Source organism: Numenius arquata, chromosome 12 (assembly GCF_964106895.1).
Source record: "Numenius arquata chromosome 12, bNumArq3.hap1.1, whole genome shotgun sequence".
NCBI classification, from domain to species: domain Eukaryota; kingdom Metazoa; phylum Chordata; class Aves; order Charadriiformes; family Scolopacidae; genus Numenius; species Numenius arquata.
This window is the reverse complement of record NC_133587.1, coordinates 43,454,429-43,598,607: the sequence shown is the minus strand read 5'-3', so window position 1 is coordinate 43,598,607 and position 144,179 is coordinate 43,454,429. Positions and strand designations below refer to the sequence as shown.

At 42.5% G+C, this 144,179-nt stretch overlaps 1 protein-coding gene across 2 annotated transcripts; it reads left to right on the top strand.

Annotated features, from left to right (window-relative positions):
• Positions 1-42,776: 42,776 nt before the first annotated feature.
• MYL3 (myosin light chain 3) lies at positions 42,777-82,502 on the top strand. Of its 2 annotated transcripts, none has more exons than XM_074156988.1 (7): positions 42,777-43,375; positions 65,365-65,392; positions 70,506-70,655; positions 71,800-71,973; positions 74,069-74,146; positions 75,955-75,990; positions 79,322-82,502. In XM_074156988.1, the coding sequence occupies exons 1-6, from the start codon at positions 43,253-43,255 to the stop codon at positions 75,981-75,983; spliced, it is 582 nt and encodes a 193-aa protein (XP_074013089.1). In that variant the 5' UTR covers positions 42,777-43,252; the 3' UTR covers positions 75,984-75,990; positions 79,322-82,502. The 2 variants fall into 2 exon arrangements, with proteins under 2 accessions (XP_074013089.1, XP_074013091.1); XM_074156990.1 differs by having other exon boundaries at positions 79,396-80,261.
• Positions 82,503-144,179: the final 61,677 nt, after the last annotated feature.

Genomic DNA, 144,179 nt, shown 5'->3' with positions numbered 1-144,179 from the left:
CTGTTTCTAGAAAAAGTGTTGGGATATTGTTAAGTCCTGTGGATCATAAGGGGAACTGGTGATGGGGGTGACCTGCTGTGATCTTACTGAGGATTAGTGGGACCTCCTTAGGGGGTGGGAGAGAAGAAAGATCTTCAAGCTTTGGTGTAATCCACAAGGCAAGATGGCATTGGAAATATCCATCCCTTTTTCTCCTGATTCCACTACAAATTCCCACTCCTCTGAAGCTGCACAAGCTCTGCTCTGCACCACAACTGCTTGAAAAATGGAAGAAGGGCACAGGGATATAAAGAACAAAACATCTCTGCTCCACGTTTCCTCCTTCAATCCCTAAATCTTGGAGGGATGGCTGTGCAGGTACCACCACATTACATAGAATAGTAACAGTTGGAATGGACCTTAAAGATCATCTTGTTCCAACATCCCCACCACGGGTAGGGACACCTCCCACTAAACCAAGTGGGACACTTTCCACTAGACCTTTTCCTTGCCCACACCTGTGGGCAAGTGAAAGGATATGGAGGCAGAGATTTGTTATACCATCATACCTTAGATGTCTCCAACTCTCGGGCCTTGAGCAAACTCCCTTGGCCCTCCCTGCTTTATTTTCTGCTCCAAATTTTTAGCTGTTCTCCTAACAAGATGACAACTCAGGCAGCCTACAATTCACGATGAGTTTCCCCAAAATAACTTTGTGCCTGAACATTTCTCACAGCCAAGAACTCAGCTCAGGGTCACAGCAGATGATAAAGTGAGTTCAATGCTCTAAGGCTTTGCAGACCGATAGTCCTTTGATGTACAAAGAATCAGGATGACTGCATGGGGGATACCAGCTTCGTGACATGATCTCAGCTCCAGGCTCATCTTCAAATCTGTCCCCGCTCCCTGAGGGACCGCTGTCTGGTGTCACTTCCACAGGGCACCTCCTGGTCCAGAGAGAGCTCTAAGAAGTAGCCTGCCTGAAGGATGGAAGATCTAAATGCCTAATCTGAACTGAAGGGACTGCAAAAGGGGAGAGGCAGAAATGGGGACTCCAGTTCTCATCCCTGTGTATTGCTTCAACCCGAATCATTTCCCCATCTTGCTGGAGTGGAAGGCAAACTCATAATGGTTCAGTCTTTCTTTTTGTATCTTTCTGGTGGCACTAGCGACCTGCCCGATTGGCTCTTGGTTCCTTCAGCTCCTCCAAATCTCTTCAAGATGACACATAAAAAAATGCTAGGGATTTCTAAAGAAAAGTGGCCAGAAGCTATCTGTTCCTCAAACCAGTCCTGCCATAAATTTCCAGAAATACAATAGATTTTAGCAACAGTTGGCAAGATATCAGAGGAGACCTATCCATGAGCACTACTCAGAACTTGTGTGGTGCCCAGGGGCATCTAAAAACCTAAACCATCTAAAATCTGGGGGATATAAGTAAAGAGACATGCTAAGATATTGGAGATAGGCATGATGTCTCCGTATGGGGTGTGTCTTTGCGCGGCCCGGGGTGGACACAGCCGTGTGAAATGCAAGAATAGGTTCATGCTATACCCTCTCCAGTCCCCCCGAAGCAGTAGGGCTTTGGCTGAGGACATCTCTGTTCGGAGCTCAGGCCAGGCCAGGTAAAAAACCTTTGAATTCACCTTTATGCAATGCCGTTTTTAAGAGAGTCACTCTGCTGTGTGTAACCACAGAGTAAGGAGAAAGTTTACCCAACCTGGAAGGGGAGGGAAGGCCCCTCACTGGCTCTGAAGAGCAGGTACTGTTCCTTCCCAGTGCTATTTCTGGAATGTCTTGGAAGCACCCTGGCTTGTGCTAAAATAGTGTGCGAGCCTCGACTTACCTCATGTTGTGAGAAGAGGCGAGTGGTTTGAGGCGAGCCTGGAGAAAGGTAGGCAGACTGTGCCAGGGCGGGAGGCACACACAGCCCTTTTGATTCCCTGAAAATTAAATAAGGAGTAACGATCCACAAGGCTGAAGGTGGAAAAGTATGTGTGAATTGGTGCCTCTGCTCCAGGGGGAGGTCACCTGGGCGAGAGGTCGTGCGGTGCCAGAAGGACCCTCAATGCCTCCTGGCAAGGAGTGGAAGGTCTGGAGGGTCTGCCTTCCTCCCCTACCCCCCCAAAGGGTTGAAGGAGAGAGAGGAGGTACGGAATGAAGTGATGTATAAAACAATCCTTTGGGGGGGTAGGTTTGGGGGGGTGAATGCTGGCAGAGCAGCTGAGCAGTGTTGGTGCATGGGATTTTGCATAGAGAGCCCTGGGGGTGACCCCTCCTATCCCCTCCAACAACAACAAAATGGGGTAACAGGTTTACACTTGATTTTTGCAAGAAAAATATCAGACATTGACAAGTCAAGAATTCCTTTTACTTCTTTCTCTAACACTATTTTAAGAGAATCACTGCTGACCGTAACAGGGTGAGTTATTAAGGTATTGCATAGAGAGAATTTGTCTGCTTCAGGCTAGGGCTGTCTTGTATTGCTCTGAATCATAGTGATGTGACCCAAAAAATTAAGGTCCCCATTTCCACAATGAATCACTTAACACTATAGCTGCATCTAGCATCAAATGAGGATTAAAGCTAGAACCTTTACCCAGAGCTCCCCATCAGTCATCACTGGATGCAACCACTGCAGAAGAAGCAGAGGTGTGATGCGTTTTCTATATGCATGGGCTGTCCTGGCTTTGTCTCCTGGCACCTTTTGGTAGCCCTTTGGTTCACTGGTTAGCGGATTTGTCCAGGTCAGTGGTGCTACATGTAGTTCAGACACCAAATCACACATGACCTCTGTTTGTGGCTCCGTGACTCCTGCTGTCAGCTGTGGGAGAAGGTCTGTGCCCACTGTGTGGTGCATTAGCTCAGTCTCTGCTCAGATGAAGCTCCTGATACTTCCAGGGGAATCTCTACCTGAGTAACAGACAAAATTGAGGAAGGACTTCATAACAAAGAATATCAATTACTCTTCTTTGGATGTGTGTAAACAATTATTTCACTCCCAGTCATTTTGTGAAGGTGGCAAAAAGTATAAAAATAATTTGATCATCAAGGGAAATAGATACATGTCTCAGAGTCAACTGGTGCTTCTGTCCCTCTCCTGTCAGTCTAGTTACGAGGTAAAGGTCTTTGCAAAAATGCAATGATTACCCATATAGATGACAAGACTCAAGGAGGCAGCAGTATCTGAGTGTAAGTTCTCATATAGGAGCATGTCATCTTCCACCAGTGACAGGACACCAGATGTGTTATAACAATCATGGATCACTGCCCCTTGGTTTCATATCTCCTCTGAAAATCAAGACCTCAGGGGAAGGAGGAGGTGATGGGGTCAGACTTAGAAGTGTCCCACCTCCAGGCTGAATACAGATGGCACAGAGCATAAACCACGAATACCATTGTGCTTGGAGAGCTCTTCTCAAGCTGTGATTAAGCCCATTTTGTCAGGGAGAAATGTGAGCAGATCGTGTCCCAAATCACATAGCCCAAAAGTAATGCCATGGGGTAGGCAGCTGCCCTGCGCATACCTTCCACCTTAGCTACTAACTCAGCTCCCATGCATTCTCTACCCTAACTCGATTTATCTTTATTCGATCATAAATCATAGGTAATGCCACTATCTCTCTCCGTTTTAATGAAGAACAGCAAGACTGAGTAAAAAAAAGGTAGCCTTAATAAAGAATAAAAGAACCGAGTCAGTTATTTTCCCGAGATCATCAAGTTATGTCTACACTGCAGAAGACATCAAGTCCAAGCTAAGGAATATGGAATAGCTCAGATCCCTGTTCAAGGTCAGTTCTATGTGTAGCAGGCTGGCCATGGGCCTTTTAGGTCATCACATTGCAATGCTAAGACAAAATTATTGGGTTTTGTGAGGACTGTGTCACAGCCCTCTAAAGCAGTGTGTTTCTAGTGAGCATTTTGGGTGCAAGATGTAGGATGGAAAATGGGTCTACGTGGAGGTGTTTGAAGGTAAAGAACAATAAAGAGTTCCCTCTTAAAGGGAACTGGTGGAGTTGTGCCAAAAGAGATCCTGGAAATGAATTTGCATCCATGCAGTATGGATGACTTCGGGGTGAGAATCCATATGAATTAAAGTGGTAAGTTATTGAGCAGCTTAGACGCATTCAGCAGGCCCCTGGAGCTGTGAAACACCAGCCACCCAGCCACTGACAATCCTTCTGACCTTCCTGCTTCTCAAGCTGCAGAGGCTACATTGGTAATGGTAAATGAAATGTTCTTGGAACCCTTGTCTGGTCCGGAGGCCAACGGGCACAGAGCAGCACGTGAATACTATCAAATTCCACTACCTTCCACAACTGGATGGGCCACATCCCAAATGCCTGTGGGGAATGGCTCCTGGCTCTGCTAACCCCAGATGTTGCCCAGGAACTGTCTGGGAGGCTGCTAGGAGAGAGTTGAAAGTCAGTGCTCAGCGTTGTTCCCTGTTTCGTTCACCAATACAGACGTAGGTAGTGCCACTGGGAACAAACCCATTCACCTGTCCTTGCTTGTGTGTCAAGTGGCCCTGGCATCCATGCGTGGACTGTCCCATGTGGGTAATGTCAAAGGTTGGCTGGGGAGAATGTTACAGCTGCTCCTCCAGGGATAAAATCCATCCTTGGACAATTTTTCCACTGCTTTGTGAGCCAGTTTTTAAAAATAGGTCAAAAAATAAGGTTAGGTAGTGGTGAGAAGTTAATGCTCATTTTTGCATCAGAAACAGAGGTGTTCAGTGTTCCTGCAGATGTCTGGCTTGTGTTTGGTATCAATCATTTAATCACCAGGCATTACCCCAGGACTTGGCTCCTATTGTCCACAGCACTGAGAATTTATTAGCTATTGCCCCACGGATCAGCCCTCCAGACACTCTTCCCCCCCTCACACGTCCTGCTTTCCCCCTGCTCACAAGTGGGAGAGAAATTCAGCTGTCTACGGTGAGAGGAGGAAAGCAGGGGATGCCTTGTTTAAAAAAAATGAAAGATGCAGCTTCAGCTGCTTGTTTAGAAATATGTGGCAATGAGGCTGAAATAAAGGTTATTTTGAATAGACAGAGAGCTTTACAGAACCTTCATTCACTCCCTTTGACTGGATCACATAAAGGGCTACTTTTAACGAATATGAATTCCTCTCTTAATTAAATTACAGGAAATTAAAAAAGACACATTTCACGGGCTGGTGGGGGAAAAAAAAGTTATATTTGTCCCCCAGAAAAAGTTCAGGTTTCCAATCTGTTTAGTCCTGGATTTCAATCTCCTTCCTCCAGTCTGCACAGGGGAAACATGTAGACGTCTACTCTCGCCTGGATATCAAGAGACAGGTCTGTTCTCTGAGGGATAGAAGCGACTCTCATCGTCAGCGTGATGGGGTTTATTCACTCAGTGACTATATGTCAGGAAGGGCTAATGTATATTTCGGTAATGCACCACTCTGCATCTCATGAATGGAAACCATGGGCCATCCCTGCCATGAGAAACCTGCAGTCTCAATAGGTAAGAGGGAATTCATTGAAACCTTTATTAAGGAAATTAAGCTGATGACAGGAAATAAAATGATTCAGCAAAGAAAGAGATTTGATCTCTTAATAGGCTCTGTGTTCCATTGGAAAACCATTCAAAGCTTGCAGGCACCTTCCGCAGTTATAGGTGATGCAGAGCCCCTTCCAACATCACATGGTCATGCGTGATCTCTCATATCTATGTGTGATACTGGCTGCTCTATGGGATCCCTCCCTCTCCAGGTCTGACACGTAAGATTTCCAGTGCCGGGAGGTGAGAAATCCTTCCTGTGCAGAACCAGCTTGGCCTGACCCAAACTTTGGGGTGTATCGTGTCTTTCAGCACAGCTAACAGCCTCCTGGTGTGTCCTCTCTGACCCTTCAGGCATCCTTGTAGTTGCAAACATGAGCGTCCTGACCCAAATTGCATTACTCACCTAATCCTTAGAGCCGCCCATGAAAAAGAGTAGATTTCTATATATAGTGCTCTGAAAAGCCACCAGGTTATTCTGCCCGGGTGAAGGGGGTCTGTTCTCTGCAACATGCAACACAATTCAAGCCTTGTTAATATATATGAATGAGGAAAAAAAGAGAGGAAGAGAGTGGAATAAAAGGTCTCCTTTGTAAAAAATGTGTTTGTGAAAGTGGGAAATGGCTGGTGGAGGGGTGTCAAAAGCTCTAGAAGACTGAGTTTATTTTGGAGCCTCCTAGGTTAGATTTAATCGGCTCAAAACACATGGTTTCATTCTTAATATGACATTAATCTTCTCTGCTAGCTGAGAGATGTTTTGATACTCAATGGAAAGTTGTCTTTTTCCCATGCCTGAGACCAAGGACATATCTCATCTCTCCAACCCATTCCAGGATGGTTGAGCAGAGAGGCAGAGCCATAAGCCATGGCTGGGAACGGGGGTCTGACTTTGATAGGACCATAAATATGGTTGCGAAGTCTGACAGAGGATGCTTGAAAAAAATACCACTTCAAAGAGGCTTATGCTTTGTCTGAAGAGATGTAGAAATATTTAACTGTGAGGCTGGAGTCTTTAGTTACATTCCTACTTCTCCCTTTGCTCTTGACAGACTGTCACGGGTGGTTTTCAACCATTATATTCAAACAGTGTTGTTATTTTGGGATGTGTCCTCCTCACATTCATCAAGTGAATGAAAATAGCAGGAGCCTCACCTGAAAAGAGGTTTTTATTATACAACGTCCAGAGCACTTGTTCCAAATATGTTATTAAACTGAGCCTCGAGTCTGGATTGGCAATGGGGCCTTATCTTCCCCATGTTATTATGTGCACACTGTGGGCTGCTGAACCTACCAGTTACCTACCAAGCAACCTACCTACCAACATCATGTCCACTATGGGATTCATGTACAGCCCTGGTGAGATCACTCCAGGGATGTTACTTTTTCCTCTGGGAGCAGTTACCTCATTATATGCTCTATCATCAGAACTCTCATTCATTCAAGAAGGGTGAAAAGCATCTCCTCTGGCATCCTTACTTCTTTTTCACCTCCTATAGAGAGCTGCAACTCCCACAGACCTGTTGGGTGAACAAAATACCTGTCCCCCAGCTGCTCCAGCACAGAATTCAGCCTAATTTTAGAAATACTGGCAGGAAATTTCCTGCAATTGGTGGTGGGATGGGGGAATTGTCAGTTTATCATGAACTCCAGTAGCTGTGTTCCATCTTCCTTGGTGACATGCCTTAATGTTGGTTGTATGTAGGAACCAAAACCCCAAACACAACAGAAACCACGCCGGCAGCAGTAGCAGTCCTAGAGTCTATGTTTGGTCCAGTCACTAGAGGGACATCATCTCACTCAATTAAAGACTGAGTGTTCCTGTCAAGACCCTGGAAAAGATGGTTTCAAAGGAGGTTATATGAACTAATTTGTCATTTGTGGGATATTATAACTTTATAAGCTAAGACATATCTCACAAGAATTTCCCTCAATGCTTGGTAAGTGAAGGTGAGGGCATAGGAACAAAATTCTACTGTTAAGTAATAAATAATGTATATTATAATTTTATGCCCTACATTTTTAAAGTATTTACTAGAACTGAATAAATAAGCAATGGTTTTGGATCACTGGATGAATAATGAATAAATGAATAAATAAAAGAACAGTCAGAGATCAGAGAAAAACAAAAATTACTTGTTTTGTGGGATTTCTTGGTACAACAAATAAAATAAAAAAAAATTAAACATTTTTGAGTTCCAGGAATCATTTTGTTGCAACACGGGAACTCCCAAGCTGTATGTTAATCCTTGAAAATTTTGGACTGAAAATTTTGGTTTCCCTGTAGTATATAATTTTCTAGAAACTGAAAAACTGAGGCTTGAGAAGAGAATTTGATGGACCTGTTTGAACTTGTGGCAGGGCATTGGGCAGAGCTTCCTTCCAAGGTCTCGGGACTCCACAATCACTGTTGATGAATTAACTCATAGAGTTCATTATATCCTTGCAGAATCCTGCTGTAGATCCAAAAGGTGTGGGTCCCTTGGGCTTTTGGATCAAATCTCCATGCAGGTGGTTGAAATGATACTTCTAGGTACAGATCAGGCTTCTCCTGTTTTGGTGCAGGCCATGATGCAACCTTGGGTCATTCGAGCTCTGTGGGTTCACCTGTGCATGATATGAATGCCGTCTGGTCAGCGTTGTTGGAATGCAGGGCCCTGCTAGATGTCACCCTACCTCCTCAAGGTGCGAAGTCACCCATTGCACCATGGGCCCACTAGTGTAGGCAGAGATGATGGGAAGATTAAAAAAGCTGCAGACCAACTGGGATAATGAACAGAATAGGAACATAGCTGTGACAATGCTCTCCAGACACAGAAGATGCTGCCTCTATGGGAGGTGGGTACGACTCTCAACTTGGCATGTGTATGACAATGCTCGTGGCACAGAAGACAGCGGAAGGCAGTGAAGGGACTAAGCCACCCACCTCATGGCCTCAGCGTCTGGACTAGATGCAAACCTGGGCCCAGCTGCATGTTAACAAGCCGTTTTGTGTTCAGGAGCACATTTGCTAAAGATTAGCGGCAAATCCAGCTTCTGTGCAACCCTGGGGGGAGGTAATGGAGGAAAAGCTCTGTGGTTCCTAAATGAGGGGAAGGGAGAAACATGCATTACAAATGGAAGAGGCTTTCTTCCTCCTCCCACCACTGCCATGATGGGGGCAGCCACAGACTACTTTGAAGTCCTGTCCTTCAGGCTCTTTGCCATCGTTTGTGCTCAGCGCTTCCAACAAAAGCACAGTCTCTTGGTGGCAAGAGACTTGGCCGAGCAGCAGAAGGCAGGCTTTTTACATTAAGGGAAGGGCTGTGAACAATTTTGCCTTTATCACCACAAAAGGGACTGTAAATCCCTCAGAGTTATGGATTCTGGTCCTGCAACTTGATACCCCAAAACCAGTCATTTAAGTTAGGGTAAATCTTTTCATTATTATTATTATTATATGGTTTGTTTTTTTATTTTAAAAGAGAAAGAGAGGGAGAGAGAGAAGGGAGAAATTGGCTCTAGCATGGCTTGAAAAGAACATTTCCAGCCAAAGAGTTATTTTATGTATACTCCTTTGCCTAACTGTACTCTGTAAGGATATGAAAGGACCAGAAGGCTCAGACCAGGCTTCTCCATTAAAAGATGGAGCTTAGCCCATTTCTTGGCACCCTTTAGAAAGTCAATATTTTCTCTTTCCCCTTTCCTGGCTGAATTTGGTGGATCAGAGGGTTTAATTCCCAGATCCAGTTTGGGAACCAGGCTGGCAGGCATTTCACCCTGCAAAATCATGGCCTGCACAATTTCGGTCTTAGCCGTTTCCAACTCTTTCATTTGATTCCTTCCTCAGCTCATTGCAGGTTTGTAGCCTGTGAGTTTGTAGACTTTCTACTTCCTTGGGACCCACGGGGAAGCTGCAGCTGCGTAACTGCCTTTGCCATCTGCTTGCCTGGTGTTTGAGGATCTGGAGAGGGAGAGAAGCCATGCCATCACATGCGCTCTCCTCAGGACTCCAAGGAGCCCTACGAGAGAGCAAGGTTTTCAGCTGCCATTTATATCTGCTTCCTCACACCCTTTAGTGTGTAGACACCTTCACTGTGCACATGGACAGCAGAAAGCTGGGCAGCCTGTTTTGTTTTTTTAAAAAATGCCAGTGGCAGATTTCCTTTATGGTGCCAAATATACTCTTAAAATCACAGAATCATGGAATCATAGAATGGGTTTGTTTGGAAGAAACCTTAAAGATCATTTAGTTCCAAACCTCTGCTATGGGCAGGGACACCTCCCACTAGACCAGGTTGCTCAAAGCCTCATCCAACCTTGTCTTGAACACCTCCAGGGAAGCACCTCTGCTCATTGCCAGTGGTACCAACTTCAGTATCCACAAGTGTTGGTGCAGTGGTTTGCCATCATTGTTTTGGAGAATGCTGTTCAGTAGCACGTCTGGAGCCACTTTCCACCTGCATCCTGGCAGCTTTCTGAGCTAGCTCTTTACAACCAACGTGCTGGAATGGAATGGGGCTTGTGAGTCACCAGTCTCTTGCTTCAGCAGCTTGGCAAGGGCTTTTCCTTCTGAAAATGTGATGCCTCCACTGTCAATGTGGCTCCACGGTGCCTCCATCTGTCAATGCAATGCTGCTATCCCCAGTTTAAAAATCTCTGACTGACTTGCTACATCACGAGGTTGCCCATTAATCATCATGAATAAAGAAACAGACCTGTAAAGATTTCCTCCTATATACAATAATAAATCATAAATGAACATAAATATATGATCCTTATCTATGTCCGTATACCTGGGATTTTTATGTATTTATGTATATATATTCATTCGTTTATAGGCAACATCTTATTTGTTCTGTCTTTGAATTATGAATGCCTCCCCTCTCCACATCTTTCATGTGTACAAATGGGTAGAGTGGTTTCCTTTCCATTTAAAAGTTTCACCCCCATAAAATCTGCCAGCACAACTTCACATTAGCCTTTCCTAGCTGGTTCTGTTATAGTTGCCTGGATGAGGGAAGCCAGCTAATTAAAATATTTAAATGAACCAAGACTATTTTGACACAACTGGGTTAGGCAGCTCCTCACATGTGGCAACAGGAGCATTATGTGTTCAGGCTACCTCCTTCTCACCACCCCTTCTGCCCCCAGAAGCAACTTTCTGGATGGCTGCAATTGGTCCACCTGCCTTTTTGCTGGGTTGGAGGAGCAGAAGGGCTTCAGATCTGCAGCAAACAGCTTGAGCCTCGCTTTATGAACACCTGGACCCACTCAAAGACAGAAATAACCAAAAGCAAAACTAACATCCTAATGTCCTCTCCTGGGCACTGGGAGGATCTTCTTTCAAACAACAGTCTGTGTTTTGCCAAGAATTAATAATGTTTTGAATTAACTGGTGGTGACCAGAATTTACCAGCAGATGACGGGGATATACAGTCAGCTTCTGGTTATGCTACCGTCCCACGAACAAGAACCACAAAAGATTACTTCAGTTCCTAGAATCATAGAATCATAGAATCATAGAAAGGGTTAGGTTGGAAAGGACCTTAAAGATCGTCTAGTTCCAACCCCCTATGGCAGGGGACACCTCCCAGTAGACCATGTTGCGCAAAGCCCCGTCCAACCTGGCCTTGAATGCCTCCAGGGATGGGTCCAGGCATGGATTTATGGAGGGAGCAAAGGAATTATTTTTCCTTGTACCCCCTTCAACCACCCAGCAAACCACATGCATCATGCCAGAAGAAGACATGACAGCCACAGTTGCCTGCATGGCCACCGGCACCTCAGCAACCTTGGGCACTCGTTAGACTCTGAGGTGCATTTCCATGTGTAAGACTCTTCATAAAGGCTCTCCTTAGTGCTTTAGCTATCAAAGTACTGACCATCCAGTTTCAGCAAGGTCTTAAGTTGTTGCAGTGGTGGATGGGCAGGAGCTCAGCCTTGCAACTGAGTTGTGTTATGCTGGGCTGCAGACATGATGAACCCAACGCTGTGCGAAGACTGTGGTACTCACCTTCTGGAGCAATGATGCTTCCCGGTTGGGTAGGACCCCAGAACTTGAGTCTCTCTACACCAGATTGTTTGGGCTCCCCTTTATTCTTCCATCAGATCCACCCTTCAGACTTAACAGTGAGGACCTCACTCCCTGCCAGGAATGTCTGCCGTTTGTTTCACCAAATGCTTTAGTCTTACTGTGGAGGGTTCACAGTTGGAAACCCCACATTGATTTTTGAGAGAGAAAGTCAAATTTTGAGCCAGGAGAGAAAGAAACTCACTTCCAAGACATTATACCTTATCCTACTACATGAGTATCTCCTAAAAAAAGGAAACCAGATCTCAAAGGTGCAACTGCCTGGGAGGAAATGAGGGTTATTTTTCTCTATTTCATGTCCTTTAATTCTCTTTTAATTGTGCAGCTGGGCACATCTTTGAAACACCAGACTTAAGACAGAATGGGAACCGACTTCTGCAGTATCCCCTTGTTCCCATGAAACAAACCTCTCCGTAGATGTAATTATCCACCTATCCATCATTGTTGCAGCGAACCCAGCACACACACGTGTACATTCAGATGCGCAGAACTCTGTACCACGGTTCAGTTGTTTTCTGCCATGGTTACTGAGCCCCTTCATTAAATAATGGTCTCTGCCTTGCAGTAATGATATGTTGCTTAAAGAGAGCTCCTCTCTGTATTACCTGGCAGTGAGCCCACCCCAATCATTTATATTGAAAAAAAAAAGTTATCTAAAGGGATGAGATGTTTATACAGATGGCAGGAAGATTCCCAAAATCATAGTAGTAAATACTCAAAATCTTAAAACTTTTGGATGGGATGTAAACCCTCACACTCCAGGATATCTGCCAACTGTAACTGATGGGGTCAAGAGGAGAGCAGGGGGAATAAGTTTTATTTGTCTCAGTGGATGAAGTAGAGAAGTGGGGATGGCAGGAAAAAAGGGATGAATTTTGGCTTCACCTGAAACAAAATTTGGGTTTTAGGGTTGGGTTTTTTTTGGCAAAGACATCCTAGAAAAAAAAGAAATACTGGAAAAAGATGAGGTAACTAGGAAACAAGAGATTTCATTAAGTACTCCAGATAGGTAACACTTCTCTTCAACTTCATGTTTGAAGAAGAAAAAAAGGCACATTCTAAAACTTTTTACTTAAAAATTGACAAGACAAATGCATGGTTTTCCCTTTCTCTACTACTTTTTTTTTTTGATCCTTTAAAAAGTATTTTTATCCTTTTTCTCTCCAACTTAAATGATCATCTGCACGTGACATAAGCATTAAAATTATTTCTGTTCTTTTAAAACTGTCTGCCTTGGCAGAGATATTATTCTTTCGAAACTGATCAGATTTTGGTCAAAATGAGTATTTTCTTCACAGGCAAATTATCTCCCCACTTGTCAGTACAGCCTCAGGCAACATTTTACCCAAACAGCTGGCCGTTACTAAAGAAAGAGAATGCTGAATAGTCATTTGAGATGTACTAAACCCCTTGTCTTCTCATACATGGGCATTGTCTTTCTCTGCCTGAAAACTGTAAGCACATTAAAATGTTTTCATTGGCCCATCTGTTAGCAGAAAAGGCTTTGTGAAATCTGTGTGAACTTCCATTGATATATGGTGCTCTATTAACTATCCAAGCCATGTTGATTATTTATTATTCATTGTTTAGATTTATAATAGTGTTTATAGAATAAATATTTATTATAAAAGCCCTTGTTGACTCAGGCATGGTTGTAAAGCAATCAGAAAACAGCTTGAGTGAAGACCACCCTTTCTTCCAAAAACCCTCCCTAACTGTGGTTGGATTCCACGTCTCCATCTCCTGATGGTGTGAAGAACATTATTACAAGAGATCTGTACAGTGGTTTACAGGGAAAACCAAAGCCTGGACTATTTTTTTTTGTTTAAGTGACACTGCAGAAAAAAAAAAAAAGACAAAATGTAGTAGAAAGAATCACTCTTTTAAAAATCTCTGAGTTTTTTTCTATTTTCAGACATGGGTTTACTGGGGATTTTGAGATGAAGTCCCCATAAATATCCACCTCCATAGGACCAAAATTGCACCACCACCAGAAGAGTTGTGCTCCTGCCCTGATGACATGAGGAGCGAAGAGCTGATGATCACATGTAGGAACCCATATCAAGCCAGTCTGTCTGCTGCCCAGGTCAGGTTGATGAAGAGGCTGGTGACCCCATGAGTGTTGGAAAGTCCATCTGTCCACATGCCAAGGAAAGATCTCATTCACATTGGGAAAATTTACTTTTGTTTGAGTTGTTGTGGACTTGGAACCACATAACTGAACTAGAGGCTGAGCATTGCTGTCCCAGAGCGAACACCCTCAGTGACCTACATCTGTCTTTTTTTTACCTATTTGTTAATTTTTGATATGTCCTGCTTATTTTGTGGGCCTGGTCCCAACTTTATTGGTGTTAGCAGGAAAGTTCTCAATAGCAACAACAGTTTTGTACTCCGGCTGTAGAACACTTTATGGAAGATCATTCATGTGTTATTTGCGCTAAACTTGCAGGGTGGGCATCAGATCAGCTGGGCTACTGGCAATTGCTGAAATGGAAGCAGTAGTTTAGGACTTTAAAATGACAAATCAGCTTATTTAGACCCCAAAGAACCAAGACTCACTCCATTTCTCCACTTAACATGTCTACAACCCTCCCCACCTCATGCCATTGCTCATTAAGAAAATCCTGGTATCATTCCTTCTAGCATTTAACGAACATGAGAAAACTGGTTCCAGATCTGTACTTTCTTAACTGGTTCTTGTTAGACTCGCCATGACAGGTTGGGAAAGGAGCCCAGAGCGGGTGGGTGGAGAGATCCCGGCCAAGCAGAGCTGGCTGGCTCCTGGGATGTGCTATGCAGGAGCTCGATTCCTTTCAGAAGCACTTGGGTTTTTCCCCTTGACTATGTGCTCTCTTGGCCTTTGGTTTTATTTTTAGCCTGTCTCAATCTTGTGTTCATCTCTCCACCTATACCAATCCTGCTTCCGCAGGAACAGGATCTGCTTTCAAACCACATCTCTGCCTGGGTGCAAGTGGTGAGGTAAGGTGCAGAAACGCTAGAGAGACCACACAGCTTGTGAAACTTGAATGAATTACTCTGGGAGCAGTGAGGTAAAGAGGAGGAACTTATGGACACCACCACCCAGACACCTCCCAATAATATAGAATCATAGAATGGTTTAGGTTGGAAAGGACCTTAAAGATCATCCAGTTCCAAACCCCTCTGCCACAGGCAGAGAGGAGTAGAGGGGCAGAATCACCTCCCTCGCCCTGCTGGCCACACTTGTTTTGATCCAGCCCAGGATACGGTTGACTTTCTGGACTGCCAGAACAAATTGCTGGCTCATGTTGAGCTTCTCATCCACCAACACCCCCAAGTCCTTCTCCTCAGGGCTGCTCTCTAGCCATTCTCTGCCCGGCCTGTATTTATGCCTGGGATTACCATGACCCAGGTGCAGGCACTTGGCCTGGTTGAACTTCATGAGGTTTGCATGAGCCCACCTCTCAAGGGACCTCCAGGTCCCTCTGGGGATACTTGTCAAAGCTGGCCAGTATGCAGGCAAATTTGGAATGAAGAATGAATTATGCGTGACTGCTTGCCTCTGCTGTCAGTTCTGCCCTGGCTGGCTCTGCTCAAGGGCTCAGGGACAGGAACATCACCCTCTGGAGCCCCAGCCCCAAGCACAGGCATGTCTGCAGGAGGCAGAGAAGCTGGCAAAGTCATCTCCCAAAATGCTGATGCTTTAAGATGTTGCTTTAAACCAGATTGTTGCTAGGAAGCTTGTCTTTGTGTTGGAAGCTATTTCCTTCCTACCCAAAGGCAGATCACAGCAAATTCACCGAGAGCAGCCTAAAATATATAAATATATATATACACACATATATATGAGGTTAGACAGGAGAATATCCAGATCCAGTGCATTTAGAGATGGGAACAAAGTCAAACCTCAGTCCAGGCAGCCATGAAATATGGAGGTTATAATGTGGATATAGGTTCAGCCATGGGAAACTGTCTCGATTTTATCCTGAGATCTTTACCAGCTCACATCCCTGGCTTATTAAACACTGCTTTGCATTTAAAGATTTGGTAAATCTTTTGAACTCTTTTTTTTTTTTTTTTTTTCTGAATTTTTGTACGTGTGTACATTATTTACATTTTTTGGCTCAGACATTTTTGCAGTAAACCCACAAATGTTCCACTCCTGTGGTATTTGAGGTTGCGAGTCTTCAAATAGCCCTGGTTCACATCCCTAACTAGGTTTACCTATATTTGCCTTCTGCTGATGTAGTCTTCAGCTAAACCACCGCATTTTCAGGGTTTTCCCACAACCGTGGAATAAGAAGTAGCTAAATTTTTTCCTCCCTGTTTTTTTAAAAGAAGAACGATATTTTTAAGCACTCACAGGAATCCAGAAGCTGGAACTATTGGGGAAAAAATAAAAAAGGGAAAAAAAAAAAAAAAAGAGAGACTTGCAATAATAAATTGGCAGTTATGGAAAACCAGGCCTGTGGTTTGCTATTTATACTTGCGTCTGATCTGTTTGGCTCTTGTCTGAACTAGATCATTGAGGGGATTACTGCTTTATTTGTAATGCACCAAACATATCTTTGGTATGAAAATTATCATCGGACAGATGTGTTCCTTGGGTTGCATCCTGTACACACATACCTCATAGTAAATCAGAAACAGCTTCAAGAAAGGAAGCAGATTTACATGGAAGTAAAACTGGAGTCTATCTTTGTGCCCACTGTATATAATTCTATCAGGCTCTGAGATTTGTTTGACTTCCTATGATTGAATACTGAGCTAATGTTGATATTAGCAGCTAATGCAGATGAAATATCGCTAAAGCTGCTGCCAACTTACATTCAACCAAGGCTGATGGATTGGTTTTTGGGTGGGATTCACCTCAGCTAATTTTACAGTTCTGTATTTGAGTTAGTCAAGCCCAGACTCAGCAGAGGACTTGCGCTCCTTTCAGTGACACAAAGCACGGAGCAGAAGATCCCTACTCAATTATCCTCCTGCCCTTTATGCCCCCTCATCACTTTTTCATTAAATTGTGATGTTTAGTTGAACCCTTAGAAATCAAATTTTTAGCATCTTTTCACGGGTGGGAAGATTGTCAAAGTAGAGGAGAAAAAAAAAGAAAAAGATGGAAATGGATTGAAATCTGTCAGGTCCCCCAGAAATAAGGGGTTTTCTATGCAGGAGAGCGGCAGGACATCGGAGTGCATTGCTGTTGCTGGAGTCCTTATCTTCACCAGAAAGATCTGATGAGGAGTTTTTTGTTTGGTTGCTTTTTTTCAGTTGAGTGGCAACATGAAGAGATCTGTTTCTAAACCTAGCCAGGATGTGGAAAATACAGATATTTATACTCTCAAATCATTGAAAATGCTTCATTATTCGAGAAGCTGGAAGCATTTTCATGAGATGCTTTACTAGATCTTATGACTAACTCTTCTTCTTGAGGATGGCCCTGGGAGCAAATCTTTCTGCAGAGAAACCCTAGTTTTGATTAAGACAAAGTATTTTGCAGAAACTTTACCTTTGTTAAGCTATTACAGGGGAAAAAAAAAAAAAAAAAAGTTTGGCAAACTTTGTGGAGAACTCCATAGTTTTTCCTTCAATTTTAAAAGATTTCATGGTGTATCATCAACATGACCTCACTATTGCTGGTTGAAATGCAGCATTTGTTGTTTGAAAAAATCAAGGGCAGCTGCTTCTCAGTACATACTAAAAGTTCTTATCTTTTCTGGATCAAAGTCTCCCCTGTCTGTGTTAAAATGGGGCAGTACGACACTTTCCCTGTTTTGTGGGAAACTTCAAAAAACTTGTTTCCCTTTGGAACAAAGAACGTATTTGTTAATGTTAATTTCCCATAAAATGGAAATGTTGAGTTTTGACCGGTTGGATTTGAACTCACGAATACTTATCTCTATTCACCAAGCTGCACACATCAAGGGATCTACTGACTTCTCCAGAAATATAACTTTAGTATCATACTTTACCAGTACTTTAATTTGTATTTCTTCTGGATCCATTGCACACTGATTTTTCTGTATAATGAAAGAAATACTATTTTCCCCAACATTGACCTTATATCCTATAAACTTTGCAGAGAGGAGACAAGGCAGGGAATAATAAATGATTCAAAAAATCAAGATTCAATCTGTCAGAATGTCTCATTCATGATGTTGTGGAAAGCAGGTTCAGTAGTTTTGTGGATCCTAATATTTTAAATGGTAAATATATTTCACTTCCACTTAGAAAATATCAGTAAAGTGTTTGGCCAAATACAACCTAATCATCCTTTGACATAATAATATTCTGTAGATATGTGCATTCAGACCAATTTTATAAAAAAAGTTGGTGAAGTGGCAGAGGAAACTAGTTTAATACAAAAGCTTTTCTATCTGTCACTAGAAAGTATGTCCCCTGCTATATTTATGGCTTTACAGCTGTTGAGACAGATAGCATAGTATTTATCTTACCTAAATTTAGCCACCAAAATGTTAGACAGATGGAATCTCAGCTATTTGAGGGATTAGCCTAGACAAATTTTGTGTGATAGATGCTTTAGATAAGCAACATTTCCTCAGATAATTCCTAATCATACTGTAGGATTTGAAGGTTCAGACTTCTATTCAAAATAGGCAAAGGAAGGATTTAACTCAGAATGGCAGAAAGGTTGTTAGAACTGGATTCAAATCATCAAGTGATCTAGAAAATAAGTTTGTTTCATCATGTCAAAGGCTAAAACTCTGCTCTCATTCCCCATCCCTCAGCCCCAGCCAGGCAAACAAAAAATGTCCAACTCTTCACACCGAATCTGCCAAAGGAATAAGGGACCAAACAAACAAAACTCACTCCTCTTTCCAAACAACATCAGGAAAGAAAAGAAATCCATTGATCCAAAATCCAAAGAAGCTGAGGAACTGAATTTATCCAAAAACACTTGGTTGACACCTGTTGGAGCAGGTCTGAAAATAACAGCTTTGACAGGGAATTTCACTGGTATTTAATTAAATTGCAATGTGTACATTGTTAATGACAGTGAATTAACAAGGATCTATTTTCTTTTCCCAAGTTCTGCACCTGGGTTGGAGCAACCCCCAGTACCAGCACAGGCTGGGGAATGAAGGGATTGAGAGCAGCCCTACCGAGAAGGACTTGGGGTGATGAGAAGCTCAACATGGGCCAGCAACATAGGCTGACAGCTCAGAAAGCCCCCCGCTCCCTGGGTTGCATCCCAGCAGCATGGCCAGCAGGGCAAGGGGGGGGATTCTGCCCCTCTTCTCTGCTCTGGGGAGATCCCCCTGCAGTGCTGCCTCCAGCTCTGGGGCCACCAACATCAGAAGGACATGGAGCTGTTGGAGCAGGTCGAGAGGCAGCTATGGAGATACTCCAAGGGCTGGACCCCCTCTGCTGTGAAGACAGGCTGAGAGAGTTGGGGATGTTCAGCCTGGAGAAAAGCAGGCTCTGGGGAGACCTTATTGTGTGCCTTTCAGCACTTAGGGGCACTTATATGAAAGATGGGGACAAATATTTTAGCAGGACTTGTGATAGGACAAGGGGTAAGCGTTTTAAACTAAAAGAGGGAATATTTAGACTAGATAAAAGGAGGAAATTTTTTCCAGTGAGGATGATGAGACACTGTCCCAGGTTGCCCAGAGAGGTGGGAAATGCCCCATCCCTGGAAACATTCCAGCCCGAGTTGGACAGGACTCTGAGCAACCTAATCTAGTTGAAGATGTCCCTGCCCATGACAGAGGGGTTGGACTAGGTGGCCTTTAAAGGTCCCTTCCAACCCAAATTATTCTACGATTCTATGATTGTTTTGCAATTCTATGCTTTAAAGTGTATCTCTGGACCAACACTGAAACTGGAAAAGGGAAGCTCTGAACTTTCACTCACCCATGTAACTATCTCTAAGGCAAGAGTGAACCTAACCCTGGATACATGCTGGTCTTTGCTGTGAAGATTCTCTGAACTTTTCATATCAAGATTTCATGGCCAGTCAAGAAAGCGTGCAGGCATCAGTATTCGGCATTCAGGTGTTACATCTGTCTCACCATATAGAAGTATTTGGTGCCTCAAAGAGTGAGAAGGATCCCTAAAGTTGCAGTAGGACAGACACAGTGATCTCACCGTAAATATTGCCTTACCAGGTAGCACCTGAAATTTTAAGGTCTTTTACCTTGTGGCTGCTGTTTATATCAATATAAATTATGTGGAGTCAGGTGAGGGTCATAAACTTCTTATATTGTCTTACCCTTAGGACACCCCCAGTTCTGAGAACCCTGTATTATCATATGGAGGAATGATCAATAAACAAAGTTGTCTCACTTTCTCCCTGTTCTTATGAAACTTGAATGTTTATTGCAATATTATCTATGCTCTTTCATCCTGATAATGTAAAAAAAAAACCCCAACTTTTAATTGAAACAGCTGTTGTCTCTTCTTCATAGATAAGAAAATGAGGTCCCCTGTCCATTACTTTGTTATGTTTACAGGAAGTGGAGACAGAGGAAATTCTTCTCCCACCTGTAATGAATTCGGGGTGAATTAATGAAATGTAAAAGTCTGCCCTCTCTCCCCATTCCCTCATGAACAACGCAGTCAACTTGTGAATTAACATGAGCTCTCAAAGCTTGAGTAACATTTTTTTTACTGATGTAATTTCCATACATTTTAAGCTCTGTTTCCATCCGCATCTTCCTCCTCCACCCCACAGATTCCTTTTAGGGTTTGCTTTAAATGTCTACGTAGCATCCTGAACAAAGTGGCATCCCTACCTGTGGAGATGCCATCTGACCCTGCTAACCCAAAGTGTAGGTATCTGAGTAGGTGGGTGACTGAGGGACACTGAAGAAGACAACATAGAGTGGGGTCAAGGTGAAAGCAGGGGCTGGTTCCTCCTTCTTTGAAGGTTTTTTTTTTTTCCCACAGCAGGGGCTTTCATAAAATCAGAATGTGTTGGGTTGGAAGGGACCTTTAAAGGTCATCTAGTCCAACCCCCCTGTAGTAAGCAGGGACATTACCCCAGGTTTGTTGTTTATCAGAAGCCAATCTTCATTAACAACCACCTGCTTCTCTCCTTGACCCGAGACTCCACTAAACTTTGTTTCTTGAAACCTCAGACTGGATTAAGGAGTGGCTAATCCCTGAGGGTCAAGCAACTTTGAGAATAGCAACAGGAGCAGAGTCCTACCACATGATCTGCATGGTGGTATCAGCTATTCAGCAGCCTAAGGGAAAGGACGTGAAGCCAGCATCCCCTTGTAAACAGTTCATTATGTTCTTTACATCTCTGTGTTTCTTTTTCCCACTGGCTTCTCCCTCCTACACTCCCAGACTAAATAATCACTTTTATCACAGGCTAAGTATGCAGTCAAGAGGTTCCAGTTGCCATCAGTAAGTGTATTTTTAAGCCTTCACAGCTGACATGCCATTTTAAGATTCAGGCTGGCTTATCCTTACCTTAGCCTTCATAACTTTGCATAACCTGTGGTTGGGATGCAGGAAGAAGCAGGAGAAGGGATGAAGTAGCTCAGCGGAGTCCAGGCCCAAGATTCCAGGGAGACGTGGGGTGGGTCAAGTAGACAGGGAGGGGAAGGTCATGAAAACTTAGCTGTGGAGCTGCAGGGAATGAATTCAGCCTGGGATGGGCGGTCAGAAAAAGAGGGGAAGGAGCAAGGCGTAATGATTTTAAACTAAGAGGGGAGATTCAGACTAGATATAAGGAAGAAATTTTTTGTGATGAAGGTCTGTTCCAGGGCTCTGTCACCCTCACCGTAAAGACGCTTTTCCTCATATTTGAGTGGAACTTCCTATGTTCCAGCTTGTGCCCATTGCCCCTCGTCCTGTCACTGGGAACCACTGAATTCACATTTCTTCCTCTTTGCACTCGAACACACTCCTGCCAAGGACACTTTGCATTCAAGCCCTTCATCCAGAAACACTCGTATACTGCTCATCCCTCCATCTCTCCTTCCAAAGTATCTGTTTCAGTCTTTCCAGAAGGAATATTAATTTTTCTTAAACTTCTGTTCTAGCAAAGATTTTAACATAGGTACACCTGTGCATTCTAACCACAGATCAGATGCCTTCTAAACTCCTCATGATGCTGTGTGACACAGCACGACTTCTCAGTGAGGTGTTAAATGAACGATGCAGTAAAGTCCAAACATCCAGGAGTCCTTTGTCAATCTTTCCATCAATCTTTCCCCGTTAGTGTTAATACTATCTGTTTATTGATTCCTGCTTTGCGATTTGCCTGAACTAATGAACTTCTGAGTTTGTACAGCCCAAATTACAACTGGAAAGATGTCAAGACTTGGGAGATTTAATCAGGATAAAAATCAATAGTGTCCAAATACTGTTGCAAGATAAAAGATGGTATCCACACGCAGAACCATCCATGGCACTGACAACTTTGTGTCTGTGTGTGTGTATGAACTAATGTCTGCTGCTGTTCTCTGGGAGATGGATAATCCAGTAGATAACAGCTTTCAGTCACTGCTGCATCTGTCTGGTTTTACCAGAAGTTTGTGCTTCACTGCAATTCCAGTCCTGCTAAAGTCACCTTAAAGTCCCCTGGGGTTTTCCAGCATTCCCTTTTATGATGCAGAACATCCCTACTCTGTGGAAAGGGGCTTATGAGCTTCTCTGAGCACAACTGATGCTGCCTCCAATGGAAATAATGTGCCTTATAAAAGTTAACTGCCATTTAAATAAACACTCACTAGATTACAGTAGCTCCCATCAGAGGCTCATTTCCAAAAACTGCTAAAGAAAACACTGAAGAACATGAGAGCAGGAAACATGCTGGAAAAATTACCTTGAAATAAATACTGTTCAAGTTTATTTTTCTACTCTATTTTAATGAGGTAATAGGTAATATTACACAGATGAAATTATGTTGGCTAACTGGGTTTGCATCTTACATCACCATTTTTCATCTTCTAGGATTTCCTTCCATTGCATCCTGGGGAATTTATGCTATGCTAAGCGCTTTCTTGGTATGGAGAAGAGGAATCCTGGTGGAGGCGCGTTGTGTAAACATGCCTTGGGTATCAGAACAAAGTTACGGTGAGCATGCAAGCTCTATGATTTTCTCTCGGGTATGCAATATGCCTAGAATCTGAAATTCTTCTATGTGCAAACATGTGTGCGTCTCTGAGAGCTTTGGACTATTTGAGATGACAAGCACAAGCTGAAAGGATGATTTTCCTTAAGTAAAACATGCTCTGTAATAACAGCCCAGGGACATTTCGTATGCAGCTGTTAACGGCAGAAAGCAGAACAAATGAATGCAATACCGTCGAACACTAAGTGTTTGCAGAGGGGAGGGATCAGGCTTTCAATATAGCTCAGATTTTCTGGCCTGCAAAAGTGTTGCCTGTGTGTTAGAGCATGTAGAAAGTATTTGTAATTGCTAAGCTCCCTTCTTAATTCATGAAGGAAAATAGGTATCTCCAAGAGATGATTCACCTCGTAGTAGAGCCAGTGTAAGGTCAATTATAGTATGCCAAGCCACCCTGCTGGTTCGGGGTATTTATTCCTGCTCTCAGAGACATTCTTATCCAGATCAACATTCATAATGATTTTTTTCTACACATAGAATCATAGAATCATAGAGTGGTTTGGGTTGGAAGGGACCTTAAAGACCACCCAGTTCCAAACCCCTCTCCCCTGGGCAGGGACACCTCCCACCAGACCAGGTTGCTCAAAAGCCCATCCAACCTGGCCTTGAACCCCTCCAGGGATGGGGCAGCCACAGCTTCTCTGGGAAAACTGTTCCAGTGCCTCACCACCCTCACAGCAAAGAATTTCTTCCTGAGATCTCATCTAAATCTCCCCTCTTTCCATTTAAAACTATTCCCCCTAGTCCTATGGCTCCCCTCCCTGATAGAGAGTCCCTCCTCATCTCTCCTGTAGCCCCCCTTTAGGGACCGGAAGGGGCTCTAAGGTCTCCCCGGAGCCTTCTCTTCTCCAGACTGAGCAACCTCAACTCTCTCAGCCTGCCTTCACAGGAGAGGTGCTCCAGCCCTTGGATCATCTTCGTGGCCCTCCGCTGGACCTGTTCCAACAGGTCCATGTCCTTCCTGTGCTGAGGAATCCAGACCGTATTTCTAACTATCATACTTTTAGAAGAAGCTACCTCTCTCCAGGTATCTGCTGACTCTATCTTCCTATGAACTATGCTGCCTCTAAATTTTCTTCCTTTTCTTTGTGGACTTTGGTGACAGGTTCTCAGTCCCAAGGAGCTGGGATTTCTTTTCTGGGAGTGCAATATTTTGGATTCACTGACCTGAGGGACTCTGTCAGAGCCCATCTAGTATTCAAGGCACTGGGAGTCCCTCGAAGCTGCTACGAGAGGGGTAAATGAATGCAGCCAGCTGCAAAACATAGTTATACCTGCTATTTTCCTGATTGCTGGGAGCAGGATTCATCTCACTTGAAAATTAAGCACTTAGTCTAGGCAAGTTGTCTTGGCTGCTTAGAGAGGCAGAGCACTCTCAGGGAGCGAATCACCTGGATTAGACACTTGAGTCGACACATGTTTACTGATCCTAAATGTTTACATTGATTCAAAATACGAACAAGTTAATGACAGATAAAACCCGTGAAGCTCACTATATAAAGATACCCACTCCAGGTCAGGAAGTCCCCGAGGCAGAAATTTCTGGAATGTATTTTGAGGATGCATAATTCTTCTGATTTTTGTATTCTTCCAAGGCATTTGCTGTTGGCCAATTTCCAAGAAAGACTGTGCTAGGTGGATCAGAGCTCTGGCCCACTGCAGTTTCCTCTTACGTTCTTATTTTTTTCAAGTGGAATGAATCTGGAAGTACCTATATGTTTATATATAGTATATATGTGTTTATATATATAAACACACATATATATACATATATATCTACACACATATATATATACATATATAAAACCCATATATATGTTTTTATATAATATATATAATCTCTAGAGAGAGACTGGATCAGCTGTTACTGGACATGAGGAATGGGGTTCTCACCTCCTGTCAGACAACTACAATGTGGATGTCTACACTGGAGTTAGTCACTCACAGCACCTTCCAGTCATTGTAGAGGAAAAGGGCATTTTTAGAGAGTGACCCATCTCATGTTGAAGTCTCTCTCTTCTGTAGACCAGAAACACTGTAGCTGCAAACTTTCGATTTCTCTCCCATATATTTTTCAGAGAACAATCCGTCTCATCCTCATTTCTGTCTCTTCTACAGACCAGGTGCATTGTGACCTCAAAGTTTATGTTTCTCTTCTGTTTCTTTCCCAGAAAAATGGGGTACACAACCAGCAGTAGGTGAGATGAATTCCTCCTCCATATGTTTAGGTAGCTGAAGATAATTGCTGTGGATCTCGCCTTTCATGACCTAGTTCCAGATATAACTAGACTGTTTCATGCTTATTTTTCTCATAGAAAGAACTGATTGTGTTTGCTAGACTACACGTGGTCTGCCTTTGACGTGGTCCTCATGCCTGGCACAGTGATCCCGTGTGATGCTCTTTGAGTCTCTCCACCAGGGATATAGAGAAGGCCTCCTTTGTTCTTTGAACTGTCCGGTTCACCAGTTTTCCGGTTCACCATTTTCCGCACAGCTCCCATCATGGTGGAGAGGAAAGGTTTTCCTATGTGGACATAACATAGATTCCATGGCAGCTGATTAATCTGTGATGTCTTTTTTATCTCTTGGAGCAAGAGTAGGTACACAGTAGAGGAGACAGTATTCCATGGGATGGTAATCAGGGTTGAATAGTAAGGTGAAATTTTATTGTGTAGATCTTCCAGGAAACAATGATGACCTCTGAAAGGTCTTTCTGCTTCTTTCAAGATTTTCCTTGACCTCTAACATTTTTTTTGATCAAACATATCTATTGCTTTGTATAAAAGACCAGGATCTCTCCCAGTCTCAGGACAAAGAAATCACATCCACAGATCACCTCGTGGAGGCAACAAGCCTGAGACTCCCAGGCTCTCTGCAGTCTTCAGTTGTCCCACTGCAACACAGCAATCCTTGTTCCTTCTGAGCGATTTCTTTCACTCACCCAACAAAATCTCCTATATAAGTGGGATGGTGGAACGCGCTGTTAAATGTTTATTACTGAAAATTTGAGGGAAACCACATGGATTTGCTAGACAAGACTTACAAAAACAAGTTGCAATAAAAACTTTATAGCATCTCCCCCAGTGCCCTAGCGTAGACTTCCTTTTTGTTTATGAAACATATGCACAAACTGATGGGCAAAATTTGTCTTTCTGGCTACATGGCAAACGTCCATTTCTGACTCTGCTCATATGCACCAGATGAAGAGCTTTCCTGTTACCACTGCATCTGAAAAATCAGTATTCAACACACAACTGAGATTTGCGCTGCATGGGGCACAGTTGCAGGAGGAAGCAGAGAGGAATGCTACGTTGCCAGCATAAATTCCTTTTATTTTACTCCACTTCTTTCTCTCTTCGTTTTGGGTGCATTTACTATGAAATTGATAGGTGTGATTCCCACATCAGATTGGACAGTTATAAATGGTCTGATTATCTCAACTTAATGAGTTACCAGTGACAGAACTCATCAATTTATTTCAAATGCCAAGCATGGCGCATTGAACGAAGGAATTCTGTTTTACATAGCCAAGTTTGGAGCACATGCAAATACAGAAATTGCCTCACTTGCATTTTCCTTTCAGCTTCTAACTAGTACTAATTAAATCTGTAGATGAAAAAAATATAAATATTAATATTTTGTACTGATACAGTACTACACCAATGGAAGCTATTCTCCATATGGCTTGGTGCTGCATAAACTTGAAGTAGTTGAAAGTTCCCAAGAAAAATGAAGGGCATCTGCAGTGTGACAATAACATAGTGAAGAAAGAGCTAGAAATTTTTTTCAAGTCCTCAGTGTCCGATCCAGATAGGCCAAATAGTCAGAGGGTTAAATTACAACAAGGATGAATCAGTTTAGGCATATGTACAAAAACAAGCAAATAAACAAATCCACAAAAATCTGTGTAATGGCTTGAGGAAGGAAACCTTCTATGCATTACTTGGGAAGCCAGAGAATTTCCCATCCCTGTAGGTTTTAGGCACATTCCTTCTGGGAATCACAGGTAGACCCAGTCCTCTCTTGGCAGAGGAGACATGAGTGAGATGATTTTCTGAGATTTCAACCAACTCTGTAATTGCAGAGAAAGGGTTAGTTTTGCAAATATTTTGTTAATTCTGCATTTGCTTTTTTTGGCATATGCAGGAAAATGAAGCCTTGTTAGGATGAGGATTTATAAATAAGATTAGGATCAGGCCTAATGGAGCAAAAGGGGACTCTGGTAGCTTTGCTATTTGACGGGTCCCATCCAGTTTTCTCCCATATGTCAAGTAATGCTAACAAAGAGTTTCCTGTTGGAAGAACACTCTCAGGAAGTACTGCTCGAAATAAACGTAAACAGAATAAATTGATTTGTCATTCTTTGGGGGAAAGATGAGGTTTTATAAACACTTTTTAATTACATACAATCATTTTGCCTTCTGTGTTCACGCACGTGCAATGATCTGCCTTTTACTTAATGTAACACAAGCCAAAATGATACTCAAAAGTGGAGGAAAGTGGCCTTTGCAACTGTATAAGTGGGTAATTCCTATGACAATTTGGGTGGTGCCAAAAAAGCTTCCATGGGAACAAGGAGAGACGACAGATGGAGTCAGAGACTGATTCATTTCCCTTTGACCATCCACCATGAAAACTGAAAAATTTCTTGCTCTTTACCCGTTTCCACCTTCTATCCCCTGCTGGCTGTTTGCTACAGAACCTTCTTTGAGGTCAACTGTCTTCACAGTTTGCTTTGGAGTAGTTCATATGGGTGTTACCTCTCACCATAACGTTACCTGTCTTTGTCCTGAAGTGAATTAAAGACTGTCCCACCTACCGTAATTCTGCTGGTTGCAAGCTCTTGAGGTTTCTTCTGGGGACAGGGAAGAACAGACATTGTGGGGAGGCTGAAAGCACATCAGCTATATATAAAACCAAGCCTTCATCAGCAAATCTTAATGACTTTGCCTGGAGTACATAATGAATGTCAACATTGTCTTGTGCACTATCAGGCTGCAGGAATATCAAACTTTGAGCTGGTGAATAGAGACAGACAGCCGAACGCACCAACATTTTTCTTCAGAACTAGGTCTGGAAGATGTCCTCTGTCCACTGACAGCTGAAGCTCTGGTCTGTCCCCAGGATGTGACGTCTGTCCAGTGCTCTTTTTGTCTCTATTAGTGGTGAACGTTCTCTGGCTGTTTGTGTGATGAAATATAAGAACCGAGATGTGTGCATGAACAATTGTCCATAATAGAAAGGATCATGAGGAAATGTGATCTGACATGAGACTACAGCCCATTGAATATGGACATATCTCAAGTCCCGTTCAGAAAGGCAGAGCTATGCGACCCAAATATAACAGCTACAACTTTCTATGCTTGGCTTTACAGAGAAAAACTCCTTTGACTTCAGCAGGTCTTGGATTAGCCCATCTGAGAAACTACTGGTAAAACCACATCAAATTAGAGCTGGGAGAAACCTTGAGGATGAATCAAATCAATATGCATACCTCGAGGCAAAGTGGGGTTGGCTCTAAGACAATCTTCTGAGATCATGGACCTGTGGAGGATATGGCAGACCATTTGCCCATCCACCACCTTTCTCTGCTGGTTAGACTGAATATTCCAGGGCCCAGTAACAAAAAGTCTAAGACTCTAATAGTTGGCTGGCTGGACCTGTGATGATTCGGTCTTCTCTCCTTCCCCCTCTGCTTTTTCAAGTGATTAGTGAAAAACTACTCTAGACTCGTCTGACTCTCTTTGTCCCTGCTGGGACAGAGGAGACATGCAAGTAGCAGAGGCTTTTTTGGCTCACAGGCTTTGTAATGTTTTTATAGCCTGTGCAATTAATAGCTGCCCTGGTCAGGAAGGCTGTTCGACAAGGAGACCTGGATCCCATCTGTATGAAGTTCCTGAGGAACTTGGACTGCTGTCAGCCTACCTGACTGCATAACTGGTACCATTCACTGACACACTGTGCCCAGTGGTCTACACGATGACTAAGGTGGTCAGAAAAGTGGAAGAGCCTCAAGATGTGGCCTGAGATTGGTTCACCCCCACATGCATAATCCTCCCCAACACACTGGGGGCTCTTCATGGCAATGGCTTCTTCCCATGAGGTCACCTTGGTTACTGAGCCCATCTAGGTTTCGACGAGATGCCTTCGACGCCAAACAGAGCCCTAGGATCAGATGACAGCAATTGCTCCCACTGCATCCAAAACACTGCCTCTCAGCAGAAAAAAATGTCTGGAATGCACCGTCATTGTATTACACAGGGACGCAATTTCACTGCAGGGGATACAGTAAACCCCTGAAAGATGTTGGCCGATCAACAGATCATGCCATAAGACTCTGCTCAGATTGCTTTTGGCATGGCTGCCTTGAGACAATCCTAATTAAAACCAGCTGGCCCTAACTATATTTAGTGGTATTTATTTGGGTTTTGATGCTTCTTTTTTTTCTTCTGTTTAATCCATATGGTTGTAAAAAATTTCTAAGCAAGCAGAAACAAGTGTGTTGTTGATCAGCTAATGAGAACAAGAGCTGGATAAAAGGGGATGGCAAACCCAACTGAAGGGCATGATATACCAATGAACAGGCCATAGGCAATAGAGCTGTCAAATTTTATTTGTCGTAGGGTTGTGACTGGAAACTAAAGCAGCTAATTGTCATGCCTGTGTGATCAAGAGGGTGGGATTAGTGTTGATTCCTAGTGGGATTCCCGACATCCTGGCAGACCCTGAAAGACCATCCAGTCCCAAGGCAGGAACAATTACATCTATGCTCTTCCTGACAGCAGTTTATTTAAACTCACCTTAAAGCTTTCCAGCAGGCAAAAGTTTTCCATAAAACAGATTCCAGCACACAGGATTCATCCTAACACACTTTCTCCTAACATTTCAGCAGAAAGATTAACTGTCCTTGAGTTTCAACTCTTGATTATTACAGACACTGAGAACAGAGTAGGATTTTTTCATGTTCTTGAAGGTTATCAATTTCTTGCCTTCTCTTTCCTGCTCCCCCTTCTCATTCCTCTTCAACCCAAACAACCCCAGTTCATTCAATCTGTCCTCATAGTTCATATTATCTGGGTATGTGCTGTTTGGCAGCATCTGGGGGAGCACAAACAACAAACCTACTTCTGTCTCTCTGTCTACGGGGTCTGATGGGTTGACATTTGGGTGAGATGGGTGGGCTGCAGAGCACGTGGCCATCCCCACTTCACAAGAGTAGGTGCTCACCCCTTACCAACCAAGTACTCATCGGATGAGGATTTACGTGACTGGAAGCCCCTTCCTTTCCTCCCTCCCTTTAAATCAAGTTCTGAGCTAGTGTTGTAACAAGTCAGATGGTCATATGGCTCCTATTACCCCAGGATCCCAACAACACCCATCACTTCATCTAACACCTTGTGAGGGGTGGCTGGGGATCCGATGTTTTGTGAAACCCTGCATTTCACAGCTGATGAACCAGAAGGGAAAATCTGGTAGACTCCGGGTTTTATGAGAATGGGGAGAACAATGCTGTCATCGGTTTGCACTTAATCTTTCCCTCTTGGCAGGCCAGATGTGAGCGAGGTTGACATGCTGCTTTGTTTCAGACTGTGCAGTGCTGTTGTGAATATGGCTGTTCCCTCCTCTACTGTCACTCAGTGTGACACAAACGGGACAAAATCAAACTCTACTGACTTGGAAAATCCACCTGGTGGGTCCTCTATCTGACCTGTTTATAGAATTGTCTGGGTTGGAAGGGACCTTTAAGATCATTGAGTCCAACCATTAACCTAACACTGCCAAGCCCACCACTAAGCCACGTCCCTCAGCACCACGTCTGCCCAGTTTTTAATTGCTTCCAGGGATGACAACTCCACTGCTTCCCTGGGCAGCCTGTTCTGATATTTGATAACCCTTTCTGTGAAGAAATTTTTCCTAATATCCATCCTAAACCCTGCCCTGATGCAACTTGAGGCCATTTCCTCTTATCTTATCACTTGTTACTTGGGAGAAGAGACCAACACCCACCTCTCTACAACCTCCTTTCAGGTAGTTGTAGAGAGAGAGAAGATGTCCCCGCAGCATCTTTTTTTTTTAAATTATTATTAAAGCTCTCTTTTTCTGTGGTTTTCCTACACTGAGTGGCTGTGTACAGGGAAAGATGCCCAGCAGACTGATATTCACTGAAAAAAGCTGATAAAAATCACATCCATAAGCAGTTGCAGGAGGTTCTCTTTTGCTACAGAGGTTTTTACCAGCTGAGGATGGGAACTGGGATGTAGCAGTGTCTGCTACGATGGACTTGGCATTCATTTCATTAGGTTTACTTTGCACAGTTAAGTGAATCCCAGGAAATAATCATAGTTGCATATCTTTGGAAGACACACTGAACAATTTATCGTGACTGCACTTACACTGGACGAGATCTGAACCAATCGTAGCATCCGTCATTCATGTGGGACTGAGACTAGTTCATCAAGTAGGTCTTTCCCTGCCCAGTACAGGACCTGGTGGAAGGCTGACAACCTGGGACTGCACCACCTCCGGTCTGAGCTGAACACTAAAAATTATCACCATCTCCCTCAGCGACACAGATAAATCTCTCTGTGATTCTGATTCTCCCTTACTAAGTTCCAGAACCCCTTTATCCTGCCAGAAGGACTGCAGACCTTCTTCTACCTCTTTCTGTGCCAGGAATTTCAGGAATCTTGTGTCTATAGAGTGCTCCTGTCAGAAAATGTGGAAGGAGCATACTACCCTCTGGTCGTTCAAGAGCGAAATTAACAGGCAGATTATAAATTATTTCTTTTTAAATGACAACATCATTAATGTTTTCATATTGATTACACACATAGTATGGATATATATTTGCGATATACAAAAATTCATGTATGCATATCTTCATATATGCAAAATATCCTTGATGGACGAATTGAAGTACATTGTATTTTTCACTACCTGCAATATGTTTATGTATTTACACCGTAACCTACACTTACTCATAGGCATGCATGTGGCAATGTGAGCACACAAATATGTATGTATTTCTGCTCCAGATAAGCCAATGTAACAAGCCAGACAACAAGCAAATACGCTTTGATATCAGAACCTCAGAACATTCTTACAGAACCACTTTTGGGTTTGGGGAAATACTTTAAAATGGTCAAGCATATCTCTGGTTTGTTGACGTCAGCAAGTATGAATTGGAGTCATTCTTTCCAGGAACTCTCCTCTTCTATTACGTCCTTGCGGTGTGCTGTAAAACCAAGATGTGACTGGCCTGAGCTACTGGGGATCACATGTTTCTTATCCCATGAGCTGGAGTCCAAGGTCCACTTGTGAGCTCAGTCCCAACGTACGTTTGATGTGCTCCCAGACATCTCTTTGGGATCTTGAAAGGGATACCCAGAGCGTCTTCAACTGCTGTCAACTGCTAACCACTGGTTAGCTATTAATTGCTATTTTGGGGGGCAGAAGGGATTGCCTTTCTGTGTGCCGTGTGCAGGATATCCTGCAGACAACACTCCCGGGACATTACTCATTAGTTGCTTCTGTTGTGGACTGATATCCCCTGTGGGTATCACAGCACAGAGGCCACTTGGTGGAGCGCAGGTTCAGTGTCCTATTTCCGGTGTCCTTACCCCAAAATATCTTTTTGGCCACCTTCTGTCCAATATCATCTGTGGAGAAACTCTTGTAATTGAATCTGGGCAGGACCAGACCATTATCTATTTTATGTCTTTTTATTTATCTATACAAACCTTTGCTACAGAGATCTTGGATGTTCTCTGTGGGAGTGGGCTTGTTTCTTTTAATTTTGACATTTGTTCACTACATGTGCTTTGAGTAGGCTGTGTCTTAGTGAGAGTTTGACTGTTTAATGTATCCTACACAAAAAGCGTAATCTTAGCATCTCTTTAAAAAGAAAGCAGAAGTAAGAAAACCTAAGACCAGAATATTAATCATCTTTCTGACATGTCTTCTAATAACCCAGTATTCCAGACCATCCAGTGCCACCCCCTGCCATGGGCAGGGACACCTACCACCAGACCAGGTTGCTCAAAGCCCCCTCCAACCTGGCCTTGAACCCCTCCAGGGATGGGACAGCCACAGCTTCTCTGGGCAACCTGTTCCAGTGTCTCACCACCCTCACAGCAAAGGATTTTTTCCCCAGATCTCATCTCCACCTCCCCTCTTTCAGTGTCAAACCCTTCCCCCTCGTCCTATGGCTCCCCTCCCTGACCAAGAGTGCCTCCCCATCCCTCCTGTAGGCCCCCTTCAGGTATTGGAAGGGGATCTAAGGTTTCCCCGGAGCCTTCTCTTCTCCAGGCAGAACAACTCCAACTCAGCCAGTCTTCATAGGAGAGATGCTCCAGCCCTCAGAGCATCTTTGTGGCCTCCTCTGGACTTGCCCCAGCAGGTCCATGTTCTTCTTATGTTGGGGACCCCAGAGCCGGATGCAGTACTGCAGGGGAGATCTCATGAGAATGGACTACTGGCCTCCCCAGTGAAAAATGTTTATTAAATATGACTGACTCATGACAAACAGCTTTCCAGGTCCCAAAATCTATGCCTTTCTTATCTCAAATGAGATTCAGTGAATGTAAGCAGCGGATCAGCTGACCAATCATAGAGCTCATGCAGTCTTTAGTCACTAGATAACTGTCCAAATCTTATTCCAGCTTCTTCTGTCTGTATGTGAAGCTAGAGGAAGGAGAAGGAAGACTGCAACAAAAAAGGAGAAAAGGGTTTTGAAGAACAATGAAAGTTCAATTAGATGTAAAGATCAAAAATATGTATTTGGTGGACAACTTTTTAAAAAAGATCTCAAGCTTCTTCAAAAATGTGTAAACTGATCAATAAAGAAATAAGAGAATGATAGATATAGATATAGATATAGAGAATGATAGAGATAGATATAGAGATAGATATAGAGATAGATATATAGATAGAGATAGATATATAGATATATATATAGATATATAGATAGAGATAGATATATAGATAGAGATAGATATAGATAGATAGATATAGAGATAGAGATAGATATAGAGAATGATAGATATAGATATAGATATAGATATAGATAGAATAAAGAAATGATAACTAAGGCCAAGCAAGAAATGTAACTAGAAATACACTCAAGGACAAGTCCTGGGTATGAATGCTGGGGGGTTAGCGTGGGATCATATTCTGTGTTCGCAGGCTGAATTGTGTCTGTATATCACAAACTGATCCATGGGCAGATCTGGATCTTCACGTGCTTTGCAAATACTTGAACACTAACTCGGCTGACAGAGCTCAGCTCTCTTTTCACACCTCTGTGGCTTCTTCAGCCAAGCAGTGCCTGGTGGAAGGTCCCCAGGGTTTCAAGAGCACAGAGTGGAGCTAACCCTTAAGTCCTTCAGCCCAGGGCATTCCTGGCGTTCCTCTGCCAGCCGACTCTATGTGACTATTGTTCCCAAGCGTTGATTCAGATTGGGTTACAGCCCTTCGCAGTGGGGGGTAGAGTTTCACAACCAGGCCAGAAATTCCACTGCATGAAAAAGGAAGATGAGTATTTTGGGAAGTGACATTAATGTTACACGTGTGACATCACAAGAAAAGACTCCATGTTCCCTTTTGATACCCCCTTTACTTATTAAAACAAACAAATATACAGCACTGACACCAAGTAAAATATTATTTACTGTTAAAACATTGCTGTGTAAGGTTCCATGGGTGTGTTCCCATCACATATACTGTATGGCTTCTGCAGGAATTGTATTCAGCTCCCAGGATGTATAGTAGTGTGGAAACATCATGAGAAATTTATTTTTTTCCTAATTCTGTCACAGACTCTCTGTTTGACCTTGATCAAATAAAATCATCTATCCTTCCACTACAAAAAAAAAAAGGTCTAGGATAACACTTCCAACTCCCTTTTTCTCTTCCTGTCACTTGTATATATATTCTAAATATTAATATTTTTATTTCTATATTTTACATAATTTCTTATTTATTTTTTTTTCCCTCCATGTTTGTAACTAGGAAGCTGGAACTGTGGTTTCTGCTGGGACCTCAAGATAGTCCTGTGACTCAAATGGTAATGATAAATGATAGCAAGGTGTAAATTACTTTGATCATCACTGCAAGAGTTGCCTTTATGGTTCTGGCCCAAAATTTTAAATATCTCCAGTAATAAAAAAGGAACAGAGAAGTGAGTAGCAGAGCCAGATCGTGAGTCTTTACGGTTCATTTAAAGTTGTTAGTGCTCATCTGCAAGCAGGATTTGGCCTACAGGAAGCAGAAATGAGAGAAGCCGGGTACACTTATTTTTGTTGTTGGATCAGAAAGTTCCAACAGAGGCCTGGCTTGTTGAAGGCTGTTTCTTGTGATGTGGGATTTCTGCCTTCATCTCCCATCACATCAGGAAATAATACAAGCTCAGAGCTTCCCAAAGCTGTGCTTAATGCCATGGTTGTGTTATGTCCTGGGAACTTGCTTCTGATGGACTCTGGGCTCAGGCTTTGGTAACGACTGGGGTGGAGAATTCATGAGTGTCTCTTGCTCATCAGTCTGAGAGCATCAGAACAGAACAGTGGGAGTCTCAGACTCAGTCTGGGACCTTTGCTAACCCCAAAGTTGCAATTCTGCAGCAGTTACCACAATTTCACAGCCTGAAATACAGTTTCATTTGGCTAGAGCTTATTTCATATAATTACCCATCCTGATTAGTCTTCCAGGCTCCTTCTCTGCTAAGTGGCGTATCTTTGAAAAGCACGTAAAACATATTTCCACAAGCATGTGAAAAATTACCTTTCTTCCATGGAAGTCTTTCTATTAGTACCTAAAAGGGAACCTGAATGGACAATAATACAAAAAAAAAACAAACCCAAAAAGTATATTTAGGGGGAGGGAGGAAGGAGAGAAGGATAACATCACTGGAAGTGTTCAAGAGCAGGCTGGATGGGGCTTTGAGCAATCTGCTCTAGCGGGAGGTGTCCCTGACTGTGGCAGGGGGTTGGAACTTGATGATCTTTAAGGTCCCTTCCAACTCTAATCATTCTATGATTCTATAATTCTATGACTTGCAGATCCAGTGTGGGAGCAGACTTGGCTCTTGGTGTTTTCCTACAAACAAGGAAGGAGTCAATTGCAGGCCATGACTAGATTTTTCTGTTGTTCTTGCTGAGGTTGAAAGCAAGAGTCTTAATTACATGAGGTAGTTAACAGTGCCTAATGCTTTGATGCTGGAGGTGACCAGAAAACTTCACTTTCTGGAAGACTTCAGATCAAACTTTGCGTTAGGAGGTATGACCTGTCACTGTTCTCATCTACTTTGGGACAAAAAAAATAATCAGTGTTTGATGATGGGTCCAGGTGAAAATGCTTCCCAAAATACCTATCACATTCCCTTCCATACACACATCCTGGCATGTGATACTTCTTTTTAGATTCAGTGGTAAGAATTTATGCTACAGCTTTGCTTGCATGCGACTGTGCAGTGAGGAGTGGGATGTTCAATATTTTATAGATGAGGTTGTATGATTAATTATCTCCTGTGTCCAGCACCAGGTCAGAGAAGTCTCCTGAGACGTCCTCTTCTCAAACTTTACTGCGAATCCAGATATATTGTTGGGGTTTTTTTTTCCTTGGTTTTTTTTTTTTTTTCCCCTTATGTGTCCATCACTGGCCCCTTTGGGGTCATTTGCTGAATATAGAGCTAAATCTCTGTGAATTCTCTTCAGGTTTCTAGAAGAGAGCAGCTGTTACTTACAGTTCTTGGGATTGTTTTTCAGCTGATGCCCATGAAAACAACATAGCTTGGAAGAAAGGAAGAAATCCACCTTTGCCCACCCCTTGCACTGCAGCTGTCACTGGTAGTGGTTTAGTAACAACACGAAATGCTCAGCTTTGAAATTTGCAGCAGCCACATCGCAGTACAAGTGGGGACAGTCAAAGGCTGTAAAAATAGTTGCAGTGCCATATGAGCTGCTGATCTCATACAGTACCGAAAAAGAGAGAGCCAAAGAGCAGAAAGGAGGAGAGCAAAATGCCACCGCCCCATTGAAATCGGCTGTGTAGATCTCGTTTTCCTTATAATGGGCTTTATAAAGTTGAAAACGCAAGGTAATGATGAAATGGTGTTGGTAGTGGGGACTTCTGGATAAATCAGCTTGGATCTAGCACTTTTGCCTTTAGCATTTGCTCTAGGATCTACAAGGTCACCCTGAAAAGAAGTATTTACTTGCCCCTTAAGAGTATGGACAGTAACCTGTTGTCTACCTGTCAGTCAGTGAGGCTGATCATTTTACTTTGTCCCTGAGAAGACCATGAGTTGACTTGCTCGTGGCCAAAAGTATTCAAAGGAAAAGAGTTCTCAGGCTCTGTTGAGTCCCAGAGACAAAGGCATAAAAACCTGTGATGGATGGAGGCTGGGGGTAGGTATACTCCTTTTGGAAATAAAGGAATGCATTATTTTATTCCTTTCCTGCAAAGAAAATTGAAATATCCTAGTGGGGATGAAATGGGCTGTACAAGTATGGAAATGCGGAATTTCCTTATTTTAAGCGTCTGAAAGTTAAGCCTCAAATGTGAATGGCTGGGACTTCCTTTGCCAATATATATAGTGAAAGAAAAGTCTAGAAGGATATTCATCCTACCTGTTATAAAGACCAAAAGTTGGAAAGAATTGCCATCTGGGAGTGTTTCTTCACTTTGAGAAAGAGAAGACAAAGCTGATGGCTCATCTAAAAGCTAGACATTTCATCAGTGTTAAAATTAAATGACATCACTGACCCCTCACATTTCTAATAGGAACTAGGTGAATTTCTGAGGAAAAAAAAAATAGTCTATACTTAAAAGAAGTAGGCTATCATGAAGTCTGCAAAATAGCTGTTAATTAGTTCTTTTAATTGATATCTAGCACTTTCTCCTTTCACCAACCAACTGAAGGATCCCGTTGACTTTTACAGACTCCTGTTGGCTTAGCAGCAGGATTTTAGAATTTTGCTAAGGCTGTAACGCATGAAGCATCTAATTTCTGTTCCTCGTCCCGTGATACCTAAATAGGCTCAGGATCTATTATATGCTAATTTTCTACTAAAACTCACGTGCAGAAAGAGCACATTTCCACTGAGTTTTGTGTCACCAGCGCTGCTTTGCTGCTTGGTATCTTCAGTGTTACATTTTCTATATATTTCTATTAAAAGCCTTTTTTTTTCTTTTTTTTTTTTTTCTTTTTTCCCCCAGTCCCCCGCCCCAGCCTGATTAAGAGCAAACATGTGTTCTCCTGATCCCAATAGTCAGAAAGTAAATGATGTTTATTGCCGGACAATCTACTATTCTGGTCCATATCCACAGCTGGTATAAATCAGCATAGTTCCCTTGAAGTCAGTGGAACTCACTGATTTATAGCAGCTGAAAACTTGGTCCAAAGACAGGCGTTTGCTCTTCTTTTGAGCTGATATTACTATAGGGAGCAGTGGAAATATTGGTCAGACAATTCACCCTATGGAAATTGGGAACAGCAACAGTAATCTCAGAGAAAATTCTCATTTTTACCTTTATTCTGTCCTCCTCCACCTTTGCTCACAGCACCTTCCCATCAGATAAACACCTCTCAGTTGGCCCACCACTCTCTCCATGTGGATACAACCCCTTCTGTTCTTCCTTCCAGTATATTTTTGTCTTGTTTTTACCACTCAGGTGTTAAAACATGGATGGAAAAACTGAAAAGCTCTACAGTTGGCAAAAAATAGGAAGAGAACTGGAGATTTCTTGGAAGCTCTCCTTCTGGGTTTGGTGCTTTTTTCCCCTTTGTTTTTTTTTTTGGTTTGGTTTTTTTTTTTTTTTTTTTTTTTGGTTTGGTTTTTTTTTATTAACTATCTTTGAAATGCAATTGCCATTTGAAAATGTTTGATTTTCTGTTTATAACTTGGTTATATTAAAGTACAGAGGTTGAGTAGCATATGAGCAGATGCGGTTTGGAGCTTGCGTTCTTTGTTCAACAGCTGACAAGACATCTGCTGTGCTGGGGAATGAAGAGGCAGAAAAATAAATTGTCTTCTGGTTGCAAATCTTCTAAAAACGCTTTTTCTCTGTTCTCTGGGGAAGACACTCAAGCTGTGGCCATCTTAAAACTCTAAGGACAGCATTCCTTATTGGGAAAAGTTGCACAACAACTTTTGGTTGGAGAGAGAACATCTTTGACGTGCTCTCAACCTCTCATTTAAAGATGTCTGGAGAGTTTCCATCGATGGTTGTTTTAGAAGACAGAATTGAAGTTTAAACTCATCGATTAATTTTATTTTTAACAGGAAAAAAAAAAACAACCAACACCAAAAACCCAACCTACTTGGGGAGTGGGGGATGTTATTCTGTTAAGAAGTCAAATACCTGAAAACTGATATGTTTTGGTCCCAAATGGTTCAATTCAAATATCCCACAGCAATATTTCATAAAAATTGTTAACTTTTCTCAGCTCTTCTTTTTCCTCGGCCAGAGGCAGTTCACATTCTTTATACAATCTCCTCTACTTGATCTGGTCTTTTGAGGTCCCTTCCATCCTAGGCTGTTTTATGATTCCAGTAAAACTGGACAGACAGACTTATCAAGGGTCAGAGAATAATAAGACACTGTGGCAGTACTCCCAAATTTAAATGATTAAGATTTGGGCCAGAATATTTGATTTTCACTTATACTCTATTTTTTTGGTTCTTAAATCCAGTGGGTTTTTTCTGTGGGAAATGTCTTGATGAGCTCTGTTCTATTTGAAGTTGATCCCGGTCCATCTCTCAGGAGAAACTTTTCATACCCCGATGGTCAAGAGAATTTTAGAAAATTCACAGCTAGCCCAGCCTTTCATGTAGGGTGGGTCTAGGGTGACTCTGGAATAGCTTTTTGGCACTGAGATCTGCTGCTAACATCTGCTGTGAGCCTGACTGAAAAAACTGAAGAGCACAACCCCCCACCCCTTGCCCTTCAAAACCTATTAATAGGAAGAGGGATTTTTGGTCAGGGTTGGTTTTTTTTTGCAGCTGCTGGGGCTCTAGGGATCCTCATGGAAGAGCTGAATGGGGGATTTAGGGCAAGATTAGCTGCATTGATTTGGCTGTTTGCAGAAGGATTTACAGGGCATAGGAGTATCTTTAATCCATGGAATTGATCCAAGACATCCACCCAGCAGTGGTTAGCCAACCCTGCAGGTACTTAAAACTCATAATGTACCTCCCTGTTTTGCCTTGACATTGTATATTTAAATAAAGATAAACATACATCTATGCAGTAATCACATAGATGGGGCTATTGCCTGCCATCCGTGTTGCCTCGTGATGAAAAAGCAAAATGAAGCACCACCCGAAGCTGTGAGAAAGGGCTGGTCTGTTCAGGCATTTTGGTCATTGACAGGTCTACACAAATAAACTAAACAGAAGTCAGGAGGGAATGTGCCATGGGTCTAGAAGAGGAGCAGACAGATGGGAGACTGAAGAAAATCCTGAGTATTTAACTGGGATTTTTTGGCGTTGCCAGAAGCTTCCCCTTCAAGCAGAACTGCAGGATGCTGCAACCATTTTGATGTTGACAGAAGAGCAAAGGATCTTTTCTGTGAACTGTGTCAAGCCAGCTGTACCGTGAATATACTTTACCATGAATATATTAAAAAAACCCACGTATTTGTATGACAGAATGACTCCTGAATTTTGGCTGAGAATCAGACTGAGGTGAGCTTTCAGCCACCTTTCTGAGTTGTCTTTGCTATTATTTCTCTAATGTCTTCTTATTAGAGAAAAGCTGAGGGGAATCCCTCCCCCCCACCACCAAACCCCACAACCATGGCTGATCTGTGGAATTCGGAAGAAAAAGTGAAATATGACTCTCCTTGCTATTATGGTCTCTTCTTATCTCGAAGAGGTGGAGGTGACAAGATCCCAAGCTGCTGTTGAGCTGCTGCTGGCATCTTAATTGCCTGGTATTTTCCAGTGTTGTTCTCAGTTCAGGAATAAGACCTGGTGGCTTTTTCAAACATTGTGTAGAACACACTTCTTGCTTAGGCTGGTGCCTGCTCAGATGCTGCCCTTGTGGTTACGTCTGCTCTCGGAGCACACAATAATTTGCACTGCAGTTTTGCTGCTTTGAATTAGCAGAACCCAGAATTTTCTGGGTCTGTGCTGGCCCCTGCTGTGTCAATCGAGAAATCTGTGGTGGGGGAATATGATGAAATTACTCCCTGGTATTTCTTCGGATCTGTAGAAAGCTCTTACAATCCTCCAGCCATGATTCATTCCAATGAAGAAATCAATGCAGCAAAACTCTTAACAGAGCATGAAAAGAATGCGTGATTTCAGGTATTTCTTTTGCAGAAATATCTACAGCTTGCAAAGTTTGCTTCTTCTGATCAGCAGGATACACCAGATACCTCCCACATTTAATTCTTGTTTGCCCTGGACAGAAAACGGGCAAATGAGAAATGGAAACCTGCAGAAAAACTTCTATTCTGGGGCTTTGTAGTATGAAGGAAAGCTCAGAAGATGGAATTCAGCCCAGGTAGGGTTCATCTCACTTTATTTAGGTAAATATGATGTAAATATCTTTATGTGAACTATGTCACATGGTGGGCATAGCTCCCATCACAGTCAACAGAAATCTAGTCCATATATTCAGTGTGAGGGTGATGCATCTATTTCAGCTGTAGGTATCTATGGCTTCACTCAGTTGCTTAAATGCAAGTATCCGGTGCTGTTTGAGATACCTCTGCCTACAATGGCTTCTCCAGAAAGGTGTGGGTGTCCTTAGTTTAGAAATTCACAGAAAATGGAATTAATTTGCCTACATAAGTGTTTCTAGAGCCATTTCTGAAACCCTGTGGTATCTGAGACATGTATGGGACTGGCAGGTAAAATGCAATTCTCCAGGCTGTCCCTGAAACACCAGAATCCCTTGCCAGTTTGATCAGGAGCAGCCGAGGGCTCCTGTCATAGACAAAGTTCCTGAAATGCCTTCTTTGATTAGAGGAATGAGATTTGCTTCCCATTACCCAAAAAGCACAAATTACCATTTTTGTGATAATCACGCTATTGCAGTGATGTATTTATTACTACAATAAATACCGTGGCATTGCCTCAAACCTGGAATCAGAAAGCAGGGTCCATTCAGGTAGGATCTGGAACTGCACACTATGGTGTGTAGATGCAAAGCTCAGCCCTTCTCCATCCCCTCCAGTCTCTCCAGGATTCCCAACTGTTTTCATCTGCTGAAGCCATGGTGGAGACAGAAGCTTAACGGGGGTGGCCAGCCTTCTGTGTAGTATTCAAAGCTGCTTGTATCCTCCCAGCAAGGGATGTGCCGCAATCTGGGAGCAGCTGGACAGGATAAAGCATGAGCACTCTTCCAGTAGAGCCACCCAGAGGACCGAAGAGCACAGAGAGGCAGGCGCTGGGGGGGTGGGGGTGGGAAAAGCAGGTCTTAAAGGGGTTTGAATGGTAGATTATCAGGATGACATCATAAGTAAGAGAAACAATGAGATTTGTGATTCAACTGACATCTATTTGAAACACCAGCATAGATCCCCTTTTCAAATACATTGTGATTTGGTGGGTGGTTGTCTTGTTACAGGGAATGATGGTTTTTTTTTGAAAAAAAAATAAAAAAAATCTAGGCACTGTGGAGACTGTGTCTCAGAGAGTGTCCCCCTGATTTAGAAAAATGACATAAGCAAATACAGACCTGAAAGTTGTTAACTCTGTTTTGCTTTGAAGGGGGGTTACTTAAAGTACAGTTAGGATTAGAAAGGCTTCAAAAGGATACCCTTATCTTAGCTCTTTTAATAGGAATTTGGCATTCAAGTCCCTAAAATGGTCTGGAAAATCTGAGCCATGAGGATGTACTTACAGATACCCAGTGCTATCCTCGCCTCTATGTGTATGTATGTGTGTGTGTGCGTGTGTGTGTTTCTCTGCTCGTTAGATGCTTTCTTCTATAAGCAATACTGGTGCTTTGCATTGTCCCAAGACAAGACCACTGTGTGATCTGGGGCATGAATTCTCCCCTGCTCCAACTGACATACGGATGGTTGACCTCCCATATAGCCTCATCCTCATGTCTAAATATAAACCTCTGCTTGTCTTTTAATGAACCGTGGCACAGTAAAGGCCGGGGTGCCATGCAGCCTGGAAGAGAGAGGCTCTGCAGCAAGTGAGCAGGGAAGGTAAAGTGTCAGGAGGGCCCTGGGGAGGATAAAACCCATCGATGGGACGTGGGTTGTAACCCAACCTTCCCCCTGTAGAGATACACCATGCACACAAACACCAAAAATGTTTGACCCTGCGCCAGCCTCAGCCCTAAAATCCCCAAACTCTCTTTCCATTTAAGCGCTAATTCATAACAATGCCATATCCGATAGCTCTAAAATAGCCGGGTAAATGTCTTGTCCTTTTATAGCAGTGGCCCTATTGTAAGCTCTGGCATGTGACAGGTCTGAGAGTGACACAATGTGTGACTTCAAGAGACCGGACAGGGATAAAGACCTGTGGGCACTGGTGATTTATCCTGCAGCAGCCACCTCTTTCCTGTCTCTCTGTCTGTCTCTTTCTCTGCCTTTCTAAAACAGCCCATCAGCAAACCAACATGGCTCCAAAGAAGCCTGAACCTAAGAAGGCTGAACCAAAGAAGGAAGAACCTAAACCAGCACCTAAACCAGCAGAACCAGAACCCAAAAAAGAAGTTGAATTTAACCCAGCTTCTGTCAAAGTACGTATCTTTTGACCTGTCATGGGAGGAAGCAAGTTGGTGGGGCTTGGGCTGGTGGTGGTTCTGATGGTGACATATTCAATGCTGCAAGATGGTGTTCTCCAAAAGTAGCTCTTGGGTTTGAGCAGAAAGTGAGCAGTGAAGGCAAATGTGACAGGTAGAGTAGGAGTCACTGAGGGCTCTGCTAAACAGAGAAGCTAAAAGCTGAATCTTGTTTTATCTGAGGATGTTCAGACCCGTTTGTCTTATCTCCAAAGTAGCAAATTTCATTGCTTGAAAGCTTCACTGACCTCGGTGGGAAACTTATTGCTCCTCTGCAGGCAATATTGCAGGTAGACGCCAGGAAGGCTCAACTGTTCTCAGGGCTTGACCACTGACTAACCAATGGCCAAGGCCACATGGTAAGCTCGGAGTGGGCTTGGAGAATGGGTTGAATTTATTTGTCTCTGCATGTAATGTATCACTCTAGTAGACGTGACCAGCCTGGGCTTCCTTAAAGTGAGCCAGTGACACATCCTGCTGTTTTCCAGAAAAGCCCCACTGAATGCAAAAGGAATTGTCTGCTTGTGTGTGTGTTTTGGAAGACAGGGAGAAACTTGGGCAAAAATCCTGATTTCTTGAATGACCTGCTATTCAGGTTCTGCCCCAAGAATTCTTCCAAAGGGCATGAAACTTCTCCTACTCCTTCTCCTTTAATAGTCTCTGCTGGAAAGAGTCACTGCTCATCTCAGCAGGGTTTGCTGAAGTCTTGCTCAAATGTTTAAGGCCAAGATTAGGTTTCCAAGACCATTTCAGAAATAAGTTTGGGGAAATTTTGGGGTCACTGATCCTGAGCTGCCTAACTGGCACCATGTTGCCCTTTCAGTCAACCACCCCATTGACAGGGAACTGCCAATGTTTAGGAAACACTGGAGATTTTAAAGCTGTGAAGTAGGTGACTCCAGTGAAATGACACTGAAGATCTGTTTCCCTTTCAAAGACTTTTTTTTTTTTTTTTTCCATGGGAATTGACCCTTCAGCAGATATCTGAGAGTGACTCCTTTATTTCATAAGAAATTTCTTACAGAAAATGAGGAGGAGAGAGAATGTATTCCTATGGAAATGACCATGAAATGGACTATCAAACAGTGACCTCTTGACTTATAAAGTGCAATAAATGAATAAAGAACTAAAAATGACTAGTTCCTCTTTGCTCCTTCTGCACTACACACATTCACGGGCAGTGTCAGAGACCCCTGCACGCATCTATAGGAACAGCTTGCCCATATTGTTTGCACAGTAAATACCAGGAGATGGATAGACATTGTGAGAGAGAGCAGAATTCCTTTGCAAGGCATTGTCCTTTGGGACGTGTCCTCTGGGAAGAGGCATTGCCCTTGGGGAAAAGCAGAGGAGCTTTGCAGCATCTCACAGGTTTCTTTCTCATGGGGTTTTGGGCCAGGCAATGACAGGGTGTAAATCAGCATTATTTTGTTGATTAAAGCAACCAGAGTCTTTCCTGGTTTTTACAAGAAACTGGGCAACTAACAGGGGAGTCTAGTGATCTCCTGTGTTTCTAGTGAGCCAGAGGACACAAGACAAGACCAGATAATGCCAAAGAGGAAAACAGACAGAGGTCCACAGCCATCCATGGGACCAGCTCCTCAGAGCTGAGGAGAGGGATGAATGTCTCCAGGACCCTCTCTTGTTAGCTAAAAAAGAAAAGTTTCCCTCTCAGAAACGATGTGAGAAAGGGAACATGTTTCTCTGTCTCTTCAGCATGTCTCCTGAGTGTGCTGCAGCAGGTCTCAGGGGTGGCTCATAAATCCCGGGCTGCTGAAACCGTTTGCTTCTTCCGTATGGGACTGACGCTTGCAGCTGGGGATTTCTAACAACAGAAGCACTGAAATGGGTTTGTCCTGCCTTGAAGCAAAAAGACCTTGTGAATCTTTCCATTTAAATACTCACGGAACAAAAAAAAAAGCAATAATTTTAACTATAGCAAGAAAAAATCAGATTAAAGGAATGTGGTTTGGGGCTAGCGTTTAGAGTAATGACACCAGAGTCAGTGCAGTGCTCTGAGAAGGACTTGCACCATGACCTTGGGCAAGCGGTACGTGGTGGGATAAAGCTCTCTGCAAACATCTCTGTACTTAACATTCCTGCACTGTAAAAGGAGGAGGGGACAATCGCAATAACTTCTTTTAGAGGGCACAGATACCTTTGGCCGGGACGCCATGACATTGTGGTAATATCCAGCTGGGATACTATGACATTGTGGTATGAAGGGCAGCTTAGTCCAGTAGAGAGATGAATTGTAATTTTAAAAAAGACCACCAAACTCTAAACTAGTACCACTCAAAAACTGGTCATGCATCTCTGCAGTCACCACAGTTTCAAAATCATCAAATACATTTGCATCCAAATAGGACTTGAAATCAATTAATTTCTACTTTTTTTTTTTCCCCAACTTATTCACACAAATTCTTATTTTTCCTTCCAGCACAATTTGCAATTATGGAGTCTTATATTTTTTTAAAGTGCTAAAGAATATGTATTGAGTTCCTAAGAAATAAGTAAATCCAGTACTCCTGTGATAACACCTCTTTGTCTTTGTGGAGAATATTCCATTATCTACTATATAACAAACTGGACTAGGGAAAGCATTGGTAGATGCATGGTTTGGGTCAGGAGTATATTATTTTCCCAAAACATTTAACAGGGCAAGATGATATTCTCTGGAGAAGTTTTCCTGGGAATTTTTCAATTAAATGTTTTTCATCAAAAATACTTTTGTCAAAAACGAAGCTATTTGTGCACAAGGGCTGGGTCTGGCAAATATACTGCTTCCTGTTTCATAAACCTAGCTCGGGTGGAGCTTGGGCCATCTGGTGCAGATCAGAATACCTCCCTAGATCATTGTACAACATTTGAAAAAAATGCTTTAATGAGTTTTGAAATTCTCCAAACGTCCCATTTCTGCATTCCAGGATGAAACTGGTTCCTGTTTTCATGCAGAAGATAATCTATAGTAAAAAAAAAAAAAAAGGTGAGGACAACAAACTTGTATCAAAACAAAATGTTAAAAATGATCAAAATGCATCTTTTGATGGAAATGTCTCAAATTATCAATATTTATTCTCAGACCCCATTGCACAATTTTGCATTTGGAATTTTCTAACTTTTTTTTTTGAACACTAAAAATATTTCTGTGAAAGAGAAAAGTATTTCTTGTTTATTTTTTTTTAAGTGTTATAGTCTACTGTCATGATAACCGTCTCACAGCCTTATTTTGCACTCCAACATCATGTTAGTTTTTCCCACTGTCTTTCTCTTGCTGCTTCACGGTCTCAATCTGTATTGGGTCTATATTGGGATGTCAGTTACAGTAACCTTAAAGGTGAGCTACGGCCCCTTAAGTGAATGCAGTTATTCTGAAGTTTTAATGTCACTCACCGATACATTCCCATAGGATTTGATCCAATATTTAAAATTTTTCAAGGTAAATTGGGTGCAACCGGATGTTGTTTGCAACTCATAGAAAAGATTTTGGGGGTATTTTTGCTTCTTTGAGTTTGGCTGAGCTGATGACGAGGTCTTTTTTTAGGAAAGTGTTTCTCTAGAATGACCCCTGAACATCTTTACTTTGGGGAGCAGATTGTCCTGAAGACATTTTGGAGCAAGAAGACTGTATTTTCCATATGTCTAATTCATTTCCACCTGAATGCTCTCTTCAGAAGGGGGCGGGGGGAGCATTTTGCCAGAAATATATTCTGCTCTCCTGGAAAATAGTAAGGCTGATGCAAACCAGGATTCATCTTTTATTGTTATGGACGTAAAAAGTGGGGCTGACTCATCTGGCTTTAAGCTGAAAGTTGATCATCAGTCTTAAACAGATCACCTAGAAAAACTCTCTAGAGGTTTGTCCCTTGCAGTAGGGCTAAACACCCAAATTGGGATGGACTAAATCACCCTTGGGAGATGCTGTTGATAGAGGGAGATGAGACAGATATTTGGGTGCCAAAATTTCGGCAGCTAAAGTTAGCTGAGATGACGTGTGCTCAAAGTCCAGAGAGTCCTGGGTACAGAAAGGCCAGGCAGAGACAGCTGGTGTGTGTGAGGACCTGGAAGGGACATGGCTTACCATATAGAGTTATCCTTAATAACTGCATTTTCCCTTGTCATCACTCGATATGCTTATTGTAGCAGCATGCAGTAATACAGGTGCCTGGGGAAAAAACAGTCATCATTTATTTCTGTGAAGTACTGTGATCTTGAAGCCACGTGAAACCTGTTCTCCCTTAAAAGCCCTGCAGGCTTCTGAACATCTGCAGGGATGCTAAAAAAGTAAAAACTCCTTCCTTTTTTTTTTTTTTTCTGCAAGAAAAGCTGTAAGAGCATCTGGGATGGAAGCAGCCATGGGAGAAATACATGGATATTGTGCACCACCAGCAAGGATGAGATCCTGCTGGACTTGTTCGCTCAGCTCCGAAGCAGCAAGTGTGCGGCAGTGCGATGGCAGGGTTGCAGGCAGACAGATTGAGGGAGATGGATTGATTTTCATGGGGGAAAATCCCTTTTAAATAATTTATTCTGGTCTGGAGGGACCAAAATTATTATTTTGGAGTGAGCTTGGATGTGGGAGAAATGTGTATGAGTATATATATGTATAAGAAGGGCTTAGATGGGGGAATGAAAAACCATCATTTGTGGATCAAAAGGATTTTGGTTGTTGGGTAAATGTGTTGCATTAGTGTGAATAGAGAAAAAAATACTCTATTAAACAGGTGGCTTTATTAAAGAAGTTCAGTTTATGGGAGTAATGAATATGTGTACAAGAGAGGGTGAAGCAGCATATGACACCTTTGTGCTTATGTGTGTGAGACAGAGGTTTTGTAGTCATATTTTCATGGCGTTTGTGTGTGCAATCAGTAGCCATGGGGTGTGTGCCCTGATTGCTTGAAGTTTTGTTGCTGTTTTTCCCAGACAAAGCCATTTGCTGGGACAAAGGTAGGACATCCCAGTGCATCCCGTGATTTGAATTGCAACGTATTGAAGAACCATTTCCCTCTGGTGCAGGTTCAACAGGGGTAGGTGTCTTCAAAGCGATTCACCAACCTGTTTCACCCCTGCTTTGCACCAGAAAGGCACAGCTGAGTAGATGATGACCCAGGACACACTAAAGGCATCCAAACTACTATAGGCTTGTCTAATTCAGAAGAAAGCATGTCCAGATATCCCATGCAGTGTACACATAACATGTCCAGCTTGGAAAAAGAAATCATGTTATGTTTTAGTAAGATGTGGGGAGGATGCAGGTCTTTGCCCACATTAAAACCTGTCAGGATGTTAGGTCTCATTGAGAGTTTGGCCAAGTCTTCTTTGAGAATGATGTGGGAACTCTTTACATGTGTATACCTGAGCCTCCAAGATCAGGCATCAAGACAGCTCAAGGTGGCCACCATATGTGTTCAACATCCCAGCACCCTCTCATCTTTCTCTCTGCATTTTTTCCCTGGGTTTCATTCCTTCCAGGTGCTACATATTCCCATTGTCATCACCGTTATTATTATTGGCCTACAGTGCATCTCAGCAGAAATACTTTTAGAGAGCAATTTCCCCTCTGTGCTCACGTATTCGAAGGTTTCTGAAGTGGGCAGACACCTGCCAGGCTAAACTGAGCCCATGCTGGGCCTCTTGCTCTCAGTGGTTTCTTCCTGAGCTTTTCAAGCACAGAGAAATTTGAGTAGTGAGGAGGCCCCAGGCAAAAATGACTAAAAGTTTCGCAAAGACAAGAGACCCCATAGACCCCATTGCAAGCTCATGGGAGTCAGTAGGAAATTTTTCCTTTGGCTTTTTTTATGGGATTTGCCTCTGACTCACCGTTCTTGCTATGGACCAGTGCTCGGGCAAGGTGTGAGAACTTTTGTGAGCTTCTTGTGATTTATTTTTAGTTTAGTGGGTGACAAATGCCTCCGACAAATGTGCTCAAAAATTACATTGACGTAGCAGACTGTCTTCAGATGCATAGCAACAACTCCCTTTTCAGCATAATAATGGTACAAACTCCTGTAACTCCAGAGGAAGATTTCAGATGCCGTCTATTTTGAATACCAGATATTTTTCTTTGGATGGGTTAAATCTTTATTTTAAAGTGGAAAAGGCCCAGTCTGGCTTCTAGGGAGGGAACCTAGACATTTAGCTTAGACGGGATGTCTGTCTCAGCTGGTTATAGTGAAGAAAAAAGAGCTCCATCCTGAAACCTATGGCTGCACAAGTTTGAGTTCTTATCTCAAGCACAGGGTCTTAGTAGAATATCCAGGTAAACGCAGAAAGTCACTAGATTGCATTATTAAAACGTTTACCCAACTAGTTAACATGCGACCCACTGCCCTCTTGCACTACAGAGTGACTGAACCAAAGTGCCCTGATACGCTTGGGATGGGCACACGAGAAGAATCAGAAAATAATAAAATAGGTGAAATTCCATTTAGTTTGAACAACCAGGATAACCAGGGTCCTCTTCCCTGCTCAGCCTGCACCAAATAGAAATAGGAGGATGACTGAAGAAAGCCAAAGGCTCCTGCTTGATCTATTAACATTCCATGTCACTGAGTGGGGCGAGTACTTGTTTTATAGAGCTTAAAGCTTTTTAATCATCCAGTCTCACATCCTATACACAGATTTTGACCCAGATGAGCTCTACTGAGGCCAAAGATCTTGGTCAGGGAAAAGCATTTCGGGCCTGATGAGAGAGAAAAAAAGGAAGAAAAAAGAGTGGGATTCACCTGCTTTAGTTCAGGCATCTACAAGTTAGATATCCAAGGCTGAGCTAATCACTTCAGGCTCCCAATACAGTTGCTAAAGAGAAACAGGGTCTTTCAGAAGTTCGTTTATTTCACCTGAAGATGAGCATCTAAGATAGATCGAATAAAGCAGTGGTAGAGAAGAGGGTTCGCTGAAGAGTAGGGTCACTCAAACCATGATTTGGATGCAGTGAAGAGCGCTGGCAGCTCACCAGCTAACGAGAACTGCAAAAACTCGGTGCTCACCTGGAGAACACTGCCAGAGCTGGACTGTGCCTGGATGAGAGCCAGTAAAACTATCTGGTTTGTACGGTGCTGCACAGCTCCACTGGTTTGGATTTCTACCAGTCTGGGGACTTTTCCACAGTACAGATATTGGCTGCTGAGTCTTAGCGGTTCTGCCCGAGGCCCTGCTGTAAAAGAAATGATGGACCTACTCCAAAATTCTGGCTCTGGACTGGCCATGGAAGAGAACAGGTCTGTAGGATCCTGAACCTGAGCAATCTCTACCACGTCTGAAAGAAAATCTTGCACACTCCCCATCCATCATCCCTCAAAGCTGGGGGAAATCCAACCTCAGTAGCCTATGGTCCTTCCTAGCTGAGGATTTCAGATCATAGTGTGGAGAATTCGCTTTGGGTGGGAACTGGAAGAGGATCATCCTCCCTGGAGGGATTCCCAGCCCAATTCAGGAAAACTAAAGTCTGAGACGGGACACTTTTCCTCCATAAATGAGGCTTTCTCCTACCCTGCCTCATGCTCTCTATGCAAAAGAAGTTGCAGAGGTTTGACATTACACATCGCACACACACAAATGTGCACAGGGAGGGGAAGCTCAGCTGGAGGATGCTGTCAGGGCTGTCAACACAGTCTCTTCCCCTCTCCAAAGCCTCCTCACCTGTGAGAGGTTGTTCTACGCAGCTACCACAGGTATTTCTCAGGGGTTGGTGGCTGAGACGTGCTGCCTTGCGCATTAAAAACAGGTGATGGTCATGTTTATAAAGCCCCATGAGCAATTTGCTTCAGTGCTTCTGGATGGACCCCAGAGATAAGCATAATTAAAATGCCACGCTGCCATAGCACACTTCTAAAGGCAGCTCTGCTCTTTTATTCTCTCCTTTATGTATCACAATCCATGTCACTCTGGAAGCACAGGACATTGCCAGCCTGGCTGGCCATTGTGGAGCAGATTTTAATAGCGGAGAGAGGACCTTTGTCCCTCCTGTCCCTCCCTTTGGAGCAGATGGCTCCAGGTTGACATGAATTTGGCAGCTTGCTTGACAGAAATGAATCAGTGCCTGAAAGTGTAAAGGGAATTTCAGCATTAGGAAACAACCCGTGTCCTTGACCCAGTGAAATCAAATCCCTTGATCCCATCTGAAGAGGGGATGTGGGGTGACTTGAGTCCTTGGGGCTGGAGATGTCCCCAAAGAGATGATCCCCAAGAGATGAAGAGCAGGATGCAGAACAGCGAAGAAATAGTAAGATGTTGAGCAAACACACATTAAATCACAGCAAAAGGGTTTCTTTGTGGGATATTCCACTCATTCTTTGGGCCAAAACCTAATAGCACTGGAAATCGAAGGAGCTTTCCAGATGTATTTTCTGGGCCAATGAAAGTCTGGCTATCTTTGTATATCTCTCTTGTTCGCCGAGCTGAGTGACGTTTCTCGTAAAAATGTTTTCTGGGGAGACTTGAAAAGTGCAGTTTGGTGGTACCAGAATATTTTGCAAATAAAGACAGATTTTGCAAAGGGTTTTCAAAAAATAAATCTGAAAAGGATAAAGAAAATTACCAGTTTCAGCTTTTCTTAATTAATTCCCTGCTTAGATTTTTTTTTTATCTGAAGCAGCTATTAATTTCGGAGGGTCCTTTCCTTTTTACATAAAAAAATACCCAGAAAATTTTAATGGTTGAAATTACTTCAATTTGGGCAAAAGAGAACATTTTTATTAATCTGGAACAATTTTTCTCCCTCATTTCCAGCTAAAACTGTCATCAAGTAGAACACAAAACCCAAATCTGTTTTCATTCTTAATCGAAATGACTTTTTCCCCCAAAATTTGGAAATTGCTCAGTGACACCCTAAAATACATAGTAGTATGATTTTTTTAAAAAAAAAAAATTTCTTTTTTCTGGGCAGTTTCCTCTTCCAAGTCTTTGTTACGCAGCTGCCAAAAAATAGCTTTTCTGCAATGTCTGATGTCTGTGGCACTGGGACGTACAAAACAAAACCTAGGAACAGCTCAGCTTGGTCTGAGGGATGTAGAGATGAAAACTTGTCAAGTTTCATATGCTCTTTTTTATTTGAAATAAGTCAGAGTTGCGGTATTACTGAATCCTCAGGCCTCGGAGCATTTAAAGCAAAAATGTGCAGCTTTCTGAGTCTGTATCTGGATTGCAGAGAGGCAGGAGCACAGCAGGAGTTTCTGAACGTGACTTTCCTTAGTCTCTCATAGAAAAGAGATGATTTCTGTAGAGGGTCTTAAATGTTGTTAACTTTATTTCCCTAATGCAGAAGAAAAGGCTGTGGCAACTGGGTAAATGCTGCTCAAGGGTAGCCCAGAGTTACTGAGCCATTTGAAATCATCAAAAGTAAGATTTTCTGCAAATGTGTCTAGGATTGGGGTTTTTTTCCGTCTCCCTCTACATTTCCCCTCGTACTTCTGCATGTTTCACATTTTTATCTGTCTCCCCTGATATTTGTACACCCCTTGTCCTGACAGTATTTCCCAGCCTGCTTTTTCCTTCTGCATAAGGCACAAAAATTATGCAAAGCAAAGAATGGTGCAAAAGCAAAGAGTTGGTTGGAAAGGGTTTGCGTTGCTCTCAGCAGAGTGATTTAAATGCAGTTATGATTTTCCTGGTTCCTTTTCTCTTTTCAGTCATTATCCAGACAAACTAGGATACAAGAAGTTGTTTATATCTACTTTGCCACCGAATGAACTTTGCTGCTTTTTGAAAAGTGGGGGGAGGGATGAGAGAATAACAAAAAAGCCCTGTTTTGACAGATTGTGGGGTTTTCAAGTGGCTCTGCAGCAGGTCCTGACCTAGAAAGCCCTTACGGCAATGCAACCTGCCATGGAAATTTATCTTCTGAGGTCTCAGCCAACATGTTTGTCTGCTTCTCCAGCCCGTGGTGTGGATGTAGCCTCTGTAGGCTTGTCTGCATGTCTACAGCTGTGTGTGAGGTAGGTTTTCCTTTGATTTATAGACAGGCAAGTAAGCAAAATATTAGTGTGGAGATCTCATGCTATGGATGTAGGTGCCCAAGGTGGGAAGTGAGTGAGAGCTACCTGACCCTCAGCCTCAGCATTGTCCCTCCAGCCGGTGCCTCACAGCCTTGCCTTTTCCTTTTCCTCTCTCCCATCTGCCCCTTGATGAGCAGGGAGTTATTAAAAGCACACTCTGGATATGGAGCAGCTCTGTAATAAGAACTGCATTTTTCACATAGCTGCTAAACCTCGATCAATATGGTTTTAATCGCCATTTGTGTAACGTGCAATAACTATTAAATTTAAATTAAATGCACAGCTCAGAGCATGCAGAAGGCCCTGGCCAAAGTGCTAACTTTTCCCAAGTTGCTGGAAAGCTGGACCGTAGAGATGATAGATTATTTCTCTTGTAAACCAGTTAAAACTTAACTTGGAGAAGGGGAAAAAATGTTGAGAGTAGCTATAGGAGGGAAGGGGGCGGGGAGGACCATTGGTTCTTAATAGAAGCAGAAACTTTGAGTTTCCCCTAATTTTTGCAAAGACGTTAATGCTTGGACAGAGGTGCCTGGGTTCACTTTTCCATGGTGTCTGTCCTGACAGGATGGAAAAAAGATGTTAGTGGGTGTTTCCTGCATGGAGCAGAGCCACATATGTAGTGAGTTGGATGCCGGACTGAGAGCCAGATGATGATGTGCTGCCTTCCCCCCTGGTCCTGCATCGCATCCCTTCCCAACGCTGGTTACCAAACATAGAATCATGTAATCATACAATAGTTTGGGTTGGAAAGGACTTTAAAGATCATCCAGTTCCAAATCCACTGCCATAAGCAGGGATATCTTCCACTAGACCAGGTTGCTCAAAGCCCCATCCACCCTGCTCTTGAACACCTCCAGGGATGGAGCATCCACAGCTTCTCTGGGCAACCTGTTCCAGTGCCTCACCACCCGCATAATAAAAAATTTCTGCCTGGTATCTAATCTAAATCTCCCCTCTTTCAGTTTGAAGCCATTACCCCTCGGCCTATCACTACGTGCCCTTGTAAAAAGTCCCTCTTCAGCTTTCTTGCAGGCGCCCTTCAGGTACTGGAAGGGGCTCTAAGGTCTCCCCAGAGCTTTTTCTTCTCCAGGCTGAATAACTCCAACTCTCTCAGCCTGTCCTCACAGCAGAGGGGCTCCAGCCCCCTGATCATCTTCATGGCCTCCTCTGGACTTGCTCCAACAGTTCCATGTCCTTCTGATGTTGGGGGCTCCAGAGCTGGATGCAGTACTCCAGGCTGGAGTCACGACGTCCTTGCTATGTTGGCCCAGGGCAATGCATTTTCATATGAAAAGCATTCCCAAGTGAGAGAGTCCTTCATCTTCACTGTGCCACCCCCAAACTGTAACCTTGGGAGCAGTCACCTTGGGCAAAGACCTATCTCTGCACTTACATGCTCCAGCAGCAAAATGGGGACAGCGACAATTATAGCTCTGAGATGGGCTTTCATGAAAGGTTTTGATGTGTTAGAGGAGTAGGACTGATATAAATATCTAAAAAGCTACTACGAAGCAGTTCCCCTTGGCAGCAGAAAAAGGCAGAGTTAATCTACACTGATTTTCAGGCAGAGGAATGCAGTGACTACCGGCTAAAAGTGGGGTAACCAGTTAGCTCTGCACCAAAAGCAGGAGCATGGGAAGAGCCCTTGCTCTCCATGCACGTGGCTCCAGTCTTGTCCCCCTCACTGCACAGGCTGGGGACTTTGGGTGTCAAAGCACCCCAGCCCCTCCTGAAGCTCTAGTGGCTCTGAACGGTCTCAATCTATGGGGTTTTCTGACATTAGACTAAGAGTGAGCTCGTTCACCTCCATCTTCTTTCCTTGCCAGCCCAAAGACTGATCAGCTGCTTAGGCTTTGTTGTTAGATTTACAAGTGGCAAAAGGATTGGTTAAAGCCCAGGTATTATTAAAAACAACAACAACAAAGCAAAAACACCAGCAACAACAAAAACAACAACAACGTCAAACTATATTTCCCAACAATATTTCAATAATATATATATATATGTATAAAATTATCCTATTCTAGCCAGCGTAAAGAAGTGGAAAGAAATATGGACAAGGAAATGGATGTAATAATAGTAAAGGGGAAATGCCAATAAAATCTCCAGAATGTTGGTTTTTTTTCCTTCCTAAGCAAATTCCTTTCTTGAGTTTAATTTCATGTCTCATAGTATGCATGCATCTGATGTAGCATTGTTCACTCCCCTGTGCTATCTGCCATCTGAATCCTAAAAAAAGCAGACAGGGAGAAGAGGGACTCAACTAACTTTGAACTGAAATCATCGTGCTATGCTCAGGGTGTGCGGTCAGCTTTGATGAGATGATAGCTGCTTCCCGGAATCCCAGCCATAGCCAGGGAATCGGATGTTGCTGCCACTAAAAACGGGGATCAGGAGAGCTTTAGTGGCTTTTGCTCATGAATGCTGTCCATGACATGGACTGATTCCCAGCAGGGGGGTTAATCAGCAGAGCCCCCTCCAGTCACGCATGCACCAATGGGGATTTATCCTAGCTGAATACCTGTATCTTACTTTTCCAAAGATCTGTGCTCTAGATCCAAAGGATCGTATCCTCTAGATTTAAAAGGATCAGTGTAGATTTATCCTGGTCCTTTATAAACCATCTTCTCTCACTTCTGGTTTCTCTGGCTGTTTTGGGGGTTACCGTGTTGTCAATGTGAGTTGTCCATACAATATATATTAGGAAGAAGTTCTTTGCTGTGAGGGTGGTGAGACACTGGAACAGGTTGCCCAGAGAAGCTGTGGCTGCCACGTCCCTGAAGGTGTTCAAGAGCAGGCTGGATGGGGCTTTGAGCAACCTGGTCTGGTGGGAGGTGTCCCTGCCCATGGCAGGGGGGTTGGAACTCAATGATCTTTAAGGTCCCTTCCAACCCAAACCATTGTATGATTCTATGAGATATATATATATATAAAAATATATATATATAAATATAGTATGTGCATGGTGCATAGAGATGTATGTAACGAAGAAATGTAAGTGTGCATTTATGTATATTGATATGCACATATGAATTAATACACTTATATATGCAGACATATAAATAGATGAGCAAAGATTTACACCCATGCATACCCCCGTGAAGTTTTTCTTTATCCAAATGCCCCAATGCATGTGTTAGCACACACCATCCCCATGCAAGTTGCCTGCATGGCCAGCTCGGGGACCAGTGTCCCCCTTCCCAGCCCTCCAACAGGTGCAGGAGAGCCCAACCCCACAGCTCATTCTGCCGGGATCATGCCGGGAAGGTAGGTGGCACTCAGCCCCCAACCTGGCTGGAGCCAACCCAGCCTCCAGCCTGCAAAAACTGCTCTGCTCCAGTAAACTTACGCATCCAGAGCCCAGAATAGAAACAGTGACAATCCATTGATTGTGTTTTCTGGGAAGTAGTGGAACATTGCAGCCACCGGGCAGAGGCGGCTGAAAAAATCTCCTGCGAGAAGGCTGCTCCTGTGAACGATCTTAGAAAAACAAAGTGGTTTATAACCCACCCAGCCTTAAAAAAAACAGCAACGGGGAGCAAGGAAATAAAAAAAGGCATTATTGAGAATCTAGCTAATAAGAACAGCCTAACAATAACTGTTGAGCACTTGGGGGGGAAGAAAAAAGATTTAAAAAAAACAAAAAGAAGAACAAAAAAAAAGATAAAATATTGGTAAAGGAACATAGCTCAAACTTTTCGGTGCATGTGGTTAGTGCCAGCTAGTAGGTAACAGTGACATCCTGGCAGGGGGTAAAAATGTTCTCTGTCTTTGATTTAATGGTTGCAAAAAGAAACACCCCCCAAAATGCACCCCCCTCTGTCTAGGAATGAAATGTCACGGAATGCCATACTCTTTGGTAACAGCACTTCATAAACATGGTGACTGAATCTGCCCCCAACATCCTTGCATACGATGACAGGAGCTGGCTGTGAGGAGCACGAAAGGACGTTGGGGACTGAGGCTGTGGGACGTGAACAGACCTCATGGGTCTCAGGAGAAACTTGTTTTTCGGTGTCACCTTGCAGGCTCCGCTGCAAAGCCTGGAGAAAACCGTCACGGGTCAGAACACTTGTTAATACGGTCGGGTTTTGGACATTGACACCGTTGTAAGTGGACCGAAAAAAAACCCAAAACAAAACTCTGAAACGTCAGCTCCAATTGCGGTTATAGGAAACTTCAGATTTGGCTTCTTTCTACGTAAATAAATAAACCTCTAAATCAAGTAAAGGACCCCAGGAGGCTGAACAGAAAGGAAAAACTGGTGGTGGCAGGGAGGGGGAAAGTGTTTCTCCTTCTTTATTTTCTTCCATTGGAATTTGAAATTTTGATAAAAAGGGGGAGGAATTAAAATTTCCATCCTCTTGACCAACCTCCCAGCTGGGGCTCAGCTTTTCGGATTTAAGCTCCCTGGTGATGCTGGGGATGGGCAGGAACATCCAGTACGGCTGCGGTTACATAGTGAGATCAGAGCACGTTGTTTTTCAGCTCACAATGAATAATGTCCTGCTTCGGAAAATAATTTTAAAAAAAATTAAAACAACCAAAACCAAGCCCCAGAGTACGAAGTGCGGCAGATATTAGTTTGTGCTCATGGATTTGCTACGGGAAAGTTTTGGCCCATTTGAAACTGTGGCTGGGTCACAGTGTGATTATTTTGGGAGCATCATGTGTGCTGTGCCTGCCAGCTTTGTGGAACAAAAGCAGAGCTCTCTCTGTCACCAGCACGTTATCGCAGTGACTCTTTGGCAGCTTAATCCTGTTCTTTTTTCAAGAAAGTTGCAGGGCAAGGGATGTGACATTTTCAGGGGGTTCGGCTACTGTTTGATTCTGCAGGAGTTGCAAGAGCATGAGGATGGACTGCATTTGCTGGGGGCTGGTGGTTGGCATCATCCCATCCCTGGGAGGGCTTGGGGTGGTGATGGCTGCAATGCCCATGATGGAGAAAAACACCACCTTTAGCACAGAGTTGGGAGAAAGATATTTAAAAGCTGAGTAGATATAGTGCTTAGAGATATGATTTGGAGATGGCTTTTGTCAGTGTTACGTTGATGGCTGGACTTGATGATCTGAAAGGTCCCTTCCAACCCAGACAATTCTATGATCCTATAATTCTATGATGTTTGCATCATGTTGCACAGTATGGAGTTGTGTCAGGATATCTCTGGGAAAACCTTAGTATTTTCTACCCAGGGCACTTAAGCTCATACTAGACCTTGGAGGAAGAAAACCATAATAGATGATTGTGGTGGCTGGTGCTGCTGCTGGAGGTACTTTGCCAAGATATCGGGGGACTTTGCTGTGTATGAGCAAGAGCTTCAGCCTCCACATCCAAAAAACAACTCCTTTGCTTCCAGGAGACTTTTGCTTTACAGACACCTTTCTGCTACATCTTGCCTGAGACCCATCAAACTTATTTCACTTAGGCCAACTAAATGCCTCATATGGTCTCATTCACTACTAGCATGGCCGGCAAGTCAATCAGCAACCTAGAGGAGTTGCACAACTGTGTCATCTGAGAGCAAAATTAGTTCAGCAAAGGGTCGTTGTTCTTAGGTTTGCTAGGAAAATTAAAATATCAGAAGAAACCAGCTTGAATTTTCAGGAGGAGGTTCCAGCAACACACAAAAAAAAGCCACAAGAATGCTCTTTTGGCAACTTGAAATGGATTTGTTCAACCCCAAAAAATAGTTTTGGTAGGGTTTGGAGTGATCTAATGTGAGGGAGTTGGATTCTTTAAGTCAATTTTACACGAAATATGCAATTTCAATTTAAAATATTTTAATTTAAAATTTTAAAAAAAAAGACTAAGAAAAAGGTGTCATTATTTACAAGAAAAAACATTTGATTTTGGAAATGCAAGACAAAGGGAAAGGATTTTATGTCAAAATAATAGTGAAATAATGCTAATAATATTAATATTAATGCCTCATTTTTTCCTCCTTACTTTAAACTGTTTACCAAATTAAATACAGAAGCTTTTCACTTTTTCTGGGTACTTTCTAACATATCGTACCCACCATATATGTTATTTGATGACAAATTTTTCCTGTCCTTTTTGAGACCTTCCATCGTAAAACAATCTTATTGCAAGGGGCACAAGTGCAATGCCGTCCCATAATTATGTGTGGAATGGTGAAGTCCCCCTTTCCCCATGCAAGTGGATTGAGACATGGACCTTCTTCCTTCTTAGCACCCACTTACCAGGAGGTTTGAAGGCCTGAAGCCCCCAGAAAGTGTTGCAGTGTTGTCCACAAGTTGTACCCTTCAGCTTCTTCTCTTCTCCATCGGAGACCCAACTCATGTGCTAGTGTCTACTTCAAGCAGACAGTACAGGCAACGTCTGACCTCTCCTACACCCCAGGCTCCCCTCCAGAACTTAATAGCGGGTATTTTTTAGGTTTTATAATTTCTTCCATGGTTGCAAACATCTGAACAAACATCTGCTGGTGAAGCTGGTGAAGGGGGGAGTGGCAGAGAAGGCAGAAAGCCAGCCATCAATAAATGGTTGGAGAATCCAAAAACCATGTTGCTACAGGGAGAACAGTCGGTCTACAAAGTGTTTTATATTTCTGGTGCTGGCCATTGCCAGAAGCTGTCTCAGTTCTCCAACCTGGCTGCGTCATTCTCCTGTCAAGGCTCTGGAATTTCCCTTTGCACTCCAGAAAGTTGTGGCAAAATATTCCCCATCTGAGAAAGGGAGCTATGAATTTATAGGCTACTACCAGACTTGGAAAAGCGCAGTTGGGAAAAACACTCTCAGGAAACCCAGATAAAAGAAAGACTCAAGGTGACCATCTTCTGGTGGAAAAGAGTGCAGGCTGGAGAAAAAAGTACTTGCGTATTTCCTTATGTAGCAGCACCTTCTGCATGACCTTGGCAAAGACTTTGCCTCATTTTCCTGATCCTTTTAATGAAAGGCTTTGCCAATTCAGCTGAAAATAATGGTTGGTTTCTATTTTCACCTCATTTTCATTACCAGTATAGTTAGGTATTGTAAGAGGTCAACAATTCAGTTCTCCTTTTGACTCCCAAACAACCTATTTTCTACCATTCCAAAATGACCTGTCATTTCAGACTAATTTGAAATAAATTTTCTTCTGAAAACATTGGGGACCAAACACAGAAGTCAAAACATAGAGTATCAGTAGAGTTTTATGGTTAGGTTTCCATTCTGCAAAATGTTCATTGTACTTTAGTTGTTCCCCATGAAGACCAGGTGGAACATCTTGTGCTGTCGTGTGTCACAGTTCATATATTAGTCAAGTGCCTGTATGCTGTACTGTGCCTTCTCTCCCATTAGACCATGAGCTGAGTAGAAATAATGAGGAAAATCCTTAGGGCAACCCTGGGAGCTAAAGGTAGATGTACCAAAAGAGTTTCAGAAGGTAGAGGAGATGAGAGATCAGGAGTGACCATCAAAGATCAGTAAGGAGTTGTATGAGGTTTGGCCAAGTGTCAAGGTTTGCCCATGGGCAGTGGAGGAGTTTGTGTACCTTATAATTGCTCTACGCAAAAAGTGATGGGAGAGGGGATGATGGGAAGGATGTGTATTAATAGGCTTTAAAAGGTCTTAGTGGAAAAAGCCACAGGCTTGTGAAATACAAATGTAACCTCAACACAATGATACTGATCTTGATGGCCTTCTGGGCCTCTTTCCATCTGCTGCATTTCTGCCTCCTAAATCAGTCTCCCAAGAGCACAATAAAAAAAAAAACCCACCCGTCTTCTTCTCCAAAACTAGCCCTGCCATGGCTAAGTGAAAACCTGGCTCTTTGTATTAGGATTCCTCAGAATACTATGAAACATGAAGAATATTGTTTCTTTTCAGGAGGGGCTCCTTGCTTGCGTTGTCTAAATGCTTCTCCCCAGATAACCTTTTGCCTGCTGATTAGCAACAGTTTTATTTCTAGGACTTATTTCAGACTGAGTTATGTCTGACTTATCATGCACAGAGCTATGTGCTTGGTTGCGATACTATGGGTTTAGAAAAAAAAAACCCCTGCGATATGAAGCTGTGAATGACGTTAACAGCGCCAAGGGGTGCCTGCATCCTCCTGGTGTCTCTGGGACAAAATCAGCTCAATGGCATTGTTTAAGCAAAGAGGACAGTAACATTAGGGCTCCAGCTGACGCCACTGGTGACCAGGTGACGATACCCTAAAACCAAGGTTGTTAAAACAGTAGGACAGTTGGCATAACGTTTCCTTTGTGGTATGGAAAGATTTTCATTCAGGCGTCTGTTGTCTTCAAAGAACACACAGCACAGTCCACCCATCAGGGCAGGAGAGGAATGGAACGAGATGAGCAGTCAACAGCTCTATCCCTCATATGGGTTTGTAGCAAATACCACCACTGCGAGCCTTGGTGCTGTGGGTGCTTGACACTTAGAGGAATGTCCTTGCTTTAAAAACTCAGTTGCCGACAGAAAAAATGCCAGGGGAAACTAAAATCTTCTGAAGTGCCAGTAGATTTAATACAAACAAACAAACAAACAAACAAACAAAACCCCGAGGGAAATCATCCTCATCTACTTCCAAGCAACTGGAGAATGTAAAGTTGCATCTGGGAAAGCAAATTCACATCAAGCCTGTGAGTAGGTTTTGCAGCCTCCAGCTTTGGGCGATGAGGGCTGCTCTGCTCACTGAGCTCAGGGAAGTGTGGGGGTGATGCTGGTGGAAGTGCCTGGGGGCAGGGGTGGGCTTGGACATCAGAGACACCACTAGGGGTTTTCCCTCCCTTGGATGCTCGTTGTAGTAGAGCAGCAGAAGCAGAGCTGCCTCAAAGCATGGGTGTGTGTCACTTTCTGTGGCTGCAATGCATTGTGACTCGTTTGCCCACTTTTCACCTTAGCCTGACCCCTTTTTTACAGTCTGTCCTCTGGATCCCTCCTGCCTGGCGTCTCTGGGGCAGTGACCCTCTGTCCTCATGGACAACTTCACCCTTGTTCTTGCTGCATGGAGATGGCTTTGGTTTTGGTGCTCCATGCCACTCAGAGGGAGAGGGAAACCAAAACCCAGCCATCTTCAAACTAAATATAGCCCAAAGTTCATTCCATCCATCTTCAATGATACCTTGTGGCTGGGTGAATGATGACTCGTCTTTCCCGCCAACTCCATGGTGGTATATGCTGAGAGGGGAGAAAATAACAGCAGTCACGACCCACACATCTCTTCAGCTTTCCCAAGAGGAATTCATGCCTGGGTGGTAGGGTTGGTCAAAACGTCTGCCATTGCCTTCCCAGTTGTCACACATGGTTCTCCATCTCTGGGTGGTGTTTTTATACGGGCCATGATTTGAGGTGAAGCACACTCAGTCCTTCAGGTCAGACCTTCCCTTTGATCCAGCCGTGGGAATTTACAGTCATCCTTTTTCGCTCTGGCATGGTTTCTCCTGGCCTGCAGTTTGCCAAAGGGTTAGTTCATGCTTTCTGGGTGGGACTCACTAGAAAAGGACCTCTACATCTGTGCTAGTCACCCACATTCTTTTTATTGTTGTTGTAGAATTGATTGATCTACTTAGTGAAAAGGAAAGAAAAACTCATCATCTCCTCAAGGGTAGACCTAAAACAAGTCAAATTACATGCTAGAAGTGCCTGTGCCCTTCTTCTGGTATAAAGTAAATGTGGAATCGCTGACACATCTGGATGTCTACATCTAAGTGTAGCTGAGAAGAATTCTTCCCCGAGAACAATCCATCATCAGGATTTAAACATGAGTTGCCAGCAGCTCTGGCCTTATTTCACCCACACTGGTTATTGATGCTTGGATAAACTCAATATGCAATTAGCCTCAGTCAAATTCTCAAAGTCTGATATAAGTAGACACACTGGGCAACAAGGCTGCTGCTGACAATGCACCTGTATAAATGTGTCCCCTGATGGGTCTTTATTTCTAATTAAACCAACGTATGCAGATCTGGGATAGGACCCAATCTAGAAAATTATAATCTCCATGACAAAGATGTGTTTGGACCCCTCCATGTGTTAGGAAAGGGAAGAGCATTGCTATTCTTTGGGGGAGTCCTTTCTTGCATGCTTTAAATAGAATTCTTCCTTCCAGACAGCCTCCTGGCTTACACTTAGGTAACTATTTTATTAATTGGATTTCATTCAAGGTAAATCATGACTGAGAAATGCAAACAAAGTGGTAATCCTCTGAATGAGCTAGTTCAGATAAGGATTGAACAGGGCAGACACAAAAATAGCAGCCTGATTTTCAGCAATTGGAGGATTAGTGTTGAGTTCTGCCTTCCAAGTGCACCAGATGTTTTCTGGTTCTTCCTTCTGCTAAGCCAGAAGATGCTCAGAAATACCATGGTAGGGAGAGATAGGCAGGGTACTGGTAGGAAACATGAGTTTTGGGGTGTCTCTCTCTGCCCTCATTTTGTGCTATGAATGTTAAAGCTCCTTGTGGTACTCTGGGTGTCTGGAGACAGAAAAACATCTGCAAGCTGTCCACCGAGTCCTGGCTGGAGTGAAGAGGTTGGTGTCATCATGCTCTCCCATCTCACAGCCATCCTGGCTGGAGAGCCAAGGAGTTACAACAGCTACACTCTTTAATATTATGATAACCCCAAGTAGATGATGGAGGGATGTGTCATTTTGCATTTCACCTTGAAACAAGGAAAAAGGGAGTTTGCATTTGACGTTCTTGCTATGCCTTGGTTCCATTTGCCTGCTTTGCTACCAAGGAACAAAATATGATACTGAGCAATGAGAGGTGGTCAGCTTCAAATGGAAAATCTGAACAAAAATGTGTAGAGTTTTACATATGTTGGGGAGAAGGGCCATATATATCCACAGACGAATGGTTCCAAGGGTGTGTATTCATGTACTGTTTAGGTCTGTCCCAAGCATATGCCTTTCTATGTATGCATTTGCATGTTTATGCATACCAAAATATGGTTTCTCTTTATTTATCTGTTCATCATAAGGGCAGTGCAGGAATGCCCCTATCAGCAGAGACACCCACCCTGTTGGTTTTTCCTGATAGGCAGATGTAAATTCTGGTGTAAATTCACATTGCTGACCTGTGCCTGTTCATTCAGAAGCTCGGACCTCATGTTCTGACATTGTGTTTCCTTCTTTTGCCTTTGAGCTCAGCAGCAGCCTGTTGGGATTTTGGAGCTGCAAGAGGGCAGTTCCCTGAAAAAATAGGGAGTGGGAAAATGCTAAAACTTTGGAAATGGGGAAGTAGGAAGTGGTAAGAAAACAAGAGCAGGTGGCAGAGTTGTCCACTTTAGTACAGCAGTGGTTATTAGAGCATGCTTTAGGAAAAGGTACAAGAACAGGGAAAAATCCCTCCAAAACAGTCTCCTAAACATCAGGGAGAGAATTCCTAAACTAAGTATTTCTGTACATTTTATAATACACAGAAATGGATTTCTTTTCCAGGGAGTGGTCCTGTGACCCTTTACACACGCGTGGGCTGTGAATATCCACAGCATCCCATGAGCAGCTTTCCACAACTCATCTGTAAGAGCAAAGAACCATTTCCTTCACTTTTCTTTGAGCTTGATTCACTTGATACCACCCAGTTCTTCTGCTGGAAAAGACTAAGGAGAGTAGATCTCCATCTGTCTATGGATAAAACCCTTTCAGTGAAGTAGCCTGGGATTTACCATGGTGTTACATCAGTGGTGGGCAGTCACTTGGGACAGGGAAAGAGACTACAGCAAGAACACAGGAGCAGCAGAGGAATGGACAAAGGGAATCTGCAGCCTTGTGGTGGGGATGGAGGTCCTAAAGGTAGGAGTGGTGAATAGGGAAAGTGGAGGAGGAAAGAAGAAGAATCTATATCGGCTCTATAAAATTATTTTCTTGGATTTATGAGTCCATATTTTTCATGGACCTCACAAGCACCCAGAACCATCACAGAGACTAACCCAGCTCTCTTCTTATTTGCTTCAGTTTTATGTTTTTATCTGGCTTTTATTCTTTGTCTCTTCCAGGTTGAATTCACCCCTGATCAGATTGAAGGTGAGGAAGATGAGTTTTTCTTCTATGCACAGTAAATACCATCACTGGGAAGTGCTGGCAAGTGCTGGGGTGGACACGGGTGTGGTATTGGGGCTCCCCTGAGAAGGCACTTGACTCCCATACTTTTAAGTCATGGCTTTGCTCCTTCTCTGTCCCTCCTCCAAGTCCTTTGTTGAATTGGTCAAGAGAAAATGGGGAAAGTCATGCACCGTGCAAATTATGTACTCATTTAATTCAAGAAAACATCAGCCTCATTTATCAAAGAGACAAACCAAAAAAGAAAAAGTCCAACCCCCTCAAAACCTCAGTCCAAATATAGGTTCTTTCTTTAAGAAAACTGCTAACAAAATATCAATCCTTTCACAACTCTGCTGTTGAGAACTTTTCCCTGTATTCAATCAGAATTTAATGTGTCACAGTTTTGTTACAGTTCTCCAGAAACCAGCAAATAATGACAGTGATGGCATTTTTTTTTTCCTTTCAAAGCAGAACATCAGCACTAGTTTCTGAACCCCTTGTCCCAGCACAAGAAGCTGAGTCTGAAACCTCATGCATGAAGTCCTGGGAGGATTAACCACTACAGCTGCCCCTCTTTTCCTCAACTGCCAGTCTGCTTTTTACTTAAAGGGGTAATTGATAGATAGAGTCAAACATCTGGCAGAATTTTGCTTTAGTCTTTAAACACATGGCAGAACTTGGTAGAGCCTATGAAAGATGGTATCAGAAAATGGGTAAATTAGAACAGATGAAAAATAATAATAATAAAAATAACTCAGAGGCTATCCAATCAGGCTGATTCAGAGAGGAGAGATACGGAAAGAAAGATTTTCCGAACTGGAACCAAACACCATAATATCTTAGAGACTGAGGCTTTGCCACAGACTTCCAACATAACCTTGGGATTTTTAAGCCTCCCGTCATGATTTTAGTTTCTATTTTTTAACAACAGGTCAAACATGACTCATGATTGAAGGCAACTGGCAATTTCTGGGAACCTCCCCCTTTTCCAGTCCAAAACTCATGGGAGAACTCTAGGAGAGGTACAGTTGGTTGTCTCTCTTCAGCTAATGTTTTGGGGACTGGATAAGAACCACTCAGTTTCTATGCCTTGTTTTCTCTCTCCCTGAGGAGAACCAGCTCTAGAGACTATATCAGTGAATGGGAAAAGACCTATTCAGAAAACAATGGGAGCATCTCTAGAAACAGAAACTTGTCCGAACATCACCTGGGGACTGACCACAGCTCCTCAGTCAGCTCCTCAATTCCTTTCCTCCTGGCCTTTCTGGTTCTTTATTTTTTTTGCTTTCCTCTCTTTCATCTGACCTCTAAAAGGTTCTTAGGTTCATAGATGAGTAGGCAGACAGATTGATAGTTGCTAGATAGATATTTACTCCTAGGGAGAGCTTAGATGCTTCAGATGTAGAATTATATCTACAGCATGGTCCACAGTTGTTCCTGGATTGTCCCTGGCATGTGTTGTCCTTTATAGTAGCTTGCACATGTCAAAGCTTGCCAAGAAATGTGTCACCAGTTAAGAAAGTGGACAATCAGTATTCCAGTGTTTGAGACTGTTTTATTTTGTGTGAAAAACACAGCCTAGAAGGCAAGCACCATTTGCCATGATTTATAGCTGTTATACTGGCTGTTGGCGTGACTCGAGAGTTGGGACTTGCAGGAGCTCTAGATTAATATGTCTTTTTTGATTTGTTTTCTCCTTCCCATTCTCTCCTTACTCTCTCAAGCTTCCATGGTTGCCAGCTCTCCTTTTCTTCTGAGTTTCACTTGCACTTGCTTTGTTCTGGGTTCATTTTCAGCTCCATGCTGCACTGTTAATTTTGTCAAATTTCCTCTTTCAGGAAGTCATCAGGAGGTCAAGTTCACTTGTCACACCTTTATATGTGTTTGTTTAAAAATAGGCCTCTAATGCATAATAACCACTTCTCTCTCTCTGTTGACCAGATGAGGACCTAGGTGTCTCAGTGAGAGATGCTTCCCCATTTGTCAGCTGAAATTAGATCAATAGGGAGTTCATCCTATGTGTTAGATATTACTGGCTGTCAGTCTATCACCCCTGGTTTTCTGACCCCAACCGGTTTTCTGGCAGCTGATTCTAAATTGAGGTGGTGGAGGAGAAACAGACAATACAGCATCTCAAGGTCCTTGGTCTTTTCCAGTCCTATCTTCTAGTTTACTCTGAACCTCTTCCTCTTGCAAAGGAAAAGACCTTGTTACCCCAGACTTACTTCCCTGCAAGGATTCATTATTATGTTAGTCCCCAAAATGTTACTCTCTGGAGCAGAAGAGTGGTCTGTGGGTGAAGCCATGTGTAACACACCCATCTTTACATGTCCTCCTGCCTCAACTGCCAGTGAAATTCATTGGTTGTGGCAATGTGTATTTATGAAACTGAATTCCTGGCCTCTTCAGCCCCCTAAATTGCTGAAAAAAGAAGAATATGAGCTATTCAAGATGAGAAGATAGGTAGCAATTAGACATGTGAAAATATACACTGCTCCTGCCAGTGGTTTACTGGCTAGAAGGAGGATAAAGGAGGCCATAGCCATGCTGGTTTCATTGCTTTGATGGGAACTTGCATTAAACCAGTAAACGTAAATGCAAATGAAAAAAAAAAAAAAAAACACCAACCAAAAATGTTGCTTGTGTATATTGACAAAATGGGGTTCCAAACCCACAGACCAATGCTCTGGTGAGAGGCAGTTGCATCTGATTTTAAACTGAATTAAAAAAAAAAGAAAGAGATGAATGTGAACTGTGAGTAACTATGATGAATTGGGAACTTTTAGGAGGTGGGGTGAAGGGTGCTCAGGCAATTGGTCTCAGGGAGTAGGTAAGCGGCAGATGGGTGAGCAGCTCAGGGAAGTAGGTGTATTTCTCATCCGCCTCAGCTGCTGAGACCCCCAGTAAAGGGCAGAGCTGGGAGTGGGGCTCTGGACCCTTCCACTGTCAGCAAGGAGCCCGTGAAAATCCACTATTGCCCTCTGCTGGAGTGAGAGCTTCCAATGGGACCTGGCCTCCGACTGGTGACAGAGGAGGAAAAGATCTAGGAGAGAGAAGCAGGGCGAGAAAGAAAGAGAGAGCAAAGAAGAGAATGCAAAGAAGAAAACAAAGGGAACATTAAATAGTCCAAAAATGAGAAAATGCATCACTGTTTGAAAGTCTCAGATGAGTCAGGAAATGAGTAAGATATGAGTGGAATGATAAAAATTAAAAAGGAGGGAGAAAGGAGAAGAGGCAAATCCAGCCACACTGGAATAAAGAAGGAGAGAGGGAAATAAGCAAAAGAGAAGGAACAAAAAGCAGGAGAAGGAATAATAAGGAGGAATTGGACAGGGAAAGGTGGAGAAAATCTGGCATACAGAGTCCATGGCTGAATGGCTGAATGAGTCAGGATCTAGGGGAAAAAAAAAGATAGCTTCACTGTGTTTGAAAAGTAGGAGGGAAACCTATACAGAAGAGTAACAGCAGGGCAAGGGACAGATTCAGGAATTCACAGCTTTAAAGCCAAAGGGGTATTTGTGATCACTTGTAGACCATGCACTATGCAGTGTGTTCATTAAAGGATAACAGCCTATCACTGTTACTTGGGCCTTGAGAAGCTCCTCTGTCTCTGTAATGTGTCTGCAACTTCAATAGAGAGGCAAATCTGAGTAACTAGTGTGTCTGGGGATGTCTCCGCTGGGATCCTGCACTGACCCCATTCATTAATTGTAGAATAGGGACCTTCACCCGTGGGAATGCTCAACGTATTGCTGCTCGAAGGGACTCCCTCTTCATTCAGAAGTAAGGAGAGGACACGATGATATGTTTACAAGCATGTAGTAGAGAGGAGCTGGCTGTCTGGCAAGGGAAAGGACTCTGCATGGGCATGAAGGGGAAAGCAGGCAGATGTGAAACCGTGGAGGGAATGGGTGCATCTCCACCCATGAGATCTGGCATGGCATAGGTCACTGATGATATACCAAACCTAACTTCTCCAGATGCAATTGGATTGGGTGCTAGAAACATGAAAAAGCAAAGGATTCTTCTAGATCTGCACCTTTACTCTGTTAAATACATCAATTGATACATTATAAGGTTTTTCCATATGCCTTCGCCCTCCTCCACCAATAGACTGCTTGTTGTGTGATTATTCTGGTAGGTTATCATGGTGTACCTTGTTACCTGTTCATAGAGGTGCTCCGTTATCTCAATGGGCTGTGTCAGTGCTAAGTGTATCACAGAATCACAGAATGATAGGGGTTAGAATGGACCTCTGGAGATCATCTAGTCCAACCCCCCTGCCAAAGCAGGTCCACCCAGAGCAGGTTGCACAGAAACATGTCCAGGTGCATTTTGAATGTCTCCAGAGACAGAGACTCCACCACCTCTCTGGGCAGCTTGTTCCAGGGCTCTGCCACCCTCAAAGGAAAGAAGTTCCTCCTCCTGTTTAGATGGAACTTCTTCTGTTCCAGTTTGTGCCCATTACCTCTTGTCCTGTCACTGGGCACCACTGAAAAAAGACTGGCCCCGTCATCCCGACACTCACCCTTTAAGTATTTATAGATCTTGATCAGATCTCCCCTCCATCTTTTATTCTCCAGACTAAAAGGACTCAAGTCCCTCAGCCTTTCCTCCTAAAAGAGATGTTTCAGTCCCCTCATCATCTTTGTAGCCTTTTGCTGTAACCTCTCCAGCAGTTCCTTGTCCTTCTTGAACCAGAACTCTGTATAATGCTGAGTATAATATCCAGTTAACTAATGAGAAGAACTGCTACTGAATTCTGTACCATCCCAAGTGTGCCTGAAGAGCTGGAAAGCTCTCAAGGCCAGTAATTTCTATAAGGTTTTTTGCACTTCCCGACATTAGCTGAGACGGAAATACCATGAGAAGAGAATTTGACCTCTCTGATTCCATTCCCTGATTGAACCGGAAAATGCAGGGGAGGAAGAACACAAACATTGCAGATAACAGCAACAATAAAGCTCATCAAACTTGTTCCCAAACTGCAAAATAAAAGGGTCAGGCAGAGTTAGTTAGGGGGAAGGTCTGGGCTTGCTTTGACATTATCTGAGGGAGCATGGCATGTATTTCCTTTTATCATTTTGTCTTCCAGAATTTAAGGAAGCGTTCTCACTCTTCGACCGGACTCCTAAATCTGAGATGAAAATCACATACGCACAATGTGGAGATGTCTTGAGAGCTTTGGGGCAGAATCCAACCCAGGCTGAGGTCATGAAAGTGCTTGGCAGACCCAAACCAGAAGGTTGGTGTCCTCCTGTTGGTCCTCCTGATCTTGTTTTGAAAAAGATCACTCCAAGAATTACCCGAGAAGCAGAGGAGGTCTCCGTTTTCTGATGGAAAGATTAATGGTGAAATAACAGAGGATATGGAACAGCCTCTGCAAATCACTAGCAGAAAAGTAAACGAGGAAAAAAGTGATCTTGCAGTCAATATAATTGTCTCAAATTTAGGAGAATGATTTAATTTAATGGCCCTGTGCGTCAATGTGTTTTACACTGACAAGTTTTGGCCTTTTAAAATTGTTTTGATGACAGGCATTCACTTGTGTTTACTAAAAATGCAGACATTTTGAAAACATCTAAAGACACAAAGGCATAGATTGAATGCGAGGATATAGTTTGTTCTACAAAAGTATGTATTAGAGGATCTGTACTAATTGCAGTAATACGTCCCTTCAACATTCACCGTACAGCAGATATCTCTTCAGAACAAAAGAGATATCTCCTAGACCATTTCCATGTTCAGGCATTTTCTAGAGTATTTCTCTGTCCTTTCCTTCCACTGAGGTGGAGCTGATAATTAGGCCCTCATTCGACAGCTATGGTATGTCAGGATATGGCAGTGACACAGTGGCAGGTGGGGCATGGAGACATATGGGAACAAAATGCCCTCTGATGCTCTTGAAAGGCCAAGAATTAGGAAAATGGGATACACAGCCCTGGTCCTGCCTATTTGCTCTGAAACTCCTCTCCCAGGACGGTTTTAAGCATCTCTGTGTTACAGGGCTGCAAAGCAAAGCTGATTTCGTATTGGCAACGAGCTTCTCTTACTGTCTTCTACTTAGTTTCATACTTTTATGCTGCATAAAGCAGTCTTGGGAGTCTAACAGTATTTTCTTTCCTTGATGTTTGCATATGTCAGATACTAAGACATCTCTCTCTCTCTCTCTCTTAAAAACTCATATTTCTCTCTTTGCCAGGACTCTTTCCCACTCTATCCATTCTTCCACCTGTACTTAGAATATTTCTATTCTCTTTTCTCCCCTTTAGCTAACATTTACTGCCACAGTTCTCCTACCCTCACCTACCCACAGGGGACGCTCCGTGATTAGTTCTCAACTCTCCCAGAACCCACCAGAACTTTCATTTTCATCTGTGTCCTTGTAGACATGAACTCCAAGATGATTGACTTTGAGACCTTCCTGCCCATGCTCCAGCATATTGCCAAGACGAAAGACACGGGCACCTACGAGGACTTCGTGGAGGGTCTGCGCGTGTTCGACAAGGAGGGAAACGGAACGGTGATGGGGGCTGAACTCCGCCACGTTTTGGCTACACTGGGTAAGGTGAACGGTTCCTCATGCAGTTTCATCATTGACGTCTTTCCCATACTCCTTTTATCATTCTGGGTAACCTTTATGCAGAAAATGTCTGAGCAAGACTTTGGCCATCACATTGTTCTTGGTTATAAAGACCAAAAAAAGTCATTTAATAGTGAAGCTAAAAATCACTGACCTGCAGCTCAAATACTTGTTTTTTTTTTCCCTTCTTCCTTCCTTCCTTTCTTCCTTCTTTCCTTCCTTCCTTCCTTCCTTCCTTCCTTCCTTCCTTCCTTCCTTCCTTCCTTCCTTCCTTCCTTCTTTCCTTCCTTCCTTCCTTCCTTCCTTCCTTCCTTCCTTCCTTCCTTCCTTCCTTCCTTCCCTCTCTCCTTCCTTCTCTCTCTCCCTTCTTTGTTCCAGTATTTTATTTCTCCAATAAATATTTCCATCACCATAAAATTAGCCAAACATTGGAAGCCCCATCTATTCTTCCTTCAATATTTGTCTCCATTTCTCTGCACCTTCAAGAAAAGTGTTAAGATGAAGCACTTTTCTATCAGTCATCTGTTTAACAGAAATGTCTCTGAAATTTAAAGCTCCTGTTTTTAAAGTAGGGATCAATATTTCTCTGTCCTCTCAAATTTTGACTTCAGAAGCTCAGTTTTTCACAGAGAGTGATGGCAACAGAATGAGTGCAGGATAGAAAATTTGGCTGTAACTTAATGACAGGTTTCCAATTTGGATTAGAAGGCACTGACATGTTGTCATCTGAATCCAGCAAGCATTTCTCAAGACCAACTTTTTCTATTATAGTTTATCCACTATTTAAAAAAAAAAAAAGAGAAGCAGTCTCTTTACAAAAGAGATTTGATTTAGACCACAGGATTCCAATGATGTGTTTTGACCTAGGGTATCAATTCAAAAAGCTGAACCTTTTATGCCCAGGGGGTTTTCATTCAATGACACATCCATCTCTATTAATGAAACAAGGAATAAGAAAAAAAAAAAAGCAACGTTATTTTCCTTTTTATCTCTGATGCTATGAGATCAGTTTGGGGACCAAATTCAGTGATGACAAAACAACTACCCCAGGGTCGTGATTGATGCCCTTTCTAACCTTACCTGGGACAAAGAAACCACTCTGAGCAGTTTTGTGAGTTTCACGGTACTAAAAGAAATAATTTTGTACTTACCCTTCTTTTTCCAGTAACCCAGAACAATGTGGCAACGTTTGACTTTCAAGCACTGATAGGAAGTATTTTAATCTCAGGAGTTAACAGTTCTGTTTAGAGTGTCATCTCTAAATACTGGTCAAATCCTAGGCACAGCCAAATATTCTGTAAATTAGCATGCTTTTCTGTTCAATTTTCAAAAAATCGGTTAAATTTTCACAGGTTCACATCAGCTGGGGACTTGTTCCTGTGTGCCAGAACTCAGTGACAGGAAAGTGGAACAACATGAGTAGCAGGGCACACCCAATGCATTTTATTTTATTTTATTTTCATTTCTATGATTTCAGCTGAAATCACCCTCAAATTTTTTGTTTACTTTTCTGGAACTCATTTGATCTCATCCTAAAAATCAGTGCCTAATATTAGAATAAGGGGATGGACTGTGTTGGCCTCTGCTTAACTAAAATGAAACCTTGCAGGCAAATAGGCACCTAATATTTAGGTAATTAAATTAAATAGAATGTATCACTGATCCAAATCAGAAAGCCTAAGCTTGGCCTTGGAATCTTCCTGAACATCAAACTCAGAGGCAAACTAGATGGTGACTCTAAGAGTTTGCTTAGAGAGGACTTAGTTAAAAAGCCACTAAAGCCTTCAAGATCTGGCACTTAGAAGAAGTTTATTCTTAGAAAAATGAATATGTGAACATGATATCATGTGGGTTTCCATATTTATTCTGTCTTTTTGGTTTTCAGATCATATTTTCTCAGTTTGCAAGTACAAAAGTAGCTTTCCGAGCAGTCAGCACCACAAATTAAACTGAACAGGAAATCTCCTCCTCTTCTCTCTCACTCTCTTTTGTATTCATTGGTTCTTTGAACTGTGCTTCTTAAATTCTTCTAAAAGGGCCCCAGGTACTGAACAGGCATTTTGCTTTCCACCCAGGTGAGAGGTTGACTGAAGATGAAGTTGATAAGCTAATGGCTGGTCAGGAAGATGCCAATGGCTGTATCAACTATGAAGGTAGGTATGACCACTCCAGTCTGAGCAGTGCCCATGTGCTTGAAGGCTTTGTTGCAATTATCCTGAGAACGTTTAATTCTGTGGAAAACTTGGAGCAGGATGTGTGCTTTTACAATTTTTAGACCAATTCAGAGTCTATAACTCATCTGATATACCCTAGTCCAAAGCTGAATGGCCACGGTCCCTTCAGGAGGTGGGGCTGTATATTCTTCTTTTGTTTGCCTTTTCTTTTTTAACTTTTACATTATTTTTTCTACCTTCCCCCACAGTTCTTTGTCCTATCAAAAAGAGATACATCCATTTTGTGACTTCTTTACAGAAAAACACTAAATTTCCCTTCAAAATCTCAGCAAAAAAGTGTTACCCTTAGTATCCACTTTGTTGTCCTGAGAAACCTACAAGACCCTCCAAAGACCTTCCATTTTATTTCATTGCTATTGTAGAAAGACACTAAAAGGATTTGGTCATGAGTACCTGGAGAATGGTTCTCTCCTGCATCTTGCAAGCCTACATGCTTCAGGCTGTTCAATAAAACCACAATGTTCTGGCAGAGATCATGAACACACGCTTTCATACACAGCTGAGCCCTTCTTAAGCTTGATGTGTGACTGACCGTTGACCATCTTGGGGATTTAGCTGGTCTGTCATATTCACTGAGCCTTTCATAAGTATTTGGGTTGGTGGTCTTCTATTTACAAATACTAGTGATCTGAGCTCAGGGAAACATTTGCAAGTAGTTTATTGGTAGAAATCTGTAGATTTAGCCAACCCAAATGACTCATGAACTTCAGATGAATTCGGAGAAATTCATAGCATGGGGGCATTACTGGGAAGGAAAAAATATTTCCTTACTGCAAAATATATTTTTCCTTTTCCTTATGAATTTCAAAATTATATATAATGAATGCTTTTTTAAATGGAGAAAAATGGAACCCAAAACATTTTGAAACAAAAGCTTAATTTCACTTTGAAATATCTTGCTTGTTTGTAAACCTGAGTTTGCTGGAGAGATATAGTCAGGATACCTTACTTGGTGACCTACTGTGTTTCCTGGAGGTTCACTCCAGAGGCACCGTCAATGCCTCCTGACTTAGTACAAATTTGCTGAAGTCTCGAAAGCTTTGCAAGACAAGGACCCAGAGTGTCTCATGGCTGTATACTCTGAAAAGCCAGTTCCGTGTGGCAGCCAAGGGTAAGGAATTAAGCAAGCTACGAGGTGACTGTGTGTGTGTTCATTTCCACTGGCTACCTAGGCTGCTGGTTACACTGCACTGGAGAAGAGAAGGCTCCAGGGAGACCTTATAGCAGCCTTCCAGTACCTAAAGGGGGCCTACAGGGGAGATGGGGAGGGACTCTTTATGTGGGAGTGAAACAATAGGACAAAGGGTAATGGTTTTAAACTCAAGGAAGGAGATTTAAACTGATATTAGGAAGAAATTCTTTACTGTGAGGGTGGTGAGACACTGACACAGATTGCCCAGAGAAGCTGTAGATGCCCCATCTGTGCAAGTGTTCAAGACCAGGCTGGATGGGGCTTGGAGCACCCTGGTCTAGTGCGAAGCGTCCCTGTCTGTGGCAGGGGGGTTGGAAATCAATGATTTTTAAGGTCCCTTCCAACCGGAACCATTCTATGATTCTATGTTATATACTATCTTAAGGACTTACAAAGTGTTTAGCACCTGGTATCTTGAATCTTATTTCCAAAGTGTAGTCTTCATCGCATCAGAGGGAAGAAAAAGAGGCCAGGACGATCTTGAGTTCAATGAAAATGAATTGATGAATGACCCTTCTCTTTCTCTTGTTTCCAGCTTTTGTGAAGCATATCATGGCCAACTGAATGCCAGGTGAGTCTCTTCTGTCCTCCTTGCATATCTGATTATTTTGCTTTTGGCATCTGAAATAGGGTTGAAGAATGCGTGACTAATCAAAGAGGGTGAATATTTTCAGCATGCTGTACAAGGAAGTAGGACAAGAATGGGTAAAACACTACCTTCATCTTATGAAGTGCACAGGAAATCGGTGACCTTCCTGCAGTCATCTGGTAAATCTGGACACCTTTATTTTAGAAGTCCAACATAAAATATCCTAAAATGATTTGATTTCCAAACAACAAGGCCTTATTCCTTTATGATTGACTGGAAATTTCAGAGGATGCGTATTTTTCATGCCCACTTACAAGGCCCTGCTCCTAGGCTTCTCCAAAAAAGGTGAGGAGATAGAACTTATCTGACTAGAGAAAGAGTGGGCAAAAATACAGTGAAAAGCAGATAAGAAGGAGTAATACATGCTTTTGTTGCTGAACCTACACTAGGAGGATAATTATTGGCCTTTCATAAATCTGGCTCCCAACATCTCCTGGCAAATTGGTTGGTTTTCCAGGAAAAGACATGAGCTTTGTCCAGCATATCTTCTGGCTTTATTCAGTAGTGTTCTCCAAACCACAGTATCATTAAGGGTATCTTTGTCTTGCCAATGCAAATGAGCTGAACTTTATTTCCTGTATTTCCTGGTCATCATTTATTTTTATATTCCTGGAAAAGGTGCCCGATGTTTTCAACTGGCATTCACCATTATTTATCTCTGTTCAGCTCTTGGGAAAGGTTTGACCTGATAGTTAACCAACTCCATCTATTCTGCAAAGTGTCTGATAAACTGGGAAAGGCAGTGGCTTCTTTCAGATTTATTCTGATTATTTTGGGTTTTGTTTGTTTGGTTTGGTTTGGTTTTTTTCTTCTGCTTTGGTTTATTTTTCCACTCTGTCCTGACCAGGCCTGGCTTTGTTTTGTTTTTGGAGCTCACATTATCCCAGCCCACCTGGACCTGTCTGTTTTGTGGTGACTTTTGATTATGTTCACTGGCACCCCAGAGAGGGAGTTAAGTAGGAGTCACATCCAGGTTTTTGGGACTTTTGTTCCAAGACACGGTTGAACAAAATGGGAACTGGCTAAAAAAAAAAAAAGACTGGGTTTCTCTTCTTGTTATGCTCCAGTTTTCTTTCTTAAAGGCATTTAACCCCTCTGAACATACACTCCGTTTTCCCTCACTGGCTCCTGGTTTTTGATTCCAAAGATCTGGACTGGCTCACCGCCCTAGTGGGTAATCCCACAGTTAGCGTGATCCTAACTTGTTGTTTAGAGATATTTTCAATCCTTAATCTTATTCTAAACCCATTGCCATAGGAAATACCCATTCCGATGCCAAAATTCTTTCTAGTCACCTAAAGCAATGTCAGCCACCAAAGAAGACAAGTGAAGCAGTGATAGGATGTGAAGCTGGAACAGGGCTGGGAGCTACAGAACAGGGGCCAGCAAAAAAGTCTTTCCTTATGATGGGCTTGGAAAGGGAGCTGAGAGCTTCTGACTCACAGAGAACCAATGTGCCACTGATTTGCCAATGAGCCATGATGGGCGTCATTCAGGGGTGGCATCTTCCACTCCCTGCTGTGTGGCTGTTGGCATGTTTAGGGAAAGACAAATGCAGTCTTTATCCTTGAAAGGGTGATGGCCTTTTGCCATAGAGCGTATAACAAACAAATCCCAAAACACTGGAGTTTAACTCGGTGGGAATCTGGATCTGAGTCGAAAAATAAAGTAACGTCTCGTGTTTCTTGGCCTTTCCCATAAGCTGGAGGAAAGCTAGAGCTGCCTCCCAGTATAAGAACTGAATTGCATCTTTCCTCTTTCTTTATTTTCTGAGTGCAGTTGTGACTACTCTGTATTGACTTTTTTTTACATAAAGTCTTTCCACTGGCTTGTCCCCAGGTGCTACATACTATTTATAACACAGAGTAATCAATTGCATCTTCAATTAGTGACTCTTCCACTGTTTTTTTTTCAGTCTCCCCCCCACAGGTCAAGTGTTCTGTAGAATTATAGCTAACTAGTCTTCCTTCACAGTAGACACTGCTGTAGAAAACACTCTCAGATTGGCTACACAGCTATAACCTTATGTCATGGCCTATCTCTTGGGTGCAGATCCATTCATGGGAGCTGATCAAACAGCCCAAAATGCTGGGAAAGAACATCTTTGGGAGCAACCTGGATGTTGCCAGAGTTGTTCGTATTCCTACTTCTCTAATACAAACCTTGTGGTACAAAACCACCCTGTGTAACTTTAAATATATAAGCTCAAGCAGTAGAGCAGTACAGCTAGAGGGACAGTCTATAGTGTGTACGCAGAGGCTCAATTTGGTGTCCCGCATGTAGGTTCACGGTGTTGTTTGAAATGCTCCAGGTGTCTTCTACATCCATGGCCTCACAGATGGGATGGAGAGCTCATGGCAGACTAGTGTTTTCTTGCAGCTGGTAGCCAAGCAGGGTACTCTAGGACATCTCAGGTGGCTCTAGGTGCTGAGGTGTGAGGAAGTGAATTGAGCCCCGTGGCTTGAGCTCATGTGACGGTAGGTGAAACCCTACAATAAGCCACCAGTATTTGACCAGCTGACATAGTCTCCCTTGGCTCCCATGAGATTAAGATGCCTACAAGTACTACATGAAAGAAGGCTATTTCTGTTTCCAGACCTAAAGGAGGTCCAGTTAGATGGACCACACAGAGTGATTCACCCCTTCCAAAGAAGGGACATAGATGCAATGAGTCCAGCTGCCAACCTCGAGAAGGACAAAAATCCCATGAACACTATGTTATATTTGTCACCTGTATGGGAATGTTCTCAGTGCCTTGGCTCTCCCAAATTTCATCAGATGCTTATGGCTCAGGAACTGAATCCTGCCTGAAACCGAGATGTTAGCCAAGAGAAATGCCTGTGCTCAATTGTTGCTGATGGGAGACTGACTACAGATAATAGAGGGATAACAGAAGTAGTAGAAACTACTTAGTGGTTCAGGAACTGGACTATTTTTCTGAAAGCTGAGTCTTTAACCTAACTTCATGTCTGACGTGGTTATATTACCTCCCATGCCTGTTTCCCATGTTTTGTCCATCATTTACATGTTGAGGGTAAGATTGTGGGGTTGGGACTGACTAAGGGTATCTTGTCATGTTGTGCGATTGCTCTTTGATGTCAGTTGGCATCTACGGAGGGAAGAGACACTCGGCTGCAGGCCTCGCTGCCAATAAGCTGAGTACAGATGCATGAGAACGATTGAGGCTGATTCCTGGTAGCATTGTTTGTTTCTTCTTTCTTTCTCTAATGCTTAAAAACAACTTTATTTTTAGGACAAGATAGGAGCTGAGAACCCCAGATGCTGGCCTTGGATTTTGATGTAATGGAATGTCTTCTCATTTTTCAGCCCAGATTCCCATTACAGAGCTACAAAATGTGCTGTCCCTGAAGTTATTTGGATAAATGTTTTCTTGATTTTTCTGTCTTGTTTCCTCATGGGAAGAGGGTGGCCTCTGTGGAGATTCAATACACTCAGGAAACTGAAGAAACTGGAATGTGAACTATGAATACCTGGGCATTGTCTTTTTTTTTTTTTTTTTTTTTTTTCCTGCTACAGAGTATAAATAGCAATATGAAATTATTAAGGGAGAAGGGAGAGAAGGGGATTAATTTTTTCATGACTAAATCAATCAAAAATTGTATTTGTCATCTAGCTATAATCTTCACTTCCCTCCCCTATTCCTTCCAAAACAACTGGACCTTTCTCTTTGTGTTTATTTAATTTGTAAAAAAACAGCTGTAAGAGAGTAAGGGAGAAAAGAAATTAAACCAATTGTATAAATCTCATGTATGCAAGGAATATTCTTAATCTTTAGAGAAAGATAGTAAAAGTAACATGCTCAGCAATCAGCAACAAACGCAACATTGTTCGCATGTTTCTCAGCTTTGGGAAATAACAATTCAAGGAAGAAACTAAAGCAAAACAGAAGTGTACACAATGTTTGCTAAAAAGCATCTCTTCTCCAAGAGGTTAACTTCCCTTTCCAAAAGTCTGACCTATGAAACAAGTAAAATGTCTTTCCCAATGCAAACTGGAAATTGTTCTAATATACGTATTGGTTCTTGTAGCTTTTTGCAGTAAAACATGGCATTCTTTGTCACCTGGTTTCATCATTGTTTCTATGTGTGAGGGAAGGGGAAATGGGAAATAAATACTGTTGGGAAAAACTGGTAGAGGCAAAGGAAAGCTGAGAAGCATGAAAAAGCACATGGATTAAGTTGGCTCATTTTTCAGGGGAATAATAATTTAAAAAGTAAAAAAATAAAGAAACCTATATCCTTTGGGGCTGGAAAAAGGAGAAGCTAGAGGCTGGTACAACCTCTAAAAAAAATCTAAATATGCGACACTCCATTTAAGAGAGAGGTATTGTTAAAACACACAACTTGGAAGCTTAGTGGAGGGGAGATAATCAGTGGAACATTGTAATACCAGGATACAAACGGCATAGCAATGACTGAATAGGTCATCCCTGCAGAGAAGAATTGCTAAGAATGAGAGAACACAAACAATCAAATTACATGAATATAAAAGCTCTAACAAAATGTACCATTGAATAGCAATAATAGAAAATCAGCAGTCAGACAGCTAGATGTAGTATCAAGCTGATGGCAATAACAATAAAATGCTAAAGGAAATTCAAAAGGCTGGTGCAGAGGGAGGAGTAGAAAGATGCTAATAATGGCAGGAATGTCTTGTATCCAGCCTGGATTAACTGTACACAAAGGTGCAAGTAGGTGGCAAAAAAGAATTGTCACCATGAATCACTGGTTTTGAAGGAACCACCTCTGAAACATCACTCCTGAACAGAGCCATGGGTTGAACAGGCCGTTGACAAGGCCATGAGATTAGCAACTGGGTCTGCTGTAGTGTGCCAGAGATGGACACCAGAGATAGTCACCACCCATGGTCCATCTCCTGCTCAAAGGTCCCTTTGTGAGCATCCACTTCTATTCTCAGCATTGGTTCCTGTGATTTCCTAGGGCCTACTTTGCCTTGGGGCAAACACAACTTCATAGACATCTTGTCTTCATTTGTGACCCTAATGATAGCTTAATATTATTTTGAATCAAAGGTGTACAGTAGCTGGAAAATGCAGTTCTTTCTCCCTCTCCTGCTGGTGTAATGAATCACTTGGGCATGTCTCCTGGGAGATTCTTACAAGGGTATCTCTAGTTTAAAGACCCCTTCAGCTGTAGGACTTGTGCAGCTGAGGAGCACCATGAGGGCTCAGTAGATAAACACTCTACTAGCAGGTACCATCTGACTACCTCCTCTTTGTCCTGTCTGTTGTTCTGTCACCAAAACTCATCTCTGAATCGGGCTGTTGGTGTCACACCATGAGTTCTACATGTCCTAGTCTAGGGCCAAACCTGCCAAAATTTCCATCAAAATCAAAGCATGACTGTCTGTTCTGACTTCTTTCCAGAGAGATTTAGTTACCCCATCAGGTGCAGCTTAGGTGGAAGAGCAATCCCAGTGTCTCCAGTGGACCATCAGATGCTTTCTTCCTCAAATTCTAAACACAAAGCCACCACCCTTCCTCTACTCAGACTCCCAGTAAGGAGTCACCTTGAGGTATTATATTTAAATCTTGCAGAATATTTCACCATACCTTCCCCAAACAACATCTGTCCTCAACCACAGATGGAGGTAAGCCTTTCACCTGGGAATATGGATGTCATTCACCTACCTGAGTGCAGATATCTGTAGAGTTGCTGTCTCCATCTGTCCTGGGCTTTAATGTTTATCTCATTGGAACACAGATAGTATCTGTACCATGAGGATTACACATTATTACTGGTTTTGTTGTTGCTGTTACCAAAACCACAGTTGAAACATCCTTATCACATGAATCCAGCAGCTGGGATTTACTTGAAGCTCACAGATCTTTCAAGAAAGCTTGAAGGGCTGGTAGGGCTGCAAGTGAGCCTGCAAGTCCTTTGATGGAGCAACATCAGGAACAAAGACCAAGAGGCCAACCACACCCACCTCAGTTGATGTGCACCAGTCAAGAGGGCAAGGCAAGAGGACTGCCAAAGTGCAGCACGCAGGGCAAGCTGGGCTCATCCAGTGAAGCAGAAGAGAATAAAATACCAGCTGGTGTTTCACGCCAAGTGTGTTGGCAGAGGTCTTTGAGGAAGGATCTCCAGGTCAATTCAAGATACATAAGCAAAGCTGTGTTTGGGAGAAGGCTGGAAATGTGCCTATTGCCTTCCGTGCCTCAGGACAGGCAATTGCTGAACTTTGTTTTCATGAGCACAAGATTCACTCACAAGCAAACTGGAATAAATAACCAATATCTCCCCCTTCCCTTCCCTTCCCTTCCCTTCCCTTCCCTTCCCTTCCCTTCCCTTCCCTTCCCTTCCCTTCCCTTCCCTTCCCTTCCCTTCCCTTCCCTTCCCTTCCCTTCCCTTCCCTTCCCTTCCCGCCTCCTCTCCTTTACCCCTAACCCCAAATTTAAAAAAAAAACAAAACCCAAACCTCCTATCTAGAGAATGTTTCTTAAAAAAAATGTGGGCAGGAGACATGCCAAGTTTCTAGAAGGTCTTTTTATAGCAGTAGCATCTGGCTCTTTGGAAGACTCCGTAGGGAGTTTTGTTGGTGACTTTACATCTGCTGTGGTTAAGCTGCTAATGGACTGGCTGTCTGGGCTGCTGCCTGTTCCACTGATTCCTTCGTACCATGCTTTGGTTATTTGAGGAGTTCAAGCCTATTGACTTCTTGCCAGAATTACATAGTACATTCCAGCAGCAACTCGCATTGCAACACCCAGTCCTGCAAGAAGGGGTTTCAGACGGAGCAAGGATATTGGCTGGCATTTCATTATCCTCTCCTTAAACCCTCCCAAGCCTGGATTAGAGCAGGGGGTGCAGCCTGGATTTTTTTGATCCAGAAGCCAAAGGGAAAGTGAATACCGTAATATTTTTTCAGTGTTGTCCACAAGCAAGTAAACAAATAAATACATCAATAGTTTAATCTAGAGGGGCCAATTAAAAATCTTTTGCCCCCTAGTGATATGTTCCAGCTCATTTTTTTACTTATTAATCATTGTAAAAAATATTTTTTAACCTCAAGTAATTAATTACTGTCTTGGAATGAAAAATGAAAATGCATCCATCTGTATTATTTTGAAATGAAACATTTTTGCATTTTCAATGTTTTCCTCTGTGACCAGAATTATTCTGTTTTCAGCCAAACTTGTTGTCAAAATTACAATTAATTTCCTTCATAATGCCATTCCCCAGAGAATCTGCAGATTTTCCCAGAACTGGTTTCAGGATTAATTTTTCTCACCTGACCCATTCGGTTTTTCATAGCTTGTGCTCTTACAATGAGATTAATTGGCCTTTAGAAACACTGGTTTTTCCCTCCACTGAGAATAAAATGATCCTAAATAACTGCTTCAGGGATAGGCTTTTTGAACTCAATTCGGTGGCCTGAATAGTCATATGGTTTGGCATTTGTGATGTTCTAGGTATCAGAAATATGCTCAGAAATATGCATATCTTCTGCAAATCTTGTTTTGAGTTTTTGTGGATGAGATTCATCCTATTCAACTCATAAACTGGACTGATTTGCTCACAGAAACCATCACTTTATAGACACTGCCTGTGAACTACTTCACCCCCTCCTTGCCCCACCAAGATAAAGCCCCACCGAAGGTAAAATAGGTTTCTTATCTGATTTTGCAAAGTGGTTTTTGAGTGGTAACAATGTGAAAATACCTGTGAATTCAGGTTTACTGGTAGAATTAATATCTGATGATATGACTCTGATCTTAAATATATTTATGAGCATTTGTGCAGAGCTGTAACCACACTGCACAATGTAGACAACGTGAGCTATGAATTCACCAAACGTCTTTTGATACAGTGGAGCTATTTTTCTCCCAGTTTTATTTAACACAGAAAATTCTTTGGATTCCCTAAAGCTTCTCACGTAGCTTATGTCCATCCATCCTTCTTCTCCCGTTTATCTGGTGAAGCTGTAGAAATATGTCAAAAGCCCTGCAGAACATCAAAATGAATGTTTTCATTTATAAATCCAAAAGTGCCTGTGTTTCTGAACTAGCTGTTCAGTGAATTCCTTCACTTTCCTGTAATAAAAGTGCCACGGGAGAGTTATGATGCGTGCCAAAGATAAAAGACAGGAGAAACGAAGAAAGAAAAGTATGTATGTGTGTAGGTAGACCTATACTGAATTGAAGCAACTGTGTGTCATTTGGGACAACACTGGCATTTGAAGCTGTGCTTCTGTTCCCACCAGGAAGAATCAATGGGTGCATAGGAATAAGCACACAAACACACAGATAACACAAACTCACAGAGAATCTCTCAAGATGTTGTTTGACATTTCTGGAATAAAGTTTCTGGTTTGATGATAGTACGCTTTTGGGAGCCTAGTAAGAGATTTTTTAAAAAAAACCCAAACAATAAAACAACCTCAAAATCCATGGTTGCTCAACACAAAGTACTTCTCCGGCTTAAACTCAGTGTGTGTCTTCAAATCAGCTCAAAACTTCCAAAGAACTTCCCTGCATTCAGGTAGACTTACGGGCATCATCTTCCTCTACCGCTCTAACTTCATGCTGGCCTGCCAGAAAAAAAATATCGGTAGTATCTTTCTGTAGCTTCTGTAAAACAGATGTAAAAGTAGAAATTTGGCACACAATCTATCATACACACCAGACAGACTGAAAGTATCACAGTTGCACACTCAGGGTTGGTCTGGACGAAAATCTGTGCATGTAACTTTGTGACCCTCTTCCAGGTGCGCTCATAGACAAACTTATAGAATCACAATCCCCCTGCCAAAGCAGCTCCACCCAGAGGAGGTTGCACAGGAACGTGTCCAGGTGGGTTTTGAATGCCTCCAGAGAAGGAGACTCCACCACCTCTCTGGGCAGCCTCTTCCAGGGCTCTGCCACCCTCAAAGGAAAGAAGTTCCTCCTCCTGTTTAGATGGAACTTTTTATGTTCCAGTTTGTGCCCATTACCTCTTGTCCCGCCCCTGGGCACCATTGAAAAAAGACTGGCCCCATCCTCCTGACACCCACCCTTTATCTATTTATAAGCATTGATAAGATCCCCCTCCCTCAGTCTTGTCTTCTCCAGACTAAAAAGACTCAAGTCCCTCAGCCTTTCCTCATCAGAGAAACGTTCTAGTCCCCTAATCATCTTCGTAGCCCTTTGCTGGACCCTCTACAGCAGTTCCCTGTCCTTCTGGAACTGGGGAGCCCAGAACTGGACACAATGCTCCAGCTGTGGCCTCCCCAGGGCAGAGCAGAGGGGGAGGATGACCTCCCTCCACCTGCTTGCCACACTCTTCTTGATGCACCCCAGGATGCCATTGGCCTTCTTGGGCACAAGGGTACATTGCTGGCTCATGGGCATCCTGTTGTCCACCAGGACTCCCAGATCTTACATGCACTGGTACTTAAAAACAGACACAATTCTTTAAAATCCATTGGCAACCAGCTTTCCAGAAGGCACCTTTTACTTATGTGACATATCTTTTCACATTTGTCCTGGACTATGGACGTCCAAGGTTGTGTCATTTGGGGGACACACCCCCCAAAGGCAGCAGGTTGGAGTGGAAGGACACGAGGTAACACAGGCACCATGGCAGTGGACCGCAGAGATCGCTCCTTCTGTCAAGTCCTTGTAGAAGATTAATTTCTTTTCTCTGGTTCAGCAATGTAAAATTCCCCCAGGAGGGACCCTCTTTTACTGTCCAACCAATGGAGTGTCATATGTTTTGAAAAACAGAAAGTGGAGAGAGAAGGACAATGCAGACATGTGAGAGACAACTAGCAAATTCAGAATATTACATTAATACATTCCAGTATCACAAGCACCATGAGCAAAGCCCAGAATGAACAGAGGCACCATTAGTAACTTCTACTCATCATTAATTGCTATTAATTTGTAAACCCCTAATAATCATTGTTCTTGCCAAGAATTACAGCCATTGACTGGGACCACGCTGTGCTTGACGCTAGACCAAAACAGAACAAAAAGACAATTGCTTCACTGTGCCATTTACAGCTTAGTTTCTTTCAAAACCATTGTTTTCATCAAAATGCATATTTATTATGTTTGCCTAGTGATTCATGATACTATCAAACAGAAAAGTGAGCGACGGACAAAAAAAATACCATTTCGAGCAACATTAAAGTGTGCAGGAATGGGATGAAAAATGACAGAGGAATATTCTGCAAAGTAAAGCCCAAATTTCCATGACTTTCTGGGGTCAAATTGTAAATGAAAAGTGGCAGAGTAATTACACCTTTCTGTTTTGGAGAACGGGGATGAATTCTAGTCTGGGAAAAGTTACCAGCACTCGCATAAGCTGGAATTTTTCTTTCTGATGCTTTTCTTTGCACCTTGCCTGCATTCAGAACACGGTGGCCTCATGTTGTCACGTCCCACTCAGCAGCGATGTGTGGGCATGTTGGCTCGGCAAACATTTCATCCCCTGAAGAAACGTTGCCACAAAAGGTTCAAAACTGCATCATCTCCAACCACATGCTCAAAGTCTCTGTTCCCAGAGGACAACTGCCCTGCTCCAAAGCTCTCTGGTGCCATCCCTTAGGGAGACGTTGTCCCTTAGGGACCAGAGCTTGTTGTTTCGGAGTACCCTTCAGAAAGTGGTGGGGGTGGTTTCCATGCATGCTACAGGTGACATAATGGAGAATTTTACCTTCCATAATGAACATGATCATTGGGCAAAAAGGGCTGTTTCAACCCATGCAGTGAACTGTGTTTATGCTTGTTTCTCCCTTTCTATGTGTTGTTCAAGAGCAAGAAAAGGTGTGAGTGTTGTCTGCTGCAGCTCTGCCAGCAGAAGCTGTGAAGATAATTACACAAACAGGACTGCTTATTTTTTATTTGTATAGTCTGTGCACAGTGGTGAAGTCGCCTGATCAAAGCTCCTCTGCGATAAGCCTGGTTTAACTGCGATATGCAGCATTTCAGACGTGACTGAAATCTCGATTAAGTATCAAGCTAGTGAATTGAGGAAACAGCAAGGTCTTTGGCTGTGTGCACGGAGGGGATGATACATCTGGCCACGAAGATGATCAGAGGACTGGAGCATCTCTCCTATGAAGACAGGCTGAGAGAGTCGGGGATGTTCAGCCTGGAGAAGGCTCTGGGTAGACCTTATAGCAGCCTTCCAATAACTAAAGGGGGCCTACAGGAGAGATGGGGAGGGACTCTTGCTCAGGGAGTGGAGTGATAGGATGAGGGGGAATAGTTTTAAACGGAATGAGCAGAGATTTAGATTAGATATCAGGAAGAAATTCTTTACTGTGAGGGTGGTGAGACCCTGGAACAGGTTGCCCAGAGAAGCTGTGGATGCCCCATCCCTGGAGGGGTTCAAGACCAAGCTGGATGGGGCTTTGAGCAACATGGTCTAGTGAGAGGTGTCCCTACCCATGGCAGGGGGTTGGAACTTGATGATCTTTAAGGTCCCTTCCAACTCTAATCACTTTATGATTCTATGTCTAGATGCTTTTAGCTTCCTTTACAAATGCAAGTAACAGGACTTTATTCACAGCAGCGAGTGCATGGGTAGAGCGGTGATAAGTATGTAATGACACCTCTGCAGCACTGCAGTCTTAAGTGCATGTGATATCAGACAGGACCAGTATTAATAAATGCTGATGCTAGTGTGACACCCATGTTATGAACTCATAGCCTGGCCCTGTTTCGTCTCAACTGTGTGGGCCTTTTCTGGGAGGAGAATAACTGGCCTTACAGCTGCAGAGTTTAGAAGGATGCTGTGGCTACTCAGGGAGTCATATGACACCTCGGACCACGTTGAAGTTCTCCTCATCCTAAAGAAACAGACTATTTCTGTTAAAAAAAGACTCTTTGTCCATAGCTAACAATATAGTGGTTACAATAAATGAGTTTGGGAGTCTAGGAGCATCTGCTCTAGGGCACTGACACATACACATAGGAGCCAACTTCCCATTGCTGCTATTTAGAACAGGGGTGATGGATTAAAGCGATTCTTTCCAAGGTCAAAGCTGGAGTCTGTTTCAGAGCCAGGGTAAATATTGAAGAAATACTGACTACTGTCCAGGCCCTGTTTTTATGTACACAAGCACTGCAAAAAATGCAATCAGATAAACATTAATAAATAATACAGAAATAACATCAAGATGTCAAACTCTGCTGCAATGCCCAGTTTGGCATAAAAGCAAAGATTTGATATGTAAAACCTCAGAAGACAACTGAAAATATGTGTCACGGGGGACTGGTTTATATTTCTAGCAGAAGTCAAAAATACTGTTTGAAGAAGTTTCAAGGTTACACTTGGTTCATGGCAGACAGATTTGTGGGTGGCAAAGTGTGTGCCCTAGGCTGTGTTGGCAATTTCATGCTGCTCCTGGACAGAGCTTAAAATGCAACAACCATCTAGAAAGCTAAATAAAGTTCTCTCAGGATGAAAATACAGCCACATTTTATCCGAACACATCAGAATAACTTGAGCCACATGGTGTTGTGGAGCGCAGCTTTGACTAAGATCACCTCAAAGATCTAACGAGCTGCTCCTGCTCATGAGACCTGCAGGGAAAAGGTGCAGGATAAAGAACAAAATCAAAATTAGAGGATGTTTTGCTCCCAGGAACAATGTCACAAGGAACTGGAGATGACATTTCTGCCATCCCTCTGGGGAGAGGGAGGGGTTGTATCAGGTATCTTGTCACCCCATGGCAGACCTTTCCCACATTAACTTTTTGAGGACTTCATTAGCTGGTTGCATTTACTGCCCTCTTGTGATTGCTCAAAAAGAAACAGGATTCCTTGGTGTGCAGTTTGGGGGGATCTGTTTCTAATCACAGCTCAGACACTAGCATCAAGCATCTTTTCTCCAGACTAAAAAGACCCAAGTCACGGAATCATGGAAGTCCCTCAGCCTTTCCTCATAAGAGTACAGTGGTCTGTTATCTCCCTTTATGTGTGGCATAGTCATGGTTACAGGAGAAAGTTGGTGAGAGACAGTAGAACCAGCCACAGGTTTATGATGCCCACGATACATCCTGAGCAAGACGTGATGTCTGGAACACATTGTGGCAGGTTAGGTTATAGGAAACGTTCAGCCCAGCCACGGTGTTTAACAAAGATCTACTTTCCTATTTTACAGACACTTGGTCTGGTCCTGCGCTGGCTGAGCTATAATGAAGGATGAAATGTTGTCTCCAATTTAAAAAGGAAATTTCAGACCTCCCTCCTGCCAAAGAGGAGGTGTGAGGTGGAAAGAGGGGAGCTGGGTCTCCAGGATGTCTGTATGTTTAGGGTTGGAAAATGCTTTAAAATGAAGTGGTAGAAATAACTTGCCTGTAATCCATAAGAGCACATCTGTTCCAGAAACTGCTCTGGGGGAACAGTGCCCTGGAGGCTTCATGGGGAGGTGGGTTGCTGAGCAGGAAGCCTGAGACTGTCTTTTTCTCCATTCTCTTCACTTTTGCTGACTACAGCAAGAACGAATATCCCGGGTGAACCTCAAGTCCAACACAGATACTCTATAAACTAACAAAACCTCAGAAAGACAGGAAGTGTCGAGAGACAGGGCAGCATAGCCAAAGACAACAGCTCCTAAAGATACCCAAAAAAGCTCCACCACCCTCTCCCCTGTGCCACCATTAAAGATATGTTGGGTCTCTTTTGGCTGTTTTTTTTTGTTTGTTTTTTTTTTTTTGCAAGGGAGCAAGATGCTCAGCCCGTGCTCAGCCTGCCTGAACGCTGCGTAAACAAAAGTTGGACTCTTCTTCTTCCTCCCTCCCCTCCCAGAGGGTGACCTCTCTCACAAACTCCTCCAGGAGAAAAAGAAAAAAACAAACAAAAAAGATAAAAATTTAAAAAAAAAAAAAAAAAAGAAAAAAAAAGAAAATAAAAGGATGTGGGGATATGACCAGACAGACAAGCACAAAGCTTCCCCAAGGTTGGGCAAATGCTTCAGAGTTGGAGGGACTTCTTGCAATCCCAGCCTCACCTCTAGCCTTCTTTTTACCCAGGAACTATTCCCCAGCCACAAAAACCTCTGAAAGTCCCCACTGTGTAGGGCTCCAGTGGCATAAACACACACACAAATTTATGGTTTAGCTCCTACAGACAAAATGTTACTCCTGGCTTGCTAAATAATTGGATAGGCTTGCAAGTCATGTCCACCGTACCCAAAACATGCATGGTAGGCTCATCTCTCACCTTTCCCACAGCCAGACTTTATACCCTTGTGGTCTTCTCTCCTTCTCCATCGTTTCCAAGCTGGCTGGGCTGGTGGAGCTCAAGGCTTTCAAAGAAGCCACTTACATGCTGGTGGGCACCATCTCCTCAGAGCCATTCATGAAGGTTGAGCTCCAGGATGGGACTTGACATTGGGGCATCCTTTCCTCCAGGCAGTCTCTTGCATCAAGGGAGAAGATATCTGAGGGGTCTGTGGAGCACAGAGAGCCTTGGACATGACACTGAGTCTGCCTGTGCCATAGTTTGCCACTGGAGGATAGAAAATATGAGTTTTTATCTCAATTAAATGAAAGGTAGTTTGAGGCAAAGCTATTTCTTGTGTTTAAGTCTGATGCAAATACAGGGAGAAAAATGGAAATTCCTGTTACTGAACTGACAGTGGGTCATCTCAGGAGACAATTTCCCACTGTTTTCTTTCTTTTATTTCCTCCCCCTTACAGGGACTTCTGACATTGCCAATATCCAGGCTTCCTCCTATTTCCTTCTCATGGTGCATTTTCTCTTTTAAGGCTCTTGATTTGAGGTTGTAGGGATCCTGAATCTCACACAGCGATTTAGTCAAGAGGGATATTTTTTTACTTCTGCATGTGGACAGAGGGAGTATTTGTATTAAAGCCTCATTTGAATTAAACATGAATTGAGTAGTATCTGGAGTGGGGTCAGGAATCAGTTGCCATAAGAGTCCCTTCCTACCTATGAAACCTTCTGAAGGTTTCATCTCCCTGATATAAATAAAAATCCAAATATAAGCAATTATTGACTTAGCTGTGAGTGTAAATTGGTACTATTGAAACTGGTGATTTCTTACCGGCTTTCTTGAAGGGCATATATTGATGAAAGTCTGAGGGAACCTGGCACAACTGTGTGTCGCTGAAAGCCAGTTTGTATTCCTGTCCTCCCTTGCCGTGTTCTATTCAGCTGTGCTCATCTCTGAGTTTCTGTAGGAAATGGGTTGATTTAGGGACCTTGATAATTTTTCTGTGATTCCTGATTATTATCTTCCTCTGTACAATGAAAGACGTGGACAGCGATTGTAATCAGCACCTTTGCAAACAACTGGCTGAAGCAGAGAAGTGTAATGAGGACCCTCTGAGGGTGTTCCATGGCATGCAGTTGGTTTATGAGTGTATTTATGTGCAAGATCCCCGACTTTTCAGTTTACCATGGGGTTGTAGTATGGCATTATCTGTAGACATTTTCATAACTTCTAAAGGAGGCTAGAACATTCTTTGCAGCATTGCACTGAAATACTCAATACTGAAATACCCAATGATTCCCCAACATTGGAAGTATTTATAGATGGTTGGGATGAGTGAGGTTTGAAAGTAGTAACTTTAGACAGCTAAAAGTGATCTACTTAAACCTGATTCATCTTATCCTAAGAGATATCCAGGTACAGTTCAGGAGGCTGGAGGGTAAGGATCTGTAGTGAAGAAGGAAGGCTTTTTATCTCAGGCATCTAAATTCAGGTCAAGTACGCCTCAGGTCTAGGTTCTCTTGTATTTTATGGAAAACAATATAGTGTGTGGGACGTGTCTACCAAGTGAAAGGAAGAGTGATGATTGGCTTTTGTTTTGGATCAAAATTTAGACTGCATCTAGAATACTGCAACCAATTTGGGGCCTGAGTTACAGCAAAAACATTGACAAACTGGAGCAAGTTCAGTGGAGGGTCACCAAGATGATTGGGAGCTGGAGCACTTGTCCTGTGAGGAGAGGCTGAGGAAACTGGGTTTGTGCAGCCTGGAGAAGACAGGGCTTTGTAGGGACCGAATAGCAACATGTGAGTAGCTTGTCAAGAAGACAGAGCCAGGCTTTTCACAGTTGTGGTGGACTGACCATGGCTGGCCACCAGGTGCCCATCAAGCTGCTCTGTCACTCGTCCTTCTCAACAGGACAGGGGGAGAAAATATGATGGAAAACTCATGGGGTAAGATAAAGGCAATTTAACAAAGAAAAGCAAAGGCTGTGGGCAGAAGCAAAGGAAGACAAAAGATATTTATTCTTTACTTCCCATCAGCAGGCAATATCCAGCTACTTTCTGGGAGGACTTTGAAAGGCTTGAATGATACCTTCTGGGTTATGCTGAAAACCCTTTCCCTTGGCCTTCCCTTACTTGATCTCCCCTTGCTGTGGCCCCTTACCCTTTAAATGGATGGGACACTCAAACCTCTTTATAGGTAGCTCCTTCTAAAAGAGGTCTTCTCCACCTCTGCCATCAGCTTTTGTTTAAGGTCTGTGGTACTGGTGTCCTCAGAGGGGTATATTTGTGGAGAAAAGGTATACTTTGGATTTCACAGCTGCAGGAGTTAGACAGTGGGGAGGATGAGGGGAAATGCCATATGGATTTCTTGTGGTTTGTTAATTCGTTTTTTTACAAAACATTTTCCCTTACTTTGACATCATGGTTGGAGGATCAGGGGAAAAAAAAAAAGAAAAAAAAATAAAATCCTCACCGTTGTATATTTACCCTCAAACCACTAAATTCAGGCACAAAAGTGTATTAGGCCATTTCAATGCACACAGGAAACCTATTGTCGAACAAAATTATTCTTTGGTTTTACCACTGTATTATAGGGGCATGTGTTAGAGTTTAGAGACTCCCTAAAGTGCAGCTGTTGGCCTGTGGCAATTTAATTAAGAATATAGCTCTGGCTAGTTGATTATATTTCTAAATCTTTGGCTCTCTTTCTTTTTATCTTTGATCTTGTAGGCCTGATTCAAGGGCGACCCCAGTCAGGGCAAATCCGCCCTAGAGATTGATGAGGTTTGGATCAGTCTTGGGCAGCACAAAGGTTACAGCCAAACATGTACTTAGTTTTATACCCTGTCCTTGCAATGGGTGGGAATGAAACTAAAATAACAGCAGAACTTTCCATTCCCCAGGGAAAGAAGCTGGTAGAGATTTTCCTAAGCACGTGTGCATCTCTTGGGATATATACTGCTGTAGCAGTGATCCCCCCAAAAGTCAGACATTTAAATCAAAGACAGCAATAAGAGTCTAGATACCTCAATGTCACCCTGTAGTCAATGGAGAGAGACAGGTTCAAAGAGTGATTTAGAGGAAGGATCCAACTCATTGTTCTGAATTACTCTCACAAGGGAATCTTTCTCTATTAATTATAGAGAGGGCTCAGAAAGATTAGCTTCCTAAGGTAGATACTTGTCTTAGAGTCAGATCCACATCTAGACACCTACATTTATTAGGAGTCTACCTGTTAATGTCTGTGCACTGAGTGTCCTACCAGACAAATCATTTCAGCTTTTAATAGCTGACCCCTTGCTATGCTTTTTAATAAGAAAGAGGTCAGGAAATGGAAACAAGGCAGCAAATAAACTATTTGGAACACCTTTCTTTATAAAAGACTTGAAAAAATATAGGTCAGTGTGCCAAAATCAGCAACAGAGAAAAGTTTTATACAGTGGTCCCTATTAAAACCTTTACAAATGCCTTTGCAATTACCCTGGCCACACTGTTTCCCAGATATTCCTGAGGCTAAACATGTATTTGATACTAATTATAGGGGATATAATGAGGAAGGTTAATCCCTAACCCCAAAATTGTAGAGAACCACATAAATTTGTCCATAAAGGAGATAATCAACATTTATGTGAGATGTATTAGTCAGACTGTGAGCAATAATCCCTATTCAGACTGCTCACTACGACACCCAAGGTAAAATTAGGCACCTGTCACAATATCTTAGATTTTGGATAGAGATTCATGGTTTTATCTCAAGATGCCTTTCCTTGCATAACCAACAGAGTAAAACCATGGTGAGACATAAGACACAAAACTGGATTGAACACGACCCTTCTTCTGACTAGGAATGAGAAACTATTGCCAATGACCAGAGTACAACCTATTATGCTTTGGGTGTACAAATCAGCTTCAAAACCTTGGCCAAACCACAACTGAGAGACTCCAGTGTTCTACCTTCAACACCTGACTTTACCAGAAGATCCATTTCTGATGCTGGATATGGCATTTCCTTTGGCCTTTCCTCTCAGTCTGCAAAACAGGCTACAAAAATTGCTTCATCTACTCAGGAATGACTCACCTATCTAGGCTCAGAAATCTAATTACATCTTAGATGAACTCCGTTATTCCACTAGGTCTCCAGTTTCAAAGTAAGATGATCATCGGTTTCCCACTGGTCTTCTGTCACATCTATCAGCGTTGTGCAGAAGTCTTGGGTACCCAGAAGTGCCTCAGGTGGCACTGGACACTGTTTTTAGATACCCAAATTGTTCCATTGGTGTCTGTTATTAACTAAAGATATGTACAACACCCAATCTTTAAGGTCCCTTCCAACCCCCAATCATATAATGATTTCATTCTATGATTCCATGATACCAGGCCCTATGCTATGTTCACTGCCCCGTGTGGATGTCTTGGATACCAGCAGGCATCTCAGATGGCAAAAATTGCTCAGATTTAAGCAACTAACTGCATCCCTACTAGCTTCTCAGATGAACTGTGCTCTAAATTTCACTGAGCATGTTGACTGTTTTTCCACTAATTGAAATGAGACCTTACACAACCATTTCACATACAGACACCAGCGTATTTTCATGTAAAACATGACTTTGGACCTTCAAGGTGAAACTACCTGGAGTTCTGCATAACTCAGACGATCATTTGGTGTGTGATGTGGTTAACATTTCTCAGAGGTTTTGCAGTATCCCACAAGAGACACACTTTTACACTGTACCTCCCTGAATTTGGGTAAATTGCCTTCACTTAAGCGATTTCATGGCATTAACATAGACACCAGTGTAGTGTCTCAGGTGACATTGTGTTTTGGAATTGGGAAAGGTTAAGAGCATGCATGCCTTTTACCATGGATCAGTGACAAAGGATAGGTTGCTAAAGTGTAACTTGATTAAAAAAGTGAGCACTTGCAGTCACACGAATGGACTCATGAATCTTTCTCAGGGCATCGCTTGGCTTCCCCTGCTGCAAACATAAAGCCTGAGCTACCCAAATTCAGCACAGCGTTTCGGCACTTGTTTTTAAGCATGTGATGAAGCAAAACCCCTATGCCCCTGCTCACAGCTGAGTGAGTTTTATGTTCTCTACCAGCATTTTTTTTTCCACATTTTGCCTCTTCATTTTTTTTCCAGTGGAAAAATAACTCTAAAAGTGCCTTTAGAGCAAGCAACATCAGTTAAAATAACCCTTGTTTCCAAGAGTGTAACTTGACAGCCTTGAGTTTGCAGCTAGAGAGCAGAAAAAAGACATAGCTTTTTATTTCTTTTTTTTTTTTTTTTAATAGATGCAAATTACAGGGTGATTCAGTAACAGTTATTTCATCTTTAACAGGGGCCATTAAAAGCAATGTTCAAAAACAAAGGACATCATCCAGTTATGAAAGTTAATGGAGCAGAACGTTCATTTGAGTTCCGAGTTTTCCTCCTGTCTGGTCCGGGAATGCTTGTTTGTAGAGTCTCGTGTTTTAATGCAGAACAGGTGCTGGATGGAGAAATTCAAGAACAAATAGACTAGACAGGCAGCTTGTCAAGATCCAAAATAGACCATCAAAGCAGGAGGTGGAAGAGAACAGGTTGCAAACCTCATATCATCCCAGGAAAGATTAATGCTATTGTTCATGTCTGATTGAGAGACTGTGTATTTATGATTTCCTGAGCAGAGCTTGAGGTTTTTAACCTACTGGTTTTAGACTAGTTTTGGACATCACTATCACTCATCAGAGTTAATGTGTTTTTTCTCCTTACAAACAACTTGAAAAATGAAAATGTTCTTCCTTCAAAAGGGAGTATCTCAGCATTTTGTATTCATATCCTTCTTTATTTCTTCTTTTGATCTCAAGCAAAAATGTAGTCTTTCCCATTTGTTTTTTCTTTCTCCTTTTTTTTTTTTTTATCCTCTGAATGTTTCCAGTGACAGCAAAAGAAACAAGTGGCAGCAAAAGCTGGGAAAAGACAATCTGTGAAATATACAGACATTAAAAAAAAAATCATTTCAGAGTATTAAGAAGTTTTATTACTTTCAATAAAAAGTTTGGTAAGTTCCTTTAATAGACAGAAGATGGACTGTGGTGCTAGGAAAATCACTGCATTAAAAAAAATCCGAGTAATAGAACAAAAAAACAATCTTGGAAGATTATCTGTAGCTTTCCACTGCCTTTGTCAATGATTCACTGGGAGTCAATGCTACTGGTGCAATGTCAAAGGAGCATTGAGTATTTTGCCACCATTTGCAATGTAGTTGGGCGCAATTTGGAAAAGGTTGAGGCTGAGGTACATATCCTGGGACGTGTTTCCAAGTCTAGGTACCCCACATCAATTAATATTTTGACAGATACACTGTAGAAGTTTGAACACACATTTCAGATAACGAACCCATGGATAACTCATGTTAAGTGTAAGGTACAGGTCCTAATGTGTTTCTTTAACCTGATTTAATTATAATCTAAAGAAAGAAACCATAGTTCCAGCAATAACCATTTATGCTCTGAAATCTGGCTTTCCCTAACTCAGCCTTTCACTATTATGATACCATGTGTCTTCTCAAGAGAGCTGGAAGGTCTTGACTTATGTGGTATTGAACACTTCCCACATCTGTCAGGGATCTGGGCACCATGACCCACCATGCTCCTTACAGATCCATGCTGCTCTGTCAGCATCCCCACTGATTTTGTTTAACAAAGGCAATGAGGATTTTGCTTTTCACAACAGTTTCCACACCTGTAGACAACTTTCCCTTACCATAGACTCAAACAGACTGCATTACTTGGGTGTGTGTCTTCTCTCCCCACTTCTGGTTTAATTGTTTGTTTTACCGTCACCAGATAGAACAATCTGACCTCATTAACCTGTGCTTTTTACCCTTCTTAAACTTTTTCCCAGTGATTGTAGCTCTCTGTCTCATCACTTTGACTTAACGACAGTAATATGGTAAAACAATTTCAGTGTTTCACTTCAGAGCTTTTGCCAATGGGTTGAACTGATTCTATTTTATGCTGTGGTCAGTTCATTTTTCCAGGGTTTAAGCTATTTTCCGTGTCCACTGGGGACAGAACAAAAGGTCCTGGACTGAAATTGCAGCTAGGAAGATTTAGTTTGAATATCGTGATAAACTAAAAGTGATTGTTTGGGGATGAAATGGAACCTCCGGCTTTGGAAGTATTTAAGAAAAAGCTAGATATATCTTTTATGCACATCCAGATAGTCCAGTTCTCTAGGAAAAAGAAATACAGGGCCATTCTACTTTTTAAAGCCTGAGGTGAAGAATATCAAACTTAGATTAAAAAAACCCCCAAAACCACAAACAAAAAACCCCTCCAAAACAACACCCCCCCATCACCACCCCCCTCCCCAGTTTTAATACCAAACTAGTTTTTTTTTAAAGTTGAGGATGACTTCATAGAATCATAGAATACCAGGTTGGAAGGGATCTCAAGGATTGTCTGGTCCAACCTTTCTTGGCAAAAGCACGGTCTAGACAAGATGGTTGACACATCTGACATTTGTATGAGGGAGCAGTGCTCTATGCATTCCAAGAACTTGATGGACGACGTGGGCTGCTGTATTGTTCTTCCAATAAAGGTCTGGGTAATTGAAATCCCCTGTAAGAACCAGGTTCTGTTGACCGGAGGCTTGCTCAGGTGACCCAAATGTTGCTTCGTTGACCATATCTTCTTGGTTTGGAGGTCAGTAGTAGATGCTTACTGTAAAAATCCCCTTGGAGACCACACCTCTGATCTTGACCCAGAGGCATTCAATAGTGCTTCCACAACTGCCATGGTTGACTTCTGGAAAGACATACAATTAATCTGAATACATCACCAATAGACACTTTGTTGTATTAAAAACAGCCATTGCTTTCACAATTTCATTCCTTTCAAGACACTCTTTATAGTGTAGGCTGAGACATTTAGGTTTGAGATCATCTTCTAGAGGCCTCTCACAGCTGATGGAGAAAAGCAGCCCTCTCCAGAGCATGGCTTATCTTACTTAGCTGCCTCTCTCAAATGAGATGGTTTATTCTCTGAATTTCCCATTTCTATCTTTATACTATGAAAGGAAACTTGGGAGAGCCCCTGAAAGTTTTCGGTGTTAACCGATGAATGAACAACCCCAACTGTCTCAACCTTCATAAGAGAGGTGCTCCAGCCCTTTGATCATCTTTGTGACTCTCCTCTGGACCCGTTAAACATATACACATACAGGCTTAGTGAACTTCAGACATTTTTGCATCTTTAGGACAAAGAGGAAATTCAGCATGTTCTTGTTCTGTGAGATTTGGGCACTCGTGCCTTCTTCGTAGATCTTTCTGTATCAAAGTCACAGCGTGGCTGTGCCCCAGATGCAGGCAAAGCTCATTAAAACCAACAGGAAATTATCTCTGCTTAAACCTGAGCAAATGCTCGAGTGCTCTGTGGGTTGGGACCTTGCAATACGCAACATGATGCTGGGAGCTAAACTATTAGCTGCGTAATGGCAACAAATCACTGCATTATACCAGCTGTAACAGGAATCACAGCTTACGATACCAAAGCTTTTCAAACATTTTCAGACACACCAGAAAATCCTGAAGGAATAAATCCTTTAAATATATCAGTAGCATGACTGAAGATTTAAGAGTGTTACTGATCAGGCAGCACAAAAGACATGCAGAAAACTTGAATTTGACAAGTTGTTTTTCACTTGAGTCCTTTACAAAAATGTGTAAATACTTGAATATTATGAAAAATACCCTGATGGAATCTGGAAAAAGGAAGTTGTCTCCAGGACTCCTACTTGCTTGCTTGTTGTACTGTATCTGGTTAACTAACCTAGATTGTTCTTGTGGAGCTAGATTTTATTTTTGCTGAAGTCAGTATGTCTATACCAGTAAATTAAACAGAGCCAAGTCATGGATCTGAGCAGTGTCCTACAGCTGCCCACATATTACATTGTTAGCATAGCCCCTGGCATAGCTTTGACCTGTGTCCAAAAGCAAATGCTCAGACAATGCTTAAGTCCGACTGAGGGATAGCACAAATGAGCTCATTCCCAATGGGAAGATTGCCTGTGGCTGCTTATTTTAGGGTGTGTGGGAGGGAGATAATTTGTTTGTATCAGTCAGGGTCCAAGAACAGGCTCTGACTGATACTATTTACTAGCATAGCCATGGAGTCTTATGAGTTGGCCCAAATGGTGTTAACATCACAGAATCGCAGAATTGTATGAGATGGAAGAGACCTCTGGAGATCATCTAGTCCAACCCCCTGCCAAAGCAGGGTCACCCATAGCAGGTTGGACAGGAATGGATAGGGCAGGTTTGGAATATCTCCAGAGAAGGAGACTCCACCACCTCTCTGGGCAGCCTGTTCCAGGGCTCTGGTACACTCACAGTAAAGAAGCTTTTTCTCATGCTGAGATAGAATTTCCTACGTTCAGTTTTGTGCCCGTTGCCCCTTTTCCTATTACTGGGCACCACTGAGAAGAGTCTGGCCCCATCCTGTTGCTACCCACCCTTTAGATATTGCTCAGCATTGATGAGATTCATAGATTCATAGATTCATAGATTGGTCCAGGCCGGAAGGGACCTCCAAAGGTCATCTAGTCCGACCTCCCCGCAGTCAGCAGGGACACCCCCAACTAGACCAGGTTGCCCAGGGCCTCGTCGAGCTTCACCTTGAATATCTCAAGGGAAGGGGTCTCTACCACCTCCCTGGGCAACCTGTTCCAGTGTTCCACCACCCTCATGGTAAAGAATTTTTTCCTAATATCCAATCTAAATCTCCCCTTCTCCAGCTTAAAACCATTGCCCCTCGTCCTGTCGCTGCAGGCCTTTGTAAACAGACCCTCCCCAGCCTTCCTGTAGGCCCCCTCAGGTACTGGAAGGCCGCTATGAGGTCTCCCCGGAGCCTCCTTTTCTCCAAGCTAAACAACCCCAGCTCCCTCAGTCTGTCCTCATAGGACAGGTGCTCCAGCCCCCTGACCATTTTGGTGGCCCTCCTCTGGACCCGCTCCATCAGGTCCATGTCCTTTCTATATTGAGGGCTCCAGACCTGCACACAGTGCTCCAGGTGAGGTCTCACCAGAGCAGAGTAAAGTGGCAGAATCACCTCTCTGGATCTGCTGGCAACACTTCTCTTGATGCAGCCCAGGATGTGATTGGCCTTTTGGGCTGCGAGAGCACATTGCCTGCTCATGTCCAGCTTCTCGTCAATCAGCACCCCCAAGCCCCTTTCTAATACCTCATCCCCCAGTCTGTATTTATACTGAGGATTGTTTCTTCCCAGGTGCAGAATCCTTCACTTGCTTTTGTTGAACCTCATGAGGTTCATCTGGGCCCACCTCTCCAGCCTGTCCAGGTCCCTCTGAATGACATCCCGTCCCTCTGGCATCCAGGGCATCTCAGGTATCTCTAGATACCTCTTTTGGCACTTTACTGTCAGACAACAAGAGTCCTAGCCTCTCAATACTGTTGATCAATCTTTTGAAATAGCTTTCTGATTCATTCAGTTTCATCAAAACAAAATCACTCCTCACCCTATTAGGTCATTGGAAACAAGCTTGAAACCCAATACAGAATATTTAATTCTGCAGCATATTACATTCTTCGTATTTTGGTGATCATCTTTTGGTGATCTCAATGCAGATAGGGCAGTCCAGGTCAACAGAGCATCTGACATGGATATCTAGGCCCTCAGTCACATAAGGAATAATCCAAGAAATAGAACTGATATGGAAATGTCAAGAACTATTGAGGAACTGCATAAAATCTGCTATATTCTAGTATGAAATTCTGAATAGAGCTAAAGAAAGATCAAATGTAGCAAACCATGGAAAAGAATGAGATTTAATGGAGCTGAAATATTTATTTTGATTTAAGGTTAGCTATCCAAGATGGAAACGTGAGAGGCCACTGCAAAAGCAGGATTCAGCACAGAATTTGCTGAGCTAAGGCACAACCGACTCCAAAAGAGCTTTTGCAATTAAGCCCATGTTACCCACCTATAGGTGCAAGCCAAATCAGAATTAAGTGATGACTTCCCAGGGGCTACTGCTGATGTACAGCCAGGTAAACATGATCTGCGTGTGTGGATAGACCATCTGCTTACCCTTGATATTCCAGCCTACACAACCCACCTACCAGCAGGCCAGTTGGGAGGAGTTAGGTTGGCCTTCAGCACGCATCCAGGACGTGAAGTGAATTGATTTCCCTGGGACCATAGCAAAATAGTTGAAAATTTTGGCCAGAACTCCACCCCGTGTTACGTAAACATCACCGGGGCATGGAGCCCACATTGATCTGGAGGATTCTGACAGGTTAATACCAGGAATCTGGAGAACAAAGATCAGAGCAGTTCTTGGAAATGTTTGGGGGTTTTTTCTACTCACAGACAGTTTGCAAACAAATTTGTGACGATAAGAGGACAGGGAAGATAGCCTTTGGCAAAGTAAAGCATTGTGGATTATCTGTGAACTTTTTAAAACTTGGCTCATCAAATGTCACTAAGTATCACGTCATTTGGAATTAAAAAAAAGAAAAACACATAGAAAAATAGAAATAATTTTCATTTTCCATTTTTTTTGCTCAGAAAGCCCTTCCTACCCCGAGGAAACAATTAACTAAGTGAACATTAATTTGTGAAATGCCAATCTGCAATCTTCAGGATGCATATTTTGCCTTCTTAGCCTTCCTCTTCCCCTAGAATACATTTTTCTGAGTGGAATATTGCTCAAGTGTAGTATTAATTCCCTACTCCTAATCTAAGCATCCAGAGAGACACCAACTTTCCAGCTCTCTTTCTGAAAGGAGGAGCTCTGTACGGAGTGGCTATGATGCAGCCTAATAAATTACAGGCTGGGAAATAACCAGGACTAATTTCTTTAGCTCATCCCATCCCTCCAAAATACCAAGTGTCAATGGATGACGTCAAGTCTGCGTGCTGGTTTTCACTTTGGCTCACCGAGCTGCCATGGCCCAGTAACACCTTGGCTCCTTCAGAAGCTTTCACACCTTTGTACACTTGACCTTTTCATTAGAAGACTTGGCCTTAACCTAAATTTTTTCTCTTTTTTTATTTTCTTTTCTTTTTTTCTTTTTTTTTTTTTTTTTGCATTGTGCTCATTGAAGGAGAAGAAAGCTTAATGCCAGGAAGCTGCCACTGAAAGGATTGAGTAGAAAAAAAAAAATTGTGTAAAAAAAGATACTTCTGACAATCTGTTAGCATTCTTGGAAGCTTTAGAGGTTTCTTCTGTGCTGGGAAGCAGATGTTGCAGAACATCTGCTGCACACAAATGCAACATGGCTGTCAACACCCCAGCCTGCTATTGTCCTGCAGAAAACAGGGTAAGATTGCAGGTAAACAAGAAAAAGGTGGTGGAAAAAGCAATTGTTCATCTGAAAGCTTCCAGCTTGGCTCACGAAGTGTGCTCAAGATCGTGATTGCTCTCTACACCAGGCTTGGTGACAGGTAGTCATTTGTTACGAGGGATCAGAGGTAGCTGGCTCCGATGCCAGCCACTCCTTGCCTTGCTGGCACTGCAGTTTGGTGTGCCTTAGACATTCTAGCCCATCTGACTGGTCATTTCCTCCAGATATTTGACTCAGCTAAAAGTTCTTGCTAGGACCAGCCAAGAAAGAATGCCCTCAAACTGCACGTGTATCCCAAGGGAGCATTTTTGGTTTGTCTTCTTTTTTATTTCCTCCCCCGGCCCCCAAATTGACAGCAATGGCTTCTCCAGCCATTTCAATTGTTTTCATTCATTTTCATTTCCTGGGTGATCTTAGCTAGATATTCTTGCTTCAGAAAAAAAATGTAATAGTAATAATATTCCCGTCCTCCCCCTTCCCCAAACTACACACACTAGCACACAAAATTGGCAGGCGGTGGTTTGCTTCGGGTTTGCCTTTTTTATTTTCTGACTCAAGTCAGAGCTTGGAATGCAGTTTTAGATTATTACGATTTGCATTAGCATCAAGAAATAACAGCTGAACTGAAGACCCCCTTTGTAAGAAGCTTTGAACATTGAGGGCAAATGGACACATTCCAGTCACTCGCTCTGTGTAGCTCTAAAGATGTCACGGAGGGTTGTGCTCTTTGTTTGACATGAAAACAATAAATAACTAGATCCTGTGGTCTGAACTGGAACTTGCTGCAGGTAACATCCCATCTTGTTTTCCATCTACAAAATAGTCCCATGGCTGCAGTGACTTTTTGTAACCCCCTTCAGAGATGACAAAAAGTGCTCATAAACTGGGTGTCTGGAACCACGAGCTTCCACTATGAATGGATACCATTGGTGGACTGGTTAAAAAAGTCACTTTGGGAATGCTGAGGAGGAAAGGGATACAGTTTGAAAGCTTTCTTCCTAAGCTGAACAAAACGGCCAAGAACTAGTTGCAATTGATCCTTTGCTAATCAGTCCTATCTCGTGTACTTGGCTGCATCCTCCAGAGTTGAAGTCCTCTTAAAACTGACTTCCTTCTGAAAGCTCGTGAGTTCCATCAAAATGTCAGTTGTAAAAACACTAAAGAATTGCACTGAAGTTTTTCTTCACAACTATTCTTGCAATTGTCACGTTTTTCAGCACAGCAACATGGCTCTGTAAGAGCCTCCTTTTATTTTCCAGCAGGAGAAAATTCATGTGAAAGTGAAATTGCAAGGCCTGAAGGCTTAAACCCTGGTAGGATGTTCAAAACAATTCCTAGGATGCATCTCGTGGCTAAAAACACATCGGGACATGTTTATTTGTATACAAAGAAGAATAAAATGGTCATGAATACTTGAAAACATTGACTCTTCCAATTACAGCCACTTTTTTGAGCTCAAGATCTGATCTGAAGTCTGTGGCCAAATAGATGTTTGATTGATCTCAGTGGCCTCTGGGGTTCCTTTGGGGTCAAATTCTTGATCCCTACAGAGTCAGTTATTTCACTGCAGTTAAGCTTATGTACATTAGATAGGAATCTAATCTTCCCAATTCCAGTGGAGTAATGCTACCCTGCACAGGCTGAAAAATCTCATTTTCTGTCCTCTCTATCAAATATTTTAATGAATATTATATTCCTCCCTATAAAATCAGACACATTTGCAGCTTTGACCAGAAGAATAACAGACCTGGCCATCTAGTCAGGCTGCTAGATGACTGCTGGGAGGTTGAAAAGAATGCCTTACCTTGGTGAGCAACAGTAAAAGAAAATGGTGATTTAGTCAAGAAGTGATATAAGGGTTTGGGTCTTTTTTTTTTTCCTCCTGGATTTTTTGCTGCAGCATCAACAGATGGCTTGATGATGTGGTTTGAGGATCCACTGTGTGCGTGGGAAACAGCTGAACTTCGAGATGCCTGGACACACTGAGCTGAGGGAACCGGTGAGCCAGGCAGGAGCACAGCAGCCCCTAATTTGGCAGCTAAAATGCTGTGAATAGTGGACACTGCTGAGATGGCAACTGGAGACAATAACAGGCTTTGGCGAAATAACCCACGGGACTGTGCCTCTCTATGTTCTTGACACTTTTTTTGCTACCGATACGGTTCAAGGAAGGAGGATTAGATCAGACCATCTGCCCTAGAAATGCTTGGGCATCTCTTGTTGTGGCATACAGTCAGTTGTGTTGACGTGGCACCTAATGCTGAAATAATTGTATGTATCCTGGTGTCCAGAAATAATCTCCAATGGGGTTGTCACATGGCAAAGCAGCCTGTGGCTGCAAGGACATCAGTCCAGATGTGAAGAAGCTGTGTCAGTTCCAGCAGCTAACTTTAGCTTAACCTCAGGAAAACAAAAATGCTCTTGAGAGGACAAGGTTTTTGTTGGCTCTCTCAAGCCTAAAGGCATCCCAGTAGGCAGGTCAGGCTTAGCCATCATTATAGGAACCTTGGGTCTGATCCAGAGCCTACTAAGTCAAAGGGAGTCTATCTATTGACTCCAGCGAGGCTTGGATCTGACCCACTGGGTACAGGAGAAGAGACCTTTGTCCGTGTGGGAAAACATTGTTTTCCTCCAATTCTCCAGAGTATAACAATTTTAGAGCTCCTGCTTTTTAATTTCTCTCTCCCCTCCACTTCTTTTTTTTTTTTCTCTTGTTTTTTTCTCTCTCTCTTCTTTGGCAGCAGCTAGTCCGGAAAAGTTAGAGAAGAAACATGATCAGGCTGTTTTCTTCAGTCGCGCGCCACCCTCAGCATTGTCTCGAGTAACTGGGCTGCTGTTTGTTAACCATCATTACCTATTTCAAGTGGAATTGTTATCTGGAGCTCCAGGTTCATCAGGCAAACTGGTGCAATGCAGCAGAGAGACTGTTTTTTATTTGATTGCTGCTTTTTATTGCCCTTTTACAGGAAATATGGGTGAAGTCCGGGCCCAAATCACTGCAGGTGTTCCACCAAAGATCATAGCTGGAGGCCAGCTGCAGATTATCACCTCCTGGGGTGAGGAACTAGTGCTTCAGAGCAATGTCACTGACTCCTTCTTCTTCCCACGCTTTCCTCAGCATCTGATACACAGAACTGCATCTGGAGCCCTTTGCTGGAGTCCTGATATTCTCTGGTTGTCTGGACAGGAGGTATCACAGGGTTTCATAGCTCATATCGGGGAATAACTCTTAAGTTTCCTTTCTGAACACCACTGAACCTTAACTCTGTTTTGCCCCTATATTATCATGGGCTGTACCTGGATGAAGGAATAGTGAAGCAACCAAGAGGTCTCGCTTTGAAATCCATCACATACCTCAGTGCCTCAGAGTCCCTACATTCAGCATCTTTGCAATGAACCCTCACCATGTTCCCTCTGTTCCTTACCAAGCTGTAGGACAGATGAAAGATGAGGATTATTGTTGCAAGTAGGGACATGCAAAAATTAAAGGATCTACTAAATCATGCATATATAGGAATCCTGTGTAATTGGCGGTGTCTTAGAGGCAACTTCAACACGGGATGGAAGATATGACTGAATCATAGAATCATAGAATGGTTTGGGTTGGAAGGGACCTTAAAGATCATCTAGTTCCGACCCCCCTGCCATGGGCAGGGATACCTCCCACTAGACCAGGTTGCTCAAAGCCCCGTCCAACCTGACCTTAGCGGGGGTGGGGTCCTTTCCCATCTCTCCTATAAGCCCCCTAAGACTTGTCCTGAAGACTTGCAGGAGACCTGCATCCTCCCATGGCAGCAGCTGGGGGCCACGCAAGATACCCCATGTGTAGGCACGGGGGGGTTACTGGAATTACCTGAAGCTGCCCAGAGACCCTGTGCCAGCATAGGAAATTGCATCTGAATCTTATGTTACAACCCTTCATCATTATCTTTCTATGGTTACACTTAACACCGCCAACTCAGACCTACCCTTGAGAGCCACCAAAGGTCCTCTATCCAAATCTACACATTTATGATGCCAAGTTCAATAGACTTAACCTGAGACATGGTAACTGGTTGGTTAACTTTCTTTTGGACTCATTGGCAAAAAAGAGACACTTTCAGAATTCACTGAATGATTAATTCACTGTCTTGGGATTCTTCTGCTTTCAGGATGAAGCCACACATTAAAATTATTTTTCTGTCTTTTTTTCCATTTGAAAGGAGACTTGAACAACTAGTTCTAGTGGAGATGACTATTTTGGCACAGGCGAGTCCCAGCAAACGTCAGGATCTCTCAAATTTGTAGTCTTCCTATTGCATATCAAATGGCACAGATCTCTAACAAAGTAACCCCGTACCTGAGTGTATGTTAAGAGCCCTTATATCACACCCTCAGGGCTACTTGAAACATTCACTTCTATCCCCAGGGCATGAGAAATTACGGAAGCAGCCCAGCAGCCTGACTCATTTCCTTCTTTAAATGGGATCCTCAGGAAACAATCCCGGAAATATCCCAGTGGAATTTACAGTCCTTCATGCATCCAGGCTCTAGTTCTCCTGCTGAGCCATGCTTGAGCTGAATAAAATATGTCCTCAGGCTTTTTTTCTTTTTCCACACTTAATTTTTTGCAGAGCAACTTTTAGCAGCTGCACACAGTCACCCCTGAACTCTGTTTCACTTGCTACATGAGGTCCTGGGTCTGAACAATGTAGAGCCTAATTAAATCAGTGCATGAAGCCTTTGGTTTGATAAGTGACACTGCTGAGTAACTGCAATGACACAACAAGGTCTTTTTACTGAGCCACCGTATGATAGATGGCTTGGTCATGTGGATGTTTCCCTGATATCCAAGCTTGTGGGCATCTTAGGACATTCAGGAGTTCTGGCCTACAGTCTTTGCAAATCCATTGGACAGAGAAGAAACAGAGACTGTAGGACCCTGAGTCCCATCCCCATCTTGCTATCTATTTTTTTGAAGATTTGCCACTGTATAATGTCTCTCCATGACCGCTGTGACTAAAACAACCTTGTCTGTGATCTCCTGACTCTGTCAGAGGATCAGAAACCCCAGCGCAAATCTCTTGTCTATTAGCAGAGATAAAACAGGGTTTGTAACATTTTCTGCGAGTCGAGTGCTGAGCCCATTGTGTAACAGGAGTCTCCAAGCCCTCTCTCTCCAGCTCTCTGGAATGGGTATTGTCCATTGATGTGAATCACATAATCACAGAATTGTAGGGATTGGAAGGGACCTTCAGAGATCATCTCCAACCACCCTGCCAAAGCAGCGTCATCCAGAGCCGGCTGAACAGGAATGGATCTATGGATGTGTTGTATTTCTGAATTTATTTGTTATAACTGGATTTCTGAGTTTGTATGTTATAACATGGCACGACAAAAGCAGGACAAGCCGTTATGTTACAACGAGCACTGCAAGGAAATATATTTCACTTTAGCTATGACTCCAGAGGAGACTTCTTGGATGAAATGTGTAATTCAGCGTGGCCTAGAAACTAAGACAACAAACTGGTACTCAGGAGGTTAGAGTGTGTGTCTGCCTTATAAGAGTTTTAAGACCAGAAAGGTCTTAAATCTGATATGGAAAGCCAGGGTTAGAAATAAAAATTACTTCCCTCCTCCTGAATCCAGCAACAAGTGTCTGCATTAGGAACTTCTTCCAGAAAGGCACCCAGTCCCGAAGAAGAAAAGGAGCTGCCTTTTCCCTTATCAGATCTTTCCAGTAGTAAATCATCATAATTTCTTAAACGTGCTCCATTTTGCAACTGAATTAACTTAGTTTCACATTTCAAACACTGGGATTTGTTAGAACTTCTTCTACCAGATTGAAGAGGCCTTTAAAACCCAGTGTACTTTTTAGAGTACTTATGCATAAGCTTGGTAGGACAATAAATGTCAGTTAAGCACTCTTTCCTATGCTACAGATGGATACATGGAGACATGGCCATTTTGGCTATTTCTTTTTTTTTTTTTTTTGGTTTAATTTAATTCAAATGTCAGAAACCAAAGCTGAATCCAGCCTCAGGTGCCATTGTGAAAAGTTTAGGATTGACTCCGTGTCCTTACTAGAACTCTGACCTTGTTCCTTCAGCCATCTGTGTATTTCTGAAAGGGACACGAGGCAGCAAAGAAATGTGCTAATATTCCTAACTACAACAAATAGCCCTTCCAATTTCTTATTGCTAAATGATAAGGGATTCTTGAAATGAAAAAAAATCATATCTTCTTGATAAAATCAACAACTAGAACAACTTTCTCACAGGGTGTCCATGAGTGAAGAATTCTTTCACTTAATTTTTTTAAGACTGTAAATTCCAGCTTATACCTCATTACAAAAGCATTTTAAGAAATTACATTTATTCTGGCCCACTGAAGCATGATGTCATGTCATAAAATACAATTAACTGATGTCCTGGAATCTCTAAAATTGCTTCTGCTTCACAGATGATATTGCCTGTAAACGTAGGAGGTCTTGATGGTTTGTATTGGTTTATTTCTTTACAGTTTGTTGTTCTGAGGCTCAAAATGGCAGTAGCTTTGCTTGTTTAAATGAAAAAAGTTTTTATTTTTCTAAAATTCAAAAGAAACCTTGAGGTTAGATCAGGACCTTACATCATATTGGAAATGTCAAGTAATTCTGGAGAAAGCCACACAAGACTGAGACTAGATATGTCAGAGTTGGAATAAATTACAGTTAATGATAGTTTGGGTTCATTAGCAGGCAGAAGAGTAACCCACAGGGCAAATTTGCTTTTCAAGTACTGTTGTAACCATCAGGTGATATATTCTGGACATATAAAAAGACAGTGAATACACATTATAAGCTTGAAAGATCTGTTGAGTATAAAAAACAATAAATCCTCCCATATGCAGAAGTGTGGGACTTAAGTAGATCAATTATTTTGTTTGTCTCCTGAGAGAAGATCAAGCAACTTTGTTTATGATTAAGATAGGCTTTCTGTAGGCATGGTATTACAAATGCTTAGTTCAGTTATATCCTGGAACCTCCTTCTATGGTAGTGTTTAAAGACAGGTCAGAGACACAGCTATTAGAAGTAATTATCTTGCCTCAGAGAATAGAACAAGATGAGATGATTTCAGAAGGTACCTTCCAGCCCTAAATTTCTGTGATTATTTTGTTCCTGTCCTCCCGAGATTTGGTTTGGAGTCTGTTGTTAGAGAATGACTTAATATTTAGGGACCACATAAGTTGTATCTTGAGTAACATCATAATATAATAGTTCTTGAACTTCCTTGGATGTACCAGAAGGTTATGTGCACTGTTGCCTGGATAGTTTAATCCTAGATGTCTTACTATTTATAGCTGTCTCTTCTACACCTCCTGCCATTTACTGTCAGCTGATTATCAGCCAAGTTGTTATCATTTAAAGCCTTTTTTTTTACCCTCCTCCACAACTACATTCCCACTCATTAAGTATTGGTCTGCAACTTTGGCTCACTTAGTCTATAAGATTAGCCAGAAAAAGTCAAAATTCTCTTATAATCTTCCACGTGTTTCTCCTGGATGACTTTTTATAGGAAATCATAGGAGAAAAAATAGAAGATTATAATCATGTCAGGGGATCTCAAAAAGACATGTAGTATTGGCTTAGGATTCTCCATTTAATGGCTAGCAGCAGAACCCAACCAACATGCATTTTTTTTCTCCCTGTGTTCCTCTGGAGTAAATTCACTGGTTTGAATGTACAGATTTTTGCTCTTTTGGGTAAGTTACAAATCCAAGTTCTGAAATACAATATGCTTTGCAATGTTGTTTTCAGGAACTCATGGATGTTTTCAGCCCAAAAATTGTCTAAACAAAGATTTAGCAGGTCAACACTCTCTTATTCTGTCACCTGGAATTGGGAAGGAGAAATTAAGCACACAAGTAAGTAAAACCAAGAAAGAATTTCATTGGCTAAAGACTAGACTGGTGGTTAGGCTGTATTGTTTTTTGGAGGAATATGATGGCCCATATCTTGCAACTAAGTGCAGGTCCCACCCCTCCAATTTAGAAGCCTATGTCAGAGCTGGTAATGTCATTTACTCCTGTGTATAATCACATCTAGCTCTACCTTGAATAGGCTCTTACAGAAATATTTCTATGACACAACCTGTACCAAAACCTCATTTTTGTGGTCATCTTCTAATTCCAACCTGTAGATGTGAAATGCCAGTTTATATCTACTCCTCTCTGTGGTTTACAAAACTCTCCTCCTAGTCCAGTGTTTGGTTTTTTCTTTGATAAATATACAAGGATCAGTTACATCCTGCCTCAGCCTCCCTCTGCTGAACTAAACACACTGATCTTTTGCCATTCTCCTAAGAAATGTAGCCTTTTTCCCAGTTATTTCATGAGTGAGGGTAGCAGAAGTAACTTAGATTAGTCTCTGCTCTTCAGATGGTCCTTGTAGAAAACTTTGAGATTTATCTCATTTGGGCAATCAGCCATATAGTTTTTAAAAAGTGATTATCTGTATAATTGTTTTCTCTGAGTGATTCATCTTTGTGCCCAGCTATATTTGCATATAAGCATTTCCATATCTATTTATCATTGCAAAGTGCTTGGCATGGATATGGACACCTAGTACAACCTGATCTTTTCCATTTGCCTGCTGGAGGCCAGGGGGTTGATGTCATGCCAGGATGCACATTCCTTTCAAGCTGAGCTGTCTAGAAACCCTGAAAAACCCTGGGAGGTAAAGCCAGTTACAGTTCTCAAGACAACTACATGGTACTTTCTGTTACAAAAAGATCCTGGCTGATGTAGCTTAATCCATTACTTATTACTTGCAGACACTCTCTGTACCCAGACACTTCGAAAGGCAACCTTTGCTCCCATGAACCCACATACCTACCTACATCTCATCAACAGCCAGAAACTAGGGAGAGATGTCTATGTTCCTGAGGGCCTAGTGTAGTCGGCAGGCTTGGAATAACCTTAAGATAACTCAGCAGCAATAACTCCAGCACAAAAGCTATAGAAACCTTCATTAATAGGCTAATGGAATGGTTTTCAAGCATGGTCTGGACATCTGCAGTGAGTTCTGAACTACCTCTAAGGAATCAGCGTAAGTGAATCCTGTTCTTAATGGACCTGGATTATCCATTTAGGCTTCATTTTTCTTATGGGAAGTGCTAAGGAAGTTTTAAAATTGGAAAGACTGAAAACTGCTGGTGGTGTTCAGAGCACCCACACAGAAAGCGGGATCTGAGGTACAAGCTCATCCTCCAGCCAAAGGGATTCAAGTCTCTCAGTTTTTGTCGAGTTTAACTTCCAGGCTTTCGACTCTCCTACACAGCGATGCCTTCTTCCTTACATGCCAAACCTGGGAGGGAGCAGACATCTCATGAAGTCTAAAGGGGAAAGAGTATGAGTAAGCAGGATTTTAATGTATTTGATAGGAAACTCATTGAGAGTCCACTGGCTCTGATGACACAGTATCACCACAATGACATCACTCCTAACACGAGTAAGCAGAAAGTCCTTCATGTTCCTGGAAATAGAAGTTTTAGATGCCTTGTCTTAAGGAGGTCTTCAAGCTTCAGTTTCTAATTAAAGACAACCATCAACATAACTGTGGCTCAAGCCTGTAGGGCCCAGAGATTGATGGGGTTTTAGGTAAGTCCTTTGCATACAATTTCCTTCTATCTTTTGGCAAAAAGGATCTTTTAGACTGGCCATTGAAGCCATTATAGCTTTGCACAGGAAACTCAGATACTCATCTTGGAGCAGGTTTACAGACCCAGACAGTAAAACATCTCAGATATGACACCAGAGGTTACATGAACATTACATCAGTATCTCAGATCGATTTGGGGGAAAATTCTCACATCCAAGTGGTGACTGTCATTTGTACCCTTATAGCATGGAGGGAAGAATCAGCTAGAGTGCAAGCCAGGCTCCTTCTGCCTGAGTTTTGCAGCCTGGAAAGCCAACTTGCTTCCCTAAACCAGAGTTAGGGGATGAGTCAACAGACAGGCAGCACGGATGACCAGGGATTTGGGGCTGTGATGTGAGCTCCATCCTCAATCTTCTGATGTGCTTCATCCCCCTCCAAAAAGGAATCTGGGGGAAACTTTGCAAAAAGACACAACTTTTCCATTGTTATTTAAAGCGTTGAAACAGTTCTTCCTTGCCTCTGTCTTGTGAAATCGGCTGAGGGAGAGCCAACCTTGTACAGATGTGTGACTGTTTTGAATGCTCACATACTATGTGGAGAACTGCATCTTGCTCTGGTCTCCTGGGTCAAGAGAGGGCCAGATTGAAGGGTGGAGCGAGGGAATTTCATGTCTTGGTTCTATAACTGGTAATTAAATAAAGCTTGTCCTCAGATATATTTCTGGAGCCACCCAGAATTTGATCTCTGCCTTTATACAAACAGCAAGTTCTGAGTGTGTTGGATGGGGACTCAGGATACATGGTCCTCTTCCCCCCTCTCCCTCTGGCCTTCTGAGCGGTAACTTCTTATCCCTGTATTTCAAAATCCCAATTTATAAGGACAGGATAATGAAACTGAACTCCCTTGTAAAATGTTTTGAATTCTACTGATGAAAAGCCAGGTATTAATAACAAGTGCTAACATTATTACTGCACAAGGGAGTTTTCCAAAAAGTGTCCAAAGATTTATGTCTACTTAGGCTTCATCAGCTTTTATTCTAGACTAGCCAGTACATAGCTTGGCTTCCCTTATGCTGTAATTTAGACCCCTCTTGCCCTTTTAAACTACTCAGCTGCTAAAAACTTTTTCAAATCTGTACCATAAAGCCATACCTGGAAAGTCTCCATGCCAGCATCTTTTTTAGAGGAATCATTGCCACTTCATCAGCTGCTATTGATCTCAACCTGGTGACGTATTTGTTTTTCTCTTCCCTGAGGATGTTATTTATGCCATCCAGTTCATTAAATAAATTGTATAGCCAGTACTGGGAGACTGTTGCCCTGTCAGTTCTGAGAATATGTTCCTTGTTGCGATTCTGTCCCAGAAACCACTGACCAGAGGGCAGAAACCCAGAACATGTGTATTAAATTATCTGCCTGCTTCACATAATCCCAATAAGCATTGTTCTCTTTTGTCTAGCATACTTCATCCCTGCCAAAGCCCAACAGACCTAATTTAGATTTACTATTGCTACTATTATTATTATCACCATCATTATCATTATTATTATCATCATTATTCTCTTGGATAAGACTTATTGAACAATTCATGAAGGCAATTCCAGTCTGTGTGCATCAGGACATCCTTGTGTTACAGGGCAAGAGAGCTGTGATCCATCTGGAGTTGACCTTTGTCGATCCTGGAGCCAAAACACCACTGAGCAACTGGGAAGGGTTCAGAGAGTAGCAACATCATTAAGGAGAACCTGGATGCTGGGAATAACTGAAACAGCTGTGTATCTCAGTATCTCAGGCTGGATTTGAGTATACAAAGGACTCATTAGTGGCTGAATAATGAGAGGTTTGTAGTTCAGTTGACCCAGACATGTAGACACACAATATTTGGTTACAAAGGTTATTTGCAAGCTGCAGTGGTCCCCCAAATAGTAAGAATATTCTTACCATGTTCCCAACCAGGATATCTAATAGTTGTGCTTTTGATGTTAGCAAATCTATCATCAATCAACAGTCATATATTGATATACATTGTGAAATGTTTTAGATATCAAAGAAAACATGTCTGAAATGAACCAGATTCTGGCTACAAGACTATGAAGCCACTGATTGTTGTTTTCTGAGAAAAGGACAATGCTATGCTCTTTTTTTGCCATCTGCAGGTAAGTTCAAGGCTGCTGGAGAAGTGGATCTTGAAGGACCATCCAGCAGCCACTGTGGTTCACCCAAATGGACTGGCCATCCAAATGTTGCTCCCTGTGGGGGAATAAAAGGCTGCCCAGGGAGGTTGTGGAGTCCCCTTTTCTGGAGATTTTCAAGACCCGCCTTGATGCAGTCCTGAGTGATGTGCTCTGGGCAACCCTGCTTTAGCAGGGGAGTTGGACTAGATGATCTCTAGAAGTCCCTTCCAACTCTGACAATTCCGTGATTCCCTGATTCCGTGATTACGTGAAAAGGTTCCGTGGGGCAGGAAGTGTTTGTTTCATGATCCTGTCCTTGGTGGCAGTACAAAACAATGCTCATAATCTCATGTAATTCTCAACTTCTGCTGAAAGGAGTAGCCCCAAAGTACTCCTCACCCTCTGCAACCTCTCACTTTCAGCACCTCTTTTCAGCCAGCCTTACAACACTATTAGATCATGATCCACAGGAGGAAGCAGATACAGCTGAAAATTTGTCCCAGGAAAGAATAAAAAAGGTCACAATTCACCAAACAACCACAAAATGACTAGTGCTGATAGGAACAAAATGCCCCCTTTCATGTGGCAGGTCTGACGACAGATTGAATTTGCTTTTACCTGTGACCTTCATTCTGACTTTTATTTGGGTCCTAAGCAAGGATTTCAGAGGACACCCTTAGGGTCATGTATTTGGTGGATGCCTTAATTCAACAACACCTGCTTGTTCTCCCACCCTGGAAACCAAGTATCTCTCAGGTATATATATAAGCCTGGGATTGTTTGGATTTTTGGGTATTTCTATATTTACCCTCTTGCTTTACTTTAGGATTTTTTTAAGCAAGTATTGTCTGAAAATTGGCTGCAATGGTTCTGGCACTTTGATTGACAAGAATTAATTTGGCAAGCTTAGGTTTTGGTTTTCATTTTTGCTTTTGTAACAACGATGGCTTGTTTTTCTGCTTGACAAAGTCCATTTTGCTTGCAAGAGGCCATGTACCATCCACCAATGAGAAAAGCCCAAGTGCTGAAACCACAGGTCCAGTTGCTGCAGCAGCTGCTCACATGGAAATGAGTCCTGTGCCCAGGTGAAATCCTGAGTTATATGGGCAGAAAATCCGAGCACTGTTAAAATAGAGCATGGCTAATTTAGAAGAGGGATGAATGCCACAGTGCCTATCAGCCCAGGGTCTAGACTGAGCAATAGCTCTTCTTACCCAGAGTGACTGTCACACACACTTAAATGGCAACCTCATGTGGATGAGCTTGATGGGCCTTCAGTATAAAATGCTTCATCTTGGAAACGGGTGGAAAAAGGAGAAAAAGTCTCTCAGGATTTATCTCTAGACTAAATGTTTGTGTCTACCTACCAGTATCATCACAAGAGTTTAGTGTCTAAGTTCCCTTAAGAGAAAGTAGAGAGAAGAACAGCTCCTCAGCTGACTAAATAAACTGAATTCTAACCCTTATAAACCATGATGAGTAGAAGATGAGAGATCTCTGCACATGACAGCTGATCTGAAAGAAAACATCCAGTTTTAGGAAATCCTTACACAATAAAATTGTGACCCTCTCCCCCCGTCTTTTTGGTCACATTGACCTCTCTCCTGTGCCTGAGGCATACACTGGTTTGATCCTAATGGGCAAAGAAGGGCAAACGGTGTTCGCTTTGCTCCTCATCAACGACTCAATGTTAAATATACTCATGACTCTCTCCATGGCTCTTTCCATGTATAATTAATCAGTGTTGGTGCTTACCTGAGCACCTGAAATTGCCCAAAAATGTGTGGTCACGCCCCCCTGATGGGGCCAGAAGCAATGACCCCTTCAGTGCTTGTTCAGTGGAGCATGTGGTTCTCCATCAGGTTCATACCACCCTCAAACAGGCAGTGAGGGACGTGACAATTCGCCCAGATGCCTGTCTGTCCAAAACCAAAGTGAATATTGATGAAGGGACTTTCTTTCTACATCAGAATTCAGCTCCACAGTCAGATCACTGAGTTTTAAAACAGTCGCGATTCCCAGATGAAATGATGGTATTGGACCCATCGACCCCAGTGTTAAGCCATCAGGAAGGATATATGGAAGGAACAAACCTGACTGTGAACAAGCTGAGACTGGAAATTTGGTTTCCACCCATCAGTAGCGTGATGTTCTGGGGATTTACGGGGACAATGTGTCTACAAGTTTTTGAAAGGAGTGTGAAAAATCTATGGAAGGCACAAAATGAACTTGTTATTCAATATTTATGTTATGAGTGTTTAAGCATCTGATTGGATGAAGACTTCAGAGAGTGATATCATTTCTGTTGGTTAATCACATTTGCTTATCACAGATTATCATATTAAACTCATTTCCCCAAGGTTCCACTGGTTCCTTTCAGGAGGCAGAAAAGAACTTGCTTCCTCTTCGTGGGTATCTTCGTTTGAAGGGAGAAGGACCTTTTTATTTCTTCCCTGGAAGCATCCAAGAAATGCTACAGATAAACACAGCATGCACTTACTGGTGTTAACACCTTGCAAGTGCCTGATGGATGCTCCTTTCTTACACATTTCTCATCAGGCTAATGAGCAATCTCAAATCAAGAAGGCATTTTCTCCCTAGATCAGATTGGCAGTAAAAGTCGATCGTGTTTTTTGGTCTCTTTATTTGTTTTCATTCCTTTGTTTTCCTTTTATCTTCCTCTGAGATGTAGTCCAGATCTTTGGATTACCTTCCATGTTCCAGAGGTTTTATACCTTGTAGAGACCTGCAGCTCTCTAGGTCTCTTCCAGCATCAAATGGGACTTTGTGATAGATCTACTATTAAAAAAAACCCCACAACCAAACAACCAAACAAACAAAAAAAAGAAACTGTTTATATGAAAGGTCTAAGGTTTGTCTGATGACAATAGGAGATATGCTGTGGCTGATGGTATAGGACAAGTGTCTGTAAATTAACTATCTGTGATCTACTTTAAACATCTACTTATATTTTCTTCAGCTCCTTGTAAATACTTGTAAACACCTTTTAGAGACTCACTCCCCTGTGAATTAAAGGAAATCGGGAGGGAGATCCAACCGCATTTTGGATCCTGGTCTTCAATTCATTATTTGTCAAACAGGTCTCCGTCGTTCTTAAGGCAAGTCTGGTGGGAAGGTGGCTTCATGTCTGCACAGAGCTGTGGGAATCCTCTGGCACATCAGGATCGATTTAGGTGCTGAGCTGGAAAACAGGAGTTCTAAATAAAGCTTGCAAGCTGCATTGCACCTGTTTTTCTGTCTGTGAGGCCAAGGCCACTTATCAGGCTCTATCAGATTTCTAGGAAATTATTAAGCCGCCTTGTTTTACAACCCCTGATACTTAATGGAACACAGAAATTAGTTTATGGCAATTAGACAACATCCACAGCCTAATCTCTCTGAAATGGCCTATAAATGTTTTTCAGATAGGCAGAGCTTGCTCTTTGCCAAGTCATTTCTTAACGCACTGGATGAATATCCGGAATAGGATCATACTTTTACTTTCCTTTCAAAATATGCAACAAATGGTTTACTCACATTCATCTCAGACATGATCCTGAAATCTCAGCTCTTCAAAGAGGAAACCTGGCAATTTTCAGGATTCATTTCTTCTTTGCTGTATTTTTTTTTTTTTCAGAAATGTAATTGCAACACACTTCAAAGTGCAAGAACATCTTTAAAAAGGGCAAGTACATTTTTCTACACAGCCTAAGCTCCAGATTGGGTTGTTTATTAGAGATTTTCCTCTGTCTAAAACTCCGCAAAGCAGTAGGGACTCCAGCTTGATGTAGGTAATCAATGAACACTAAAAGCATACACAAGCAAAAAGGTTTAGGTTTCCTTTTTCATTTTAGAGTGGTTCTCTTTTTACCTCCTTTATGCTTAAAAGCAAATAATAAAAAAGAATAAGTATGTTTGGACTACAAACATTTATGGGGAAAAAAATTATGCAATGCAATTCCCAGTTTTAACACCATGGCTTACAACCATTTCATGGGGTGTTTGATGACCATCATCTTTTCACAGGGAGGTAACATCCTCTCCATTGAAACAGGCAACAAATATGGTACTTCCATTGTTCGGTGGTAATGGCGTGAATCCCCAGTGATGAAGCCGTTCAAGTACATGAATCATTTTGCATGAAAGTATAATTCTCATTTAGTGAATTCTCAAATAAAGATTTGGAAATTTCCATCTACTATTTGCTTTGAGACATTATTACCACAAGAAATGGAGCTTTTGTCATTTATTTTTTTTTTGTGGGCCCGAAACTATGAGAAATTTCAATGAAAATTATCGTACTGTTTTGTCTCAGTAATTCAGTTGAAGAGAAACATTTTAACCTTCCTGAAATTGAAATATTCTAGTGTGACTTGTTGAAATGAACCTTTGTTTGGGGCTCTTTCATCATTAAATTTTGTTTCTCTGATGTGGTGTGTTAGAGCTAGGGGATCCAAAGCAGTTTGAGTATTTTTCCCTTTTGTAGGAGAAAAGCTTTATGGTCAGATTACACCTCTTGTCATGCACCAAGTAAAACTTTGTCAAAAGAATGCGTGACTTACAGCAAGAACATGGTGAGCGAAGTGATCAGCCAATCCATTCCACAAGAGTGCAAGAGATTTTGAACTACAACTCCCACAACGCAATGCATTAATAAGACAATACTATTCAACTGATTGGAAATGAAGTGCCTCACACAAGATCAGCAAAATAACAATATTCCAATACAATGTATATAATGGACATTGATCAGTACATTTACATTATTCTTCAGGACATTTCCATTTTACAACATTACATTTTCTGCCCAGAAATCATTTAGCTACAAAAATTCTAACCCTCCCTATCCATTTCAGCCTTTCAGGGTTAAGCCCCCAGGAAAGACTATCAATGTAGGAACTATATCTAACAGTCTATAGGCACTATGGTTCTATATATGTTAGTTTTATGCATATACATACATATGTATGTAATAAGTGCAGTACTGTAGGAATTATATCTATACATTTGTACTGCATCTGGCATGAGGGAATCGCAATTCTGAGTGGAAGCCATAAATGTCTTAGTAAAATAATAATTAAATAGTTAAAAAGTAAAAATCCTTCCTCTTTACAGCCAACAAGTTGCTCCTTATTCAATGAACTTGTTTTCACACCAGGAACGGGGTTACTCAAGCAAGAAAAGGGGTTGAAACTCAGCCCTATATCCTAAGCCTTGGACCCTTGAGTCTGAACCTTGAAGAAGCTTGGGAAGCTTTGGAAGCGGATGGATTTTGATGATGGGAAAAGGCTCATGGTGTGATGCACTGGCCAGCTACTTGTGTACAGCATCCACCTATAGCTGTGTCTGTAGGAGCTAGGAACATTCGCCAGACACCATGTCCCAGTCTAACTTGAGCCACTGTCAATCTGCCAGGAGCTCAGGGAGGGGGAAAACAGCATCACCAGGCAAGTTCCTCTCAGGTCACTTCATGCGAGAAAAAAAGGGAAGCTGGGAAGGTAGACAAGGGGATCCTGGTTACAGCAAAGCGTCTGAAGTGTTTCTCCTTGAGCCCTGCCAGGAGCAGGAGAAAGTGGTGTGTTTTGTTCCTATGCACAGAAGTGAGAGCGTATTGAGGCTTGGATTCCCCTCTTAAAACGTACCAAAGTTCTTGAAGAAAAAAAACATACACACACAGAGAGCTGGCTGGCCCTTTTTTTCTAGGTACTGGAAGTCAGACTGTCATCTGTGTCAGATTTCCTCTTGGCACCAGAGCTGGCTGGCTCTCCCATCCAAGACTGCTAGCCAATGGCAACAGAAAATTTATCATGACTCGACTTCTAATTGAGTTTGCCTCTTTCTTTCTGCTGCAGCCACAGCAGGCTTGGTCTGCTGGTTGTGAGTGGATTTGCAAACAACACCCAAAATGTTCCAGGACATCAAATCTGCACAAATAGGGCATACTTTCTTCTGTTTTTTCAACCCCAGAAATAATAATAATAATTCCCTGCCTGATTTATAAATAGAAACTGGAGAACCCTTTGGAATTGAGTCCGTATCCGCTTCAACTGGAGGGATACAGAGTTTATTCTTGCTGGAAGCTAAAAATCCAGGAACATACCAGGGGTTTCAGCAAAACAGAGGAAGATGGGAGGAAGAGGGGGTTCTGGGTGGGGGAAGATATTTTTCTGCTCTGCCAGCTGCTGCCGTGGCTGTGAGTGCCTGGAAAGAGGGAACAGAGATTTGCCAGCCAAAGGGAAGGGAGGAGAGGGGCAGGGGAGAACAGGAGGTGCCTTGAGGAGGTGCTCAAGGTGATGGAGCCCAGAAGAAGGAGGGAAGAAGTCTTTCCCTTGCTACAAGTACATGTATGCATGGCATATTCCCCAATATCAGATTTCCTTCTCTTTCTAGGGGAGAGGATGAGAGATGCAAGTGGGGAGAAAGGGAAGGAGGATGTTTGCACCTAAAGCAAAGGGTAACATACTTGGTAAATAAATTCTTGGGACATGTGGGGAGCAGGGTGATGTCTCACAGTGTGGGAGAGGTGTCAACGCAAGGGGTGAGTGAAGGAGGATCTTGCAGGCTCAAGCAGGGGACTCATTAACAGATCCGTAGTGTCCTCCCTTCCTTTGCACCTCTGTAAGTCATCTGGTGAAAAAAAAGTAGAGCAGTGGTGTTACTGGGATGGCTGCAAAAACAGGAGGTTCTTGGACTCAGCTGCTGAGCTCCAGGGCCTTCTCTGAGGCAGTGGAGAGGCAGGATGGACAAAGTACAGAAGGAGAGGCACAACGTGCTTCCCAAGGTCATAGGAAAGGTCAGTGAAACCCAGCGGTATGCAGTCACACCGACATTTAAACACCAGGCCATGGTATTTAGTTCCCATGCGTGACCCCCTCTCCTTCCCTTTCCCACTTCATTATGAGGTAAATAAAACATGTCAGGCCCTGCTTTCTGGCCCTGAGGCCAAGTTACATATCATGACTCATGTCCACACACACACAAAAACCCTTTCCCTCCCTTCCCTCCGAAAAAAGAGAATGGCCACATCCAAACTGCCCTTTGGGAATTGCCCCTGGCTCCTGCTACCTCTTGAGCAAGGGATCTTCACGAGGTCACAAAATCATGGCTGTGCCTATGTCCAGGCTATACCTCTTTTATTTTCTAGTGGATGTGTAAGCACTATATCTTTCTTTCTGGATTAGGAGACAGTTGCATTTGTGGTCTCCCTGAGACAGTAACCCAATTATTCCCACTCAAAGGTCTTCCAGCATTTCACAACAATGAATGAATGAATAACATTGTCCTTATTTTATGGGTGAAAGCCATCAAGGGTAAAGGCATTAAGAGGCTCACTCAAACTACATAAACTGTAATTGATGGAGCAATAACTAGGACTCACATCTCCAGACTCTTAGACAGATCTTTATTTACTAAAGTATGTAAGCACTTCTGTCAGCTCAGTGTTTCCCTCCCAGCTTCAGTAAATATCCAGACTGAAATCACAAATTTCTTTTTTTTTTTTTTTTATTATTATTGCTTATCTGCCCACATCCTTCATATATATAAGGATGCATGTTCACGTGGCTATATATGATTGAGAAAATTCCACATAGGAAGCTGTAAATTATCTCAAGTAACATGCCAGTAACAAGTTGCTAGCGTGTTCTCTAAAGCTGCAGTCCAAATGCATTTGAAATAATGGACCTTACTTTATGCTTGCAACAGATGACGAAGACGTGCACAACCGATTTCCTAGGGTTTAGCTAACACTCGATAACCTGGGATGCAGTTGTGGCAAAATGGTTGATGATGGGGAAACCATGTCCAAAGCCAGCAAGAAGTAAATAAATCACAGTCACCAAAAGGATCTGTGGGAAGCCAATTTTTTTGAATATCTAAGATAGGGCAGAACTACAAAGCCAAGATTTTTTTGGGACTTCATGTGAATTATGAGACATGAGAGCAGGAATGCAACTCTAAAATAAGTAATGAAAGATGGGTTTCATTTGGAAGAATCTACATTGATTTTTATCCCTGTCTAGTTTGAGTTTCCCCTGGATTATTCGTGGTCTGTTTGACAGCTTTGTCTCAACGTGTTGGAGCGACAGGCCAACCATGGAGATGCTCATGGGCACAAAACTACAGGAAATATAAAGAGAAGAGCATGTCAGACAGCTCATGATACTGTCATTTAAATGGTTATTAATGGAATCTAATGTTATTTAAGTGAGTCTTTTGCAAAAAAGATGGATGGTGGACTTCAGCTGACCTGTGCCAGTTTAATCCAGCTGAGGAGGTTTTCTTGTTCCTAGTATAATAGTCAAATATTCTCTTCTAACAGCCTCTGAGCCTTCCCCTCACCATGTCTCAGTGTTGCATAATTTTCTGTCTTTTCCTCCATACCCTAAAATACAGATGGGTTATCAAACAGGCAGCAGAAGCACAATGGGGCTGAAGAACTTGACTGAAGTCACATCTTAAATTGTCAGCAGAGGCAGAAGTGGGAAAAGGGCCCTCTGGGACCCAAACTGATGTTTCATTCATTGCCTAGTCTTTCATCACGTTATCCAGCTTACAGTCATTTTGAGAATACGCTTCCAAGAGTGCCTGGAGGTCTTGCTCTTAGATGAAGCTGTTCCTCTAAAGGTCTTCAAAGAAGATGGGGGAAGAAAATAACGAAAATCGAGACAGCAGAGGAAAATTATTTCACTAAAGCTGCAAAGCTGGGTAGGAGATTATCAGTTCCTCACTGGCTCCCATTCCAGGCCTTTGGATCTTCAAATCCCCTTCCTGAGTTCAAGCCCATGGACATCAGCTCATCTCTCTAAGTAGTTTAGCAAAGCCCTTTTAATTGCCCCTGTATGTTCTCTTTTAAGCCGTAGTACCTCTGTCGGTTTCTTACGTCCAGTTTCTCACACTCATAAGCCTTAGACCACATGATGTCAGCGCTCAGGAGAACAAGCTGAACAGAACAGGAAGAGGAGACTAGCAGTCCAGCCTCCAGGAATGTCCTGCAAAATTAAGCAGTGTGGATGTTTCTTGTGGCCCTGGAGAGAATGGAATTCAAAGTCATAAAGTTGCCTTTGTGTCCAAAAAAAATTGTTTAAATAGCCGCTAAACCCCCAAGCTCTCTTTGCTCTGCTGAGCTTGTAGTCCTCATCTCTCCATGTACCAAGGCAGAGGAGATCTGAGCAGGGCACATCAGCCTGAGTGACACTAAGGACCAGAGTGAAGCCAGCACACCACAGAAGATGATGTCCACCATCATCCCTCAGCAGCCTTGTTGTGTAACCCACACCAGCAAGCTGTTCTGTTTGCAAGCAGTGAGGACCTGATGGAGCATGGATTTCCCAAGCCTCACACACTGATTAAGACACACTGTCCATTTCTTCTTGTTCTCCACAGGTTGGTCTTCAGCTTGCAGTGGCCACCTACATTGCATGTTCCCTGCTGACAGCCTCACAAAGGGACTCCTCTGTAGTGATTTTTGGCTTGTTCTGCACACCTCCCTCTTGTTTGGCCTCACACAACACTCTCTGGTGGTGTAGAAGGGACAACACAAAAGAGGTAAGTAGTTCATTTACTCTAGATCTATGGGAAAAAGTTAGAGACAACTTTAAGCTGATGTGATGACATATGCATGTTTTTATTAAGGTGTCCAAGAAGCCTGATCCCAACCAGCAAATATATACAATATTAACAACTGTCATTCTGCAACTACAAAACAACAAGGCCTGGAAACTTCTCTGACATTTCCAGCATGCATTAGTCACCCTTCTGGTAAGGCTTTGGCAGCTCTGATTGATGGTCAGTCCAACAGGTGGGGCTGACATACCAGGGACCTTACTCCATCCCGCCGCTCTGCCAATACCAGGACACATCCTTCCTGAGAACCAGGGGGGTGCAGATCACACCAGCTTCCAGAGAACGGGGCTTGTTCAGCACATTCTTGTGTTCAGCGTGTGAAAACACACGTACAACACAACCCCAAAGTCTGGCTGCTTTTCTGGTGGCATGAAAAATGTTCCTTCCTGTCTTTACTATTCATAGTTTTTAATGGTTGCCCGGTGTCTTCTTTTTTTTCAGAGAATGGGTGGTAATTTCCATTTTCTGGTTGAATTCCAAATTTTTCTTTCTCCTCAACTCTCCTGTCATTGCCATTTGATAGAATCTTTTCTTTCCCTAGAGATCGCTTCTAAGGATTTAATAGGAGCTGCAAGAGAACTATCACTTTAGTCTGCAGAAATAGGACATTTCAGTATTATGTGTCAAGGAGAGAAATTTTACAAGTACATGCAATGAAAGATGAGAACACAAAGAAGCCAAACTTCATTTTTAGGAACAACTGCCTAACTTGTGACCATATTGCTATGTTCACGTCACTGGAACATCAAACTTTTTCAAATCAGGAAGTACCAGAAAAAATCTTCTCCTGTCATGATTCCATCTTCAACCATACAGTCCCGATTTCATCTGGGACACCAGTCAAAGTTGTAGGTATGGACTTGCCCGACACTCACTGCTCTTGGCTGACCCTCGTAGCCTGCAGAAGGAAAGTCTCAGCCAACATCATAAAACCACCTGTTGGGTTATGTACCAGTCCCGCATCTCCTCCTTTGTCCCACTCTCAGCCAGGTAATCGTCCCTTTCTGCTTCCTTCAACTCTCTGCAGAGCTGATTTAACTCACTAAAATGGCACAATAATTACCTCCTTCTCCACCTTCATTCAATTTTCTGATGTTTTGGTGTGTTAACCTGATTTCTGGAGGAATCTGATGAATGCAGGTGGGAGGAGTGTGTACCTTACCCATCTGGAAATAGTGAGCTGGTATGTTGGCTCACTCAGTCTCAAAAATCATAGAATCATAGAATCATGGAATTGTTTGGGTTGGAAGGGGACTTAAAGACCATCTAGTTCCAACCCCCCTGCCATGGGCAGGGACACCTCCCACCAGACCAGGTTGCTCCAAGCCCCGTCCAACCTGGCCTTGAACCCCTCCAAGGACGTGGCAACCACAGCTTCTCCGGGCAACCTGTTCCAGTGTCTCAGCACACTCACAGTAAAGAATTTCTTCCTAATATCTAGTCTGAAATGCCCCTCTTTTAGTTTAAAGCCATTACCCCTTGTCCTATCACTCCACTCAAGATCAAGAGTCCCTCCCCATCTCTCCTGTAGCCCCCTTCAGGTACTGGAAGGCTGCTATAGGGTCTCCCCTTCTCTTCTCCAGGCTGTAAAGAACTGTACCCTGAAACTGAAAGAAGTGAAAGAAACTGTACCCCAAAGCAGTCCAGACTGATTAATCGTTCTTTGTTTCTCTCCATAGCTTCAAAGGGAACATTGGTCTCTCAATATCTGAAATACCTCATTAACTGGCTGTTTTTCACAAAATGTCTCTTAGAAGAAGGTGTGTTATTAAATGTTGTTGGATACATGGAGACAGCAGCATGTACACCAAACTTCCAGATTTCCCAGGGTTTAGGGCGGTGAAATGTCTTCGATCTGTTGTTTCAGAGCATTGAGCTTTTGCAACACTTATATTTGCTCAGAGCACAGGTCCCAGATGAAAGCTTCATTTTTCAGTTTCCCATCTGTTTTGGAGTCCAGTTCTTCTTAGTTTCACTGTTGCGGTTGTCAGGTTGAAGTACTGCTCTGTGTAGTTTAAACTGAGAAGGTTAATGGATCCAAATGCAAAATCTGTTTACCTTGGACTTTTTTAAATGTCATGCAGTCATTTCCATTGCTTGTGGCTTTCAAAGTTGTTATTTTTAATAGTAATAGCACTATAACATATAAGTGTCCCACTTTATAACAGAGACTCATTATCTTCAATTCTTACAACAGTGTCATCCATCAGTTTTGGGAAATCAGAAATTTATTTGTAAAAAATAAAATACAAATGAAGAGGGATTTTGTAGATTTTATTGTTGGTATTTCCTTGTATTTTTGCTTCTGGATTTTGAGTTTCAGGAAAGTCATATTGCCAGGCAATTCTCTGCAACAATTGCACCTAAGTTAAAGACCAAGAAGGCATTTAGTTTCCTAAATAAAGTGGGAGTTAGAAGCCCAGGTGTTCATTTGATTCCGTTCATGTCATTGAATTGGAAACTGAGTCTAAATTTCTTGTTTAGGCACGTGAGTCCAGAAAACAGGAGTTCAGATTTCATCATAAAAGCTGAGATTGACAAATTTTGAATGTTCTCTACAAAAGTAGTGCTGCACTTTATAGAAATATACTCAAAGGCTGAGAAAGGAAGTGGTGTTATTTAGATTTTTATGGATGGATCCTCCTAAGAGCTTGGTGTTCAAAAAGCCAAGCTCTTCAAGGTATTTCAGGGCCTCAGGGATCATCTCCACTTTTGCTTTACGAAGACGCTTCTTCAGACAAGTTGAAAAAACAAGAGTGGCAGACATAAGCCGAGTATTTCAAAAGACCTGAGAAGATTTTTCCATTCTGCTCCCTTTGAGAGCAATGCCTGCCTTCTGGTGTTGATTATGAACAACAGGAGTCAGGCACTTGAAAGCTGAGATAGAAATAATTAGGGAGATACGTGTCCTGTTAACAACAGATGGATTTTTTCCTCCTCTTCAGGATAATTTTGAGCATTTTCGCTGTTGCATGCTTTCCCCTGCAAGGCAAGAGACCTCACTCTGTGAAGTAATTCCTTTCACAAAGATCAGGCTATTTTCTGCAAGACAGCCATGGTCTACAAGGAGGTCTTTTGACCTGTCAATCAGGTCCTTCCAGAAAGAGAAGGCACAAAGTTGGGCACTGTCCTTAATTGCAGGTTCAGACTCCTTTCCCTCCTACATGCTTGCACTCACTCAGGGCTGGTGCTCTCTGGGTGTTCACAGTTTTAGAAATTCATACCATCATCAAGGCTCCTGCAGAAACCCCAGTGACAAAATGTGATGGCTCAAACAAAAAGGAAAAAGGAAACCACAACTTTTATATTTTCTTTAAGCTGCAACTTCTTTTGTGTCTTTGATCCTTGTTCCCCATCTAATGAATTAAGCTGGTGAAAAGTGCTTATTCTTAGCAGTCAGAGGCTGGAAACTGCTCAGCTGACACTGAGGTTTCACTTGACAGAAACAGCATTCCACTGAAATCCATCATCTGTTACAGCTAATTTTCAGCCTAATACGCTAGTGTAAGTGAACAGAGTGGTAAAACTCATTCAAGCAAAAGGGAAGACCCCTCTTGCAATATCACAGACAGGGTTGGTACAATATATTTGTACCTCTGGAGATCAACTAGTCCAACCTCCTGTCAGAGCAGGTCCACCCAGAGCAGATTGCACAGGAACATGACCAGGCGGGTTTCGAATGTGTCCAGAGATGGAGACTCCACCACCTCTCTGGGCAGCCTGTTCCAGGGCTCTGGCACACTCACAGGAAAGAAGTTCCTCCTCATGTTTAGATGGAACTTCTTATGTTCAAGTTTGTGCCTGTTCCCTCTTGTCCTGTCACTGGCCACCACGGAAAAAAGACTGGCTGCATCCTCCTGACACCCACCCTTTATCTATTTATAAGCATTGATAAGATCCCCCAAAAGTCTTCTTCAGACTAAAAAGACCCAAGTCCCTCAGCTTTCCTCATAAGAGAGATGTTCCAGTCCCCTAAACATCTTTGTAGCCCTTTGCTGGACCCTCTACAGCAGTTCCCTGTCCTTCTGGAACTGGGGAGCCCAGAACTGGACACAGTGCTCCAGCTGTGGCCTCACCAGGGCAGAGCAGAGGGGGAGGATGACCTCCCTCCACCTGCTGGTCACACTCTTCTTGATGCACCCCAGGATGCCATTGGCCTTCTTGGCCACCAGGGCACATCGCTGGCTCATGGTCATCCTGTTGTCCACCAGGACTCCCAGGTCTTTCTCCTCAGAGCTGCTCCCCAACAGGTCAACCCCAACCTGTCCTGGTGCAGGGGGCTATTCCTCCCCAGTTGCAGCACCCTACACTTGCCCTTGTTGGACTTCATTAGGTTTCTCTCCGTCCAACTCTCCAGCCTGTCTTGTCTGCATCTGCGCTGACTTTAATTGAAGCACAGATACCCCAGACACAAGAAAACATTTGCACTTAAATTTGTGTAAACGTAAAATTGAACCTTGCATACAAAGGCTGCCTTTTGCCATCTTTCTCAGAAATGTTCTTGAAGATATTTTGCACGACACATTTTCTGTTGCTTTTGCAACCAGGTCTCTCACTTCTTGAAAATACAACCAGAAGTTCCTCTGGTGTTTAAGGCAGTGATTTCAGAGTCATTAGCACTCCAATTAAGTTACTTTGATTGGCTACAGATAAATTTCTGCATAGAGCTAATTTTGATGTAGCACAGCAAATCCAGAAATGACAGTTAACTTACTCCTATTTCTATTCCAGGCACTATGTGAATTTTCCTGCTTAGCAGATGATGGCCAGGACTCATAGCAATTAGCAAAATTGCAAAAATTGCCCAAATAACAACACCCCAGTGCAATGCGATATGGAAGAAGCAGCAGAAACTTTCTGACACCTGCTAACCGTTTTAAGCTTTAAATATCATCTTGCTCTGCCAAGTCCATGCTTTCTGCTTATCAGGATGATTTCTCAGAACCAGAACATATTGTAAAAGTTTTTCCAAATGTGCTGCTATGAACCTGAGCGGGGGCCCTGAACTTTTCAAAGCTGACCAATCTCTTTGGGTTTCGAAAGGAGCAGAGATTTAGATCCATGGAAAGAACACGAAAAGGTGATTGAATTTTATGCTGAAAAGAAAACCCCAGACAGTACACAAAATCCCAATTTACTAACACTGCCAGATTTTCCAGAAGTTTCTTAGATTTAAATATCAATTTAAGTTATGTTACAAAGCCCTGCCAATATTACAAATATGCTTTTACCTTTAAAATGCCATTAACTGGGAAACTGGTTGCTGATTTTTGCAGGTGTTTCACTGCTGATAAATGTGCAAGTGTATGTTTATAGACAGATGCATGAAGATGTTTAAATGCTATATCCCATCTATATTATGGGGAATGAGATATTATCCATCCTATAAGTAAGCCTTAACCTTACAATTCAATATTCTGTTCATAATGAATATGAATATTCCAAATTTTCCCCATTTTCTGCTGTTGGTGGTTGAGGTTTTTTCATTGTGTGGTGATTCAGGAGTGTCAAGTTTTATAAACCCACATTGGATTCCTGCTGATTTTGACAAGATACAACTTCCTTGTCATAAGATGTTTGTGCAGAAAGCCTTATCCACTCCCTCCAGCACCTATTGCTAATGACACATGATGGCAGTTCTGATCAGGCTGTCATAGGACACACAAAAAAAGTAGGAAACCCATAGAAAATAATTTGATTATACAAATAACAAATGAATATAGGAATATATCCTCTCCCTATCCCACTCAATTTTTGCTAATCATTTAAAAGGAGGAACACAGCAAAAATGTTAATGTGGAAGTGCAAGAATGAGTAGGCTTTGAATGGCTAAAATGCAAACATGAAATTATGTGGGATAACACTGGGATACCCAAAACTCTGAAACTCGCTAGCCAATAGAAATCAAACAACTGAAAAAAGTGTAATTTCATTCTCTGAATAGGTGGCAAGAAGTTCACCACCGACCTCAACAAATGCGGGGTAAGGCCAGGTAACTGGACAACAGGAGGCAATTTCCCACATTCATTGAAAATAATTTTTTATTGGAAGAGAAAAAAAGAGACCAATGGGAATCCTTGAAAATACAAGCAGACATGTAAATGATTTTCTACTTTTTTTTTTCTTTTTTTTTTCCCCCTCTGGTGAAGGGATATTTGTTATGTAAAAAGTGCTGTTCTGTAACGCTCAGTGTGTGGAAAGCTGAATGTGGAAATGATGAAGGAGAATTTTGGCTGCCTGGCCTTCCATGTGTGAAAAGACTTAAGAGGTTTGGATGTCATCTTGTTTTTCCTTTGCTGAGTGAGGAATCTGATCCAATCTCTTAGCGAGGCTTTTTCCGTTTTAGATTGGCTACGGAAAAAAAATATCTTTTGAAGCACTTGAAATTGTTTTGCTTATGATTGACCCATCAGTGAAGGGGACTTTGCACCCCTAAATAGGACTGGCAGACCAACCTAGCAGCCTTCCTGCTGGCAGATGCAAATGTATCAGGCTCTTAAAATGTGGGTTATGAGCACAAAAATAACAGCCTGCTAGGTCTGTTATACAGTGAAGTGGATCCTTAGAGTGGCAGAGGCTTGTGTTTCAATACTGAGGGCTTAGCTGGTACAAGTAGGTCAGATCTTCATTTGATAAGTCTCTGTAATATCCTCCTCTGAGGGAACTGCAAGTTTTTCTCTGATGCTGACTGTAAAATCTTTCTCCACCCTTAGTTTATAGTGTCCCCTGTGACACCATCCTCCGTATACCACCTTGCTGCCATGGTTAGCAAGAGGGTAAACTGTTCTTCTATCAACTCATGGAGCCACCCCTGTATTCCCATCCTCACACCTCTTGTAAGATAATTAACCAGCATTGGGAACTAACATCACCCCCTGTCTTTCTAATTACCATTGCGGAAATTGCAGCCTAAGAGGGAGGTGTTCCTGAGTTACACTATGTTTATTTTATGAAAGATTTTAGTGAGGATAAATATGAGGGCTACGCCATGACTCTATCCTGGCCTGTCAACTCTCATCATTCTCAGTACCGTGGGATAAAACTGGAGTCCAAAACCAGAAATATGTAATAGCCTTTTTTTTTTTTTTTTTTTTGACATTTTTGTCCCTTATAAAACACAAGACAGAACCAGGTTTGTTGGTTTAACAAGTATGAAGGCACCTTCCGGGCTTTCTGTAACTTCGAAGTGCATTCAGCCCATAGTGTGGAAGTTGTAGTGTTGATAACGTAGGATACAGGAGTCTCTCTGAATTTGGCCAACTGACCTCAGGTTATTTCATTCTTAGTATCACATTCTAGGACATGAAGTCCTAGAAGTTATGTTACATTACAAAGTATCTTAATAACAATGCTGCATGTGTTTGTTTCATGTCTGGAGGGCACGGTGCCCATGCTGACAAGTAGAGAAGAGATCTTTTATCGTGCAGGTAAGTCTCAGTCATACAGCTCATACCTTTACCTCCAAAAATACCTTCTTCTTCCATCCATTGGCTTCCTAGAGTCTTGTGTCATCAGCAGACTTTCTCAGGGCACACTCTGCCCCATCATCCAGATTATTAATGAAGATGTTAAACAGGACTGGACCGTGTACCGACCCCTGGGGTGCACAACTAGTTACTGGCCTCCAACTAGACTTCATGCCACTGATGACCACCCTCTGGGCCTGGCCATTCAGCCAGTCTTCAACTCAGCTTGTTGTCTGCTTATCCAGTCCATATATCAACAGTTTTTCTATGAGGATCTGATGGAAGAGAGTGTCAAAGGTCCTACTGAAGTTTAGGTAGACAATATCCACAGCTCTCATCTTGTCTACCAGGCCAGTCATTTAATTGTAGAGGTTTATTGAGTTGGTCAGACATGACCTTCCCTTGGTGAAGCCATGCTGATTACTCCTGATGACGTTTTTGTCCTCAGTGTGCCTGGAAATGGTTTCTACAATTAATTGCTGTAGTTCCCTGGGTCCTCCTTCTTGCCCTTCTTGAAGATAGGAATGACATTTGCTTTCCTTCTGTCTTTGGACACTTCTCCCAGTCACCAAGATTGATCCAAAATTACTGAGAGCGGCCTTGTCATGATATCTGCCGCAGTGCTCATGGATGCATCTCATAAAGGCCCATGGATTTATATATGTCCAGCTTTTTAAATTTTCCCTGACCTGATCCTCTTCCACCAAAGGTGCATCTCCCTTGTTCCAGCATTTTTCCTTGATCTCTGGAACCTGGAATTCTTGGAGACTGGTCTTGTTAGTAAAGACAGAGCCAAGGAAGGCATTCAATACCTCAGCCTTTTCCATGTCCTGTGTCACTATGTCCCCCTTCTCATTGAGCAACGGGCCCACATTTTCCCTAGTCTTCCTTTTGTCACCTGTGTACTTCTAAAAGCCCTTCCTGTTGTCTTTGACATCCCTGGCCATATTCAGTTCCATTTGGGCTTTACCCTTCCTTACTGCATCCCTGGATGCTCAGGCAATACTTCTGCATTCCTCCCAGTTTATCCAGCCTCTGTATGTTTATCCAGCCTCTGTATGCTTCTCCATATGTTTTTGCTTCCAGTTCCCATATGCTTCTGTCTTGTGTTTGAGTTTGGTTTGGAGCTCTTTCTTCATTCAGGCAGTTCTCCTGGCATTTTTGCCTGACTTCTTACTTGTTGGGATGGAACACCTTTGAGGGTAGCCTCACCTCAGGATCTGCCTGTCCCTCCTGCTCCCTCTGTTAATGGTGTCATGATGCCTCAACCTGCTTCTGCCAAGTCTTTTGTGGCAAAGCGAGGTTTCAGAGGCCAGGACACAAAAGGCAGATCGACTTCCATAAAATAGGAACAAGCAGCAATCATCACACTCATAACCACATGGTTTGGAGGGGAATCAGGCCCCTACTGTTACAAACAGGGAAATGGCAGATTTCCTCAGCATCTTGCCCCAGACTTCTCACTGTAATGTCTCATTGTCATGGAGCTCATGGAGCTTTTGGAGGGAACCAAAACCTGAAAAAATATTGTATCACACCCTGAGCAAGTGACACATGCTCCTTGTGGTGGGACAGTAGGGAGAATATGCACCCAGTTGTGCTCTCTGGTTGTGTCTGTTTATCTGTGTGCACGTCTCTTCATCTTGACTCTACACCCTTCCCCTCCACAACCTTTTTTTAAAACAATAGTTAGTGTCAACTGAATTTGAAAGATGCAGTCTCAAAGATAAAAATTCCCTGGATATTTTGCAGAAAAAGCTCCCCAAAGAGAGGAGAGAAATCTTATTAATAACTCCCCTAATGTAAGGAAGAATGACTTTACCCTTTATAGGCACTAGAGGATCTGCACAGGAAAGAGCCACTGTAAACCAGACTTCCTTAGTTTCATTGCTGCTTGAAGTCCAGTGTTTCCAAATTCCAACAGGGCCCCATTGTTAATCCCAATCCTGGATGTCATCAACACACTCTCCCTGGAGTAATTTTTCAACACATTCCACCACCTCCTCATACATAATTTTCCTTTTAAAGAGCTTATAAGTGCAGCAATTTAAGATCCAGCCCACTTTTTCTTCCTCTGATGAGGCTCCTTGGGCAAACTCTTCACACTTTAATGTTACAGTAGAGCCACTGAGAAACTTGAACTTCTGGAAATAACTTTGGCAGCCAATTGGCAGTTAATGCCTGTTTGACTTCATACCATAGAAACATATCCAAGAAAACAAGCACAATCCTATGGACATTTGTTTTTCCTCCTATTGCCAGTTAAATCAAAAGCTTTTGTTGAGTTATTTCAGCTTTTCCTGCTTCTATCTGAATAATGTCTGGTTAGGATTTTTTTTTCCTTTTTACCTATTTTTTTTTAATTACAGTACTTTTTTTTTTTTTTTTTTAAATGTGCAAGTTAGTTTGAAGAGTTATTATTACTGTGTTTCTTCTACAGGTCAAAACACTGAGAAAACAATGCTTAACTTTGATAAAGAGTAAATATTGCCAGGTAAAGCTTTCATATGATTACTTTATGTCATGAATGGGAATCTTTTATTGTAAGTCCTAAAAGACAGCAAATGGTATACAGTAATTTACACAGATTTTATATTTCTCTTTATGGCTCCAGTTATCTTTGGGAGCAGCATCATGAAATGAGCATGGCACTTTCTTGGTAGTAAAGAAATGCAGCTTCTAGTTCTGGTACTACTTTATGGATAAAATTAGGTACAATCTTTTTGATTAGCTGTTTCTCTGGAGAAAGCTTCTCTGTTAGTAGATCTATGAAGGACCTCTCTCAATAAGAGCATAAACTTGGCATTTTACAGTTGTTCTTTGATGTGAATAGCAGCACATTCTTTAGGTCTCTGTTCCATTGAGATGAGGAGAGACAGAGTTAGTGCCAACGGCTAGAAAGGAGAAGGTCACCAGAAGGACATCTTTCCTCCTGCCACAGGGCTGTCTTGCCCACACATCCCACATCCTTCTCATCTCTGTGGCTTGACTCCGCAGAGCTGCCAAGTTTAGAAAGGATTTCCACATTTATGCCATATTCATCTCTGCTGCTGGACGTGAAAAGTATATCCTAGAGTAGTAGGAGGGGAAAGATCAATCCTGATTTCTCCACCAGCCACCAGTTCCTGAGACATTCTCTGATTTTTGGCAGACAGTGTTGTATGTCTATCAGACTGAGTGAAATTTTGCCTTCAGTCTGGTTTTATTGCCATCAGGTACATGCAGTTTGAGGGAAGAAAATGGGACAGCCCATATAGATGGGAAGTATAGATTTATGGTGATAGATATAGGCATCTTGGCCACCTCATGGATGTTGACTAGTTCAATACATGCTCTCGGATCATATGATATTGCCTAATATCACATCTCTCTTCCTAGACATCCCACGCACAGTTTATAGTGCAATATGGTGCAGGTGATCATAATAATGACTTCAACTTCTGATGTCTGCAGAGGGGGTGTAATTTATTTAATCCAAATTTAGCTTTTTGCAGTGTAGAGATCTATCTCTGAACTCATCTTCCCAGGATCCCGTCTTATTTGATAGCACAGGCAATTTTGGCTCAATTCACCTGAACTACTAAACTTCAGTATGAGACAGGTTGCATCCTAGATCCCACTGACTTCACTGGCTGGATCATCACTGATGTCCATTTGATGACTGAATGACCATCAGAGATGGTTGGTGCTTCATTTCTGCGATATGTGCATAGCCACCATACCTTCTAAACAGCTGGAGCAGTAGGTAGAAAATCTCACCCAAATCCTTTAGATACAGTATTGTCTGATTTTTTTCCTCCTTTTCCTCTGTCTCACGCTCTTTTTTTCCCCTTCAGCATTGAATTTATTCCTCTAAAATAATTGCTGATGCCATTTAATTAATTTCAATCATCCTTTCCAAGGGAAATTGAAGTTTGATCCCATGTAAATGAGATGTTTGTTCCTTTCTGTAGTAATCACAATTTTTTGCTCTGTAACAGAATCTAAATAATGACATTTGCTCTTTTTCCTTTAGCTGTCTATTCATTAATTAATGTCTTTTGCTTTTTCAATATAGCATTATGTTTTTAGAATGGTTACTATTCTTCTTGATACGTTCCGCCTGGGAAACCCACTGTGAGCAAACTTGGTAACAATTAAAGATTAATTAGCTAGAAAATGAGAAGCAACCTCAAAAGACACCCAGAATTTGAATGAACGTTCAGACATTTTAGTTACTCATTGCTTTCCCTGTTTATGAACTCTGTTGAGAGACAGACATACTCAGAGATGGATGGCTTTCAGGCAGGACCAAAAAAGCACCAAAAATTTCAAGGAAGAGCCTGAAAACCTGACCTAGACTTTCCGTGCTGATAGATCAAAGGCTTCTGGATAAGCATCTGGATTCTTGGGTTTTTCCGTCTGAGTCAAACTCTCCTTCTAGTCCTTTTGAGATTCTCCTGTGAATTGTAACAATGTCTGCGTAAAACTCAGCTTCGTTTCCTCTTCTCCTGCTTTCCTCCCCCCACTGAATAAATACAAAGAAAAAAGAGGCCTAGGCATCCAACTGCACCTATTTTCAGCTTGGATCTGTGCCGGGGAACTCATCACAACTGGAACTTGGCAAAGGAGCTCCTAGTTGGCGGACCAAGCATTTGGCAACTAGCGCAGCAAGTGAATGGCTACGGCTGCCAGCTTTCCTTGGATGGCTGAACCAGCCAGCAGTGTAACGTGAACATGGGAAGCAGAAGGTCAGCTCACTTTGGACTGTTATTCCCTTGGAGGAGAGTCCACGATCTTGATGATTTGTCAGCCTAAGAAGCTTCATCCATTGCCACTTGGTTTTAGAGATGCGGACATTATCTTAGAGGGGAAAAATGACTTTAGGAACCAGGATAGTATGAGCAACATGTATCAGATGACAAGAAAAATAATACAGAAATCTGAAAAATGTTAAAGACATTAGCTTATTAATGGCACAGTTCTTACAGCACCCTTCCTGACCTCCAGCTTTGATGGCTGCATTCCAAACTGATGAGGAGAGAGCCTGGATTAAGTCAGAAAAATAATTGATTCTGTGCAGGGAAACAAAACATTTGAACTTTTTACTTATGTTTGAGACCTTGACAAGAGAAAGGGCATGTACTCGTGCCAACAGACGCACCCAGTACCATGGCATGCTGTGCCAAGATAACAGGGTCTTTACAAGGAGAAGCATTTGTATTCCTGATAAACAAAAGCTGACACATCCACTTGGAGACAATAGCAGGAGCCTACAGAAGAACTGCCAAGAATAGCATCCCACCATGGACAGTCAAGATTTTTCTCCTAGAATGACGTCTAATCAATTCCTCTTAATTATACAACATTTCGTTCTGTGTCAATGTCTATGAGTTTTTGCCCTTACTAATTTTAAATGTGTCTGTCCATCTTTTCATGACATTTGAAATATTATGAACTCTTTGGTGTGGAGTCGTCTGAGAAGGTTGGCAGTTGCCTAAATATAGGCAAAAAATCCTTGCTGCAAACAAAATTAGATGCACTGAGAAATCTTCAACCAATACTTGAACTTGTATCTGTTCCTCTCACTGTTGTCATTCCTTCGTATCTTTTTTCTTGCAGGTTGGAAGCAAAAAATACTGAAGAGTATGCAAAGCATGGAGAAAGGCAGCTCCTTTAATTCCTGCCCAGGCAGTAACTGAAGGAACATTTGGAAATGGACACTTGGGTGTTGAGGTTATATCAATGCTGTAAATTTTTTAACAGAATGAAAGTGCCTTGACTTATCTGCGAGCCTAATTAGGTAATAAGTACAAATTTTACCTTATTAAACTTTCCTTAAGTATGGTACTTCTTTGAGCTTTCTGTGCTGCTACATTATCTCTTTGATACAAGCTATTATAGTGCCTTGTGCTACAGAATGAGCTACCTGAGGTCCTTAGTGGAAGATGATTTAATGACCTGGAAATCATTGAATTTTCTATATCATGAGGTAGCTTCAGAGGTGTGCTTTTGCCTCAGCCTATATTTTACATCTAGTAACATTCTCTGGGAACAAAATTAAGTTAAGTCTTCTCTTGCTATTGGTCCTGCTGTTGTCTCATTCAGGTTTGGACTTGAAGCTTGTCTTCAAATGAAGGAATGCAAGAGCTGATCTGTGCCTCCATAGGAACTCTCCAGAACAAAGCTGGAGTGTAAAAACAGGAACAGGACTGCCATCAGATGAACACACCATAGCAGAGGCCCAATTGTCTTCCACCACCTCAGCAGGGGAGCAGCTTTCATGGGATGCTGAGTGAAGAATGAGTGAGGTTTTCTACAGCCCTGGTGGACCATGAAACTCTTCTCTCTGCCAGAACAACCCCTGGAGCCCAGGCTGTAGGTCATCCTTCACATCCAGGCCACTCATTAGGGCTTTAGAATAGTGGTTTCCAGATGCCTCCAACAGTTTCCTGACCTCAACACCCTTTTATAAGGAACATTAAGTAATTTGGCTGCTTTGCCCCTAAGCACCTGGTCCCGAATTATGTTCTAAACTGCAAATTCTGGTTAACAGGACTGAGGGGAATGCCTGCTCCATGGGAGTGACTAAGATGCACTGCTGCATACACTTGCTAGGAAGTAGGGATGCTGAAAAGTGATGGAATAAGGGCAAGAGACTTCATTGAACACCTCCACCTTCTCATCCAGCTCCCTGTGAGGTGCTACACCAGGTCTTAAGGAACATGTACCTTCAAGGGCACAGAGCAGCTCTAACGGTGGTGCAAACCCACAGGGACAATATTGAAATTGAGCCTTCCCGGGGAATCAATGGACTGACTTGCTGTTTCCTCAGACATCACAGAGGTCTTAATTTGTAGCTGTACCTACAAAATGCTCTCCCGAACACACAATCTGTTCCTCATTTCTTTCAGCAGCATGAGTCTAATTACCTTCTTCTCAGCCACTAATTTGAGGCTATCATTAGTGAAACAGTCTCCAAGTTTGCTTTGAGGCAGGGAAGCTGATGAGTAATTACACACTTCAGCTCATCTTTAGAGAGGGGAAAAAAAATGATTGCTTGAGGAAAGTGTTTGTGTGATGGTTTGGTTTGTTAAGCACACGCTTCAGCTCGTCTGGTGAGAAAACAGGGCTGGGGGAAGAGTCTCAGCTGCATCCCAGCAAACCAGCAACATTTGTATTTCACTCCAATTATTTGTGGTCTGAGACTTTGGTTTTGTTTATTAATTATGAGGTTTATGTGGATCTCCAAGACTGGTAGTTTAGGAATGACAATGGATAATGCAGGACTGGGGAAATAGCCCTCTGGTATATTATCGTGTTTTGAAATGGCTGATATCAGCTACTTCAGAGCATGATGCTAGAAATCCTTTAGTTTAACAGCATCTTGCAATTTTAGTGAACAGCCTATTTTGGAGAAAAGCACTTTCCTATCCCCACTCCTTTGAGAGTGAAAAGCTTATATGTCTTGAGGAATGGGGATTTTCTTGGCCTTCAAAACCAGTTTGTTTTTAATTTACTATTTTAACTTAACACCTCTCCTCTGTCGACTCAGTCATCTCCTGCCTTGTACTGTAGTAGCAACCTACAGTTTATTTTAACAGTAAACTGCATTTTCCCAGTGAATCCACAGGTTATTTTCTGTGGGCATTTTGTTTTTTCCCATTTCTCATTTTGCTCTTTATTCCGCAATTGTTTCCCTTAACTACTTTTCTTTTCCACTCCCTGCACCCTCCAACTTGTATATGTATTGGCTTAAGCAAAAAAGAAAATAAATACATTAGTTCAATGAGAGAGAAAGTTTTTGTGATGCTAATCTCCTAATGACCAGTATGTCATGATGCCAAATCTAAGTAGTTGCAATGATATTTAAAATAAAATTTAGTTCATGGATCAAGACTTAAGTTTAGTGTCTACGTAGGTGCTGGATGTCCCAGCTTCCACTGCGAGAAATGCAGAGCTAGTCAATACAGTCAATGGAATGCAAGACAGCAATGCAGTTCTTCCTAAAGAAGAAAATTATAGGGGTATTCGGTTGACCATATCTAGGCATCTGGTGTCCCTATGAGATGCCCAAGGGAATGTAATTTGCCTTCCAACTGCCACCAACTTAGTGCACACAAAAAATTTGGCAGCCCTGCGTGCATGCAACATTTCAATAGGATCATAGAATCATAGAATGGTTTAGGTTGGAAGGAACCTTATAGATCATCTAGTTCCCACTCCCCTACGCTGGGTAGGTACACCTCCCACTAGACCAGGTTGCTCAAACCCCCATCCAGCCTGGTCTTGAACACCTCCAGGTGTGAATTTGTGCTCCTAACTCACACGCTGACATCTCCATGTAGCCACATCTATTTAGGTAGTCTCCTTTGCAAGCTGTCTGCTACTCCCTAAGCCAAAAGGCAAATATTCTTTCTATTCTGAAGTGGTGGTTCCCAAATGTATAACATTGCAAAATAAAAATGGATAAACTCAAGACCTAGAAGTTTCTCCTCTTTTTGATAAAGAAATCTGGATGCCCATTGACGCAAATCCCAAGATGGGTATTGGGTCTAATCTCTGCTCTGAAAAAGGATGTGTCTGTGTGGGAGCTGTCACCTTTGCCATATATGCAGAAGAGGTGTAACTTTTTGATATTTCTACCATAAACGGCTATTCTGTACTTGTTTCAGGGCTGTCTTCAGGCCAAGAAGTTTTGGGATCCCAAATCCGTCTGCATTCCTGCAAGTAGATATGACCTTAGTTCTGCTTCTTCCATTGGGTATTGTCCAGCCAAATCATTTTTGCTCTTTGGAATAAGGGTTGTCTCTAACATTTTATTTGTAAAGCACCCAGCACACTGGGCTCTGATCTTGGCTGGGGAGTTTAATTGTGGTTTCGTTGAAGTCATCACTATTCTTTCATAAACTAAAATATCTGTAGGAGAAAACAGAGGAATTGCGATACGCCATTTCTAGCTCTCACTCTCATGGCTCTTACTCTCATGGATATTTACATTTATCTGTAAATAAATAAATGAGTATCTGTGTTCTTCTACATATAGCATTTATTCTTTCTCAATATGAGCACTGAAACAAAATTTGGAAGAGAAGCAATTAGACTCCTATTAAGAGAAATAGAGTGGGATTTTTTCAATTATCCTTTTTTTTGTAGTGGAAAAGGAGAAGTAAGAAGTGATGATTCAATTACAGACTCCAAATGGCAACATTATATTTTAAAAAAAAGAGGGGGGACACACTGCCATGACTGAGACTGTTTGTTAAAGTCGGCAGCTCTGTGCTTTCTTCCTTAATTGGTTATTGAGTATTAACCTTCGGAGACATGCAAACACTGGACCTGTTCCATGAGATTTTAATGACTGTATTTTTTTTTATTAAATTAAAAATTAGCTATCAGCTCCACTCTTCATTATGCAGGATTAGTACAGTATTTTGAGAATAACAAGCATGTCACAGATTAAACAGTATTTGGACATAATCGCTTCCAAATAATCTTCCTGGGTGCATGACAAAAAAAAGTGCAAGAAAAGCCAGACAGTAGAACATGGATTAACTATCCCTTATGCATGTTTTTACTCTCCAGATGATTGTTTAATCATTCAACAAATTTTGCATGCAAACTGTGGGAGCAGGCCAGAGCAAAGAGTCTAAGAATCAGAATATTCCTGCTGAGAGTCTAATCTCTTGGATACTGTCCTCTCCTTCCTCGCTCGCCTTCTAGATTTAGGAAAATCATGTGTGTATTGACAGTCAGAGGCACAGCTTCAGCAGGGTGATGTTATGACTTGTAGCTGTGAAGCGCTCTCAGGTAAAGAAGGGCACCTAGACAATGCTAAGTAGTAGCAGAGTGGGTTAAGTACTTACTGACTTACTTACCTGAATCACCTTACTTACTTACCTGAATCCTCTTTTGGGTACTTATATGAGCATTTTCCTGATGCATTTCTTAATGGCTTTCCAGGAATATGAGGTAGGTGTCCACAAACACTACATCTCTCTGCAAATCTACACCTTTCCTCTCCCTTTCCCAGTTGAACCCACAGGCTACTTTTGGTAGCACCCAAACTGGGAGGCAAACCGAACCACTTTTTCACACCATGTGAGACAATTAATATGATCAGTGATGACCCACAAATCCTTCGGATACCATGCTCTCTCTGATACACAAAGTCCTGAAGAGACCTGAAAAATGAACCTTAATCATCTAGCTCAGCCCAAAATTCCAAGACTGCCTTTTCTTTCTCCCAACCGAGCGGGTAGAAATGCTGCTGTATTTTTCACCCTGGTGTTTTGTGCTAATTTTTAAAATGGAAGATGTTGTTCCAGATAAGTTTAATGAAGCAAAATACCCGACTACCTGCAATTCCTTCAGATGAAAATGAGAAATCCAACTCATCCCCTGACAGCTACTATCCAGATTTGTTTCTTACACTGTTTTCTGTAACAACTCTGCTAAACAAAAATGACCACTGCAGGTTGGATTTAATGCCAAAACAGAACAGCAAAGGACAAGTAAAAGTTTTTTCCATCATTTACTGCTGCCGTGAAAACCCACATAAGGACCAGAGAATTTTAGCATGGCACAGGCACCCACCTTTTTGTGATGGAAATGTGGACCTCTCACAGTGTGTCTACTATTATCAAGTATATAAGATATTGACACCTTAAACAACCCCCTCAAAAAAAACCCAACAAAACCAAACCCAAACAAAAAACAAACCAAAACCAAAAACCCAAACCCAAAGTCCAACAACTGTATATCAAGTCTGTTACTAAATCTTGCCGTTAGCTTCCTTTGTCACTCCCTGGTAAATTGATACCAGAATTGATACCAGAAAAGAACTTCCATTTTTCAGCATGCTGGAACCAGTGGAGAACTACATTGTTGTCAAGGAGGGGAAAAAAAGGGAAAAAGAGTTCTGTTTCAGGTCAGTTGTAATTAGAAATCATTGCCAGCTGAAAGCTTTTTCCATGGCACAGGTGGACAGTGACCACTGATGTGTTTCTGGTTCTCAGGTGTTCTCCATATAAAATTGATTGTGAGGCCAAGTCAGGCCACCTCGCAGTTCAGATCAATGAAGACCACTCAGCAGTTGAAGCTGACCTCTTGAAACTAAACCTTGGCACCTCTCACCCCTTTGTATGTGAAGCTTTCCCTTCTGGGCTTTCCAAAAATGTGTTCTCCGTACATAATTTATGCTCTGCTTGTGCAGTGGGGAAGACAGGCAAATGCGTTAGCAGTAATGCTGGAGCGCGGGGGATCTGCATACCTCTTCCCAGTTTCTTCCCCGACATATCATCTGACTGCCAACTCACTTTGGGTGGGATTCATCTCACCCAACTTCGTACGTCTGCGATGCAGACATCTACGGCTTCGCTCATCGCACTTGGCTGCTTCCACAGCCGATGGAGACAAATCACATTTTTAAAGTATGGTTCATCTGGCTTGTTTTTGCCTTCTACTTTAGGATGATGCCTACATTTGGCCAGATAAATTCCACTGCTAAGCCTCACCTCTTTCTTTAAAATAGGCACAATATTGTGGCTCTACTCTTCAGCTGAGTGTTAAGGGACACTACAAAATCTTGGATGTTGTGTAAGGTGCTGTGTGTAGGTGGGACCACATCCCCAAATCTATTACTTTAGTTCCTAAACTTGCAATGATGTGCACTGTAGTACTACGCTACGTACAACCTGGGATAATTGTCCCATTGAACTCGGGCAATGATGAAGTTCCTAGACAGAGGCACTGAAATTTGGAAAAACCAGAGTACTGGTGTCCAGCTGGCAGCTCTTGAGCTCCACCGGTAGCATAAGAAGTTCGAATCCGGTAATAGCTAGGGCCCAGCTGGCACAGGGTACACAAATCCCTGGTTGTGGGGGAAAGAAGCCAGCAAAAGCTGTCATCACTGGGCCATCCTGAAGCTTACTTTTGCACCTGCCCCTGCTCCACCCCACAAAGTACTGGTGGAGACCTGGAGAAGCGTGGTCATCTCCCACCTGTGAACCACTATGAGCAGTTCCCCTCGCTTCTGTTCTCCAGGGTGTGTGGCACAGGTTGAGTGGTTCTTGGCAAACGCAGCCTTTAGGATTATGGTGTAGGATTGGCTTTGTACCCAGACCAGCCAGGATCAGGAGAAGGTCAGAAAGGATACCTACACCCCTTCCACCCTGATCCATTCTGAGCAATTCTGGAAAGCCCTGAAGGTAGTCCAACACGTACATTTTCAAAAGGAAGCTGCCAAACCAAACAAAACACTCATGCCCACATAAATGAATTCCACATGCTTTTCAGAGTGTTACTTTAGGATGCATCCACAGATGGTGTAAATCAGAAGAATACTGCTGATTCTGAAGGAAAAACATCAGCTGACCTCTGTGAAGAAAATGCCAGATCTACTTGTTGCAGCATAGTTGGCAAAACACATTTTGCACCAAAATTTTTCTCTTTTTTTTCTTTCCTAAGAGAGAAGAGAAAAAAAGATCTATATAAATAACTATACTGTACTGCTCTGTCTAAAAGGTCAGGGAACATTTTACAAGCTGGACTCCTGGCCAGAATTTGTGACCTGTGTTTTTCAAATTCATCTGCAGATGGGAGCCCTTTATGCAGTAGTTAAAAAATGTGGGAAAATAATAAAATGAGGAATGTCTCAGCTTGGGGAAGAAAAAAAA

Excerpts from the sequence above, each read along its gene's own strand:
- MYL3 (XM_074156988.1), top strand. The coding sequence starts at position 43,253 with ATGGCTCCAAAGAAGCCTGAACCTAAGAAGGCTGAACCAAAGAAGGAA. Across the intron at positions 65,393-70,505 it reads CACCCCTGATCAGATTGAAG|AATTTAAGGAAGCGTTCTCA; the intron begins GTGAGGAAGATG and ends TTTGTCTTCCAG. Across the intron at positions 70,656-71,799 it reads TGGCAGACCCAAACCAGAAG|ACATGAACTCCAAGATGATT; the intron begins GTTGGTGTCCTC and ends GTGTCCTTGTAG.